This window comes from Gopherus evgoodei, chromosome 1 (assembly GCF_007399415.2).
Source record: "Gopherus evgoodei ecotype Sinaloan lineage chromosome 1, rGopEvg1_v1.p, whole genome shotgun sequence".
NCBI lineage: Eukaryota > Metazoa > Chordata > Testudines > Testudinidae > Gopherus > Gopherus evgoodei.
In genome coordinates this window covers 5,400,411-5,544,589 of record NC_044322.1, presented here as the reverse complement: position 1 = coordinate 5,544,589, position 144,179 = coordinate 5,400,411, and the positions used below count along the sequence as shown (strand labels likewise).

General features: G+C 44.6%; 1 protein-coding gene across 3 annotated transcripts; it reads left to right on the top strand.

The window, feature by feature from the left end:
* The first annotated feature begins 28,571 nt into the window (after positions 1 to 28,571).
* PGM2L1 (phosphoglucomutase 2 like 1) lies at positions 28,572 to 120,816 on the top strand. 3 transcript variants are annotated; one of them, XM_030556724.1, is made up of 15 exons: positions 28,572 to 28,985; positions 39,174 to 39,227; positions 56,232 to 56,399; positions 84,967 to 85,073; positions 91,533 to 91,617; positions 93,576 to 93,659; positions 98,406 to 98,599; positions 100,202 to 100,391; positions 100,568 to 100,665; positions 101,454 to 101,634; positions 105,645 to 105,738; positions 108,137 to 108,266; positions 111,091 to 111,280; positions 112,928 to 113,061; positions 114,883 to 120,816. In XM_030556724.1, the coding sequence occupies exons 1-15, from the start codon at positions 28,887 to 28,889 to the stop codon at positions 114,983 to 114,985; spliced, it is 1,911 nt and encodes a 636-aa protein (XP_030412584.1). In that variant the 5' UTR covers positions 28,572 to 28,886; the 3' UTR covers positions 114,986 to 120,816. The 3 variants fall into 3 exon arrangements, with proteins under 3 accessions (XP_030412584.1, XP_030412592.1, XP_030412600.1); XM_030556732.1 differs by lacking the exon at positions 39,174 to 39,227 and having other exon boundaries at positions 28,573 to 28,985; XM_030556740.1 differs by lacking the exons at positions 28,572 to 28,985; positions 39,174 to 39,227 and adding an exon at positions 52,068 to 52,086.
* Positions 120,817 to 144,179: the final 23,363 nt, after the last annotated feature.

Sequence of the window (144,179 nt, the reverse complement as noted above, 5' to 3'; positions counted from 1 at the left end):
GGGACCAAAGTAAAGTTCAGGCTGAAAATGTGGCTGTATTGAGTGCAGCAGGACTCCAACTTTATTCAGCCCCTTCATGCAAGAGGACCTAGCTGTGGGAGGGGATTGTTGTGCCATACACCAGAAATACCTGGTCAGTGATCAAATAATAGCCAGCTCCATTTCTGGGCCAAGCACTAAGTATGTTTTCCTTATTCAACATGCCTCATTCTAGCTTCACCACCCAGATTGGGATCCCGAGCAGTTCCCTAGTAAATTGAAAATGGACGGATCATTTTCATAATTGGGAATGTGGCAGCTACTTGCTGTATGCATGGGATGAATGACCAGGGCCATGTCACCGGGGCTAAAGTCCCCAATTGATACTCCACAATGGCATTCCATGAGAAATTTTGCTGAGAGTGTAGTCATATACCACCAATATGGGCCCAAAGTAAGTAACAGGAAGCCATTCTTGAGTTACCTTTGTGTACTGGGCGCTTGTAGCCCTGATTACTCCTTGCTCCTTCAATGTCGTTAGAAATGGCAGGGAAAACACGCTCTTGAATGTTCTCAGCAGGACCCTTCTCTGGTGGGAGCCCACGGCCTTCACCACATGCTTTTTGCTGGTAAAAGGGAGAAGCCTGGATTGGACTTTGAGGTGCTGAAGTGTAACGGAGGCATCAGGACATGAACTGAGGGTTATGTTGAAGGAGTGAGACTAAGAGATATCTGGACTATACAAGAGAACAAGATCATACGAACAGGAACAATGTAGAAGACTAAGACCCCGGCAAAGAGTAACAGGATACAGGAAAAGCACATGAGGGCAGGGACAGGCAACCCGAACAGTAAATCCAGCTCAGAAACGCTACACAAAAGAGTGAAGGAAATTATTCAGCTGACACCTTCAGAAAGAAAATCATCTCAAAACGTCTGCAGAGGCTCTTCGCTTTGATACATGTGTGGAGTAAAGAGGATTACAATGTTACTGGGCAGAAAATCATCAGTCAGCCATGCATTAGTCCCCCAGCTCCTCCCCCAAGAGTCCTCAGCATCTAAAGAGAAAAAGGCATGAGGTGAAGGACTGCTATTGGTAACTCTGGTCCCACCAAGCATGGAGTGAGAAGCCAGGTGTGAAACCTGGGCAGTTAAATGAGAAGTCACGTTACTTCAGATCAATAATGGTGGCCATGGCCTGGAGCCGTATGGTGCTGGAGAGAGAGTCCTGGGGTTCTTTCTTAATCATGTCCTGTAAGTCACAAAGGAGCAAACATAGTAAATGAGACAAAAGTTCTCCCAGCGTCAGTCCTACTCCCTCACACATTCATTGAGGAGGTTATACAAAGCCCTGGCATCACAGCTAACTTTGGAGGCTAAATTAGCCACAGGCTTCTCCGGAGTCTCCAATAAATCCCCAGCTAAGGGAACATCAGACATTCCAAAAGTAACAAGGAACCCAGCCAAAACTCAGGATCTTCCTTTCTGATTGAGGAGCTCCCAGATCATGAAGCTGCTCAGCCAGTGTTCGTGTCCAAAGGGATGTCACCCATTTCTACCCGGCCACAAATTCACTCACTCATTTCCTCATCCATCTCTGTCCACTCATCTCCTACTTCCCACGGACTAGCATCCTCTCTCTGTCCATTCACACTAATAATCCCAGTCAATCAGCACTGACCTCAATTTTACACACTGAAATAATTGCTTCAGTGTATACAACGAAGTTCTTTACAACTTTCCAGATTCCATGGACCCTAGCACGGGTTTAGCAGCTAAGTATTCTCCACAGTTCATCAATCTTTTCCAACCAAAAACACAGACCCTGTGTATGTTATTTACTCACCACGATGGCTCCTGCAGTGTCTGATGCAATGTTGTGAATAAAAAAGTCAGGCATGTTATGCCAGTCGATGCTCTTGCTGAGAACAGACAAGAGTCTTAAGAAACTTTTTGTCATAATGAAATCCTAAACCAAAATGAGAAAAAATATATATCAGGGTGAAAAGGATTTAGATAGCGAACATCATTGGGTAGACTATTCTACCTTCATTCAAAACCCCTTCACACGGAACACCTGGTAGATGAATTGATGTTGCAGAGCAATTAATAGTCTCTTTCCCTTAAAATCACACTGTTTCCTGCATAGGCAGGATCAGAAATCAAGGTGAGTTGAGGATGATGATGTATCCGCACAGCACCTACAGTATACTAGGCTCCGTCTTCAAACAAAGGAAGACACAGGCCCAGCTCCCAAGAGTTGACAGCCTAAGAAGGGTTCTGATGGCTTCCAGCAGAATTATGGATTGTGTAGGACCTGACTGTATGAGTTACTTGTTCAGAGAGTGGTTGGATCAAGGAGAACAAGCAGAACAGCAGTGAGACTGCATGTGGAGGACTCCACACAGGGCCTGTTTTCTGTAGGACAAGTAGCCAGATGTAGTGTGACCATGTGTAATAAATGAAGGGTTGGGGGGAGCTCCCTTTTATGAACAACCAGCCAGCCAGTTAGCTATAAAATCCCTCTTGGTGGCTGTTCTCTGCTTGCTTTACCTGTAAAGGGTTAACAGAGTTCCCCAGGTAAAGGAAAAGGAGTCGGCACCTGATCAAAAGATCCAATGGGAGGGCTAGAACTTGTTAAAATGGGGAAAAAACTTCTCTTTGTCTGTGTCTGTTCTTTGAGGATGGGACACGGAGCAGCAATGCTGTGTAAGGCTGGAACCAGGTATGAAAATTCATCTTCCATACTGAGAAAAATCATCGGGCAGGGAATGTTTAACTAGACGTGATCAGGTTTATTTCTTTATTTGGGCTCGTGGATCTCCTCTGTGCTAACCCCAGATACTTTTGTTCTGCTTGTAACCTTTAAGCTGAACCTCAAGAGAGCTATCTTGATGCTTAATTTTTGTAATTGTTTTCTTTTAAGATCTAGCAAAAAGCCTAAGTTCCAGATGCATTTTCTTCCTTTTTGTTTTTAATAAAATTTACCTTTTTTAAGAACGGGATTGGGTTGTTGGTGTCCTAAGAGGTTTGTGCATGTTGTTTAATTAGCTGGTGCTCCTTCTTGGGTCCAAGGGTTTTTTTGCATTTGGATGGTGGCAGCGTTTACCAAGCCAAGGTCAGAGAGAAGCTGTAACCTTGGGAGTGTAATACAAGCCTGGAGTGGCAAGTCTTGATTTTTTAAATCCTTGCAGGCCTCCACCTTCTGCACTTGAAGTGCCAGAGTAAGGATTCAGCCTTGACACATGTATAAGCGACAAAGCTGGACCCATTTCTTTTGTCAGTGAAGGTCTAAGAGAGGAGCAGTCGCCAGGGGAGACCTTGGGTGGAAATGTCTTGTCCTTGAGTGCAACAGATAGTGTGAGGCAGGGGAGTAGCCAGGCAACAATCTACTGAAGCTAGCACAGAGTGGTGAGAAATCCGTGCAAATCAAGGATACCACCGAAAAATGGAGCATGAGATCACCACGGAGTTTGTGGGATATATCTGAAGAAGGCATCTATATGTATAATAGGAGAAAAGCATCCAGGGGCTTGATTATCTGGAGTAAGTGAAAGAAGAAAGGTTGAGTGCTGTAGGCAAAGGGTTTGAAGAGAAGTCAGACCCTATGTGCTAAACCTTCTGGGATGTCCCAGGCTGGGTCAGGTGGGACAGACAGCGAGAGGAGACCCTAGTGTACAGATTAAATGGAGAAGGTTTATACCTCTTTGTTACTATTGAAGTAGTCAACAGTGTTTCTCCATGATTCCAGCAAGAGCAAGGCTCCCTCCATAGCACAGCCATGCTGCTCAAGTCCACTTTCATCCGCCTCTCAAATAGTCTCCATGCACAAGATATCTGGGACTAGTAAGAAAGAAGGAATGACAGAAAGAAAGAAATTACTGCCATTGCTGGTTAAAGGGGAACGAACACACCCTGAGGTGTCACTCGTGGACTGATTGGTGCCCAAAAAACAGTTCATTTAAACCAAAGAAAGGACACGGTCTGTCTGTCTTGGGGTTGTATACTGCTGCCCATCACCGTAGTATCTGAGCTCCTTCCAGCTAAAAACAATGGGCAGTAGCGAGTTCCTAGTGGAAAGCCTGGCCTCACTGGCACATCTACCTTTTTGGGGTAAGATATCTCTGCTCTGGGTAGGGTTATCTTTTGTTTGTTGGCTTGATTGGTTTGATTCCCACCCTTTGTTTTGAGTAGGGCTAGACATCTATATCCTGCTTGATCAGGGGAGAATTGAAGGAAACTGTGATGCTGGTAAAATAAGCCACTGACTCTCAAAGAAAGACAGATTGGTGTGATCAAAATCAGAATGAAATTGGGGATTCCTTAAAAAAACAAAAAACAAAATAAGAGAGACCCAGAATGAGACTCCTTTGCACTTCTATGGAGTTTTTCAGTGGAGGATCTCCAAATGGGTTTTAAAGGTGGGCAGGTACTATTACCGCCATTTTTATGGCTGGAGAAACCATGGCACAGCGAGGTGAAGTGACTGGCTCAGTCAAACAGCAGGCCATTGGCAAAGCTGGGAATAGAAGATAGTTCTCCTGACTCCAGTCACATCCTCTGCTCCCTTTATTTCTTTGATAAATGTTATTGATTCATTACACAATAAATATCTTGTGCTCTCCAATTGGACATGAATGAGCACAGACCCAGAGAAATACCAGGACTCACTGTATTATATAGGGCCAACCAAACAATAGATTTGTCCAATAGCATGAACATCAGCCAACCAAATATGGCTGAATAGGACTGGCTGATGCTCTTGCAGTTAGGATTCAGTTCACATATCCTGCTTTGCGCCATCAGCAGAATCGGAAAGCATCTAGGAGCTCGTAATGGGTGGAACAGCCGGGATAACATCCTCCCAAGAGAAGTGGTGGAAGCCCATTTGCTTAAGTCTGTGGTTTTCAGGTTGGCCACTTCTTATTCAAAGTCAAAGATTTTTGCCTTTACACTCACTATAAGAGTTAGAAATGTGTTGTTGCTAACAACAATAGCCCTACAGAATTCACCTGCATGTGTGTTTTGAGAGATTGCCCAAGAATATGTGACTTTGAAGGGTAAGGATGTGCAGAGAGTGGGGGAACAAGATTATTTTTGCTTTAGGTTATAATACAATTTTTAGTGCCTCCTGACTCCCTTGATTGCTCTGTGTAATCACTTGGGGTCAAGACTCACCATTTGAGAAATGTTGGCTAAAGACATTTAAAACTAGACTGGGCTAAACCAGGGCTCAGTGTGGGATGGGCCACGGTGGCCTGGCATATTGGCTTCTTTTTTCTAATGCCTTTTTGTTCTGCAGCATCTAAGCTTTCATTTAAAAACTATGTAAGTCACTAGCTGTTATTTAAGACTTTTATTACAGTAATGCCTATGGGCCCTCCAAGACCAGGGCCCTATTGTCAGAGCAGGCTCCAGGGTTTTTGCCGCCCCAAGCAGCACAAAAAAAAAAAACCGCGGTCGCGATCGGCAGCAGCTCCACCGCACTGCTTTCTTCTTTGGCGGCAATTCGGTGGCAGGTCCTTCCCTCCAAGAGGGACCGAGGGACCAGCCGCCGAATTGCCGCCGAAGAGCCCAACGTGCCGCCCCTTCCCTTGGCCGCCCCAAGCACCTGCTTGCTGAGCTGGTGCCTGGAGCTGGCCCTGCCTATTGTGGAGAGGCATCAGCTGGGGCCAGAGTGTGTGTGGGTGTGTCTCCTTTGCACACTTCTGGGTGCAGAGGCGTGGCCACACCTGGGCCCCATTTTACTCCCTCCCCATTCTTCCCTATGGTTACTGAGAGAGATGTACCTGCCAGAGCAGTGGAAAGAGGCCTTAGTGTAATGAGAACCAATCTCTAGGATCCAGAAATAGGACCAGGGCCGCCCAGTGGATTCAGGGGGCCTGGGACAGGGCTGGGTCTTCGGCAGTGGGTCCCTCTCAGAAGGAGGGACCCGCTGCCAAATTGTCGTGGAAGAATGAAGATTCTTAAGGGGGAGGGTGTGTAGTGGGGCAGCTGCCCCACTCTCTAAGTATTTAGGCTGAAGCAGGCCAGTGGGCCTGCGCAGATGAACAGCCAATCGGAAAAGGGCTTATTGGGAGCCAATCGGGGCCCAGATTGGAGACAGCCAATCAGGGCCAGGCTCAGCCATATATAAAGGCTACCCAGAACAGCCCCAGGCAGTCTGTCCCAAGCCTTTGAGAGGGGGAAGTCTGTCTCCAGAGCTGGGAGATTAGCACCAGGGACAGCACAGTGCTGGGCAGGCCCTGGGGGAGCAGAAGGGAATTCCAGACCAGTGCCTGCAAGGCTGCAGGCCCTGAGGGGAAGGGCCTAGCCGGTGCAAGGGGCTGAAGGGGAAGTGGTCTGGGGCTGTGGACAGATGGAGGGAGAGATGGAGGACAGGATGGCTGCCACTAGAGGGTCCCTGGGTTGGGACCCAGAGTAGTGGGTGGGCCTGGGTCCCCCCAACCCCCCTTGCAGTACACCCAGCCATTGGCTGTGGGGAGTGGCTGTCACAGACTATGCCAGATCCCTGACAGCAGGGCTTAGACTTTGGGGTGTGTGGTTGGACATGGTGTGTGGGGCACAGAGTGACAGCTGCTTGGCCCCCTGTCCCCCCCCCAGAAGGGGGTGAGGATGGACTAAGGGGCACTGCCAGAGGGCAGCGGCTCAAAGAGGATGCTGCCAAGTGGGGAGCAATGTGGGTCCAGACACACCAACTGAGGGTGAGACAATGGGCTGGACACCACCATGAGAGGGTGCTCCACTGGACTGAGCTAATTCCTGGAGCAGCCACCAGGAGGTGCTGTGGTGGTGAGTCCCAACCTTGTTACAGCTGGTCAGTCATCCCTAGTGTTGTATTATTCTTCCTGCTCCAAGCAATGACCTCACTACAAGGATAAGAAAGAGAAAGGGGAGCAGTGTGGAGGAGAGAAATAGAAGCTGCCCTTCTTCTTCCAGCAGGCAGAGATTCCCAGAGGAATACAGGCTCTGGGGGCATCATCACCTCCACCAGTGCTGGAAGAGCCTTAAAAATAAAGGGGTCTGACTATCACCCGGGTCTAGTGTTTATACCAGGGCTTGTAAGTATTGTGTTCACACTGGGGATGGAAGGACCTCACGGAGATCCAGCATTTACCAGACTGGTCCGGATTCAGGAACTCCGTCTCCTGTCATTCCAGTCTCTGGCAGATTCTGGGATGATTAGTACTGGGACTGATTACTGCTCGCTCATTATTTACCAAGCTCCAGCAGTGATCTCTGCTCCCTGTGCAGAACAGAGGGCTTCCCTCTAGCCGTGTGCAGACTCAGCCATGGAAGAGCGCCGTCCACTCACTAGCAAAGCTGTGCGGCCACATCTATTTGTTCTCTCTTCCTCCAACTTTTCCGTGGTTTTTTCCCCCCACTTTCTGTGCCTTATCCTCAGTTTCCACTAAGTGGAACACAAACCCAAGAGCCTTTGGGATCACCACAAATCTTTGAGCACATGGGGGCTGAGACTGAGTTTGCCTCCCTTCATTCCCACCCCTTAGTGCATCCTCCGAACGGGGCCTTTCCTTTTACCTGTAGTGACAGTTCAGAGATATTGCATCTTATCTGTCTTTGCTTTTTGGCAAATTTGCTTTAGACACCTCAGGATGGGCCCATTCTGCTTAGGAACGACCTTGCCTGGGCCATCCTGAGTATCTTCTCGAGCCAGCTGTGGCTCACGCTGGCTCCCACTGGAATGTTCCTCTCTTCCCAAGGTGGACGTGCCCTCAGCAGCGTCCTCCTCCTCTTCCCTTGGCAAGCTGTGCATGTCTATTCTGCAGCACGTCAGGAAGGGTGGCCAGTTTCGTTTCAGTCGATCTTATTGTTTGCGGAACAATTTCCAGTCTGAAGCTAGTGAGAATGCGTGCGTCGTCCTCTGGCTAAAAATGTGATCCACAGACAGCAGAGCCCGAGAACTGGGGACCAGATCCTCAAAGGTATGGAGTTTCCTAACTTTCATGGAAATCAATGGCAGTTAGGAGCCTAAATACCTCTGAGAATCTGGGCCTGGGATCCTGCACCCCCTGCCAATCCCCCAACCAAGTGTATCTCTACACTTGCAGCTGGGGGTGTGATTCCCAGCTCGCATAGACATATTCGCACTGGCTTGCTAAAATAGCACTGTAGCAAGGATAGCATGGACAGTGATGAGAGGGGCTAGCCACCCTGAGTACAACCCCACCCAGACCCTATGAGTACGTACTCCGGTGGCTAGCCCAAGCCACTGCCTGTGCTGTTGCAGCCACACTGCTATTTAACATGCTAGCTTGATGACAGCTAGCTCAGGGAAGTCTCCTCAAGCAAGGAATCACACCCTTCTTGGTCCTTCCTCAGCGTAGGGGCCTGGACTTGAGCAAAGGTTTGGGGGTTCTGTTTGGAACTTTGTTGTTTTAATAAAGTCAATAAATATTCTGAAAACCATGCACAGGATAAGCAGTGTGGTCTAATGGTTTGAGTATGGGACTGGAAACCAGAAATAGATTTCTCATCCTGGCTTTGCCACTCACTCACTGTGTGATGCTGGGCAACTCACTTCCCTGCCCTGTGCCTCAGTTTCCCCATGTACGAAAAAGGGATGCTACTGACCCTTCTGTACCTCCCAGGGATGAGGAAGGTTATTTAGTCAATGTAAAGAGAAAAAAGGCGATAAAAACTAATCTGACACAATGACACCACCAAGAGTGGAATTATAAAGCACCTAAAAATCCAAATATATAAATATCACAATATTTGCCAACCCAAAATTCAGTTATGGTGCTTCCAAAAAAACCCCACATTGAACATTTGTCCATCGCGTACACGTTTCATTTGAATAATACATTTGTTGAATCACATCCACAGCTGCTGTAAATCAGAATACTTCATTAAAGTCAATGGAGCTGTTAATTTATACCAGCTGAAGATCTGGCCCATAAAACCCAACACATTTTAAGCCTAAAGTTTACTTGCTTTAGAAGTTGAGACTCTTAACTAATTTCACAATCACTGGTTTCCTCCAATAGTTGAGCTATGAAGAAAGATGGAGACAGAAGTTCACACAGCTAAGATTACAGGCTTGATGGTCATCAAGCAATATCATAATACACTTCTTAGTCTAGTGGGCAACACAAAGCTTAGCTGTATTAAAAATATCACATTGTGCTCCAAAATTACTTAAATCCTCTCTCAAAGATTTAAATTTTAGTCTACAAACTTGTGTTCCACAGGAGACAGCAGGAAAAATTATAGCTCTTCACATTCATTGCAAAATTTCATTGCACTCTCCAAGGCTCTGGGTTTCAGTGGGATGTAAGAGGTACAGGACTTTTTGCAGACCCTCAGCCTGGGGGAGAATTGCACCCCCAAAAGAATTAAAGAGCATGTATATGTATCTCCTCATTCTTTCCTAACCCTGGAAAATTTTAAACATTGGAATGGGCAGCACAAAACCAAAATGATCTGCCATAGTGGGGAAAGGAAATGTTATTCTTCATCCAAGATGGGGAATTATGGAGAATCAACTTGAAGGCAGATTTTAAGGGCCATGTCTGTAGCCCAATTGCTGCCTTTCATGCCAGCTGTGAGGGTGAGGCCACAGAATGGGGATCAGCTTCCCTAAATCTCCAGGAACCGAAGTGGAAATTCCCTGCTGTCCATTCTGCACCTGGAGGAAATAATGCCACAGCAAAGAGCCTCTCCTTTCCACACTCTGCTGCAGGGACAGCAGGAGCCATCTTTTTATTGTGCCTTTACTTGGGCCTGATCCAAGCCCATTGAAGTTAGTGGGAGACTCCCCTGATTATGTCCTCTGGAGTCTATGCATATGGAGCTCATCTGCACCCTCAGATGAATGCAGGCCTGGAACAGAACCCACTTCCTTTCATTCTCCACTTCAGGGACAAGGGCCTGGAGCGAGATCCTAGAACAGGGTCCCGGAGAGGAGTCAGCAGAAGACTCCCAGAGGGGGCAAGTCATTCTAGGGATCTCAGTGATTTCTGGAAATCCCTGCTAGGTTAACGAAATATAACCTTGACATACAGCCTTATCAACTCTGGAGTTATTCCCTATCTGCCACAATTTTTATAGCTGAACTAAAGAATTGAGTGTAAGAGAGAGGTAGGGCACAAGTAGCCCCTCATCAGACAGCTGAATTCCCTCCTGAAATCTATTAGAATGGCACTTTTCATGCCAGAGCGAGAGAAACAGAAAATGGAACAAAGGCCCAGATTCTCGAAGGTATTCAGGCTCCTAACTTCCATGGATTTCAGTGGGAGTTAAGTGCCTAAATACCTTTGAGGTTCTGGGCCAAAAAAACAGATTTAATGTGGTGACCCTTTTCAAACAGAATTTAAGTGAAGTGGGTCTCTGTTTGTCAGAGGCAGGACAGCCATGGGGAGTAAGAAAGCCCACTTACTTTTTTCCACTCAGTAATAGATTAGATCTTGGATCTGAAATCAGCGTTAGCCAGCACAATACCCAGCCTCTCCTTCCGTCAAAGTAAAAGCGACTGACACTGAGGGCCAACTGAACCAGTGTTCAAATCACAGCATAGTGAGGTCACACTGCAGCACTTATGTCATTGTTGCCACGAACACGGGCGGGTAATAAAGGAAGGACCAAGGGTTGTTAACCATATAAGGGACATATAGTATTATGGAGGTGCCTGGTTGCGACTCCAGTTAAGGTTTTGTCTAAAATGGGCCATGAACTCCTGCTTTTCCCTATGAGCAGGTGGTTAACCAGTGTGGATTAACCTTTACTCTGACCGCTATGGATGCCAGCTTTCCACCACTTCCTGAACCACACTCCTGCATATAACCCTTTACCAAACTGCCCTCTCCCAACACATCCAAAGGCTACTACAAATATCCACAGCTACTAGGGAAAAATCATTTAGTCAAGGGCTGCATCCAGGGATGAGAGTTGAGGTCATGGAGCGTGCTCTGTAGAGTACGGTGGTTGTGGTAACAGTAAGGTTATGGGTGGAGGAGCCGAGGGTGTGTACTGTAGGTGGCAGTTTCACTTCCCTGTGGGTTTGACTAAGGTATGTCATGTGAAAAGTGAGAGGAGCCCAAGTGACCCTCGACACAACCCACTCAGCCATGTGGATCAGCACCTAGATGCTGCTGCTTCCTAAAGTGCTGAGATCACTTGAAAAGGTGGCCACTTATTCTGGTGCCCTAATGGGAGCTCAGTTCTTATAACCAGTGACATTTGGGCTCAGGCTGGAGCCAGGTGGGAGGGTCCAAGAGCTGGGGCTGTAGCCTGAGCATCTACACCTCAGTTGAACAACCCCTTAGTCTGAGCCTGAGTCAGCTGGCACATGCCAGCCACAGATGTCTAATTGCAATGTAGACATACCCTGTATGTATGAACAGTGTGGCCAATTTCAGCTTGTGCTACTATAATACTAACGTTCTTCAGCCCCCTGCAGGGGCACCCTTATATCTTCAGCCCCCTCCACCAACAAGCCCTGAGACAACGCTCCTTACCTTGTTGTCTGTGGAGCAGGAGAAAGTGGCCTGTACGTCTCTCCCTCCTCACCCCCGGCACACACACACTTCCTGCTACCTGGTGGAAATGGCCACTCCCTGGGTGCTTCTGGGTGGCTGCTCGCTCATCTTTCTTCTTGAGCACATTGCTAAGTAGATCCTTCCCCCACCTATCGTGCTCTTTAGGGATCCCTCAACCTAGCTTTGAGGCCTCTTCCAAAGTATCTCTCAGTTGGGAATGGGGGAAGGTGGAGGGAAGACCTATTAACTCCCCCATGGCTGGGTGTATTCTGGCAGCTGTAGAACCAGGCGCCTCAGATAGGGTGAATTAAACAGAACAGAGACTTTACTAGAGACCTGCAGTGCAATAGTCTCTCACACACAAACCCTGACCCAGCACAGACACTGAGGCCTAGATCCTCCTCTTGACTGTAATGGGAGTTAGGCACATAAATACCTGCAAAACCCTGGGCCCAGCTGCCACTCAGAACTTCCCCTGAAGATGGTGGCCTCATTGGTTCTAACTGTCAACATTCCTCCCTGCTTCAATTTATTTTTGGCTTTGAGTTAAACAGCAGGAAAAGAAAAGAAGTGTATGAACACAACTGTTTAAAGAACATCATGGAAGTTCAGATTGTCTGTCCCAGTATCCCTTTACAAAAACCATGTTGACTTTTCCCCCCAAAATTATGTTCATCTATGTGTCTGGCCATTTTGTTCTGTACTATAGTTTCAGCCAGTTTTCCCAGTACTGAAGTCAGGCTTACTGGTCTGTAAATGCCAGGATCACCTCTGGAGCCCTTTTTAAAAATTGGCCTCACATTAGTTATTCTTTATTCATCTGGTACAGAAGCTGATTCAAATGATAGGTTGCAGATGACAGTTACTAGTTCTGCAATTTCATATTTGAGTTCCTTCATGAGTTCCTCCACATTTGAGTTCGGTCCTGGTGATTTATTACTGTTTAGTTTATCAATTTGTTCCAAAACCTCCTCTAATGACATGTCAATCTGGGACAGTTCCTCAGATCTGTCACCTAAAAAGATTGTCTCAGGTTTGGGAATCCTCCTCATATCCTCAGCTATGAAGACTGATGCAAAGAATTCATTTAGTTTCTCTGCAATGGCTTAATCATTCTTGAGTGCTCCTTTAGCATCTTCATTGTCCAGTGGCCCCACTGGTTGTTTAGCAGGCTTCCTGTTTCTGATGTACTTAAATTTTATTTTTGTATGTATGGGACAAACCCAGCCCAGCCTCACAGGAACAAAGGACACTGGCCTAGGCAGCAACGAAGGAGCTTTTGGACTCTCAAGAGAATCAATCCCCCTTCCCTTGGTCAGTTTGGGACTATGATGAGGTAATGCTCACCTGACTTTGAAGGAGGGGTGGGGAGGCAAAGCCAAGAGGGAAGAAAGAACATGATAAAAGAGAGAGACCTTTACCATGCTCTTCCTCTCTTCCACCTACAGACATCACCACCAAGCGAGTGAAGTGCTGATCAAAGAGGAGAGCCTGGCTGAAGGGCAACCAGCCAGCCTGCAGTGAAAAGCATCTAAGTTTGTAAGGGCCCTGAAAGTGTTAAGATTGGCTTAGAATGTGTTTTGCTTTTATGTCATTTGACCAAATCTGACTTGTTGTGCTTTGACTTATAATCACTCAAAATCTCTTTTGTAGTTAATACATTTGTTTGTTCTACCTGAAGCAGTGTGTTTGGTTTGAAGTGTGTCAGAGACATGCCTGGTACATATCAATTTCTTTGTTAAATTGACAAACTCATATAAGCTTGCAGTGTCCAGTAGGCATAACTGGAAATTGCAAGACAGAGGTTTCTAGGGTTGGGTCTGGGACCAGAGATATTGGCTAGTGTCATTCGGCTGCACGATCCAAGCAGCGTCTGGCCAAAAGTGCTCACTCATGTAGCTGGGAGCAGCTTACATGCTAGAGGCTGTGCGTGAACAATCCCGGAGTGGAGGTTCTCACAGCAGAGCAGGGTAAGGCTGGTTCCCAGAGTCGAGGATTGGAGTGACCTAGTAGATCATCGGTCCAGATAACACCAGGGGAACATCACACACCCTATCACAGCTTCTATAAAAACAGACATCAAATAGAACTAAATAAGATCATTATTACAAAAGACAGAGAGAAAACAACGCAGGACATCAAACAAAGTTATTGCAATACTAGATTGTATCTTCATATAATATTTATTATATAACAGATGCATGTGTTCTGTCTGAGTGCCACATACAAACATAAACAGCTCTATTCATCTTTGATGTAACTGATAAGTTAATGGACTCACAGTGTTAAGCATCTCTATATAGCTGGGTTTTTCTTGAAAATATAGAAGACCCTCCACACACCTCTGAAGATATATGGCAATACAGGCCGTATATCAGAGGGGTGATTCAGGAGGGGGCTTAGTAGTGAAAATCCTAGCTGGTCTTCAGGCCAGTTGTTTGGTTTTAAATCTGATCTTTCATTTTCCATCAGAAGTTTCCAGCATCTGCTGTAAGGAAAGTTTGGCCTTAACTATGGTCTAATTGTATAACCCTCACTCATGCTACTATGGTGATGGGCAGTAGTGTAAAATCAGCTAACTACTGGTTTTACACTACTGCCCATCACCATAGTATCTGAGTAGCTTCCATCTAAAATCAATAGCAACTGCACAGTGCCTAGAAGACATCATGAAGTCTCTGGATTAGTACCTCACTATGCAGAGTCCCACTTGTTTCAACAAGACAACTCGTTTAATACAAAAACAAGGAGGAGTCCGGTGGCACCTTAAAGACTAACAGATTTATTTGGGCATAAGCTTTTGTGGTTAAAAAATAAAATAAATCTGTTAGTCTTTAAGGTGCCACTGGACTCCTCATTGTTTTTGTAGATACAGACTAAAATGGCTACCGCTCTGATACTTGTTTAGTACGACACTATCACTGTGAGTAAGGGTGGCACAACTGGTCTCCTCATTGCAGTTTTATTTGTCTTTGGCTGAGAATTCAGATCTTAGCTAAGTGCAATTGTTTCATAATTTTAACTCCTTGCTCAGACCCATCCTCACAGATCTCAGGTGGAGTCATGTTAATGGTCAAGATTAATTTTTCACATCAGTCATGGCCCTTGCTTCTCATCCTTTCCCCTGCCACGCACTCTTGCTGTTTTTCTGAAGTCTCCCAGGCCGATGTCCATTATTGATTAAGCGCCTGCCCTCATGTTTCTTGATGTTGGCTGACGCTTTGTCTTGGATGAGCTGGTTATGATGCCAGCTTGTCTGGCTGGACCTTTAAATCAGCACTCCAACTCTAGAAAGTGCCAGACACACAGATGATGGAACAATATTAATAATATTCATTTTTCCTTTGTTGCGATGAATTCATCCCAACATCCTGTCCTTTTGTTTATTTTTATAGGTTGATCAAATGCACTCAGACTTCTGAGAGAACAAAACTGAAACACATTAGCTAAAGTAGTAAATAACAAATTGATCCAATGTTAGCTAAAGGACTGATCTAAAAATCCAGTAAATGTCTCAATAAAATCTACATCCACAATAAAGATCCTTTCCTCTGATCGCCATCATGTCCAGCAAATAAGTCTTCACTTGAAAACAGATGGGGCTTGCAGTGTGCCTGGAGGGTCAACAAACTTGGGGTCTATCAAACCCGCTGTGGGAGGATCAGCCTGTTCACCCAGCGAGGGGTGGTTCTTAGTGAGGCAGCCTGTTCCAGTACACCAAGCATAGGAATAGGAGCCACCATGGTCCCATCTGCATGACCCAAGTGTTCCCCTAGACATGGAGAACCCTCAAGTGGCTGGTTACACTAGGTTTACAGCTGCTGTGTGCGGCTGGAATGGCACAACACTCAGGGCATATGGGTATGTCTGACATTACATGTCTAGTAGCCCCCTCAATGTACCAGACACTGTACAAACACCTGCAAACAAGGCATGCTCCTGCCTAGGAGACTATGACTCATACCTTCAGATCAGTTCTGCTCCACTGAAGCTGAAAGATGTGGCCCATTGTTATTATTTTATTCTGTTTCATATGTATGTTCCTCGTGTATCATTTTCTGCTCATATCAGAGCTTTCATCATCTCCTATCCTCACAAAGAGCCCAATTATGCCTACATCTGTCACATTAATTTACTACATTAAGTAGTAAATTACTCTGCAAAAGCCCTGGAGGGCCTGATTCAAAATAACTGGAAAGACTCCAAAATCATGTTGACTCTTCCCCAACAAATTATGTTCATCTATGTGTCTGACAATTCTGTTCTTTACTATAGTCAACCAGTTTTCCTGGTACTGAACTCAGGCTTACTGGCCTCCCAATTGCCAGGATCACCTCTGAAGCCCTTTTTAAAAATTGGTGTCCATTAGCTATCCTCCACTAATCTGGTACAGAAGCTGATTTAAATGATAGGTTACAGACAACAGTTAGTAGTTCTGCAATTTCACATTTGAGTTCCTTCAGAACTCTTGGGCGAATACCGTCTGGTCCCGGTGACTTATTACTGTTTAATTTATCAATTTGTTCCAAAACCTCCTCTAATGACACCTCAATCTGGGACAGTTCCTCAGATTTGTCACCTAAAAAGAATGGCTCAGGATTGGGAATCTCCTTCACATCCTCAGCTGTGAAGACCAATGCAAAGAATTCATTTAGTTTCTCCGCAATGGCCTTATCGTCCTTGAGTGCTCCTTTAGCATCTCAATCGTCCAGTGGCCCCACTGGTTGTTTAGCAGGCTTCCTACTTCTGATGTACTTACTTTTTTTTTTTTTGCTATTACTTTTTGAGTCTTTGTCTAGCTGTTCTTCAAATCCTTTTTTGGCCTTCCTAATTATATTTTTATACTTCACTTGACAGAGTTTATGCATCTTTCTATTTTTCTCACTAGGATTTAACTTCCACTTTTTAAAGGATACCTTGTTGCCTCTCACTGCTTCTTTTACTTTGTTTAGCCACTGTGGAACTTTTTTGGGTCTCTTAGTATGTTTTTTAATTTGGGTTACACATTTAAGTTAAGCCTCTATTATGATGTCTTTAAAATATTTCCATGCAGCTTGCAGTGATTTCACTTTTGGCAGCGTACCTTTTAATTTCTGTTTAATTAATGTCTTCATTTTTGTGTAGTGCCCTTTTCTGAAATTAAATGCTACTGTATTGGGATGCTGTGGTATTTTCCCCACCAAAGGGATGTTAAATTTAATTATATTATGGTCACTATTACCAAGCGATCCAGCTATATTCATGTCTTGGACCAGGTCCTGTGCTCCACTTAGGACTAAATGAAGAATGGCCTCTCCTCTTCTGGGTGCCAGGACTAGCTGCTCCAAGAAGCAGTCATTTAAAATGTCAAGAAACTTTATCTCTGCATCCAGTCCTGAGGTGACATGTACCCAGACAATATGGGATAGTTGAAATTCCCCATTATTATTGAAGTTTTTTTATTTGTACAGCCTCTCTAATCTCCCTAAGCATTTCAGTCACTATCACCATCCTGGTCAGGTGGTCAGTAATATATCCCTACTGCTAGATTCTTATTATTAGAGCATGGAATTTCTATCCAAAAGAGATGCTATGGTCCAGTTTGGTTCAAATTTTTTTTACTTCATCTGACTACGCTTTCTTTCACATATAGTGCCACTCCTCAACCAGCACGACCTGTTCTGTTCTTCTGATATATTTTGTACCCTGGTATTACTGTGTTCCATTGAATATCCTCATTCTACCAAGTTTCTGTGATGCCTGTTATATCACTATCCTCATACACGAGGCACTCTAGTTCTCTCATCTTATTATTTAGGCTTCTAGCATTTGTATATAACCACTTTAAAAAAATTGTCATTTTTTAGCTGTCTGCCATTACACGATGTCATTGAATGGGACTCTTTTTCAATTGACTGTTTCTCATCAGATCCTACCTGTATTTTATCATCTTCCATCCTCTCCTCCTTACTAAGACATAGAGAATCTCCATTAATAGATCCTCCCCTAAGGAACGTCTCTGTCCGAACCACATGTTCCTCCGCACCTGTTGGCTTTTCCCCAGCCCTTAAAATTAAAAAGGTCATAGAGCAGTTTTTAAACTAAGTGCCAGCAATCTGGTTTCATTTTGGTTTAGATGGAACCCATCCTTCCTGTATAGGCTCCCCCTTTCCCAAAAGTTTCCCCAGTTCCTAATAAATCTAAACCTCTCCTCCCTATACACACATCTCTTATACACATTGAGACTCTGCAGCTCTGCCTGTCTAACTGGCCCTATGTGTGGAACTGGAAGCATTTCAGAGAATGCTACCATAGAGGTCCTGGACTTCAATCTCTTACACAAGCAGCCTATTTGGCCTCCAGGACCTCTCTCCTATTCTTCCCTATGTCATTGGTACCTACATGTACCACGACCACCATCTCCTCCTCAGCACTACACATAAGTCTATCGAGATGTCTCAAGAAATCGTCAACCTTCGCACCAGGCAGGCAAGTCACCATGCGGTTCTCCCGGTTGTCGCAAACTCAGCTGTCTATGTTTCTAATGATCGAATCCTGCGTTACTATTACCGGTCTCTTCCTAATAACTGAAGTTCCCTTCCCTGGAGAGGTATCCTCAGTGTGAGAGGATACCATGACATCATCTGAAAGAAGGGTCCCAACTATGAGATCATTTCCCTTTGCTCCAGTTGTATGTTCTCCTTCCCTGAGACTTCCATCTTCCTCAACAGCACAGAGGCTGTCAGACAGGGGTGGGGCAGGATGGGACTGTTCTACTGTGTCCTGGAAAGGCTCATCTATGTACTTCTCTGTCTCCCTTAGTCCCTCCAGTTCAGCTACTCTGGTCTCTAGAGCCTGTACATGGTCTCTGAGGGACAGGAACTCCTTGCACCAAATGCACACATATGCCACCGGCCCATAGGGCAGGTAATCATACATGCTGCATTGAGTGCAATAAACTGGATAGCCCCCACTCTGTTGCTGGACTTCTGCCTGCATTCTCTTTCTACTCCTGCAGCTCATCTCGTTGTTGTTGTTTTTTTTATCGGATGGTGTTTTTGGCCTTAAGTAAGTTTAAAGAATATTAGGTGTAAGTATGTCCCCACTCTCCCATGCCTCCTCTAAACTCCCTCGCAAAACTCCCGTTAGCTGCTCTTGTTCATTAGCTCAGTCGGAACCTATGTTACACAGGAATACCAGACTGGAGCAGACTCAAGGCCCATCGAATATCTTGTCTCAGGGGAAGGTGTAAGAACCCCACATTAGGCATATGTAGAATAATCTTTTCCCCATATTTAGGGTCCTCCAAATTCATGGCCCTGAAAAACATGTCACGGACCGTGAAATCTGGTCTCCCCCTGTGAAATCTAATCTTTTGTGTGCTTTTACCCTGTACTATACAGTTTCCATGGGGGAGACCAGCGTTTCTCAAATTGGGGGTCCTGCCAAAAAGGGAGTTGCAGGAGGGTCCCAAGGTTATTTTAGAGGGGTCATGGTATTGCCACCCGTGCTTCTGAGCTGCCTTTAGAGCTGGATGGCCGGAGAGTGACGGCTGTTGGCCAGGCACCCAGCTCTGAAGGTAGTGCCTCTGCCAGCAGCAGTGCCAGAAGTAAGGGTGGTAATACCATACCATGCCACACTTTCTTCTGTGCTGCTGCTGGCAGCAGCTCTGCCTTCAGAGCTGAGCTTGTGGCCAGCAGCTGCTGCTCTCCAGCTGCCCAGCTCTGAAGGCAGCACCGCCACCAGCAGCAGTGCAGAAGTAAGAGTAGCAGTACCACAGTCCCACTACAATAACCTTGCAACCCGTCCACCCCAACAAATCTTTTTTGGGTCAGGACCCCTACAATTATAACTCCATGAAATTTCATATTTAAATAGCTGAGATCATAAAATTCACAAATTTTGAAATCCTATGACCATGAAATTGACAATAATGGCCTGTGAATTTGGTAGGGCCCTACCCAAAATTAGGCTTTGTCTTGGTCTTTAATAGTTAGAGATTGCTTTAAACTCTGAATCATGAAGTTTGCTATCCCCTCCAAAAAATATTATTAATCAAGATAACTCTGGCTATTCTTGTTATCCATATAAATGTCCAATCCTTTTTTGAATCCTGTTAAGTTCTTGGCCTCTGTGACTTCCTGTGCCAAGGAGTTCCACAGTCATTTAATTACACAGTGTGTGCAAAAGTGTTTCCTTTTATCAGCTTTAGATTTCCCATCTTTTAATTTCATTGAATGTCCCCCTTGTCCTTGTGTTATGAAGATAGGGGAAAGAAGTTCCTGATCTACCTTCACTAGGCCATTCATTGTTTAATAGACTTTTATCATGCCCACTCATAGTAATCTCCTTTCTATGATACCAAGCCCAGTGTTTTCAATCTGTCTTCAAATGAGAGTTTTTCCAGGTCCTTGGCCCTTCTCCTCACCTTCCTCTGACCCACCTCTAATCTAGAACACAATCTTGCACTAATTTGGTCAAGCCACATCACAGCCAGGGCTGTCAAAGTGTTTCTAAATGCATGATGGAAAATATAATTATGAAAACTAAGCTTTCTATGCCTGGATGTAAGTTATGTCTCTCCCCCGCCCTGCGGTGTGTAATATTGTCAGAAGCTTGTCCATGCAGGAGCCTGCACTGGGAAATCAGTGAAGCTGGAAATGCCTGATAGAGCATTCCTTCTGGCATCTAAAGCTGTCAAAGATACTTGGTGGAACAGGCTTCCCCAGGGAGTCAATGCATGGAGTGGTTACACTAAAGCTGAGTGTGCTTTCTCGGTAGCTTTTCTTGCCCCTTTTGACTTGGGTAGTGAGGGAAAGTATTTGGTTCCAAGCCATTATGCATTGCCACTATTCCAGCGGTGCAGCTCAGCCCTCTCATACACTCCTTTATGTGAATCTCTTACCACCTGGGTGGTTTCTTTTCTCCTTCATCTTGTCTCCTCCAGTGACAAAAAGAGGAGCCTCGCTATGGAACCCAGAACACTTACCATAAGTGGGGGATTGCGGAGAATCCCAGGAGGGAGCGCCTTCTGCCTCCCCACCTCATCTGATTGCCCTGGGAGAGGGGAAGATGTTGGGCAACAATACAGGTGAGGGAGGGTGTGAGGGTTATTGGTGATGACAAGGAGATGGGAGGGATTATGTGGCGAGCTGGGTTTTAAGGAGGAATTTGCAGAAGGAAAGAGATTTCTAGTCAGATGAATCCAAGGAGACTGCTCTGTGCACAGGGGCAGTCTGACAAAAGGCACAGTGCAAAGAGTGAGGGGAAGAAGATAAACGGATTGTATTACCTTTCCACATCATTGTGCCATGATCTGTAACAATCAGCTCTGAATCTCCACCTTGCTCTATCTATGCACCTCGGTCATATAACCTACATTACCCCTCCCCCCGCCATTCCACTCCTAGGCCTCTTCAGCAGAGACTGGGCCTCATGCTGAACTGTGTGGTATTTGTGATGCGGACAAAATGTCCAGTGGTTTGGCCATTGGCCTGCTAAACCCAGGGTTATAAGTTCAGTCCTTAAGGGGGCCACTTAGGGATCTGGGGCAAAATCAGTACTTGGTCCTGCTAGTGAAGGTAGGGGGAAGGACTCAGTGACCCTAGCACACTATCCTACTGCACTATTTAGCTCCCTGTAAATACTTTTAGTCCACGTATGTGGCCACCGATTAAAGCCTAGATTAAATACTCAGTCACACTAACCTATAAAATGCCATTTACTCTAATGGCTAGAGCACAGGATTAGGAGGCAGGGAGATCCTGAAACTTTACTTCCCTTAACCTGGGGAGTCAGGGTCACATTCTATTACTGGCAAGGTTGCAGGTCTGTACGCGAGAGCAGAATGTAACTCACGGTATTAAGCAAAAAGCAAAACGCCCCAGTTCTCCTGAGAAGTATTGGTATGAGCTGTCAGGAGACATCCTCTCTGGTTTGAATTGATTTGCAAATTAGATACCATTAACTCTGGCTTGAATAGAGACTGGGAATGGCACAGTCATTATACTACTTGAACCTATTTCCTTATGATAACTATCCTTACACCTCTTGTCAACTGTCTGTAATTGACCATCTTGATTATCACTTCAAAAGTTTTTTTTCCTGCTGATAACAGGTCATCTTAATTAATTAGCCTCTTAGAGCTGGTATGGCATCTTCTCTGTATGTATATATATACTCTTCTTATATGTTCCATTCTATGCATCCGATGAAGTGGGCTGTAGCCCACAAAAGCTTATGCTCAAATAAATGTGTTAGTCTCCAAGGTGTCACACGTACTCCTGTTCTTTCTTCTGACAGGATGATTACCAGTATCTAGAAAGCGAATGTGACTGACTCAGAGTCCGGGAAATCATCCTAACCTTCCTTGCAATCTGGTGCCAGAATATTAACTGGTGGATTCAAACAGGACCTCATATATTCTGTTGGATCTGTGTATTTAGGGCCCAATCCTGCTTTCAGCAAGGTCGGTGGGTATTTTGCCATTAGCTGCAGTATGGGGGCAGCATTAGTTCTTTACTAGGCTGACATCAATAGCCCATGAGAATTAAGCTGCAGAATTCTAAAGCTGTTTCCTAATCCCTCTGCCCATTACTATAGAGTCCTTCACATTTCCCTGCCTCTTCCTTTTGTTTGTGATGCACCCTCCAGGCCTTTGCTGGTTCATTGAGACAAAGCACAGATGATCTGACCCCAGATCAGATTTGAAGATTCATTCAGAAACCAAGTGACATCAGTCCTCCCTGCAGCATGCTAGTCATTTGGCTGAGATGCTGTTGCAGTCTGGGTTTAAGGTTGCACTGGGTTTCTGGAAACACATTACTGTTAGAAGAACAGGAGTACTTGTGGCACCTTAAAGACTACCAAATTTATTTCAGCATAAGCTTTTGTGAGCACAGCTCACTTCTTCGGAGCTGTAGCTCACGAAGGCTTATGCTGAAATAAATTTGTTAGTCTCTAAGGTGCCACAAGTACTCCTGTTCTTTTTGCGGATACAGACTAACACGGCTGCTACTCTGATTACTGTGAGAGAGACAAAGAAAGGAACTGTGTTACCACAGTATCATTACTGTGTAAACTGAGAGGCACAGAATGAGCATGGGGCATGCAGGTTTAATAAATAATGATGAGACACAAAAGGAGCACTGCAGAACAAGGGCATGGGTATGTACAGTACAGCTGACTCTGCTGGCATGTAATCTCTCAAGAGACCCACTGTGCTTATCTTGCATGATCTTGATTGCTAAGAAAATCTGAAGGTGGGAAGGGAAGTAAATGGAAACATTATGGGAGACCAATATTGAATAGGATTTAAAGAATCTGGAATAAACAATATACAGAGTGATTATAATGAAAACACTGGCCATAATAAAAAAAAAGTACCTAGTAAATTCAGGACAAGATTTCCAGCTGTAAATGTAAATCAGAGCAGCTTCATTAAAGTCAATGGTGCTATCCAAATCTACACCAGATGATGTATGGATCCAGCCCATAATAATGATTTCCTGGATTACACTAACTGATTTTGCATGTACAACTGAATTTTGACTAATGACCATATCACGGTGTTGTTAATATGTATTACACTTATCGAAAAGTAAAATATATTTTAAAAAGTTACAAAATGATGCATCACTATTCAGAATGGTTAGTTATATGATACTGCTACCCTTTGGCCTAACTGTAGTCCCACTGAAGTCATGATAAAATTCCCATTGACTGAGGAACAGCAGTAAGCGCTTGTTCACTAGATCATATACTTGCAAATCCTGAAGTTTATTATTTTAAACAATATGTTAGCTTTCATTTTTCAAAGATATTATTTTCTCTGCATTTTAAAACAAACACTTTTTTTGGCCTAAACGATGGTCACCTACCTCTTTGCAGCTGTCATGCTACATACCATGGCCACTCCTAGCTTCATGACAACAAGGCCAGACCTCACATCCTCCTATTGCGAAAATGCAAGCCATTTGCCACTCAAATGGAAGGAGAAGCTTTAGAGGCGCTGAACATCCATACAAGGTTCCTTTCAGCCAGCTAGTTTCCCTTTTCATCAGAGTAGCTAGCAATAGGGTGCCTGGTACCAGAGTGATCCAAACCCACAGAAAGCAAGACGTCACTCACACTCTCTTTTTACAGTCCCTGTGGCTTTGCTCATTGGCAATTCCTGGTGAATGAGAGTTGGCAGCTGTATATTCTGCTCTGGGACAGAGAGTCAATTAACCTTTACTTTCCCAACTACCCAGGCAAGCTGCACATACCTTTTCACACCAATTAGTCTGTTCATGTTTGTCTCTAGGGATGTGGCTTCCTTGGCCTTTCTCAGTTAATTGTCCCATTGGACAACTGACTTTACTGTTACGTTTTCCCCTCATGGCTGGATTCAGCTCTACAAGTTTATCGTATTACCACTCTCCAACATTCAGAACCATGTGTCTGACTCCAAAAATTGTAAGATTAGGTTAAAAATCATCGAATTTACAAAAATAATAAAAGCTGGGTTCTTTTAATTGCCTTTTGGTTTCTGAGCACTTAGTGTTCACTTTTTCCAGCTAAAACCATGAAAGTTTGCAGCACTGGGTTACAATGAGAGTCAGTTGCATCTCTCTGCACCACTGACCTCACCCACCACACTGGCGGAGGTGTCTGTGGGGAGGGGCAGAGGGTGTTTCTATGGCTGAAACTCCACTGGTGGAGGTTGTAGCTGTGATCTACTGACTCAGCATAATCCCAGCCCCCTCAGCCACCCTACCTGACCAGCATCGCCCTTTTTGGGCAGCACCAATCCCCTCTGGCTGACCCTTCCCCCTCTTATAGGAATAATTCTTCCAGGGCTTCCAGGCTGCCTCTGTTACACCTTTTTACAGGGTGCAGCATACGCTCTGCCCTGAATGGGGTCAGTCCCTGGCTAGCGTGGAGAAGGATCAGGGGCCATCTCTTCCCTGCTTGGGGAGGCTAATACCAATGTGGTCACTAGCCTGAGGCAGCCCTTCTCCTGTTTGAGTGCAAGGACTGTGATTGTGTCTGGCCCCTATGCAGGGCAAGCCAGACAGTGGAAATGCTACATCCTCTGTCTCTCTTGCACATCTACACAGGGACAGATACAATCTGGTCTTAGGATAGCTTCTTTGCATTACTTCTCTCAACCAGCTTCAGCAATTCCTCCCTCTTTCGGTGCTATTAACCCTGACATATATCGGGCCAGTTGTCATATCCCACATTGTCATCTTCTCTCTAGGATGAACATCTAAAATCTCCTTAATCCCTTCCAAGCACTACAGCCTGGAATCCTTTTAGTTTATTGCCCATGCTTTGGAGTCCCTCCAGATGGCTTTCATCTGTTTTCTACCAGCGAGCCTCAAACTATGCATGGTACTTCACATCCAAAGCTCTCGAAAAAGAAATCATTGCTCCATTAACAATGCCGAGGGCCATTCTTTAGTATTGGAGACACTTGGACAGCTCCCATGAGTTCCAAACATGACCCTAGATGTTGTGGCCAGTGCTGTGGGTAAGTGCTGTGAGACCCGGATGTCCATGGAGCAAATAAAAATAAACTGGAGTTTTCCTCTTCCACTGAGTTGTTTTATTTATAACTGGCATTCTGCTTTCCAGGTGATTGTCAAGTGCAGGTGTGTCACCCCAGACTCTATGAGCAAGAAATTAAGGGAAAGAGATGGTCTACATTTTGGGAGTTTCCTACAGTGGTATGTTTTATTATTATTATTTATATTATCGTAGCATCTAGGAGCCCCGGTCATATACCAGGGCCCCGTTGTACTAGGCAGAACAAAAAGATGGTCCCTGCCCCAAGGAGCTTACAGTCTGAGTACAAACCAAGAGACAACAGACAGGTATAAACAGATGAGGAGCACAAGAAGTCAGAATGACAGGCAATGTTCTCAGCACACCAGCACCCTAACTGTTGTCAAGTTAGTTGTAGGGTGTGTGTGGTGGCTTCCTCCAGGATTTATAACTTCTGCTGACCCAAATCCTCAGGCCTGACTCTGTTGCCAGAGGGTACCAACTCCCATTGCCTTGAATGGGAATCAGTTGTATCCTGCAGCCAGAAAACAGGGTGTCTTGGGAAGCTGACTCAAAATCCTTGAGACTGGTCCAAACTACTGTAAAATTAGATTAACATTTTCCATGGGATGGATAGCTCTCTCGTATAGCTCAAGCTTTTAAATAGCTTTTGTTGTTATCCTGGTACATATTATTTAACTGAAGCTGCTTGCCTCCCATTTGAGTTGTATCCCACATTTTTTTTGGTCTCGTTCCCTTCTTCCACCCACACTGTATCCCTTCATTGTCTCTCCTTTCATTCTCTAGCCCCGTGTGCCTCCCCCGCCCCATGAATTTCTTACACCCACAACTGTGATATCCCCATTCTTTTTTATCTCCCTTGATTTCAACCAGTCCCTGGACTGACATTACCAGGTCATGCTTTTGTTTCCCTGCACAGCTCATAAACCACAGTCACCGCCTCCTGCACTGATGGTTTGGCCAGAGACTGAAACCATCACATTTCTCTGCAGTCAGTGCCTCCTATCACTATGGAAACGGAAGCAAGGATGTGCTGCAGAGATGTGATCACTACAATGGCTTAGTGGGGAATTGATAGGGTATGTGAGCAAATTCAACGTGAGTGGAGAATGGAGGGGACATCAGTTATAATTTTCTTTTTGTGGTGGTTTAGCTCCAGCTGAGGCACAGCTGGAAATGCTGCTAAACAAAGGGTTTATTCTTTAGATTAAAGGGCTTTTTCCTCACTTGCTGGAAGGCGGATGAGAACAGTCTATTTGGATCACAGAAATGTTCCAGGGATTTGCAATTTACAGATGACAGTGTAACTGACAATAAATGCTCATTTTCTTTAACTAGCAACTGGCTACTAAGTATTCTGAGCCAACATAAAAGGAAGGAATGATGAAGCAACTGGAGAGGATTTTCTTTGCTCATAGATGTGGCTTTTTCGGACAAAAGAATGACCTACTGGGTCGCATCCATGGTCCTGTATCCTGTCTTCCAACAGTTGCTGGTGCTGGATGGTCCAAAAGTAATGAACAGAACAGGGCAATTTATCAAGTGATCCAACCCATTGTCCAGGCTCAGCTTCAGGCAGTTGAAGGTTTAGGAACACCCATAGTGTTGGGTTACATCCCTGACTATTTTGGCTAATAGCAATTGAAGGCTCTATTCTCCAGATAGTTATCTAATTATTTTTTTGAACCTGGTTATCCTTTTGGCTTTTACAACATCCCCTGATGAGTTCCACAGTTGGACTGTGCATTGTATGAAATACTTGGAAAAAATAACCCCAACTATACATACAATATGTTGAGGGCTAATTTAGCTACAACGAGTCAGGAAAAAGATCTTGGGAGTCATCGTCGATAGTTCTCTGAAGATGTCCACACAGTGGAAAAGAGGTCAAAAAAGCAAACAGGATGTTAGGAATAATTAAAAAGGGGATAGAGAATAAGACTGAGAATATATTATTGCCCTTATATAAATCCATGGTACACCCACATCTCGAATACTGCGTACAGATGTGGTCTCCTCACCTCAAAAAAGATATACTGGACTAGAAAAGGTTCAGAAAAGGGCAACTAAAATGATTAGGGGTTTGGAGAGGGTCCCATATGAGGAAAGATTAAAGAGGCTAGGACTCTTAGCTTGGAAAAGAGGAGACTAAGGGGGGATCTGATAGAGGTATATAAAATCATGAGTGATGTGGAGAAAGTGGATAAGGAAAAGTTATTTACTTATTCCCATAATACAAGAGCTAGGGGTCACCAAATGAAATTAATAGACAGCAGGTTTAAAACAAATAAAAAGGAAGTTCTTCACGCAGCGCACAGTCAACTTGTGGAACTCCTTACCTGAGGAGGTTGTGAAGGCTAAGACTATAACAGCGTTTAAAAGAGAACTGGATAAATTCATGGTGGTGAAGTCCATAAATGGCTATTAGCTAGGATGGGTAAGGAATGGTATCCCTAGCCTCTGTTTGTCAGAGGATGGAGATGGATGGTAGGAGAGAGAGATCACTTGATCATTGCCTGTTAGGTTCACTCCCTCTGGGGCACCTGGCATTGGTGACTGTTGGTAGACAGATACTGGGCTAGATGGACCTTTGGTCTGACCCGGTAGGGCCATTCTTGTTACTTCCTTTTGTTAGTTTAAAACTTGCTGCCTTTTAACTTCATTGGGTGACCCCTGGTTCTTGTGTTATGTCAAGGGGTAAATAACTTTCCTATTCACTTTCTCTACATCATTTATGATTTCATACACCTCTATTATACCCCCCTCCCACCTTGAGACACATGCTAAGGGCACCTGTAGGGCAGGCATGCTTGTGAGAACAGCTATGCTTTACTTATAGCAAACCCTTCTGCTTTCCTTCTTAAGTGGGATGGGCTAATGGAATCCTGCCTGCCAAGCGCTGAGCCCACTCAGCTTCTCTGTGACCTGCACTTCCTGTCCTAAACTCTTGGCGTGCTCAGCAGCTGCTCCCCCCACCAGAGGCAGCTGTACATCATTGGTGGTGTGTGCACTTGATGTAGTTGAGGTTGGTTCTGCTTTGAGCAGGGGGTGGGACTACATAACCTGCTGAAGTCCCTTCCAGCCCTGATAGTCTATGATTCACTAGGCCCCATCCTGCTTGCATCAAGGTGGGATTTGCCACTGGGACCCCACTGGTCCCTGGCTGCGTGAGGGATCTCAGGGCCCTGGAGAGCTAGTCTCCTCCCGAGAAGGGAACACTTGGCGGGCACCCGCCGTGGTTCAGCCCTAGCTGCCTCCGCACTGGCAGCGTCCAACCCCGAGAGAGAGCGCAAGGACTGCCGGGAACTGGAGTCCCTTACTCTCCCGATTCTCCTCCCACATCTCGACCCACGAAGGGAGGGAGAACTACATTTCCCGTGGGGCACCGCGAGACGGGCCCTCCAGGGACCGGCACGCAGCAGCTCCGGCCGGGGGCGGGGCGCGGGGCCAGGAGCGCGCATGCCGGGGTGGTGCCGCTGGCCCTGGGTGGGCGTGGCCTGGAACGATGCTGCGGCGACCGTTGGGGCGGAGCCGGCGAAGGGGTGGGGCTGCGGCTGGTAGTGTTGTTGTTAGTGGTCGGCTCGCCGAGCGCACAGCGGAGGGACCGTTACTCTGAGGAGACGCAGTCTGGCGGCGGGAGGGCGCCTGAGGGGTCTGTCCTCGCGCCCGTGCAACCCTCCCCCTTGCGCAGTGCCCGGCTCGCGCCGGGGTCCCTGTCCCGAGGCGGGGACGCCCCCTGCGCCATCGCCCCTTGTCCCGGGCTGAGGCACCGAGCAGCGCCCCGCCCGGGCGATGCGCTTGGCCGTGCTGGGCGCCGGCAGGTGATTCCCCAGCGTCCGCTGCTCGTGCTATTCGCCCGCCGCCTCCGCCGCCGCCATGGGGGACGGAGACGTCAACTCCAACCTGCTCATCGCCCGCAGCACCGGGGACGCGCAGCTGGACAAGGCGGTCGGGCAATGGCTCAGCTGGGACAAGGTGGGTGCCCGCCCCGCCGGCCTGCGGGTGGCAGCCGGGCAGCTCCCTGATGGGCGGAGGTGCCTGCGAGCGTGTCCCTGCCTGTGTGTGTGTCTGTGAGCTGCTGCCTGCCTGGGTGTGCGTGTGTGTCTGGGAGCTGCTGCCTGGGTGTGTGTGTGTGTGTGTGTGCGCGTGTCTGGGAGCTGCTGCCTGCCTGGGTGTGTGTGTGTGTGTGTGCGCGTGTCTGGGAGCTGCTGCCTGCCTGGGGGTGTGTGTGTGTGTGTGCGCGTGTCTGGGAGCTGCTGCCTGCCTGGGGGTGTGTGTGTGTGTGTGCGCGTGTCTGGGAGCTGCTGCCTGCCTGGGTGTGTGTGTGTGTGTGTGCGCGTGTCTGGGAGCTGCTGCCTGCCTGGGTGTGTGTGTGTGTGTGTGCGCGCGTGTCTGGGAGCTGCTGACTGCCTGGGTGTGTGTGCGCGCGCGTGTGTCTGGGAGCTGCTGCCTGCCTGGGTGTATGCGCGTGTCTGGGAGCTGCTGCCTGCCTGGGTGTATGCGCGTGTCTGGGAGCTGCTGCCTGCCTGGGGGTGTATGCGCGTGTCTGGGAGCTGCTGCCTGGGGGTGTGTGTGTGTGCGCGCGCGTGTCTGGGAGCTGCTGCCTGGGTGTGTGTGTGTGTGTGTGTGCGCGTGTCTGGGAGCTGCTGCCTGCCTGGGTGTGTGTGTGTGTGTGTGTGCGCGTGTCTGGGAGCTGCTGCCTGTGTGTGTGCGCGTATTTGGGAGCTGGGGGGAGTTCTGGTCCTGCCTTCTGGCATGATCATCTCGTCTGCTTCCCCTGTAAATCAGAAGCCCCAGAGCCCACCCTTTAGCCCTGCATTAAACCCGCCAAACGGAATTAGACCCAAGTATGACAGCCCGCAGGGGTAGCGGGCGTGTCTGCCTCTGGGAGTGACTGGGTTGCGCAAAAGGGCATCCTGCGGGGTTATCATCAGGTCACTGGCAGGACTGGCCGAGAGCTCTCCGATGGAAGGCTACATTCCCCCACCCGTCGCAGGTTTTATCCCACCAAGGTGCACTTTGCAGTTCCTTAAAAAGGGTATTTTAGTCGCCACTAGACACTGCTGTCTTAAGACATTTAAAAAACAAACAAACATGACCACTTTGTGTGTGTGTGTGTGTGTGTGGGCAGGGGGTGTCTTTGTTCTCTCTGAGGACACGTTAATTTGGCGTTAGTTGGCTTTGCCCTTGGTAATGCGTTTATCTTCCTCATCGTGTGTCTTGTTTTTTGTCAATAAGTGTCAGATCTGGTCTCATGACATCTCATTCCAGTTCTCCTTCTCCTTTGCCCAGTAACTGATGCTCCTTTTATGAGGTTGTCCGACTGCTCAGGTGGTCATGAGCTGACTGCTCTCACCCTTCTCCCTTGTTGCATGAAAGATATATGTGGGAAAGAATGTGGCATGTGAAGATCCTGGAATCACAGATGGGAGTAAACACTATGTTGTGTTGTAATCTGTTTAGCCCATAATGCAGCCTATAAGAAGATGCATTGATTGGCAGATAAATTACTGAATGCACTACTCTATGTGGAGAAGCGAACACTTCAGTGTTTTCTCTTTTCAAATAAATCTCAGAGAGAATTAATCTGGCCCTAATGTAGAAAGGCAACATAAGCTTTTTGTGGTGATTTGACAGGTTCTGAAGGGGGCATTCAATATGAAAAAGGCAAAAAAATTAAATGGGCAAACATTTTTAATGCAATGTGTAACTAACCTAAAGGAATACACTACCTTAGAATATTGTGTTGTAAATACTAAAAAGGATGAGGCATCTATATAAATAGGGATAGCATTTACACATATTCTGTCTGTCCTAAAAAAATAAAGGCTATAATACGTCATGGCACAAGCTCACCACCAGCTGGGGTCAGTGAGCCAGATTATCCACTGGTATTACATAATTAGATGCATTATGGTGTTGGAATGTTTTCATCTGAAGCACTATTAGCTGTTGTCCCTGATAACAGACTAAATGGCTTATTAATTTGTTTTGATATGAGAGTTCCATTGTTAGGCATGATTCTGCAAAGACCTGTCTCCCACTGAAGCCAAAATTGCTTACACGTGATAAACTTTTGCAGGATTTGGCTCATTTTAGGATATCAAAGCTCTTATAAATTTCATTGATTGTAAGAACTCTTTTTTTTGTAAAGAGAATATTTTGGCTAGTACTGAATGCAGTCACCTGAAACCTAGCAACTGCTTAATAGCACATGCACAGCTGCTTGGGACAAGAAGTAAAGAATACCTTTGTTAGGTAATAAAGCAAGTCCTCACTCACCTCTCCAACACCCAGGGTCGTGCGGAGTTGGAATTTGGGCCCACAATTCTGTCAGAGACCAGACACTAATGCGTTGATCAACGGGCTCACACTACCCCAAAAGCTTTAGAATAAGTGTGGCGCCTTTATTAGGGGTGAGCATCAATATTTATACACAGAAGTAAACAAAGTGATTAATAAAAGATAATGGTCATGCATAATCAATCAAGATTTTACAGGAAGAGCAAGTTTAACAAGTAAATGCATAGAGATAAAGGCTAATGGCTACTTGAGGTAGGGGGTGTCATGAGTAGTTTGCAGGTCAGTGCTTTGTTCAAAAAAAGGTTCAGAAAGGATTATGCAGAGACGGCCAGTCTGGGTGTTTTTTGGCTCCAAAGTTCACCAAAAGTTTAGACCCAACACCTTGTATTGACATTAAAGGAGTTTAAAAACAATAGGAACATGGATAATTACCAATATAAAGTATATTTACACTGAATTATGTGAGTCTACTGTGACTTTTTATTTGTCTTGACTTTCTGAATCTGGAAAACTAATGTGTAAACATAGACTTATGTCATTTCTTCAACATTAAACATAAAGATTGGAGTTCTAGCATGCTATTTTAAAAATAGAACGAGGCACCAAAAGGGCTGCACAACTATGCCAGTTTTCACAAAACACTAAAATTTAATGCTAGGATGCAGTCAGGATCCAATATTGTGGATTATCTGGCTAATAATTTTTCATGTAAAGATTCATCAATTCTAAAACCAAAAGGGACCATTGTGGTAATCTAATCTGACCTCCTGTACAACACAGGGCATAGAACTTCCACAAAGTAATTCCTGGGTACATTTGTCAGGTTAAAAATTGTTTGCTTGCTTTTTAAAAAGCTTCCTGACCTGTGTTACTAAACACCTAAGATTAATAATGAATTTTAAAAACATCTAATTTACGAAGTTGACACTTTTAGACAATGGGAATAAAGTGTCAAAATCACTTTGTTTACACTAGCTTTTAAGTCAGTTTCACTTGGTGCTTGTGCCTGATTTCCAGAACTGCACCCTAAAGTGCAACATCTTCAGATCCAAACACCAGGCCTTATCCAGCAAACATCTCATTGAATGAATGTATTTGAACAAAGCATGAAGGTAAAATGAGCAGGATTTTTGGGTTTTTTGTCTCCTGAAATGATGCGAAATAGAAGAACATTTAAAACAGGTTTCTTAAACACTAAATTTTAATAAGAGTTGCAAAAGCAGAACATATGTAATATGACATCTTTATCAAAATGAATATAGTGAATTAGATTTTTTTTAATTAATCAGAATCTTTATATGTATGGTCTTTTGTGTTGTTTGATTTTAAACTCCTTAATTATGATAGCTTTCCTTTGGCCAGATGCCAAAGCCAAAGCAAATGCCTTGCACATACATGATTAATTTGCTTCTGCGAAGCTTTCATCCCATAGCATTGTCATTGTAAACAGATACTACTTGTCTCCATTTTAAAACCAGTTTCTTGGAGCCTAATTAATACACAACCCTCGCCTTTAAACTATTATCATTTTAGGTTTTTAATGTACCTGCAACTGCCTGTGGCTAACGGAAACACCCACTTTAACCATTCATCTGCAGTGCCCGAGAGGAACAATAGGAAACCATTTGACTCCAGGCTAAATAGCACTAGCTTGCTAATGTTGTCTTTTCCTTAATCTGAGAGGAAAAAGAGCTATAGGATGCTTTCCAAAGAATAACATAAGTAGGCGTTTGTACAAAGGAAACTTTCACTAATCTACATTCTGTTTCCATCACGGTTTTCCATTTGTTTCCTTTTCTGCTCACTTCCTTTTTCTTAATTTCCTCTCTTATTGTCAGTTTTTTTTGTTGATCCTTGTCTCATTTTTCTATGCTGAAAAATTAGCATTTTCAAGTTTACAAGATACAGCAGCATCCTGTTTCCCCCCACCCCCGTCATCCTCTTCATCTGTAGACCACATACTTGACCAAATGAAACACTAGCCTATTCTGCTATGAGCATTTCCCCTTTCCTTGGTCCCATTTTTCATGTCTGAATTCTTATTATTTTCCCTTTTGCTCTCCCAAGATTGAGTTTGGGCATGTACAGACTTCTCAGAAAGGGGTCCCAAGACAAGGTATTTTTGAGCAGAACTTCTCCCACGTGGAGCTGACTGTAGAGTCCTAACCTCAGTTGCGTGTTTTCATTAGTTTACTTTTTATCTAGTGCCGGACTATGCTTCTCGAGTGGCATGAAAACAAGATTTCACTGAAGATCTGATATAATCCTTTTATAAGGCCCCTGTCAACGTAGTGTCTGAGAACCTGTTGTGGAGAGCAATGAAAAAGGCATTTAATATGAACCTGGAGGATCATATACTGGTTTCATACCTGAGGAATTTTCCAGGGCAACAGTATATCTAGTGAAGGTTTGGAGCAACTACATAAAAAAACATGAGTCTAAAGGGAGGGATTTATATCTCTGTCTGGAAAAATGTAGTAGTGTGCATAATGAGGGGGTATCTATCTGAGAGGTAAGTTCTCAATCAACATTTTAAAAATAAATGCTTATGCTCTATTGGCCAGCTGCAGGTTTGTTGCTAGTTAGCTCCTGCAGAGCCTACATTCTCCAATGCAGAGATGGGCAAACTATGGCCCAGGAGCCGCATCCGGCCCTTCAGGCATTTTAATCTGGCCCTCAAGATCAAGCTGGGGAGCAGGGTCTGGGGCTTACCCTGATTCAGCCGGGGAGGGGGTTTGGGGGCTTGCCCTGTTCCACGCATGCTAGGGTTCCATGCGACTCCTGGAAGCAGCAGCATGCCCCCCCTGCACCTACTACGTGTAAGGGCAGCCAGGGGGCTCTGCACACTGCCTCCTTTGGCCCACAACCCCTAATTGCGTGCAGATTCATGGCCTGCCATATGATTTTCATACCCAGATGTGGCCCTTGGGCCAAAAAGTTTGCCCACCACTGCTCTATTGGATGTCTGATTACTTGAGCATGCTCAGTGGAGGAGACCTGACTTTATCAGTGTTGACTATATGTGATATTAAGTTCTGGGGCTGAGTAAGTGGAGAATCTTCATAATGGGACTATTGATGTCGCTCTTTTCCTGAGAAGAGGGATTATTATGCTGATGTCAAGCAGCAGAAGACTGCAAAGTTTCTATCTGAACACCAAGTGGCGAAAGCCTGACTTGTGGAACTGCAGTAATTCTGGATGTGCAGACCCCTGTGAGGAGTCCCATTGATTTCAGTGGAGCTTTGCCAGCACAGTGGTGCACTTGCACAGAGCTTATGGCAGACCTAGGCCTTGGCTGGTGGCTATGATCCTTGATGTGGACTGGTAGTGGTGGCTGTGTATACACGGAGGATTATGACAGATGAGCTATTTCACTTTGAAAAGATGCTGCAGTGCCTCTGTGCTGTAGCTTTCATATTTTTGTTGTTGTAAAGTTACATTTAAAGATAAAACTAAAAGAGGTGCATTGATGAAATTAATATAAGATCATTCTCCTTACAAAACCTTTAAAGCATGCTTCTCCAAGCAACAATTACAAATTGAGCACAACTAATTGTCAGAAGCTAAAGAGAAGAAATATTCTGAAATCACTCCATATGCGTTTCAGTGGCAAAAGGATTATTATAAAGTTGAAGGACAAAAGTGAAAATCGTAGCCATAATTCACTGTGGGTAGATTTTGGGGATAGCAAAAGTGTCTCAAAGTGCAAATAAGGCAATAGGGAACTAGCAGCTCAACTAAATAAGAAGCTGTATGGTAAGGCAATTCATTGGTATTAGTTCTTTAAAACTGAACGTAAGATGTACTGGCAACCAATCTTCAAAAAAATTAAAACCACTACACTGTTAGTATTTGTTAGTGAAGAATCCTTGGTGCTATGTTAAGCCAGACTTGTGGAGAGGCTTTAAAAATGCATTACTATGGTCTATTGCACACTGGAGTGTACAAGTCTAGAGATGTCTGCCATGTCAACTTAGGCAAACATGTTGATGCTTTGAATTATTTCTGAGGTAAAAAGAACAAATGTCAAATGATATGTAACAAGAGTCGATAAGGATCCCTAGTTAAAAGAACTGCTGTTCTGTATAGATTCAGGTGATACAGTGAACTAAAATTGATGTTGAGAACTAAATAGCACTTCATCTCTGAGGACATCTTGTAACAAAAATAGAAAAGGTCTATAAAGATCTTGTGTACAAGGAGAAACTAAAAAGAGTAGAATAATTTAGCTTAAACAGAATAAGGAAGAAATGGAGGTATCAAACTGACTAGAGTAATTTGAAGTAAATGTAAGAGTTGGGATACACAGTTTAAGTCAATCAAAATTAAAGTATTCTTTCTAACAGGTGGAAATACTAGAAAAAGCTAAACATTTTAAATATCTTATTTGCTTTGAAGTCTTCATGCAACTTCCTTTTTCATTTCCTTCAGCTCTTTTAGTGCAAATCAATAAAATCAATTTCCCTTTCATTGTTAATTTCACTTCCAGGTTCTCAATACAGCAATGTTTTTAAGTTTTGCTGAGATCCTAAGAATCTCTCTGGTAAAAGATTCATTGTTCTGTAACAGTACCTGTCTGACAAACTCACTACACCCAACATATTGCTCTCATAGTATTTATCCAAAGAAGGTAAAGTGTGAGGCATCTAATAAAAATTTGTCATACTGATTCTCATATTCATTGCATGATGTAGGTACATGGGATATTTGCGTTGTGTATATGTTCTCAAAAAAGCTTTAAAACCTGCAGGCAAACAGGTTTTGCCAGACAAAGGGATGTAGAGTCACCTATCGGCCTTGATTCATATGTAGATTAAGCATTGGAAGCTCTGTTTTGTATACGGTGTCAACAGGAGGATGTGAAAAAAGCTTAGTCAGCACACCAGGAACAGAATCACTGGGGGCCATCCTGACCATGGGGACAACAACAATGAGTTTTGGGAAATGCACGAAGTCATTTTGTTTGCTTTCGCTGAGGAAGCAAAAAGAACAGTACTTTTTGCATTCATGAGATAAGCTGTTTTTAAACAAAACTTTAATAGGCTAAAAACCTAACTTCAGATCTTGTATTTATTGTGAAGGTGCAAATGCTAGTAAGTTGAGATGATTAATAACGAATAAACAGATCTTTGGATTTTTTTTCTACAATAGAATTTAAAAATCAAGAATGTGGTATAAGTGGTACTATCAGGGTGACAATGCTTTAAACTATATGTTAGAGATGCATTAGTTGTGTCACAGAAAATTCTAAATTCCATGTTGCTCAGGAACACTTATAAAATACTTTCCATACTACAGTCCTATTGGATTTTTAGGGGCGGATCCTGCTTCCATTTGAAAACATTAATAAAACATCCACCGACTTGCAATAATTATAGCAGGAATTTTAAGTTTTGTATAGGCTGATGGCCATGGATTTGTGTACTTTGCAATTCTGTGGCTGTGGAATTTATTTTAGAATTGTGTTCCAGAATGAGTATTTTTTATATTTAAAAAACAAAAAGCTTCTAGTCCTTATGGACGGGAAGAAAACATAAATGCGAACAGTGTATCTAATACAGTGTTTGCAGAAAGATAGGAACAATAGTTCTGAGGCATGAACTGTCCTATTATCTCAATTAGTGTTTGTTCTGAAACCTAATTATGGCAGTTAAAAATGCAACTTTCACTACTGATCATGTTGTCATCACTCACTTTCTCAGGTGCCAAAAGTCCCAACTGTCTCCTCTGCTGCCAAAACTGTTTCCCCTGATTTTTATACTTCATCTATTTGTCTTCAGTACAAACTGTGCAGCACATTGAAAATTAAAAAAAAAAAAATGGAGTAGCAGAAAACTGAATTCAACTGAGGCTATATTCTGATTGTACTAATCAATTTAATATTCAGTAAAATCTTAATGTGTTAATCTAGTTGAAGATGTCACAGAATTTTCAACCCTGGAATGTCTCAGGGTTCTGTGGTTTTGCCATGGAATATGTGACTCTGCTTGGGGAGTTTCATAAGTCGGCACTCAAACTTGATATGTGTGTCAGGAGGGAGAAGGAATCTATACATCTACTGTCAATTCTAGAGTAACACTTCAAAATTAGTTCCACAATACCTGCAAAGTAAGCAAAAGTAATTTTGTATTGAAGCATGAAAACAGTAAGTCTGCCTCTCCTGATCATTCATCTTAGTGGAATAGTGCTTCAGAATGTCAGTCTAGAGCAGTATGCTTTCTGCAAATGTTCTAACTTCCCTGGACAAAATCTGGATGTGTAGGGGGTACAGAGGATTTAATATCTTCCTACTAGAGAACACTTTCAGGTAATCCATATCATTCTTTTTGTAATACACCTCTACCTCGATATAACACTGTCTTCGGGAGCCAAAAAACCTTACTGTGTTATAGGTGAAACCGCGTTATATCAATCTTGCTTTGATCCGCTGGAGTGTGTAGCCCTGCCCCGCCTTCCCCCAGAGCGCTGCTTTACTGCATAGTATTCAAATTCGTGTTATATCGGGTCATGTTATATCGGGGTAGAGGTGTACCTTCTTCAAATCCAGGGACAAGGTTGTATTCTGTCACTGAGCCTCCTGCCCCATGTTTTTTTTCTTTTTTTCCATTTCATGTGCTAATTCATTCCCCTGTGCTCTTCTGTTACAACAGACCTAACATTAATGATGATCTGTTGAAAAGAAACTTCTGCAGCCTTTTTTACATTGTCAAATAGCAAGCTTGGCGAAGATTCAAAATGCTTCTCTTTCTGGAGTTGATGTTGGAAGATTTTTCTGAGCATCCTTAGTAGAGTCCACTTGAAATGAGATATTAAAAACACTATTGCGTAGTCAGTGAGGTGGAATAATAGGCCAGAATCATGAATTTGCAGACCTTGGGGAGAGACTGTGATGAAATTTGCAAAGGATCTTGATGTCGGTAGACCTGAAAATTGTTTTGGAAGGGGTAAAACTTTGTAGATTCTAAGAGTGGTTGAATTATTTTCTTTGCTTTTACTCTTAGGCCTTGGCTACACCGGCGCTTTACAGCGCTGCAACGTGCTCGCTCAGGGGTTTGAAAAAACACCCCCCTGAGCGCAGCAAGTTACAGTGCTGTAAAGCGCCAGTGTAAACAGTGCCCCAGCACTGGGCGCTCCCAGGGCTGTAAGCTAATCTCCTCAGGGAGGTGGAGTACCTGCAGCGCTCTCCCAGCGCTGGTGCCGTGACCACACTCACACTTCAAAGTGCTTCTGCGGGAGTGTTCCCGCAGCAGCGCTCCCGCGGCAGTGCTTTGGAGTTTCGAGTGTAGCCAAGCCCTTAGAATACCTGCTTTTGTAACAACTTTTCTTTCTTTAATATTAATCTTTGTCAGTGTCTGATAAGACCAGTAATGTCATTTGAACTAGAAAGTGCCATGCAAGCTGAATTAAATTTAAAATTCAATTCAAATTAGGTTTAGTTAAAATGGGTTTAAGATATCTTATCTATCTATCAGTTAAACTCTCAGATCTAGTTTAGAAAACAATTTGAGACGAGATCCTTCTCTTTCTTTTATATTTATTTTAAAGTTGAGCTAGTTGCGGCAGTGAAAGAAAATGATTCTAGGAAAGTGACTTATGCCAATATCTATGCAAATATGTTGGCAGGAACAATATTCAAACTTGATGTTGCTTAGAGAGGAAATCATCTTTGTTGGTGCCTGTGGTGCTGTGTGGTGTTACATAAATGTATTACATTTTGCTGTAGTTTTGTTGGTTCAAGGCTAACAGTTCTCGGTAGCTTTTGTTATTTACCTAACAATTCAGTCTTCTTCCTCTTGTCTTCCAAATGGAATTTCCCTTCAGTTTCCAAAGAATATTCTTAAAATATATTTTTTTATTTAGCTTTCTGAGATCTTGTTTGGAGGGCTTACTGAGAGTGCCTACAAGGTGAAAAAGGTAGGAATTTTTATTACTAGTTTGTGCTTTTATAGATAAATATTGTTGCATTTATACACCTCCATAGTAGGTTTTGTAACAAATCTTAACAATAGGGTTAAAATAACTATGTAATAAAATGTTAGGTGGCCTTTCCTTTAGTCCAAACCTTTGGTTTAACTGCAAACCTGTACAGAAATAATTACTTATTGGAGGGAATATCTTTTCATAAGAATGGTGCACCAAACCCATTGGGAAGGGAACACTTGATACAGTGCAGGGATTTGATCTCTGCTGGCCAGGCAGGGTGTGGGAGTGCTGAGGGCAGCATGCTCATTTGCTTTGTGGGGGTGTTATATTTGCACTGCCTTTGAACAAAACCACGTATCCCCAACAATGTTTAGACAACAGACTGAACAGCACAGACTCTTCAAATAGTAGCAGAAGGAAGGTTGCTCTGTTGGGGCCTTTAAGGATGCTAGAGTGTCCTGGAGCATCTGTTTTATAAAACAAGGAAAACTTAAAAATAATTGAGGAGCAACTGCTAGGTTTTTTCACCTTAAAGGGTTTCAGTAAAGCCTCCTGTCACAGTAATTCTGGCAGCTGCCAAGAGGAGGCATGTAAGTCTACATCTGTATTTGATTTATTTTAACTATTCTCTTCTGACCCTTCTGTTTTATATTAATCAAATTTGGTCTGAATTCATGCCTGTGTCTGTTTCTAAGATGCTTGTTTTCTGTAGCCTGAAGAGCATAATTCTAAGTAGCAACATCCTCTATGCTTTTGGTTAGTTCAATAAAAGGTATTGTTTAACTTAAATAAACTTAATAAAGGTTGTTATAGGAAGAAGGTCTGTTGTACAGAGGGTTTGGTTCTCATACAAGGATCTTTCAGCTGTGTGTCTAGTCTGAGTTAAGGTTTACTTGTACCCCAGAAATATAATGGAATGCTGCATACTTTTACTAATTCCCTGCATCTTTCCTGAGCCCTATATTCATTTTCAGCCAGTGCTAAAGTTACTCTCAGTGGGAAGCATAATGGTGCAGTGATGCTGAAAGCTTTCCTGCACAATACAGTGCCTTTGAAATAGGGTGTGTCAGTTTTTTTCCTTTACTTCATGCACTCGCGGTTGTGGTATTAAATCCATGCCACACAAACCTTAATTTTCAATGACTATGCCGATTGCTGGTTCCTGTTTGTCTTATGGATCTAAGAACTGAACCTTTATAAGTGAGCCACTGCACACCTGAAAAACTGAGTACAGTAGAATTTATTTAATACACATCTCTTTAAAAAAAACAAACAACAAAAACCTGGTGGTCTCACTCCACTTCTCAGTGAAGCTATAATAACACAAGCTGTGGTGATCGATTGATTAATGACAGGTTTCAGAGTAGCAGCCGTGTTAGTCTGTATCCGCAAAACGAACAAGTACTCCTGTTCTTTTTTCGATTGATTAATGTAAGACTCTGCTCTTACAAAATACATTTGTGTGTATATTTTTTTTGAATATTGTGTACAGTACAGTATTGAGTATTGAGATGGTGCCAAACTGGTATGACCCAACTGAATGAATGGTGAGAACATGGCTTGACATGACTGAACTGTGAAAGAGGATTCTGGGAGAAGACTCCTTTTCTTAGCTTCAGGCAGATGCCAGAAGTGAAACTGACTGGCTCCATGTTGTGTGTGTGATCAATACTGATCTTTGCATTAGCAAATGTGTCCACTTGAAAGCAAACAACATGTGTAGAACATCTTGAGTGGAGCATAGGCTGACTGCAGAAGGACCCTGTAGAAGGACATCACGCAGGGGCTGAAGTGAGTGATTCATCAGGGAGTGAATGTGGGGGGTAATGTTCAGTTAGCACCACTCTGCAGTCTCCTCCTAAAGTATTAGGTAAAAACTAATAACCGCAGTCCCACTGGGCATGCTTTTAAGACGTGAATCCTTTGAGGAAAAACTGTAAAAATCAAGCAAATTAAATTCTGTTGGGGATTCCTTAATTGACACTTGAAGAAGCTGCTAGACAGAGTAGCCAAAACTCTGGTCCATGGGCTTGAGTAGGATTGTGACCAGAGGGGTTTCCAGGCAGCCAAGGCCTTGCCTCGAGGGAATCAGAGACAGACCAGAGGGCTGAGGAGACCAGACCAGGAGAGAAGAAGCCATCCATAAAGTTGGTGACCACCTTCTCTGCGAAGCAGGGACTGAGTAAAGCTAGCGCAGGGCCTGTTTGTGTATGTTTGTGAAAGAGAGGCTCGCTGAGAGGAATGTATAGCTCTTAACATATGGTTCTTAATGTCTAACATAGGAATTATGTGCATAATGTAACCCTTTACCAGTTGCGTAATTCCTTTTCAATAAACTGCTGTGCGTGCAAGATAATTATTGTGGACCTTTTCTCACTGGTATCACAGTAATCTGCTCCAATGGGAGCCATTAAAGATCCATTTCAGGGGTAGTAGTACTCCCTGGTGCCAACATTGAGCACAAAGAATTAAATATGGCTAACCAGATTTTGAAAAGTTCCAATCCCAGGCCAAAATTTTATAGGAGTCAGAGATCCCTGAAAAAGATTCAGGGCTAGTCAACAGTGGGAACTTGCATGGGCATAGCTTAATCTCTCAGGGATGTGAAAAATCCACACCCTTAAGAGACATAGCTACACTGACCTATCCCTTGATGTAGACAGAGTTAATTCGATGGAAGAATTCTTCTGTTGACCTAGCTACTACACTGCTACCCTGATATAATGCCACCCGATATAACATGAATTCAGATATAACACGGTAAAGCAGCGCTCCGGGGAGGGGTGGGGCTGTGCACTCTAGTGGATCAAAGCAAATTCGATATAACGCAGTTTCACCTATACCATGGTAAGATTTTTTTTGGCTTCCGGGGATAGTGTTATATTGAGGTAGACGTGTACCTCTTGGCATAAGTAATCCACCTGCCCCAGCTGGAGAACCTCTCTCATTGACATAGATCGTGTCTATGCTGACACACCACAGCAGCACAGCTGCAGCGGGGCACTGTAGCAGTTTAAGTGTAGACAAGTCCTTAGAATTAAAATGTTGCCAGTTGTGCTAGCATAATGGTAGCTGTGCGTACAATGGTGTAATGGTTTTTAGCTTCAAGGTATGGGAATGTTGACCATAAAATCACAGCTTTAATTGCCTTTGGATAAATTTGATGTAGACGACTCACTAATATAATAAATCTTTCAATTTTTAAACCACAATATGCTGGTCTAGCGGATGAGAGAAAGCAGCAGATGTGATCTATCTTGGTTTTAATAGGCTTTTGATACATTCCTACATGACATTCTCATAAGCAATTTGGGGAAACGTGATCTAGATGAAATTACTGTAAGGTGGGCACAAACTCTTTGAAGAATCATATTCAGAATAGTTATTAATAGGACTTACCTAGTGGGCTCCCCTGGGGGTCTGTCCTGAGTCTGGTACAGGTCAGTATTTTCATTAATGACTTGAATAATGGAGCGGAGATTATGGTTATAACAGTTGCAAATGACACTAAGCTCTGAGGAGCTGCACGTTGAAGGACAGGATCAGAATTCAAAATGACCTTCACAAATTAGAGAATTGGTCTGAAATCAACAAGATGAAATTCAATAAAGACAAGTGCAAAGCACTGTACATAGGAAGGAAAAATCAAATGCACAACTACAAAATGGGGAATAACTGTCAAGGTGGTAGTTCTGCAGAAAAGGATCTGGGACCTATAGTGGATCAGAAACTGAACGTGAGCCAATGATGATGCAGTTACAAAAGAGGTTAATAAAATTCAGGAGTGTAGTAACGAGTGTTGTATGTAAGGGTATAGCTACACTTGCAACTTCAAAATGCTGCTGCGGGAGCGCTCTCGCGGCAGCGCTTTGAAGTGCGAGTGTGGTCACGGCGCCAGCGCTGGGAGAGAGCTCTCCCAGCGCTGCAGGTACTCCACCTCCCCGTGGGGATTAGCTTACAGCGCTGGGGCCCTGTTTACCCTGGCACTTTACAGCGCAGTAACTTGCTGCACTTGGTGTGTTTTTTCACACTCCTGAGTGAGAAAGTTGCAGTGCTGTAAAGCGCCAGTGTAGCCAAGGCCTAAGATATGGGAGGTAATGGTCCTCTGCTAGGCATTGGTGAGGTCTCAGCTGGCGTACTGTGTCCAGTTTGGGGTGCCAGACGTCAAGAAAGATGTGGACAATGTAGAGAGAGCCCAGAAGAGATGGTAAAAGGTCTAGAAAACCTGACATGAGGAAAGTTTGAAAAACAAACCAACAAAAAAACCCACCTGGGCATGTTTAGCTTCAAGAAAAGAAGGCTGAGGGGGGACTTGATAAGTTTTCAAATATCTTATAAAGAGGACAGTGAGTGAGTGATCATGTCCACTGAAGGTAGAACACGAACTAAGGCTTAATCTACAGTAAGGGAGGTTTAGATTAGATATTATGAAAAATTGTATAATTACCAGAGTAGTTAAGCACTGGAATAGGTTATGAAAGGAGGCTGTGGAATTCTCGTCGCTTGGACAATCAGCTGTCGGGGATGGTGTAAAACGGTTTACTTGGCCCTGCCTCAGTGCAAGGGACTGGATTAGATAAACTCGTGAGGTCCCTTCCAATCAGAGCCGTCCCTAGGGTATGACAAATCAAGGTGACTGACTTGGGCCCTGCGCTTTGAGGGGCCCCATGCTTCGTGAGGAGGCAGGAGGGGGTGGGGTGGTGGTGGTGAGGAGGAGCCCACCTACCAATCACCTCCTCTCCCCAGTGCCTTCTGCCTGCTAGTGGCCCCGCCAATCAGCGCCTCCCCCTCCCTGCCTCCTAGCACCTACTGCTAATCAACTGTTTCGCAGTGTCTGGAGGCGCATTGGGGGAGGAGCAAGGGTGCAGCGGGGGAGGGGGCAGAACTGTGTGGGGAAGGGGAGGGTGGGGGTGGATCTGGGTGGAAGCACCCACTGGCAGATAGAAACTCGAGGCCTGTGTCCTGGGCCCCCTACCCTCCCTAGGTAGCTTTCAACAGATAAACATCTGTTGAAAGCTTTGGGATTTACTAATTTTGGGCTCATAACTAGTAAATTTAAAAAGATTCTAGTAATCACCTAGCTACTGAGCAAGACCCTAACAAATTTATAATTCATTTTGGAAATTCTTGGCTGCTTTTCTTCCTGTGTAATGCACATCAGATAATTTGTTTTTGGTGCACCAGTGTTATTGGCGTTAGCACGTTTTTGTGGCAGTGGCAAACTTGTATTGGTAAAATATGCATTCATGCTATGTTTAAATTGCAATACTGAAACCTAGTTATTTCTGCAGAATGTACTTGTGACTGTAAGAGCACCCCAGCTGGGTGCTCTCTGGTATGTAACAGTAAATCTCAGCTGGCCTGACCAGCTCAACGCACCTCACACTGTTGCCATGATATTTGTTTAAAAGTTGTCTTGTAATATATCATTTGAAAACTAATACCACATTGGCTGCTCATATCACTGGGAAATGTATATAATAACACTGTGTGTGAAATTATGGATGCTTTAATACTGTGTTTTGGAGACTGTAAACAGACAAAGGAGGCAAACCAGGCTGTTTTCCAGACAAAGGAGAAGGGCAAAAACCCCTTTTGTCTCAATTGCAAACAGAGCCAGGTGTGACCAGAGACTGGAACAATGGGCTGTTCACTTGTTTCGGAGATTGCAGGAAGATCATTTGCATTGTAAGGCCTGGTCCACACTACACAGTTAAATCGATTTAAACAGCGTTAAATCGATTTAACTCTGTACCTGTCCACACTACAAGGCACTTTAAATCGATTTTAAGGGCTCTTAAAATCGATTTCTGTACTCCTCCCCAATGAGAGGAGTAACCCTAAAATCGATATTACTATATCGATTTAGGGTTAGTGTGGACGGAAATCGAAGTTATTGGTCTCATTCCTTTAATGTAGCTACCCAGAGTGCACCACTCCGGAAGTCGATGGTAGCCTAGGACCATGGACGCACACCACCGAATTAATGTGCCCTAGTGTGGACGCATAAAATCGATTTTATAATATCGGTTTTATAAAACCAGTTTTAGTAATTTCGATTTTATGCTGTAGTGTAGACGTAGCCTAAGCCACAGAAGACTGCAGAAGTGGTGTCTGCTCCCTAGTGGATATGGGAAGCTGAGCCTCCAGGAGGGCTTTTTGACTTTGAAGACAAAAACTTTGAGGATATAAAGATCTGCTTGAAAGACTTCTGGGGGATCTACCAACTGAGAGAAGCAAAGTGCTACCTCCTTTGACCTATGAAAGATGGGTTCTTCTGCTAATCCAGCTGGAGAATTCTGACCCATTGATGTGAGTAAGAAACTAGGTTAGGCAAAGATGTATCTTGCTAGAGTTAAGTTTTAGACACTAGAAATAATATTATTTTTGTTTATAATCCTTTCATATCTCTTGCACTTTAACAAACATATTTAAGAGGTTTTTTTTTTTTAATAAACCTATTCTTAGTTTTACTACAGACCATCTCAGTGCTGCATATTGGCGTGGAGTGTATAACTCCAGCTGAGCTCACTAGTTGATGTGTGTCCTGGCTTTTTGGAGGTAGTGAAATTGGTGTTACTGAGCACTCAGAAGTAAGAGGGACAGGATGCTGCAGGGGAGACAGTTTTGGGGTGAGTTGGGACTGGAGGAGCTGTTGGGGGTGACCCTGCAAGGAGTAGCTGGTCTGGTGGAAGCAGGGATGAAACCACTGTGCTGTGAGCATGCTGCTTTTGTATCAAGATTCTGAGCCAAAGCTGTGCAGCCCAGAGACACCTAGAGTTAGAGGGCAGGCAGGACAAAACCTCTTACTGGTTGGGGTGAACTCCTAAACTGTCTCAGTATTACAGTACATTTACTAGCATACTGTAAAGTTTTATGATGATAAAACTAAAGTATTTCTCAGAATAAATGACTAAATAGGATTGTGATGTAGTGTCTTTCATCTTCTTAGGGTTGGCTGGCTTGCAGAACCGTAAGCAAGCGAAAATATGGTAATCTGCAATGAGTCTTTCAATTAGCATGAAATGAAATTCTCTTTTAGCTCAAAAGTAAAACCCTGCTTTTCAGTACACCTGCTTTTCGCCAGTATAGGCTCTGTCCCGGCAACCAGTTCAAATAGGAAAAATGAATCTAAACTAGATTAAATTCCTTTTTGGTGCACCAGCTTTTGAGGGGAACTAGCTGTTGCTGAACAGTGAGCTGAGAGAACTTGCGCACTGTGGTATTTGTCTTTTTGTGCATTTTAAACTAAATGTTACATTATTCTCTACCGTTCAGGGCTAATTTCCCATTGGTTGAAGAGTTTAAGTAGGTCAGACTTTTGGGACTAAATTGCTTTATATTTTTCTTTTTCTAATGAAGGATCATTAGTTTTGATTGGAGAAAAATGTTAAGCTATTATTTTAATCCTCTCTACAGTGTTTCTCTTAAGTGTAGCAGAAGCCGAGCAGTGTCAGGCAGTGCTAGTTCTAGCAACTGGCTGACCTTTGTGTGGTAAATGTCAACATGCTCACTCAATCTTTCAGATTCCAGTTGCCCTTTTTTTAACCTGTGTTTAGGACACTGCCTTAAGCTACTCTCCGAGGAACCGCTTCTCTAGTCTAAGCCATACTGTACCCAGTGTATGCATACAGTTGGGCTGTCTGATTATCACAAGACTTAATTGTGTTATAGCTATGTATTAATTGTATTACAGCTAAGTCTGCTTTGTTGGTGAGGCAGCTTTGAGTCTTGGGTTGTGTCTACACTACAAATGCTGCAGTGGCACAGCTATGCTGCTGTATTACTGTAGTGTAGACATTTACTGCAGCGATGGGAAAACCCCTTCCATTGCAGCAATAATGAGTACCCTCAAGTACCTCTTGAGAAGTAGTAGCTAGGTTGATGGAAGAATTTTTTTCCATCAGTCTAGCACTATCTGCACCTTGACTAAGGTTGGCTTAACTATGTCTCTTGGGTGTGAATTTTTCATACCCCATAAGCAATACAGCTAGATTGCTGACTGAAGTTTTAGGTAAACCAGACCTTGGTTACAGCTTTCATAGATTGATTTCCAAGGCCAGAATGGACCATCTAATCTGACCTCCTGAATAATACAGACCATAGAACTTCTCCAAATAATTCCTAGAGCAGATCTTTTAGAAAAACATCAGGTTGTGATTTAAAAATCATCAGTGATGGCGAATCCACCACAATCCTTAATAAGTTGTTCCAGTAGTTAGTTCCTCCAACCATTAAAAGGTATGCCTTATTTCCAGTCTAGAAGTTGAATATAGAGAAATACAGTCTAGCCATTGGATCATGTTATACCTTTCTCTGATAGGCTGAGGAGCCCTTTATTAAATATTTATTCCCCATGTAGATTTTTGTAGTGTGTAATCAAGTCTCTGAACCCTCTCCAGTGTATCATTATCCTAGAATCACGGGCATCAGAACTGGACACTGTATTCCAGGAGTGGTTGCACTGTTGCCAGCTTTTTGAGATAAAATAACCTCTCTACTCCTACTTGAGATTCCCCTGTTTGTGCATCCCAGGATTACATTAGCCCTTTTGGCCACAGCATCATAGTGGGAGATCATGTTCAGCTGACTGAAAAATGATTTGGAGGTTGTGGTGGACAATCACTGCTTCCCAGGGTAGAATTCCCCATTCTGTAAGTTTTTGACTCACTTTTTTTTTTTTCTGTTTCTAGATGTACACATTTTACATTTAGCCATGTTAAAAACTGTTTGCCTGCACCCAGTTTACCAAGCAATCCAGATCACTCTGTATCAGTGACCTGTCCTCTTCATTGTTTACCATCTGCAAATTTTCAGTGACTATTGTTTTTTTCCAGCTTGAGAGAAATAACTATCAAACATTACACCACCACATCCAGTTCAGGGTGTTCTCTGCTCAATTGTGTTGAAAAGGTTTCCTTGATCCATGCTCTCTTTATAAGATGCCTGGAAGGAACTTTCATTTCTGTCTGTTGAACTGGTTCTCCTCTGTATTTGAGGGCTAAAAAGCTTTGCAAGGTGCCTCATAAAATAGAAGGATTCTCACAACACTGTATAAAGTAAGAAGTCTGAACAGTGCCATAAAAGTAAGACGACCAGTTTTCTACTTTAAGTATTTTATAATCTAAGGGCCTGATTATCTGTAGTTTTTGTTTGGGTAAATGCTAGACTCCAGGGGGTAGAACCTTTTCTAGGTAGTACCATACAAATTGATGATGCTATAATCAATATAACTATAAACTATTAAACGGTACATAATCAGTAATAGCAAACTAGGAGTTCTCCAGTGCGATGTGAGGCACTACTTCTGAGTGGATGTTTAGCACTAGTAAGGGCCACTGTGGTGGCATGGCTTCTGTAGTGAGCTCTAGGAGGCAGTGCACAGGTACTGAGCCTCCTTGCTGCCATTCATAAAATCTGTAGATTAAAGGACTGAGTCCCATTCCAGACTCTCAGGGCTTGTCTACATCAGAAAGTTGCAGCGCTGGTGAGGGAGTTACAGCGCTGCAACTTTGAGAGTGTCCACATCTGCAGGGCATCACCAGCGCTGCAACTCCCTGTTTGCAGCGCTGGCCGTACTCCCGTTTTGTCTCGGGTGTAGAGGATCCAGCGCTGGTGATCCAGCGCTGGTAATCCAATGTAGACAGTTACCAGCGCTTTTCTTGACCTCCGTGGAAGGAGGAAGCCTCTGGTAATCAAGCTGGTTTCCTTTCCCGGTTTGCTCTCTCGGTCCCGGAGCCACCCAGCAAACCGCAGGGAAGGAGACCTGCTTGCTCGGGGTTCCGGGACCGAGAGAGCAAACCGGGAAAGGAGACTAGCTTCGCCGCGGTTTGCTCTCGCGTTCCCGGAGCCAGCCAGCAAACCGCAGGGAAGGAGACCTGCTTGCTCGGGGTTCCGGGACCGAGAGAGCAAACCGGGAAAGGAAACCAGCTTCGCCGCGGTTTGCTCTCTCGGTCCCGGAACCCCGAGCAAGCAGGTCTCCTTCCCTGCGGTTTGCTGGCTGGCTCCGGGACCGAGAGAGCAAACCGCGGCGTTCCCGGTTTGCTCTCTCGGTCCCGGAACCCCGAGCAAGCAGGTCTCCTTCCCTGCGGTTTGCTGGCTGGCTCCGGGACCGAGAGAGCAAACCGCGGCGTTCCCGGTTTGCTCTCTCGGTCCCGGAAACCCGAGCAAGCAGGTCTCCTTCCCTGCGGTTTGCTGGCTGGCTCCGGGACCGAGAGAGCAAACCGCGGGGAAGCTGGTTTCCTTTCCCGGTTTGCTCTCTCGTCCCGGAACCCCCCTTGAAGCCGCCCAACAGCGCTGCAGTGTGGCCACATCTAACACCACTTGCAGCGCTGGTTGCTGTAAGTGTGGCCACTCTGCAGCGCTGGCCCTATACAGCTGTACTAATACAGCTGTAACAACCAGCGCTGCAAAATTTTAGATGTAGACATGGCCTCAGGGAGGACAGTCCTGCCCTCTCCTTGCCCTGGCATATGAGTAGGTGAAAAATGGAAGTACAAACTCAGTTTCCTATAGCTTATGGAGGCTATTCTCATGTATGGGGCAATTCTGCCCTAAGTAAATGGGCAGGTGTCCTTTTCAGAGTCTCATCTTCTTACTCCACAGATCTGCTTCCTGTGTTGTCATTATATCCATGTTAACAACAGTAGGAAACACAGAATTTTAAACAGTTCATTTAAAAAATGTTTTCAACCTTCTTTCTGCCCTAGCTCTCCATATCCTGTTAATCCAAGGCACTCTGGGTGAGAATGCTCTGTGATCATTTTGTCCTTCAACTTTCCCTTCAGCATATTTCTCTAACTGAGCTTTTACTTTTTTCAGATAGCTTTGTCCCTTGCTGATGTAAAAGAGGTAGCAGTACCAAGGGAAATGGTCGCAGATTTTGCCTCTTGCTGCTGCTGAATGAGTTTTGTGGGACAGGGCTCTTAATATATACACATGAACATGTTGCCCCTCCTGCCAGCAAAAGATGTGGGGGAGGAGGAGTGCTTGAGGATCATATCCTTTGCCGCCTCTTTGATCATCTGCCTCAACGCTGTCCTTGTGCTGAGTTTCTGAATGGATGGGGCACCTCCAACAGCCCTCAGTGTCCTTTGTTACCTGCAGTGTTGTTTGCAGAGGGCTGGAGAAGCAGCATTTAAAAAAATCCCCCCTCCCAACCTATTTTCTGTAATAACTAAAATAACAGACTACAAGCAAGCACACTTCCATACTTCAAGCAAAAGGCTCCCCTGAAGTAGACCTCTGGCCATCCTGCCAACATATTCTATACAGTATCTCATTTCATAGAACAGAACATGTCACTGGACTTTTAAATACAGTAGAACCTCAAAGATATGAACACCAGAGTTAGACTGACCAGTCAACCAGACACCAAGTGAAGCTATAAGTAACCAATCAAGCAGCAGCCGAGACCATGTCCTCCCCTCCCCCCCCCCCAAAAGGCAAATACTTTACTGTACCTGTATTGCATCTTAAAGGTAGGCACATCTGGACCATCTGTATCCACCCCACTCCCACCCCCACATGCGGGGCAGCCGCTTACAGCAAGACACTGGGGTTGCCAGTCCATGGCAGCTGGAGCCAGCCAGCAGAGCAGGAGCAGCACTGGGATCTGCATTGCTTTCACCCCACCTCTCGCCTGAGGGGGGCAGGCTGTTTTCAGACACATCTCTGCAGATAGGGGGACAAGCTTGCAAGCTCATGAAGGGGCTGAGTAGGGAGCAGCTCAGCTGCTGCTGAAGCATGGCCTGGAGTGCTGGATCTGGAGCCCAAACTGTGCTTTATTCAGAGTTACAAACATTTCAAAGTTATGGACAACCTCCATTCCCAAGGTGTCTGTAACTGTCTGAGGTTCTACTGTAGGTATTCTGAGCAAGTTGAGGGCTTTCCATAGCATCTGCTTCCCCCCCCCCGTCCCCCATCACATACTCTTTCTATACCCAAAAAACTTGCGGAGTCCTCCACATATCAAATTAAGATTCAGTCTTCAATAATGTTCTACTCTTCTTTCAAGGTACTTGTCCACTGATCTCAGTGTGGGGGCCACAGTGGTTGGATAGCCAGAGGAGGCAAAGAATTCTTAACAGTAATCAGTGAAATAACAAGAGCTTAGATTGCCTAACTTAATGTCATCAAGGGAGGATGGGGAGGGCCATTATATTTCATTTAAACTGGTGAATGTGATTGCAGCAAATTAATTCTTTTTTACATTTTAAAAATGTACTCTGCACTGCATGCAAACCCAGATATCTCAAATTCTTGGATACATGTGACATTCTGTACCTTGAGGGAATAGCCTGCATCCCCATGTTCATCCTAGTAATATGATTGTGTGGTATGCAGAGTTTGTCATGTGGGGTGTCTTTGGAAGGCTCTTGATGCACTGAGCATTGTTATTATAGTAATGTTATAGGTTGTAATTTTTATGTATATAGTTATGAGACTGAAAAAGTGTCCTCATAGCTTAAAACAAGCCCAGACACAAACTCTCCAAGAGCAGAGAGGCAGTTCATACCTCATCAGGGCATGTATGGGACAAACCCAGCCCAGCCTCACAGGAACAAAGAACACTGGCCTAGGCAGCAAGAAAGGATCTGTTGGACTCTCAAGTGAGTCACTGCCTTTCCCTCGGTCATTTTGAGACTGTGGTGAGGTAATGCTCACTTGACTCTGACAGGGTGGGGGCGGATGGGGGCAAAACCAAGAGGGAAGAAAGAACATGATAAAAGGGAGAGACGTTTGCCATGCTCTTCCTCTCTTCCAGTTCCATCTATAGACATCACCACCAAGTGACTGAAGCACTGATCAAAGGGGAAAGCCTGGCTGAAGGCCAACCAGCCAACCTCTGGTGAGAAGCATCTAAGTTTGTAAGGACACTGAAAGTGTTCAGATCAGCTTAGAATGCATTTTTGCTTTTATTTCATTTGACCAAATTCGACTTAAGTTTTGACTTATTATCACTTAAAATTTATCTTTGTAGTTAATAAATCTGTTTGTTCTACCTGAAGCAGTGTGTTTGGTTTGAACCATGTCAGAGTTCCCTTGGGATAACAAGCCTGGTACATATCAATTTCTTTGTTGATGAACTCATATAAGCTTGCAGTGTCCAGCAGCTATAAGTGGACACCGCAAGGCGATGGTTTCTAGGGTTGTGTCTGGGACCAGAGATATTGGCTAGTGTCATTCGGTTGCACAATCCAAGGAGCAGTTTACATGCCAGAGGCTGTACGTGAACAGCCCAGGAGTGGGGGTTCTCACAGCAGAGCAAGGTAAGGCTGGCTCCCAGAGTCAAGGATTGGAGTAACCTAGCATATCACCGATCTGGATAACACCAGGGTAACCTCACATGTAAGGAGGCTTTGCAATACTACAGTTGGGTGAGCACTAATCAGAGGTCAGTTAAAACCAGTGTTGGAGTTAAGCCAGGTCTTATCTGCCAACTGGTGTCTAGAGTTAAACAGCAATTATTAAGGCGTCACACATGGTGACTAGACTCGCTAACTGTTTAGCTGAAATTTTATACTGAGATTCACCGTGGTGTGTTGACCACAGCCATACAGAGACAAAATGGAACCGCCTTCTAGCCATGGGCTCTCTATTAAACTTGTCTCCTCTGGAAACTGGTCTTTGAATATGTTACACCCAGCAGGGCCGAGCCCTGACAGTTCTGTACTCTCTGATTTATCTGGTATCCTGAAAGATGATGGTAAAGAGGGTGAGACTAGTGCTGGCAGGTGAAATCCAGTACTGATGTAACATTCATGGAATTCAGGGGTTAGCCCAGAAGCTCCTTGGTGTGAATTCATCCTTGGACCAGCACTACTGATTTCAGTGTCTCTACAACTGGGATGGATTTAACCCTGTTGTCCAAATATCAGAAATAGATGTACGGTACTGCATTTCCTGATACTCACAACATCTTTGTAGAACCTGCAGTGTAGGTGGGCTCTGAAGCACATCAGTCATTTTTATCCAGCCACTTCTCGCAAAATAACCTGCTGTACTTGGATCACTTCCAGTCTGACTTCCACCCTTTCACAGCACTGGAACTGCCCTTCTGGTAGTGTTCTTTGACCTCTTTTGTTTTGACTATGGCTCCCTGCTATTTTTCCTTTTAACCCATTTTATTCACCTGTTACATACACAAAGTGAAGGAAATGTTTTATCTGCAGTCTGTTCAAGATAGCATGGTGGGGAATGAATTTGACTCTGTCGTCTTAGTTTGTCTGATACAGATAACAAAGCTGAAACTGTCCAGTCCTCACCCCCTTTCATACATGTATTTTGACTGTACCAAATGTAAGATGTACTGTAAGCACACTGATCCTGAGTAAGAATTCCAGAGAATGTGTACTGAAGGACTATCCCTGAAGTGAACAGATGCCAATTCAGATGCTGCTATATCCCAGTGACCTAGAGGAAATCTACAATGGACAAGATCCTGATGATCTTGTAGAGCATGACTGTTTAAACACTTCTCTGGGAGGGAGGGGAGAGAGAGAGAGAGAGAAAGGGGCAACCCCAAAGAATTTTCCTTATTCACCAACCCTGGTATTTCTTCAGCGTCTTTTGATGCCAAACCGCAGGAGATGGGGAGAAGTCTTTAAGAAAGTCTTGGAAAATGTCAAGGAAATAGAGCAGCTACTATTTTCAGCTGCAGTGTACTCAGAATGCCTTATTGATGTTCTTTAAATATCTGTTAAAGGGGGCCCACATTTTACATCAAGGTTCACCGAGGAAGTAGCTTCTTGATGTAAGTTTTTAAAGGTGTTCCAAGCACCTGCAGCTCCCACTGAAGTCAGTTGTAGCAGCTCTGAAAATGGGGCCATCCATATTACCTTGTGCATAGAATAACTTTAAAGAACAAATGGTGTATGTGCGGTGCAGGGGAGAAGTGAAGGTCAAGAAAGGCCTGTGTAAGGCTGAGATGGAAACGTGGGGAGGGGAAGCATTGGAACAAATAGTCAGCATAGGCATTTATTACACACAGCGCTGGCAGAGGGTCTCCTTGCTTCATAGGCTCAAAAACACTGCCAATCAATTATAATAGACTATATAGATTTTCCATGGGTGGGGAAAATGTTTTCTAAAACCAGCCTCCACACTTCCAGCTTCCCCCAGCAAACACCAGGAAAATAATGCAGAAAACATTCTGAGGTTGCACAGTTGGAAATAATAAGGGTCCAACTTCAATGTTAATCAGCTGTTGTGCAGCATAAGACATAAAGATGTGCCTTTTGTAATGAGCACTAATACTTTACCCCAAAGAGGAATAGTAAATAGTTCATATGTACCATGTAGTATAAATACAGTGTACCATGTAGTATAAATACAGTGTATGCCAGGGGTTCTCAAACTGGGGGTCAGGACCCCTCAGAGTCGCGAGGTTATTACATGGGGGGGTCACGAGCTGTCAGCCTCCACCCCCAAACCTTGCTTTGCCTCTTGCACTTAAATGGTGTTAAATGTATAAACAAGTGTTTTTAATTTATAAGGGGGGAGGTCACACTCAGAGGCTTGCTGTGTGAAAGGGGTCACCACTAAAATAGTTTGAGAACCACACTCTTGTATTCTTCTGGATAAACCTCTAATTTATGTAATTCAGCCTTGCTTCAAATCAAGCCATAAAAGTTGCTGTTGGAACTGCAGTTTCTGCTTTGCATTGCCAGACTTTATAATGAACTGTGCAATCTTCACATTGCATGAATGCTGGGTTTTATATTTTAAAATATTTTTTACAATTCTGATTAAATTATTGGTACACCACAGTAGTAATTTTGTCACTACTTAGAGACACTGAAGCTGCTTGTGCATTCATATTTACATTGCCCTACATAAAAAAAAAACAACATCTTGTCCTAACCATTTTTTTACTACTGTGGGTGCTCACAGATCGAAAACACATTTGAGGCTGAATGTAACTTGAATATCCTGCACATGTCCTGACTGTGACACCAACTCAATTGTTGCTTGATTCCTCTGCTTGTCTCTCTCACCAACAGAAGTTGGTCCAATAAACGATATTTCACCCACCTTGTCTCTCTAATACCTGGGACCAACTCAGCTACAACAACACAGCATATCCTCTGCTTGAGTAACTTAATGCTAAACTGGACAAAGCACTAGAGAATGGTTCTGCATTACCTGCTAGAAACAAATAAGATTACCTAATGCTGTAGGGGGTAGTGTTTTGAAAGGCACCGTTGGAGCCCAACTCCCTCTGACTAACGGTGCCTTTGAAAATTTATCTGTCAGTCTTTTTAAATTCTCAATTCCTGGTGCCACTGACAAGCAATTTTGTTGCAGCTCTTTGAAATATAAACTACTCTAAGCTATCTGGTTCTGGGTCTTAACTTTGGAAAGGAACATCTTCTGGAGTACAATTCACTTCTTTAATTATTAAGTCATGCATAATTAGACATTGACTTTATCAGTTTGATGGATAATATAAAAAACATTTGTTTTTTAAGCGTTTTTCTGACTTTTTTATCCAACTTTTCACAGCTGCAGGAAATTATGGGGTATTTCAGACAATAGGAAGGTCAGAGAATAAATATTAATAACAGTAGGTATAGAGGTTCAGAAAGTTAAAGCTTTGTAACTGCTAAAACACAACTAGTTAACATCACTTGTCAAAATATACAAACTATATTTGAGCCTTGACTAAATTCTAGCAAGCTCTCAAGCAGCATTTTTCTTTATTTGCCTATATGTAAATTTTGATTATTATAGATAATATTTGTGTTGATATGCATAATTGAATATGTTTGAATAGAGAACATGTTAGAAGTGACAAAGGTTAGAGCAAAGAGTGATCCTTTCTTCCAACATGGAAATTGTATTATAAAAGAGCTTGACTTGTGGATACGGAGGCCACTTCTTCCTATCCTGTGAATTAGAGAATTATTTTAACACAAACTGCACTGCAATAGTAATTGTTCCATCAGATCCTCCTTGAGCAGTGGGAATAGAACCTTTGTTTTTCTTTTGCAGAACCCTAAAACAAAAGAGCAGATTGAAAACCTGGTACGGAATGGGATGAACAAGGAGCTGCGGGATCGCCTCTGTTGCAGGCTGACCTTTGGGACTGCTGGACTTCGTTCTGCCATGGGGGCAGGCTTTTGCTACATTAATGACCTTACAGTGATCCAGTCAACACAGGTAACCTGGGTAGCACTCTGCAGGCAGACTTCTTTTGTTTATAATTTCATAGTAATCGTCTTGATCACTTACAATTATGCCTTTCATCTTCAAAATTCACAATGCATTTAAACTTACTTGAAGCTATATATATGAATTGTCACCCATTACTGAAATCCAGCCTCGTGGGTGGAATGTGGCAACTATTCAACAGTACACAGCAACACCAAAAGGACAGGAAGTGTAAAAATACTCATCCAGCTAAATCTGCCCAAGGCATCTTAGGTAGGCCGGATATAATTACCTAAAGTGGAGTTTTGCCAGTGAGCTAAAGCTTTTTGTGTTAACTTCAGGGGACTCGCCTGACATTACATGAGCAACCGAAATGCTCTTGTTTGCAGGTCTTTGAAAGATGTAAATAATGAGAAGGAATTTTCTATATTCTCTATTTTCAGAGTTTCTGTACCCCTCCTCTCCCAGCATGTGAGCAGCAATCTAGTGAGGGAGGGGGGGTGCTTGCCCTTTTGAGAGAGTCCGAGTGTGAATTGAGAATATTTCTTAATATTTTGTATGGTTATAGTGCATACCTCAGTTTCCCCTATGTGCTGCATGTTGAACTAGGGTGGTGGGAAGAGTTGTCTGCTCTGGCAGAGTCTCAAGAGAATATGGCCACTTTGATGGCTGGACATGTGGTGCCTGTCAACTAATGACCCTGGATTGTCCCCAACCCCTGCAGGAAGCCAGCTGGGTTTTGTCCAGCTGCAGGACAGAGAGCTAAGGTAGATAATCAGGTGACCTTGTTCAGACCAGGAGGAGGAACAAAGGATGGAGGAGAGACCCTGAGGGTTGTATAATGTGGGCTGCTGGAAGCAGGAGACATGCTTCTGGACTGGAGACAAAGGAGGGGGGGCAGGACTGACCCAGGTGGACTATGCTGTAATTTTTTTTCTATTCTCTATGCTAAGTAAGGACTTTCTATGCTGTGTTCCAGATATGTAATAAACCCTTGTATTTTTACAATGCTATCTGAGTCACTGAGGTTGGGGGTGCATTGCTTCCTTTGGATGTGCATGTCTCCCCCAGGTGGCCAATTCGAGTGGACTCACTGAGTGAAATGGGTGCTGAAGGCTCTGAAGCTCGGACCCAGGAGGCAGTGAAGTGAAGGGGTTAACACTGTAAAGGGCTTCTCCCAGGGACTGTTCCAGAGCTGTGCAAGAGCACCAGACCTGTGGATCCTTAACATTGAGGCTCTTTCACTGCCCCTCATTTGAACCAGCATCTGGAAAAGTCCTGCCCCTTTGGATGGGGAACATAGAACATATATGCTTCATGCATATCACAAACTGTAAAGCAGGAGGTGGATGGGAACACACATTGAGATGCATGGAGCAATTCACATGTCTCAGATCTATTATTTTAGATTATATTCATCACCATGAAGTGTTTGCATGCTGAGAACATCACATTGAAATGAATGTGCCACTTCACACCTTTCAGACCCACCTATGCTGTCAATGGATGTGTAAAGGAGCCCTTCCCATCCTCGCTTCCTTTTTAAAGGACACTTCTGACAGCTTTAAAATCTGCATGCTTGCATTGGTTTTCTTTACATTACCTGTGACTCCTGGGAGTGCAGAGTAGGGTTGGTGATTCAAACTTGGGGTCATTTGAACTAGGGTTTCCAGAGATATAACCTGGGAGGGGAAAACCACCATTTTTCAAAAAATTGATGTGCGTGTGTGGTGTGTGTGTGTGTTTTTTTTTTTTTATTTTATTTTATTTTTTGCGCCAAGGTAGAGATCCAACTGTTGCTGTGATGCAGGTCAAAATGGTCTCAGTCAGTTTTGATCTCAGGTTTTGCATGGCACCTGCTAATTCTCTGTGGGACTCTGGAAAAATTGCTGCCCAACAGACCCACTCCTCTGCTGTATTTGGCTCTGCAGCAACTTCTGCCTTAATTTCCCTCACCTTCTTTTTGCCTCTTCTGTGTGTAGTAGTGTCCTGGCTACTTCCTGATCTCCGGGCAGATGAATATGGTGTTTTCAAGGACACACAACATGGAAGTTGATCGCTGAGGGAAAAGAAATGTGTGCGCTGCCAGGGTTGGCAGCATGTAGATTCTGGGTGATTCCTGGATCATGAGGTTGCAGAAGTTTGCAGGAGAGTGAGAAGTGCATGGGGATTGCTGGCTACAGGCTGATCTGGGTGAAGAGTTGGCCTACATTAGTATCATGTTTTACCCACCCTGCAGCATCTAACTGGTGACTTAAGAGGTTGTGATCTATTGGACCTCATGGTGATTCACTGAGGTGGAAATAATCTGGTTTTTTTTTATTCCTGGTATACACCTCAAACCATATCTGATAGCAGATTTGGACGGCATCAGAAATGTGTGTCCAGGAGCTGTGTAATAGTTTTATCTGATTTTGGCTGAACATTTGAATAATCAGTACAGTGACAATATGAAAGCTGTTAAGAGTCAGAACAGTATTGATCAGGAAATGGGCAGGTGTGTGGCTACCTAGTAAATGTATATTGCAGAGGTCGGCAACCTTTCAGAAGTGGTGGGCTGAGTCTTCATTTATTCGCTCTGATTTAAGGTTTCGCATGCCAGTAATACACTTCAATGTTTTTGGAAGGTCTCTTTCTAGAAGTCTACAATATATAACTAAACTATTGCTATATATAAAGAAATAAAGTTTTTAAAATGTTTAAGAAGCTTCATTTAAAATTTAAATTAAAATGCAGAGCCCCCCGGGATTGGTGGCCGGGACTCGGGCAGTATAAGTGCCACTGAAAATCAGCTTGTGTGCTGCCTTTGGCACATGTGCCATAGGTTGTCTATCCCTGGTATATTGTATGACACAGAAACATTCTTCTGAGTTATTGTACATGTCCATTCCACTTTAGATCCGTGCATGCCTCGTGCATGGCTGTTGGAGAACTTTTCCCCTCCCTGGTACTGGTTGAAGCTGTTTGAGTGTTCTGTTGCTGCATGCTATTGCATGCTGGTATAAGAGGGCAGAACTGCCCCTGACCCCTCCCAGTTACAATTCCATCACTGATGGTAAGAAGCAAGTCTTGCTATTGTCAGTTTATTTCCCTCACTCTTTGCATAAAGTCTGTTTCTCGTTCAGTAGTTAATTACAGTGTATAGTTAGTGATTTGGTCCAAAAGAGACTAAAAACTAAAACCTAATTTGATTCTCTGGTCTGGGACTGGTAGAGAGAGTCATACCTCTCTCTCTCTAGTGTTTAAGTCATAAAAACATAAAAATGGCTGTACTGAATCAGACCATAGGTCCATCTAACCCAGGTTCCTATCTTTGGACAGTGGCCAATGCCAGGTGCTTCAGATGGAATGACAGAACAGGTAATCATCAAGTGATCCATCCCCTGTTGCCCATTCCCAGATTCTGGCAAACGGGCCAGGGACAGCATCTCTGCCCATCTTGGCTAATAGCTATTCATGGACCTAGTCTCCATGAATTTATCTAGTTCTTTTTTTGAACCCTGTTATGGTCTTGGCCTTCACATCATCCTCTGGCAAAGAGTTTCACAGGTTGACTGGGTGTTGTGTGAAGAAATAGTTCCTTTTGTTTGTTTTTTTTAAACCTCCTGTTTTAAGTCCTGCTAGCTGTGTGCTAGGTCAGAGCTGGTCAGTGACCCACAGCCTAGCTTCCTAAAATGTTTGGAGAGTTTTACATCACTGATATATATCACCTTTATAAGCATTTTAAATCTCACTCAAAAAAAGATAGAGCTGTGAGACTTAAATATTTCCTTATGGAGGCAGCACTTGGCCCTCCATTGGAGCTGTTGGGTTCAGAGTGCACTCCAAGTGCAGCACGTACCTCCTGAGAGGCCTTGGCACTGTGTTCTGTATCTCTAGAACTGATGAGACCCAGATCTACCAAGGACATGATATGTTTTCCAGAAAGACCTTCAGTATCCAGGCCATCTAAAATCATAGAATATCAGGGTTGGAAGGGACCTCAGGAGGTCATCTAGTCCCACCCCCTGCTCAAAGCAGGACCTATCCCCAGACAGATTTTTACCCCAGTTCCCTAAATGGCCCCCTCAAGGATTGAACTCATAACCCTGTGTTTAGCAGGCTAATGCCCAAACCACTGAGCTATTCCTTCCCCCCCTCCCACGTCTGAATTCTGAGAGGGACTCTGAAGGGAAGCATTCTCCAGCATGCTCATCTGCTGCAAAGGTGGGAGGGGTGTGTGTGTCAAGCCCAGAATCTGTGCCAGATCTGAGGCCGATTCCTGAAGGGTTCATGTCAGACCCAAGGTCCAATTTCGATATTGACGACACCAGAAGGGTACACAGCCACTAGAGAATTAACCAACCTCTTCGTACCAGGGTCCCTTGTGGTTCAGGAACGGTTTCAGCTCTCACTGAAAACTGTGGTCCCTACACCACCTCTGCAAGAGCATGAAGTACTAATGCCACTTCTGGGGCCTAGGAGGCCTGAACATTCTAGGGGCTCGCCACCATTAATATCCCTGTTGCCACCATTTCTGGGTTTGGCTTACTCATCTGTCCACAGGGTTCCGCTCCACCTTTATCATATGATTGAGTCATCTTCTTTGGATTTGGAAATAGGTCCTATTGTGTCCCATACTCAGTAGGAAGCTTTTCCTGCATCAGAGCTGTGGGGTCTGTGGATGTCCCAGCAGTGGGCACATTTCAAGAGGCAATGGCCTGAATAAACATTTCCACCATCATGTCAGTGGCTGTTCTGGACACGGTGCGGTGTCTCGCCTGCTGGTAGGACCTCTCCTCACCTGCCTGAGCTGGCTTCATCAAAGGTGCACTAAGATCATCTGCACCGCAGACAACATTCTCTGATGACCAGGACTAGTACTGAGCAACTGGAAGATGTTCAGACAGCTCCTCCGTTACAAGAGACAGACTAGCCATTGTCTCAGTGTCGTGGTGTGTAATGTTCCAGATGAGGTGATAGAGGTGGTGAACATTTTCTTGACCACAAGAAGATTACAAAACTCACTAAACTGCTTAAAAGAATGGCAGCAGTTTTACACATTCAAGGGAAGAGAACTGCAGGCCCTCCAGTTAACAGTGGAGATGTTTTGTGGCTAACACCAGTAGAAATGACTTGCTTGAAAGATATGAAGGAGGTGCTTGTAAATAGTAGAAAGCTTCAGTTAGGCATGCTTACCTGACCAAAAGGAAACATTTCTCTATTTGATCTCAGCAGAGAAATGTGTCTCCAGTGCATGCTTCCATTGACCACATTTTGGATTATTCGTTGCACCTAAAACATCAGGGCCTGACAGTTAGTTCCATTAAAGTACATTTGGCAGCCATTTCAGCATTCCACCCTCCGGTGGGTGGGTGCTCACTTTTTTCCAACCCCATAACTATCAGATTTCTAAAAGGGTTGGACAAGTTATATCTTCAGGTGCAAGTATTTTTCTCATTGGATCCTAACCTGGTCCTAACAGAATTAATGGGACCTCCCCTTGAATCTTAACTGTGCATTTCCTGGTTCTCAGAAGTTTGGAGTTTTGCTCATTTCAGCATTCTGCAAGGGGATGATATACTGCCAAGCAATCTTAACTCTATATTTACATTTTTTTGCCATTGAACCTTGAAAGTGTTACACAGTCTGGGCCCAGGGTATCGAAAAGATTGTCTAAAGCTCTAGGCCAAAGGCCATGGTTGACAACTACTCTCCTCTGGCACACTGGAATTCTCAACTGTTAAGAGTATAAAGATTATCTGTACGGGAGACAGAACCTTCTCCAGAAGTGGTCCAAGACTGGGAAATGAGCTCCCCCAGGAACTAAGAACCATCACAAAGTGCACAACTTTCTGTGTGAAGTGCCAGGTGCATTTCTTGACCTTGCTGTCTCTAATGCAAATATATAGCAAGAGGTATATTTGGTTAATTAAAAAAACTCCTACTAAAACAACACTCCACTGCACGCGCTTTCTTCTGGGGAGAGGAAGAGCAAACAAACACATGACAGATGTATAGTCATGTTGCTTAACACATTTACTGGAAGATGCTCAAATACTATGGCAGTGAGCGCAGTATAAAAACTTCTGTAGAGCAGAATCAGTGTTGGCACTTGGTTTAGCTACAGTAGTGATAGGGATGATGGAACTTCTGAAGGAAGAAAGTCTAGTGGCCTTGTTTGCTAAATAAAGGTCTTGCTGATGTAAAAGAAGTTTAATTAGTCACTTCACTTTTTGACCTGTGGTTGAGCTGTTCATGCTCCGAAGGCCTGAAAACTGCATGCTGCCTTTGTGTTTTGGTCTGCTGAAAGCATGAGTGAGCTTGGATTGGCTGACAGAATAAACGTTCTTGGCAAGAAGTGTAAAGTTACATTTAATGCACTAGGGAATCAGTCTTTTCTAGTGCTGTATTGTGTGGGTTATTGAAAGTCAAACTGGTTGGTATTTACTCTGTAAAGACTCTCTCTAGTTTTGGTTGTTTACTTTCTGTGGTTAGGTATGCTACTGTGATGATATCGAGGAGACAGCTAAAACTTACTTCTGAAGCAGAAAGGCTTTTGATTTAATCTCTGCGGAGTACTTTCAATCTTCTTTGCTTTGGGATTTTAACTACAGTACATTAGAGATAAGGTATAGTGGGAATATGTTAAATGAGAGAAAAAATTAGTAAATCAGGATTAAACTTCATTCCCATAGCAGTACTTTAAATGGCCTTTAGTGTAATTAAATTTGTTTCCTTTTAAGGTCTTCCATTGAAGACTTTGTTCTAAGTAGACCCTATACTCCTTGGCACTGAGGTTTTGTGATTGAACTGGAGGTCATACAGTCACACAAAGGCCTGATCCAGAGAGGTGCCCAGCACCCACTACTATTCGCTCTCTTTGGGGATTGTGAATGTCTAGCACTTTTCTGAATTAGGCCCAGGAATGCAGTATAAATCTGCAACAAGCATTAGTTTCTAGGCATTATGATGTTTAGTATGTTACTGAAATCTACATCCAAAGACTCTTCCAACAGTACTGGAAACACAATTGCTCCTTTAAAACTAATATCAGAAACACAAAATGCTGAGCCAAATTGGGGTTGGGTCAGAGTAGGAGAAAACTCTAGCCTGTGTACATCTGGATAAACATTAGATATTCAGCAAATTGATATTTTCCAAAGTGACCTGCCCTCATGTATGATCAAATGGTTTTGGTGCTCGATGGGCTTCAGTAGTCTCTGATCTTGCACCACTTTGTGGTACACTGAGACCTGTAGCATCATAACTAAACGGTTAATGGTCCATAGAATTATTATGGAAGTGTTTGAAAGCAGTCAGTGGGGATGCTGGGAATGGAAAGCAGAGAGAAGTTCCAAAAGGGAATGGGATTTCAAATAATTCTTGTAGTTTAAATATTGGCGATACTCTGGGCTCTCCCTGTTAGCTTTTTCCTGTAGCAGTAGCACAAAGTACAAATGCTGACAAGGTGGGAGCGATTCGGCCAACTCAGATCTCAGACTTGGAGTCTCTTACTGGCTAAATGATATTTAAATGAGGTTGTGAAAAGACTTCTCTTTTATAGTGGATATTGTAACATGTCATAAGTGGCAGGGAAAACTCCCACCTGACTTGTAAAGCTATAAAACAACTGTTGTTTTACTGCACAGTGAATATGTTCCATATGAAAAGTTTTAGTAGGTGAACATTTTTGTAGGTTGTTGAATCCCTAGCCTGTAGAAATAGGTGCAGTATGAAAAACGTGCCACACTTTGGAGGAGAGTGTTATCATTTAGATTGTGGTAGCACCCTGCCGTGCCAGGGACTTTCCAAACACAGACAGATGAGCTGTCTGCCTTAGAGAGCTCATACTCTGCAAAGACTAAGGCAAAGTTTTTTCGCTAAAGGGCAGCTTTTGGTGAAGAAACAGCAGAGGTGTACACGCTGCAAAGCCACCTTTTGCAGCAAAACTCAGCCGTTGCAGCGCTGTAATCAAACCACCTCCATGAGAGTGATAAGGTTTTATTGCCAAAGTGCCAGTGTAAACACCTTGTTTGCTTTTATCGCTGTCAGTGGCCTCTGGAGATGTCCTGCAGTGACTGCGCTACTCATTGTTTTGAACTCTGTAGCCGTGCAGGCACGTGCCTCTTCCCTTTCAAAGCTCCCTTCTGACAGCTGGTGTGCTGTGCTGCTCCTGGAATCATAGACCAAATCTTGAATGTGAAATGTTCCTGCTGTCTCCCACGCTAGGAACGCAGAGGGGTGTGTGTGTGTGAGAGAGACAGACAGACTCACTCTGTGCTGTGCAGAGCCAGGAGCTAATGTCGGGGTTTCCCCCTGCCTCAGGACAGTTTTTTGCTTTTGGCAGCTGTCTGAACTTAGGACATAACCATAGGCACCAACTTTTCCAGGTGCTAATGGGTGCTTGCCCCTCTCTTGCACCCCTTCCCCAAATCCCCTCCCCGGCCCTATCTCTTCCCTGAGCATTCCCCTTCCCCTCCCAGCGCTTGCTGACGCGAATCAACTGTTTTGTGGCAGGAAGCGCTGGGAGGGAGGGGGGAGAAGTGGACCCATGGCGTGCTCAGGGGAAGAGGTGGAGCGGAGGTAAACTGGGGTGGGACAGGACAGCCCTGGAGCACCCATGGAGTCATCACCTGTGGACACAATATGCCAACACACTCACTCTTCCCCCAACACACACTGTCTGTCTATCTCTCCCCTTACACACACACACACACCCCTAATGGGAGTCAGAAACCTGCACCATGGGACGCTGTACCTGCCCCATGAGGCATTGCAAACCGTTCCCAAAGCACCCTGCAGCCAGTTGCACAGTGGGATAGCTATCACACTGCACTGCTTTCTTTGTCATTGCAAGAGCTGCTAGTGTGGAGGTGCTCCAGCCAGGGCCGTCCCTAGGGAGGTGCGGGGCCTAGGACAAATCAGCCTCCTTCCTGGCTGCTGGGCCATCCTTCGCCTACTCACCCACTTCTCTCCTCCTCGCTGTTTGCACACCCGCCTGCCACTTGCTTCCTCACCCACCTGGCTGCGTCTCGCCTCCCCGTTAGTCTCCTGGCCACCTTTCCAGCACTCCACTCATCTGCTGCTCTCCTCCTCGCCATCCGTCCACCCATCCTTCCACCTGTGTGCCTGCCACTCGCCTCCAAGCTCGCCTTCTCACTCCGCTCACCCTCCCGCCCCATCCGAATATTGGGACAAATGACATCCCGATAGTACATCGGTCAGGATGTGGGAGAAAGGGCTAAATATCGGGACAATCCCTATTTTATCGGAGCATGGAGGCCCCCAAAATGCAGGGCCCGGGGCAGTTGCCCCAATTTGCCCTACTCAAGGGACGGCTCTGGCTTCAGCAGTGCAAGGAGCATAGTGTGGACATGCAACAGCAGTTTAATTAAAGCGGTTTAATAAAAGTGGTTTAACTTTTGTTGGGGAAAAAAACTTGGGGTATGGCTACACTTGAAACTTCAAAGTGCTGCCACGGCAGCGCTTTGAAGTGCAAGTGTGGTCGCAGCGCCAGCGCTGGGAGAGAGCTCTCCCAGCGCTGCACGTACTCCACATCCTGATGGGGTTTAGCTTGCATCACTGGGAGCCACGCTCCCAGCACTGCGGCATTGTTTACACTGGCGCTTTACAGCGCTGTATCTTGCAGTGCTCAGGGGGGTGTTTTTTCACGCCCCTGAGCGAGAAATTTGCAGCGCTGTGAAGCGCCAGTGTAGCCAAGGCCTTGGTAGTGTAGACATAGCCTAAGGCAGATGTAGGAGAGGGGTCATAACATACTAGGCTAGTGATAGGCCCCCATCATTCTGCCAGAAGAATGAGCCATTAACTGCTCATTTATGTGCAAAGAAGGATTTGAAAGCCGGGAGTGGCCTAAGGATGCTGGAGCTGGGCATTGCTGTGTGGAAGGAAGCAAAAGGGATAAATGGTGGCATGAAGGATAGGAAGGAGAATTTAGGCCAAGTCTAGGCTACCGCTTATGTCAGAAAAACCTGTGTCACTCAGGAGTATGGGGGGAAAAAACCCACTGCCCTGAATGACAAGTTTCACCAGTGTAACTGGTAGCATGCACAGCGCTGTTGGCAGGAGAGCTTCTCCAACCAACATAGTTACTGCAACTTGTGGAACTGATTTTTTTAATATGGTGATGAGAGAGCTCTCTCCCATCAGCAAAGAGCAGCTACACAAACGATTTTACAGTGACTCAGCCGCATTGGTACAGCTGTGGCGCTGTAAGCTTGCTAGTGTAGACATGGCCTAAGTGCAATTGTTAATGGCAAATTCAATTAATTTAGAGATTACCTAAATGGAAGTGAGCAGTTGCACCACTTCTGATAGTGGCCAAGAAAATTACCTAATATATATTCTCCCACTACTCTAGCGTAGCAGCACTGTCAATCCCAATCATTCAAAAATGAATCCATTCCCCAAAATCATAAGAAAAAATTGCCTTCTGGGCTTTTGCAATCATAGGGTTCACTTTTTAAAACTGTTACTTGCACGGAAGCTGAGATTCTCACAATCCCATGACTCCAGGAGCTGGGGCTTTAAGAAAACTCAGTGTGGAGGTTCATCATAAAATCACAAGAGTTGGCAGCACTCAAATAGATGAATGCAATTGTCCTTTAACGAAGGCAATTAAAACCCCCTTTGTGGGAGAACATAAATTCATAGTGCAGTCAAGAGGATAAGAAATATAAAAGCTGTGTGAACAGAACATACTGAGCATCAGATAAGCATGTTAACTAGCCAGTTAGAAATCCCATGACTGAAATTTGTGCTGGCTGAACTATCCTGAGCTTGTCAGCATCTATGCTGTGCCAGTTTCTGCATGGAGGGGGGAGGGAGGGAAGCTGATATACAGAACCCTGAACATATCAGAGTTTTTGAAGAGTTCAAGAAAAATCTCAGTCCAAAGACTGCAGAGGCAAGGATCTCAGGATTTATAAATGTGAAATGGAAATTAGGTATCATTGTGTTGGTTACGCAAAGACGGGCATGTTACCTCTGAGTTTGATTAAAAATATTAGACATTGTCTCTGCATTAGTCTCCCAATCTGTTGGGGCCTGTAGGAGTTATTTTAGTGCAATGAAAGCAATAAAATACGTGGTGCTGCTGACCTGCCTGTGTGATCTGGCTTGAGTGGATGGAGTCAGGTTTAAGTTAGCTTTGCTCATTTCTCTTTGACAATTTGCAGTGGGTCATGAACATCCCCTTCACAGATAAGTGAAAATCCTTTACAGAAGTCGAATGGGGCTCAATCTTGACATTGCTTCTATTCAGCATTTGTGAAGCTTCAGAGGGTGACTCTGAGGCCTTGGCTACACTTGCAGGTGTGCAGCGCTGGGAGTTACAGGTGTCTTCGTACAGCTGTGTAGGGAAAGAGCTGCAGTGTGGCCACACAGACAGCTACCAGCGCTGCAGTGTGGCCACATTTGCAGCATTTGCAGTGCTGTTGGGAGTGGTGCATTATGGGCAACTATCCCAAAGAACACCTTCTCCCATTTTGGCGCCGTGGGTTGTGGGAAGGGAGTGGAGGGTGCGGGTCATTCTGCTTCCTGTCCCAACGCCCCGTGATACATCGCTTCACAGCCCAGCAATCCCTGTTTTTCCGTCCACGTTTGGCACCATCTTCACTCTCTCAACGGTTTCTGTGCAGTGCGATTTCTGTGGGAAATGAAGCCCGAACTGCTGAGTCTCTCCAGCACATCACGTTTGGCAGTTGAGCTATTCCTTAAGATCCAAAGTGATGAGGAGTCCGACTATAATAGCGAGTCGCCTGACGCGTATGACACGACATTGCTTCTGGCATTCATGGAAATGCTCAGCACCATGAAATGCTGCTTTTGGGCTCGGGAAACAAGCACTGAGTGGTGGGATCACATCGTGATGGAAGTCTGGGATGACGAGCAGTGGCTGCAGAACTTTCGGATGAGAAAAGCCACTTTCATGGGACTGTGTTCTGAGCTCGCCCCCACCCTGTGGCGCAAGGACACGAGATTGAGAGCTGCCCTGCCAGTGGAGAAGCGGGTGGCTATTGCAATCTGGAAGCTGGCAACTCCAGACAGCTACCGATCCGTCGGAAACCAGTTTGGAGTGGGAAAGTCGACCGTTGGAATCATTTTGATGCAAGTTTGCAGGGCCTTTAATCGCATCCTGCTTAGAAGAACCGTGACTCTGGGGAACGTGCAGGACATTGTGGATGGCTTTGCACAAATGGGTTTCCCTAACTGTGGAGGGGCAATAGACGGGACGCATATTCCTATTCTGGCACCACCCCACCTAGCATCCAAGTATGTTAATCGGAAGGGGTATTTCTCTATGGTTCTCCAGGTGCTTGTGGATCACCATGGGCGTTTCATTGACATTAACATAGGCTGGCCTGGAAGGGTGCATGATGCACGCATCTTTCGCAACACTGGCCTGTTCAGGAAGCTGCAGGCAGGGACTTTTTTCCCAGACCGGAAGATCACATTAGGGGACATTGAAATGCCCATTGTGATCCTTGGAGACCCCGCTTACCTGTTAATGCCTTGGCTTATGAAACCATATACAGGGAAGCTTGACAGGAGCAAGGACCGGTTCAACTACAGGCTGAGCCGGTGCCGAATGACTGTGGAGTGTGCTTTTGGCCGTCTAAAGGGGTGCTGGAGATCTCTGTATGGGAAGCTAGACTTGGGGGAAAGCAGCATCCCTGCGGTTATATCCACGTGCTGTACCCTCCATAATATTTGTGAAGGGAAGGATAAAAGATTCAGTCAGGCATGGACTTCCGAGGTTCAACGCCTGGAGGCTGAATTTGCACAGTCAGAGAGCAGGGCTACTAGAGAGGCCCAGCACAGGGCTTCAAGGATTAGGGATGCCTTGAGAGAGGAATTTGAGGCTGAAAACCAACAGTGATGTTTGGTGCCTTGCACGGGAGTGAAGTGCAGCAGTTACAATGTTAGTAGGAACCTGTGTTTCCGAAGCTGATTTGCAGTGCCTGTTTCTTTTCTGGGCTAAGGTATCTTTGACTTTCTGCAATAATAAAGACCGTTTTCAAAGCCAAGAATTCATTTATTGAAAAGAAAATAACTTTATTGACGGACACACAACATTTTGGGAACCTGAAAAGGCAGGGAGGTGTGGTGGGGAACTGTACAGTCACAGGTTTGAATATGTCCTGTCTGGAGTGCTGTGCAATGACTGCTGCACTTCAGGATGCCTATACTGCATGGTGATGGGGGTTGAGTGCAGAGGGTAAGGGTCATAGTTCTCAGGGCTGGTTGGTGAACGTACAGGTGTCGGAGGCAGCTGGTGGTGGTAAGAACCTGGATGCAGGGGAAGGGTGTTTTGAGCTGACATTGGGGCACAAGGGAAAGAGCTTTTGGGACAGGGCGGGGCCGGCACGGTAGTGTTCTGTCTGCATGGCTACGAGTGCCTGGATAGAGTCCGCTCGGCGTGCCAGGATGCTTATCAGCTGCTTTGTGCTTTTCTTCCTGGCCGCTGCGTTTTTCTGGCGGATCCTGCTTTCCCTTTGTCTCCAGTGCTGCACTTTTTGATTCTCTCTGGCAGAGTGATCCATAACTGCTTGCAGCTGGTCGTCTTTGTTTTTTTCGGCTTCTTCCAGAGGTTTTGGAGTCTATGAGCTGTTGATAAAACAGGCAGCCGAGAACTCAAGGTTGCTTGTGGAAAGGCAGAAAAGGCAACAGTTAACAGAGGCAGCATTGTTTATATCACATCAGACAGTTATTCCCACACAGTGAAGGAGTTTACAGTCTTTTCTCATATCAAAGAGAGCGCACATAACCCACAGGAGCCCCGAAATGGTGAGTAAGGGAGACTGCTTCAGGGCTGTACTGGGGTTTCAGTGCATCGGGGAAAGCAAACAGCTGCAGAGGGCACCTACACTGAACACTCTCCCAACATTTTCCACAGGAGTTGATCCTGGATGATATCTCGCTGCTGCGGGTCACCTGGGAAGAGCGGGAGGGCCTTCTACAGCAATGTGGGTTCTTCTTTGAGTGCTTGCTCATATCCATTCCAATTAGGTGTGCGTGCGCCGTGTGCACGTTAGTCGGAAGATTTTTACCCTAGCAACACCCAGTGGGTGAGCTGGGTGCCCGATGGCGTGATACCGTTATGGCACCGAATATATACCCCTGCCGACCCGTCCGCTCCTCAGTTCCTTCTTACCGCCCGTGTCGGACGTTGGAACAGTGGAGCGCGGCTTAGCTGATCTCCACTTCCCTAGCTATTCACTCGTTCTAGTACTTATTGTGTATATAGTTTAGTTTTATAGTTGTAGTTAATATTTTTAATACCCTTTTGTAAACGTAGTTAGTGTATATAGTTCAGAGGGTTGGGGATTAGCCCCTTCCCCTCTCCCAGTGCCCAGGCCCATGCCTGGTTCACCGGGTTTCAAATCGTTTTCGGCCTGCCAGTGGCCGATGCCAACGGGAGACCCCCACAACTCCTGCCTAAAGTGCCTGGGGGAATCCCATCGTGCAGATAAGTGCCGGATTTGCAAGTCGTTTAAGCCGTGGACAAAAAAGGAGCGGGACTTTCGCCTTAAGCAGCTCCTAATGGAGGCAGCCCTCACTCCTCCATCTTTGGCACCGAGTGCCGCACAGTCTGCGCCAGGGAGAAGTGCCTTGGCACTGGAGAGTGCCAGCACTGCGAAGACATCCCGGCACCAGCCGGCACCGGCCCAGAAGCCAGCCAGGCACCGCTCCCTCTCCCTGTGTGCCAGAAAGCTCAAAGCTCCTGTGGCTCCAATATCTGCACCGCAGTCTGAGCAGCAGCTGAAACCAAGCCGCCCGGCACCAGCAACTGCCACGGCACCGGCAATCTCGGCACCGTTGATTCCGGCCATGCAAGAGCCGTCGAGTCCGGTGCATGACAGCTGCGCGGGACACCTCGGTAGAGCTTATCGTTCCCACCACACCAGAGACTTTTTCAACAGCGAGGAACTCATTGCCCTAACAGAGCCCACCCTGCCTCAACCCCCGGCACCGCTGGTGCAGGTTGTTACATCAACAGGGAAGCCTGCCCTGGTCAGGCCACCTTCCATTGATGCCGCAGGCAGGCAGCACTCAAGATCGAGGTCTCGCCAACGCTCCTGGTCTCGCCACCGGTCCCGTTCTAGGCGCCGCTCGCAGTCCCAGTACCGATCTCCTTCTCGGTACCGGTTGTACTCGCGGCACCACTCAAGATCCCGCTCTCTGGACCAATATTCCAGACGGTGGTCCAGCTCCTGGCACCGTTCACGCTGCAGCCACTCTCACCATAGAGCTTCATGATCCTGGTCAACCTCCCGACACCGCGCTGGTTGCAGGTCCCGGTCACGCTCTCGGCACCGGTACGACTCCCGGTACTGCTCTCCGGTGCAGCACGATGTACGGTACTCTGCGCACAGGGCTCCTCCTCACGTGCTCTCTGCTCCGCCATGGCCGTCGCAGCACCCATCTGAGTCTTCGCACGCTGATAGCGCCGCCTACGGGGATTCAGAGACGCATAGCCGTGTCTTCCAGGAGGCTCAGGGCCCAGAACAAGTGCCTCAGTGGTCCTTCTGGACTCCTTGGGCATATCACCAGGCCGAAGGCGAACCCATGGTACCATCTCGTTCCGCCCCGTCAGAACATCGCGCACCAGAGGCCACTGTTAGCCGCCCTCCTCCAGCGGGTACAGACGAATCGGCTCTGGCGCCGGACTCTCAGGTGTTCCTGGACCCTGATGCTCCTCAGGAACAGGAGTCACTAAATGAGCCAGTCATGCCGGGTCTGTCATCCTCCTTTTCACCAGAGGAGGCAGTAGCCGGTGGTACTTCATCGGGCCCGTCCCCGATCGACCTCCGAGCCCACCAGGACCTTCTGATGTGAGTCGCCTTAAATATCAATCTCCAGGTGGAGGAGGTCCCGGAGGTGGAAGACCTGGTCATAGACATACTGTCGGCGGATGCACCAATTCGCGTGGCTCTGCCATTCATCCGTTCCATCCAAGCCAAAGCGGACACCATTTGACAATCTCCGGTGTCTATCCCTCCCACGGCCAGAGGCGTGGAAAGGAAATACGTGGTACCCTCTGAAGGGTACGAATACTTATATACCCATCCTCCTCCATGCTCTCTGGTCGTTCAATCTGTGAATGAGTGAGAGCGCCATGGCCAGCAAGCCCCTGCCCTGAAATCGCGGGAGGCTAGACGGATGGACCTATTGAGACGAAAAATCTACTCCACCGGAGGCCTCCAACTGCGGGTGGCTAGCCAACAGGCCCTGCTCAGCAGATACCCACCGATTGCCAGGTATTATAATTGTAAGTTCGCTGAACTGGTCCCACAGGACTCCCGCCAGGAATTCCAGGCCCTTCTGGAGGAAGGGAAGAAAGTAGCACGGACTTCCCTGCAGGCCTCACTCGATGCTGCTGATTCGGCAGCCAGAACCGTGGCCTCGGGAATTACAATGCGGAGGATATCATGGCCTACCTCCTGAACTGCAACATACTATCCAGGACCTTCCGTTTGATGGACAGGGCCTTTTCTCTTAGAAAACGGACCCTAAACTCCAGAGTCTCAAGGATAATCGCGTTGTCATGCGTTCCCTCGGGATGCATACTCCGCAAACCCAACGGAGGTGCTTCCGTACCCAGCCTCAGTGCCCTTATCCCCCACCCAGGCCACGACAAGACTTTGGCAGAAGGCGTGGTCACAGGAACTGCAGACGGCAATCGGGTTCCCAAGGGGGCCAGAATAACGGTCCCACCAAACCATCAGCGGGCCCCAAACCGAACTTTTAAAGGTGCGCCCAAGAGCAGAGCACCAGTCCTTCCCTAGGATCCCCTTCAGTTTTTCAACCGCCTTTCCTCTTTCCTCCCTGCGTGGGCCCAATTAACCTCGGATTGTCGGATCCTACGCACGGTGGAATTTGGATACCACCTCCAATTTATTTCGCCCTGTCATGGTACAATTCCCCACTCTGAACCTTAGCATCCAAAAGATGGGGTACCAGCATGAATTCCTCTAAGCTCAATTACCAGCTTAGGACCTGTAGCGCTGCCACCAACCAGGAATTCCAGTGTTTGGTACACTCTGATCCCCCCCAAAACCTTGTCTGGGGAACCCCAAGACCCAGACCCTCTGGATCTTAACACAAGGAAAGAAAACCCTTTCCCCTACCGTTGCCTCTCCCAGACTTCCCCTCCCTGGGTTACCCTGGAAGATCACTGTGATTCAAACTCCCTGAATCACAAGACAGAGAAGATAATTCACCTTCCTCCCTCCTTCTGTTTCCCCCTCCCAGACTCTTCCCGAGAGAGAAAATAATCCTGACACAGAGAAATTAGCCTCTCTCTCCCCCTTCCCTCCTTTCTCCCCACCAATTCCCTGGTGAATCCAGACCCAGTCCCCTGGGGTCTCACCAGAATAAAAAAAGAATCAGGTTCTTAAACAAGAAACTCTTAATTAAAGAGAAAAACAGTTAAAAATTAGCTTTGTAAATTTAAAATGGAATAGGTACAGGGTCTTTCAGCTATAGACACTGGGAATACCCTCCCAGTCTAAGTATACAAGTACAAATTAAAATCTTTTCAGCAAAATACCAATTTGACCTCCTTTCAGCCAAATACACATTTGAACTCCTTCCAACCAAATACACATTTGCAAATAAAGAAAACAAACATAAGCCTAACTCGCTTTATCTACCTCGTACTTGCTATTCTGGATCTATAAGAACCTGTATCAGGGAGATTGGAGAGAAACCTGGTTGCACATCTGGTCCCTCTGAGCCCCCAGAGTGAACAACAACCAAATTCTAACATCACACACACAAACTTCCCGCCCTCAAGATTTGAAAGTATCCTGTCTCCTGATTGGTCCTCTGGTCAGGTGACAGCCAGACTTACTGAACTTGTTAACCCTTTATAGTCAAAGATATAAAGTACTTCTGTGCCATTAACTTTTATCTGTTTATGACACGCCCCCTCTCTCCCACCCTCCCTCTTCAGGGACCCCTCTCACGAGCAATTTCTCTGGCAAGAGGTTCGTACGCTCCTTTCCATCGGAGCTATAGAGGAGGTACCGGAGGAATTCAGGGGCAAAGGATTTTACTCCCGATATTTCCTAATCCCCAAAGCAAAAGGAGGTCTCTGTCCCATCCTGGACGTGCGTGGACTCAACGTCTTTCTGAAGAAGTTGAAGTTCCGTATGGTGTCCCTGGGGACCATCATCCCATCTGTGGATCCCAGAGACTGGTACGCTGCTCTCGACATGAAGGACGCAGACTTTCACATCGCCATTTACCCTCCTCACAGACAGTACCTACGGTTTATGGTGCACCATCAACATTTTCAATTTGCGGTCCTTCTGTTTAGCCTCTCTACCGCCCCGCGGGTGTTTACAAAGTGCATGGCTGTAGTGGCCGCCTTCCTCCGTCATCGGCGAATACACGTCTTTCCTTACCTAGACGATTGGCTTATTCGTGGGACCTCCGAGGCCCAAGTCACCAGGCATGTTGCCATCATCACGGACCTATTCGAGCGGTTGGGCCTGATGATCAATCTAGAGAAGTCTACTCTAGTGCCCACTCAAAGAATAGAATTCATTGGGGCCATTCTAGACTCCAAACTCGCAACAGCCTGCCTTCCACTACCGCGGTTTCGGGCACTAATTTCGGTTATAGAAAGCCCCCAAACTTTTCCGATGACCTCGGCCCGCATCTGCCTCAGCCTTCTCGGTCACATGGCGCATGCACTTTTGTAACCAAGCACACCAAACTACATCTGTGCCCCTTCAAACCTGGCTCACCTCAGTTTACCGCCCAGGCAGGGACGCCATAGACATGGTTGTCACCGTTCCTCAGAGCTTTTTAGGCTCCCTCAACTGGTGGCTAACATGTTCCCTGATGTGTGCAGGAATGCCGTTCCAACCGAGACAGCCCTCAGTATCCCTAACGACGGACGCGTCGTCTCTCGGCTGGGGGGCACACCTAGGCCATCGTCGCACGCAAGGCCTCTGGTCATCTCAAGAGCTAGCGTTGCACATAAATGTCCGGGAGCTGAGAGCAGTCGGCCTCGCGTGCCAGACGTTCCAACATCATCTGCAGGGCCATTGTGTTCTAGTGCTTACGCACAACACAACAGCAGTGCACTACATAAATAAGCAGGGAGGGACTCGATCCTCCCCCCTTTGTCAGGAGGCGATCCAACTGTGCGAATTTTCCATAGCCCACTCTATAGACCTTGTAGCGTCCTTCCTCCCAGGGGTCCGGAACACTCTAGCAGACCATCTCAGCAGACGCTTTCTCTCCCACGAGCGGTCGCTTCACCCGGACATTGTACATTCCATCTTCCAGAAGTGGGGCTTTCCCCACATAGACCTCTTCGCTTCCCGCAACAACAGGAAGTGTCAGAGGTTCTGCTCCTTCCAAGGTCTCACCCCGGGCTCAATATTGGATGCCTTCCTAATCTCTTGGGCGAACCACCTGCTTTATGCCTTTCCACCCTTCCCGATGGTGCACAGGGTTCTCGTAAAGCTTCGCAGGGACAGGGTGTCATAAACAGACAGCTAAGGGTTAATGTCTCTTTCACCTGAAAAAAAAGTAACCTGAAGCACCTGACCAGAGGACCAATCAGGAAACCAGACTTTTTCAGATCTGGGTGGAGGGAAGTTGGTGTGTGAGTCTTTTGTTCTTTGGTCTTCTGCCTGTACTCTCTCGGCTATGAGAAGTGATTTTTTCTGTCTCCTGCCTTTCTAATCTTCTGTTTCCCAGTTGTAAGTACAAAAGATCAGATAGTGATTTATGTTTTTTTGTATTTACATGTCTTTAGTTGCTGGAGTGCTTTGAATTGTATTCTTTTTGAATAAGGCTGTTTATTCAATATTCTTTTAAGCAAATGACCCTGTATTTGTCACCTTAATACAGAGAGACCATTTTTATGTATTTTTCTTTCTTTTTATATAAAGCTTTCTTTTTAAGACCTGTTGGAGTTTTTCTTTAGTGGGGAACTGCAGGGAATTGAGTCTGTACTCACCAGGGAATTGGTGGGAGGAAGAAGTCAGGGGGAAATCTGTGTGTGTTAGATTACTAGCCTGACTTTGCATTCCCTCTGGGTGAGGGGGAAAGAGATTAGCTCTCGTACTTCTGTTTTCCAAGGCTGGAAACGGGGAGGGTGGAATCCCTCTGTTTAGATTCACGGAGCTTGTGTCTGTGTATCTCTCCAGGAACACCTGGAGGGGGGAAGGGAAAAGGTTTATTTCCCTTTGTTGAGAGACTCAAGGGATTTGGGTCTTGGGGTCTTGGGGTCCCCAGGGAAGGTTTGAGGGGACCAGAGTGCCCCAAAACACTCTAATTTTTTGGGTGGTGGCAGCTTTACCAGGTCCACGCTGGTAACTAAGCTTGGAGGTTTTCATGCTAACCCTCATATTTTGGACGCTAAGGTCCATATCTGGGACTAGGTTATGATACAGGGCTCGCCTGATCCTGATCACCCCTGCATGGCCCCGACAACACTGGTACACCAGCCCGATCCCCCTACCCCTTCGTCAGGATCTGATAACGCAGGACCACGGCAGGCTTCACCACCCAGACCTGCAATCCCTCCATCTCATGGTGTGGCTCCTGCAGGGTTAACCCAATCGGAGTTACGCTGCTCTGCCTCAGTGCAAGAGGTACTCCTGGGTAGCAGAAAACCTTCCACTCGGTCTACTTGGCCAAGTGGAAGCGGTTTTCCTGCTGGTGTCAAACGTGGAATGTCGCACCCATGGAGGTTCCCATCCCCACTATTTTGGACTACCTCTGGTATCTTAAACAGCAAGGCCTCGTTATCTCATCTTTGCGAGTGCACTTGGCGGCTATTTCTACTTTCCACCCCGGAGAAGGTACTCACTCCGTCTTCTCTCACTCTATGGTCTCGAGGTTCCTCAAAGGCTTGGAGCGTCTATACCCCCTAGTACGACGCCCCACCCCTTTCTGGGACCTCAATTTAGTCCTGACAAGACTTACGTCCCCTCTATTCGAGTCATTGGCAACCAGCTCACCCCTATATTTGTCATGAGAAACAGCCTTCCTTGTAGCCATCACATCGGCTAGGAGAGTCTCTGAGCTTTGGGCTCTGATGGTGGACCCACCATACACGGTGTTCCACAAGGACAAGGTGCAGTTACGCCCACATCCAGCGTTCCTCTCTAAAGTAGTCTCGGCCTTTCATCTCAACCAGGACATATTCCTCCCGGTCTTCTTCCCCAAACCGTATACATCTCGTAGGGAGCAGCAGTTACATTCGCTTGACGTCCGTAGGGTTCTCGCCTTCTATATCGACCGAACGAGGCCTTTCTGCAAAACGCCCCAACTCTTTGTTGCAGTGGCGGACCGGATGAAAGGCCAACCCGTCTCTTCTCAGAGGATTTCGTCCTGGGTAACGGCGTGCATCCGGACTTGCTGTGATCTAGCTCATGCCTCTCTGGGTCATATTACTGCACATTCTACCAGGGCCCAGGCCTCGTCGGCTGCCTTCTTAGCTCGAGTACATATTGAGGAGATATGTCGAGCAGCTATATGGTCTTCAGTACACACCTTTACTTCCCATTATGCCCTGGTGCAACAATCCAGAGACGATGCAGCTTTCGGCTTAACAGTTTTGCATTCTGCAGTATCTCACTCCGACCCCACCGCCTAGGTAAGGCTTGGGATTCACCTAATTGGAATGGATATGAGCAAGCACTCGAAGAAGAAAAGACAGTTACTCACCTTTGTAACTGTTGTTCTTCGAGATGTGTTGCTCATATCCATTCCAAAACCCGCTCTCCTTCCCCACTGTCGGAGTAGCCGGCAAGAAGGAACTGAGGAGCGACGGGTCGGCAGGGCTATATATTCGGTGCCATAACGGTGCCACGCCAGGGGGCACCCAGCCGACCCGCCTGGTGTTGCTAGGGTAAAAAAATCTTCCGACGAATGTGCACGCGGCGCGCGCACACCTAATTGGAATGGATATGAGCAACACATCTCAAAGAACAACAGTTACAAAGGTGAGTAACCGTCTTTTCTGCCTTGGCCCCTATGCAGCTTGCCTGTGTGCAGCAATGGTCCCCCCACCCATCGCGGCACAGTGGCGTGGATGCGTTAGCCTGACTGGGACAAGGATCACAGTGGCTCTCCCAATAAACTTGTGCAAGTGCATTGCCCATGCTCTGGCTGAAACTTTTGAAGAGTTTACTGAGGCCAATTACTGCGACGTGATAGCCCACATCAATGGGCTATTCCACATCTAGGCATGCATGCATGCAGCCCTAACCCTCCCTCCTCTCCCGAAACATTTTCCATCCTGAAAATAAAAGCCGCTTACCGGGAACCCGCTCCTCTGCTTGTCCTTCACCAAATACTGGCTGTTGCGACTAGCTACCTTCCTCCTGGCTGCATACTTCCTGGGACTCCGGGGTGTCTCCCCTCCACCCCAGTACCCTCACTCTCGGTTTCCTCCTCCTCCGCCTTCCCCCCTCCCCCGCTCTGAAGTGTCCATCGTGGTCCTCGAATTGGCGGTGGGGTCACCCCCAAGTATCACGTCCCGCTCTTTGTAAAAATGGCAGATCGTGGGGGCAGCACCAGAGCAGCGGTTTCCCTCACGGGCTTTGCAACAGGCACTCCGCAGCTCCTTCACTTTAACCCTGCACTGCAGCGCATCCCGGTCATGGCCCCTTTCCAGCATGGCCCTTGATATCTGCCCATAGGTATCATAATTCCTACTGCTGGAGCGCAGCTGGGACTGCACAGCTTCCTCCCCCCAAACACTGATGAGGTCCAACAACTCACCATTGCTCCATGCTGGGGCTTGTTTGGCGTGTGGAGGCATGGTCACCTGGAAAGATTCACTGATTGCACTCCACACCTGGCTGAGCAAACAAGAAGGGGATTTTTAAAATTCCCGGGGCATTTAAAGGGCAGGTCACCTGAGGCCAGGGCACTAGAGTTTGAACTGATGAGCAGAGTGGCTGAGCAGGCATTCTGGGATACCTCCGAATACCTCTGGATGCCAATAACAGTGCTTTTGGTGGCCACAGTGGTGGAGCAGCGCTGCATCACCAGCGCTGCAGTCGTTATTCCCCAGGCAGAGGTGGAGTACAGCCAGCGCTGTATCCAGGGAGATACAGCGCTGGATGTGCCTTGCAAGTGTGGACGGTGTGTGAGTTGCAGCGCTGTAAAGCCATCACCAGCGCTGCAACTCTCCAGTGTAGCCAAGCCGTGAGATGTCGTGGTCTACGATTCCATCAGTATGCAGAAAGACCGTAACTTTCTTCTTAGCATATGTGTTTGTGTGAATCCCAGTCTAGGTGCACCTGCACATTGTGTATGAGATTGGGATCTGTGAACAGCAGTGTCAATTGGGCCATGCCTGGCCATGAATGTTACTTTAAGGGCAGAGCAGCTGCAACCATCCCTCTCTTCTCTTACCACTTGTGGCAGTAAGATGGAACAAGTTGTCAGCCCAAATCCCCTTAGCAGAATTACTCTCATAAATTGGGATTAATTCCCTTCAAATAGCTCCTTCTTTGATTTGAGTTACCAAACTCCCCCCACAAAAGCTTTAAATTTAAAACTTTTCCTCAGCTCTTTGCGTCCCTGTCTGGACCTAAAATGGTACATTCAGAATCCTTTGGTTTCAGTGTCTGTTCTGCCAGGGACTCATTCCTGTTACAGACTGCCACAGTAACTGTCTTTATCTTGGTAAGAGCCATGTGGCCAGATTGTCCTGGTTGAAAATGAACAGTGTTATAATGAGCAGCAAAGTCCCGGGAAACTCAGCTTAAGCTATATTTTCTCAAACAATCAATAAGGGCATTCAGACATGAGCAAGGATCAACCTCTAAATGGATCTGATCTCTTCTGTGCCCCTGATATGGGACCTCTGGAGACCACCTTGGTACCAACAGCCATTCAAGCATAGAGGACCAGTACCACCACCTCAGTGAGGCAAGGGAAATCTTAACATTGGATAGATATTGCTCCTTGCACTGATTTCCTCCCCCCCCCCGCCTTCTTCCCACAAGAAGTTCAAACCCTTGCTCTCCTCCCAGATACAGAGCACTAATCCCACTTGTTCAATAGAGCCAGCATCCTCTGCCCCTATCTCCAGCTCACCATTGAAGAGGCACAAGTTACTTGGTGCCTACACTTGACAATACTAGTGGCAATTAGCCATCGGCACCTGCATAGACACTGTACTGTAACCAGTACAGACAATGGAAGCATTAATGGTACCAGCTAATTCAGTATTAGAGGATGTTTGTCATGTCTCTGACATCGCCCTTAGCACCAATGACACTACACTTGCCTCTCCAGCATTATGATACAGAAGTCACCTCAAAGATTGGCACCACCTCTGGAGGAAGCTTATCACTCATCTCCATCACGAAGAACACATCTCTCTGCTATCTAGCAGGGAGTCTTCTCTTCAATCCTAAAGCACAAGAGAAAGTCTCTGCCTAAATACGGGGACACTCCAGAGCCTCGACTCATCTGCCTTAGCCATGGTAATGGCCTGGTCAGCCTTACCAGAACCAGCTTTAGCCCTACAATGCTCCACCTTAGCCATAGGCATATATTGGGGATCTCAATCTAGAGCAGCCAGGAGAAAATCTCCCTCCTACCACGTCAGCAAATAGAGGTCACACTTCCCTTCTGCTGGAGGAACAGACAGGTCTAAAGCATCCTGAGCAACACTCTTCTTAATCTTCTCCCAGAGACCCGTCGCTGTCCTCTCTTGACAAGTTTCTTCAGCTCCTGGACTTCTGATGATTTTAGAGCATTCCATGAAGCTGCAACTCTCATGTTGCAGAGACACTCAACATAGAGACCCAGTAATTGAAGCAAAAACTTGTGAGCTTTTTGAAATACTGTATTCTTCCACTCTTTCAAGAATAGCACTGTGAATTAATGAGGGCATCTTAGAACCAGCCTAGACCCCTGTGGCAGATACCAGCAACCATATCACCAACAACTAAAAGCAGAAATGAAGTATCAAATACCACAAAATGGTTGGACCATCTGTCCAACACTGGATTCTTTAGAGGTCTCTGCAGTCCAGGACAAGACCAGTTTGCAAACACCCAAAGAAATTAGCTATCATTGAAAGAGAGGCTTATTTGTCAGCAACACTCAACTTGCTCATCAGTTATCAAGCCTTATTTACAAAATGCCCTATCCTAAATCAGATAACTGTGTCCCCTTCTTGGCTGAACGTCAGGAATCCAGAGTTAAAAGCCATCATTGCTGAAGGCCAGCTTGTGGTAAAAGCATCTGTACAGGCAGCCATAGATCCTTGACTATGTGAAGACTATGTGCAGAGAATCATGGTTACAGGCCTCTGGAATCTCTTGGGAGCTGTAAAACTCAGTTGAGGACTTACCATTTAAGAGCACGGACCCTTATGTGTTCACATACAGATGAAGTTACATTCCTTAAAAAGCACCAGGGCTACACTTTGCTCATTGGGTATCTACATCTCTACCCCAAATTGCAAGCTTTTAAATACCAAGAGCAATCCATACAGAAGACACCTGCATACCATCAGCAATGTTTTTCTGCATACCCACCTGGAAAGAAGTAGAGCTCCTCTTGGAGGAGACAATCTTTCTCAGTTTCTGGTTTACTTTCATCTGCTTTTCAGACATCAGGTTTGATATCGATCAGACAAGTAATCCCCAAATACTACCTTTTGGATACTGGCTTCCTTTCTTCCATCAGGCTTTGTCTGCAGTAAAAAAGTGCTGAAAGTTGTCTAATAGGACTATTCCATCCAGTTTGGTCCTTGCCTCCGACCCATCCCTCTTCAGGGATCCTTCTGATGAAAATTAACTAAAAGTGGCTTCTCTGATTCCTCTAGGAGCCCTGGGAGAGGTATCCTTTTGGAATTCAGTGGACGTTTTCTGTTCTTGATATCACCTTATTCCAAAGAAGAAAGGGGAGCCTTGTCTGATCCAGTTTTGAGATTCAGAATGGTGATGTTTGCTGCCATATGTTCTATTCATACACAAGACTGGTTTGTGGCTTGCTGCCTCCACAACACTCACTTTCATATCTCAATCCATTCAATCCATGGTAGATCATCTACAATTCGCAGTAGGGCCCAGTTATTACCAATACAAAGTGCTGCCATTTGGTCTCTCCACAGTAATTTTTTTTTAATAAAATGCCTAATTGTTGTGGCAGCCCATGTAAGGAGAGATGGCATTTACATTTTCCATATCTGGGTGATTTGGCTGAATTCAGACAGCTGAGCCACATGGTAAACTATGAAAAATCTCCCTATGTATCAGTTTTTAGAAATGTCAATCTATTCAAAATCAGCAAAAATATATTTCCCCAAGTACAGATTTTGCTCTGTCCAGATGATTGATACCACAGAAAAAATCTGCCACAAACTTCTGAGCCACATGTTAGCTTGCACATATGTGACATTACTAAGCAGACTTCATCTATGTGCATTAAAGGCTGGCTAAGGTCAATGTATCACACTGCAAAACATCAAATAAGCAGGCCAGTTCTACTCAGAGCTCCCAGTCTGTCAGTTCCGAACAGATGGTCAAACCAGCTGGTATCCGTTTCCACACTACCGCCTACAAAGACATTGATCACCGATGCATAAGGAACAGGGTGCAGTGTATACCTGGACCACCTCCATATACAAGGACCTGCGTCCCAAAAGGGCATGAGGCTACACATAAAACCTTCTTGTCACACCATATTTATCAGGGTCTGTGGATCACTAGTGCCCCCTTTTTACCTCCCTAATCTTCTTAGGTTACGTGCCTATAAATATTAGGTTATCTTGGCTGCTTTTCCTAATTCTGTTTTTGAGGGTCTTGCAGCATCCTTCCAAAACCCATCAATTGACGACACTTCCAACTGCTTGGTTTGATAACAGTACACTTACTTAACCTGACTAGACATAACACAAACAAAACAACGGTCAGTAACCTTCCTAGTTCTTATGCTGAAAGAGACATTCTATGCTTTTGAGAACCTAGTGGAGTTTCCTCTCCTCACAGAAGCCACCCAAAGAATCTTCTCTCCCTCTCTCCAGGAGTCAACTGCTGATCCTTCAAATTAACACCCCTGCCACCGAATTACAAGCTGTCATGGCTGACCCTTCACACAATATTCCATAAAGATTGTTGAGACCTCATCTCAAATTTATTTCTGAACTTGTCACACTTATTTGAACCAATCTAACTGTCTTCATTCCAAAACCCCATTCCTCTCCAGTGGAGAAGAAATTCCTCCACTTTAAATGTTTTTAGGCCTGTGATAGGACAGAGCCCTTCAGGCACTTCCTTTCCTTTTTTGTTGCCATTTCTCATGCTTCTAAGGGACAAGTAGTTTCCAAGATAATATCTGAACCTAAATGGATTACAGTGCATTTCAGCTGCTATCACTTGGCTGGTATCAAAGCTTATTCCACTAGAGTGTACTTTAGAAACATCCACATACCTGAATTTTGTAAGGCAGTTAGTGGCAAGCAGGATTCCTCAATCCCATCTTCCAAATGGGCCTCTGCTTATCAGTCATTTAGAATTGGAGATGCATGTTAGCTGACATCTTGAAGAACCACAGTTACTATAAGGTAAGTAACCATTCTGTCTTCTAGTGCAGGCAGTGCATTTCCCATATCCTCCACTATCTGAAGGAAACTGGAAGCTTTGAGAAAACCAGTTGGTTCTACCTAGATTCAATAAGATGGTGATGTTATAGAAAACACTTTGGAACTGGCAGCTTTACATTGTCATTCTAAGAGAGGGCCTCTCACCACTGGGACTCAAAATGGTGCTTACTGGATGCATCAGTGCTCCTGGATACCTTTGCTACATAGCAATAATTGCCATAAACAACTTAATATTCAGACCATGCTAGACATATTTTTAATTTTAGCATTATCAGTAGTAAATAGCCTATTAAAGATAAACAGAGTGAACTAAATACACTTATGGGATAACTGCTTCGCCATTGGGATAGGTGTGTAAATTCACTTGTCATGAAAGATTGTTGTCACATTTTCTAAAGTCATGTGCAGTGTTGAAAGGATAATTATCTTAAGAAGTGAGAGCTAGTACGTATTCTATTCCGTAGATTGTGCTGTAAACACAAGCATGAAGACTTAAGTGAACTATTTATATAACAAAGGTAGCCCTTTTGTGTGTGTGAATTATTCAGATTTTTCTTTAATGAATTGGTTCATTATTTACAATTATCTGACAGATGGTTTGAGCATGTTTCATCCTGTGGATTAATCTCAAGTATTTGCTGGTTCAAGGATTTGTTACCTAATTTTCTATCCGTTCTGTCTGGTCATCTGTTTCTGCTCCCTGACTAGATTCTCATGGGTATCTGCAACCTTTCTCTTCTGTGAACACTCTAGGAACAAAAATATGCTTGTACTGCAAACACCATTAAAGCAGATTTTTTGTTTGTTTGAACCAATGCTTATTCATACTCACTTTTTATCATTAACCCAGTTCTAGTGAAGCAAAAGTCTTATTCCCATTATTGTGGCACAATGAATTCTAAATAGAGTAATCTTTGAGCTGTGTGCACTAAAATGGAGCTAACTCTTCTTGCTTCTGTTTTGCTGCAGGGAATGTACAAATACCTTGAGAGATGTTTTTCAGACTTCAGGCAGAGAGGCTTCGTTGTTGGATATGACACGCGAGGTCAGGTGACAAGCAGCTGCAGCAGTAAGAGGTATGAGGATTGATTCCATTTGAAAGACTAGAATTTTAAGTATGGCTTAGAATGTTTCTCTTCATATGGGGAATTCATCAGGAATTTAGTGTATTATCTATTTATATTTCCATAGTGCCTAAGAGTCCTAATCATGGACCCCTAGTGCTAGGCGCTGTACAGACCCATAACAAAGACAGTCCTTGCCCCTAAAGAGTGTGCCGTCTAAATGCACAAGCACTCTAAACAGTAAGACAGTCACATGATGCAGAAATCATGTGTTTGAGACTTAAGTGTGAAAGGAAACTAAAAATGCTAAATCCTTAACTTGAATACATCAAAAAACTGCATGACTGGTTATCAGTGTGTCTGTATTGAGTTTTATTGCAAAACTGTAGTCCTGACTCTGTCAGACTACACATCTGATTTAAACTTTCACAGTGGAACAGGAGTAATTCTCCTTCAGTCCTATGTAACTATTGTGATACCTCTTGTAGCATCATACACTGATTAGTCTCAGCAGTATGCAGGCATTAACACACTCAAACAAATTAGGAGTCTTTTTTCTAATTTCATGCTTAAAAAAATCCAAACTTCTACAAACGTAAACGTGCTTAATGTTGCTGATTTTACTAAAATAGCTCAGCCAGGCTGGTAGACTACTTTAAAAAACTGATTTACTATCCTTGTCTTTTTTTTACTTGGGTAATATATGGTTTGAAATGCAGAGAGAATTCCTGTAACATCATTAATTCTCACTTGATCATGTTACTGAGACACTTGCTTTGCAGTATGTTACAGTACACTTACTATTACACTATCACATGATTAAAAAATGTAAATTACACTTCACTGTCAAAGTGACCAAAGTAAACATGGTATGGATCCTTAATTTTCATAGCCTGCTTGTTCACTTACAGTGACTCCCCCCCATCATTTTTAATGATCAAAGTGCAAATAATTTTCTGGTTATAAATACCTGTGAAGTTTGTTGTTTCAAAGACAAGAAACTGTTTTTTGAAATTGAACTTAAGTTTCCCTAGCCCTAAGGATTATTTTAAAATAAGTTCTGTCTGTCTGGCAGTAAAGCTAATGACTGTGTGAATTTCTGTAGCTGTTTTTAGACTGATGAGAATAAGAGAGATTGCTGGCCTATTGAAGTTTATTTTAGGAGTAGTTTATTGATCTACTTTATCAGAATCACCTAAAACTGCTAAACAACATTAAAAACTGCCAACCTCTGTTGGTTACCAAGATCTATTTTTACCCCTTGAAAGGCTTTTGTTGTAGGAATTTGGCGTTTTTGAAACATGTACCGTGGAGCTTAGAATTGTGTTTCTGTGATCAGATATGGTTCTCAAACAACCGGAGGCTTTGAACTTTGTATGTCTTTTGACTGTGATGTTGATTGCAAGGTGCTTTACAAGCAAATAAAATGACAAAAAACTGCTTCAAAGAGTTTTTACAATCTAATTATAGTCATGTCGCAGTTAGTGAAAGGATCAAACAGTGGATGAAAGTGGGAGACTAGTGAAGTGAGGGTTACAATAATGTCATATGATTTAGGTTTGTTATGTGGACTTATTGATGGTTTTGTTGTTATATGCACGTTCAGCTTTGATGCTAACATGTAACATATGAATAGGGCTGATTTAATGAATGCTGTATGTGTGTTATAATACTCACGAATGAGATTAGAGGGAATTAGAAATCAACATGCATGGAAAACACTTTATCCATTCCAAGATGATGTAAATTATGTATGCTGAATATCACAACTCTTCCACAACTTGAAGAAAAAGGAAACCAAACTTCCCAGTTACATTGAATTCTTGAGCAAATGCAAGAAACAAAACGTCATCTCTAGAGGAGTCACTATCTATAACCCTCTGATCCCAACATAAAACTTCAAATATGCTGAACAGCTCTGCAGAAGGACTTCAGAAGAAACTGAGGAACCATCTCCTGTACCTCACCTCTCCAGAAAGAACTATCTCAAACAAGAAATCATCACATGCTTCCCACACACTGGAACGATGACCAAGGAAACCTGCCTGGAGATCATGCAAGAAACCCAAAATATCAAAAAACCTGATGACAGCCATCCAACACAAAAAGGGGGATCCAACTACAACTCCACAACCCACAGAACATCATCTCCGAGAGAAATCAGGACTCATCACGTGGATACTGAGTGACACCCTATCATCATCAACTTATCAAGAAAACCCCTAACTAGAGCCACATTCTCTGTACTTGCAAAGGGACTGATCTTCTCCATCACAGAACCTGATACCATACTAATGTGGAGAACTAGAAGAATTCTTTCACAACAGACTACACCACCCACAACTACCACGTCTGCACCGATAGTCATAAGAAAAAAGAAACGTCTGACTGGACTCCTGACAGAGAACAAAACCACATACTTGATCATTATTTTGATTGCTTCAGGAAAAAAATTGCCTGAAATCATTAACATCATCACATCCAGCATAATCTCTCCACTGCTGAGAGGATAGCTATACAGTCCATGAAATCCAGCCACAAGATAGTGATCGAACCAGTAGATAAGAGGAGCTATCGTAGTTCTCAATCTGAATGACTACATCAACAAGGCCAACCGACAACTCTGACATCACCTACTATAAAGAAATCAAAGAAGATTGCACACTACTATTCACCCAGGAGTTTAAGGATATCATCCAATCCTTTCTTCTCCAAACAACTCCAAGAGAATCTCTACAACCTCACCCTTTGTGAACCCTTTCCCCTCCAGGGACCTAGTACATGCTTCCCAAGATACACACATAAGATGGATCTATATGGTTTTCCTTATCTGGCTACAACACTCTTACTGAAGGAATATCAGTACTCTCAAAAAACATCCTCAAACAGTTCTCCACATAAAGGGCCGGTTTTATCCAGGACTTGCCAACTTCCACCAGAAGCTCCATAACGTTAACAGCCTCCTTCAGAACACTGTCCAGGTCACCACGGATGTCACCTCCCTATCTATCAACATCAGTAACCCTGATTTGCATTGCTGCCTGCCTCAAATATCTACAAGACCAATGAACAACTCTCAGATATCCACCTCAAATACATTGCCACACTTATCCATTTCATCCTCACTTACAATCATTTTACATTCAACAGACACTTTATTCAAACCTTGTGTACTGGACTGGCTCCCAGATATGCCAGCCACTTAATGGGTCACCGCGAGGAAGAATTTCTGGACAAATGCACCATGAAACCAATGATGTACTTGAGATACATTGATGATGTGTTCATCCTCTGTACAGATGACCTAAATTTCCACCATAACTTCAACAACCATCTGTGAAACTCTCTACAACGCTCCCAAAGCAGTGTCAACTTCCTGGACACCATGATCAACTTGAGCAATGGAACCCTGCAAACACTATATACAAGAAACCTATGGATCACCGTACTTATCTTCACAGATCTAATAACATTTCTTGGTGTGGGGGGATGGTTATCTACAGCCAGGTACTCAAGTTTACCTCAGAATATGCTCCAAGGAGAAAGTCCAAGACACGCCCTTAAACCACCTTCTTCAAACAAGATATGACACTCTGTACCTCAAAGTGTCACCTGGAACCCCCATATTCACCACTGTGATATTATGGTGTGTTTTGTACAAATTATACCTTGTGAGGTATCATGATCTGTTGAATAATAATAACTGTTGGGTTGTATGTGCTATCATTATATGTGAATTTATGAAGTATTACTATATATGTTACTGACATATGTTGTGAGGTTGGGAACATCCACAGCCAGCCTTTGTTATAATAAAAGAGAAGCCATCAATAGCCAGACAGCATTAATGGCTCATCAACACACAATCTGTTATACTAAGACTTCTCGGAGAAGGCATGTATGCCGTAGGGGTGGACTAACCCACGTCACAGCAAAGATCATTCCGGCAAGCTGGAAGAAAATATAAAAGAGAGACAGTGACATCATGACTTAGCCTCTTTCTGTCGCCTCCCCCTCCCCAACTCAACACCTGAAAGAATGTCTGAAGGACAAAGACTTGAAACTGGGGAAATTTGGTTCCAGGCTGGAAAGTAGTCCCAGCCTGTGTATTGAGGAACTGTAACCTGCTTGTACCATCTGTCACGGTGAGAAAACCTGTTTGCTTCAACACTTGCTTAGACTAAAAGTCAAGGATTTAAAAAGCATGTTTATTTTTTATTTTTTAAGGTAACTATTTCTGACCTTTATGCCTACTGCGTTAAAATTACTTAAAAGCTGTCTTTCTGTAGTTAATTAACTTAATGTTTTATCATTACCAATGAGTTTGTCTAAAGTGCTTGGGAAATTGGCTTAGGTTACAAAGGCTGGTGCATGTCCACTTTCCTGTGAAGAAGTGGTGAACTAATTGCTAGACGGTACAGTTCTGGGGGCTGGAGCTGGGGGGAAATTGGCTGGCACCTCCCTATTGGTTCATGAGTGGCTGTGAGATCATTTGTGTAACGCAGTAGTTGGGTGTGTCCCTGCCTGTGGATGTCTGTGTAAGTGTAGTGCCTTTCAGAAGTTTGTAGCTTGACATCAGCATCACAGTGAGCGGGACAACCCAGCTTGGTGGGTTTGGAGGACATCCGTGGTCCTGCAATCAAGGTTGCACCCTAGGACCCCCTCACACGAGGACACTCTGCTAGAGAAGTAGATAGCAGCATCATGGAACAGGCCACCCAAATAGTCTATGGGAACCTCAGACGACATCCTTCTGAGTCATAGGCACTGACTTCTTCTCCCGCTGATGGGTGCTGAACCCCTCTCTGCCCCCGCCCCCTTCCACCCACATTCCAACACCTTCCCCAAATCCCCGCTCCAGAACCATCTCTTCCCCGCCTCCTCCCCTGTGCGTGCCACGTTCCTGCTTCTCCCCCTCCCTCCTAGCACGCCGTCAAACAGCTGTTTGGCAGCGGCAAGGCAGGAAGCACTGGGAAGTAGATGGAGAAGCAGGGATGTGGCGTGCTGAAGGGGGAGGTGGGGCACGGCGGGGGGGAGCTTGGCTGCTGGTGGGTGCAGGGCACCCATTAATTTTTCCCCATGGGTGCTCCAGCCCCAGAGCACCCACGGAGCCAGCGCCTATGCTCTGAGTTGTCACCTACCACCCCACACAGGAACACATACAGGGGGTGTCATCAAAGAGTTGCAGCCCATACTTGGTGATGACCACATCCTGAAAGAGAAATCTTTCTCAAACCCCCTTTTGTGGCCTTCAGTCAACACCCCCCCAACACACACACACCCAACCTTGTTAAGCTCATCAGAAGCAAGCTCCCTGCAGGCCGAGACACGTCATCTCAAAGTGGCATTAGACACTGACAGAACAGATGCAAAACCTGTAGACATATCTCCATTCCTACAACAATTAATTCTCTCTTCCCCCTCTACCCCCCAACACACCTTTCAAGATCCATGAGTCCTTCACATGTCTTTCACAACATAGTATATCTCATCCAGTGCACTAAATGCCCCAACAGCAACTACGTGGGTGAAACCAGACAAGTACTTTTTCGAATGAACTCACACTGAAAAGTGTTAAGACAAAAACACCATATCACCTGTGGGTGAACAATTGTCACAAAATGATCACTCTATATCTGACCTATCGGTCCTCCTCATCAAAATAAACCTTCACAACACCTTCAGAATTTAAGCCTGGGAGCTTAAATTCATAACTTTGCTAGACAAGAATAGTCATCAGCTGAATAAAGACACTGAATGAATGCAACAAAGAGCCCTGTGGCACCTTAAAGACTAACAGATGTATTTGGAGCATAAGCTTTCATGGGTGAATGTCTGGCAAAGTGGGCATTCCCCCACGAAAACTTATGCTCCAATACATGTTAGTCTTCAAGGTGCCACAGGGCTCTTTGTTGCTTTTTACAGATCCAGACTAACATGGCTACCCTTCTGATACTGGACGAATGGTTTATTACTACAATCTGTAACCTACTAACCAACCCTCTTATGTCTTTTTGAGGTGTTAACTGCCCACTTCACCTTAATTCTTATGTGAAACAATCTGTTCTACCTTGTGTTTAGCTGTGACAGTACCTTTCCCAGACCTTAAGAAGACCTCTGTATAAGCTCAAAAGCTGGTTTCTTTCACCAACAGAAGCTGATCCGATAAGATATATTACCCCACCTGCCTTGTGTCTCTAGCAGCTCCTTAGACACTCACTGTCATTTGAGATTTTTAAAAACAGGTTGGACAAAGCACCTGTCGGGGTTAGCTAGGTATACTTGGTCCTGCCCCAGTACAGGGGGCTGGACTAGATGACCTTTCAAGGTCCCTTCCAGCCCTACATTTCTATGATTCTATAATAAGAACATCTTGAGAGAAGGCAGAAAAAGTACTTGTTCTTTGGATTGGGGCTTTTAGAACAGTATTGTGGATAATAGGATTCACTGAATATTTTTCCTGTTCAATAGACTTGCAAAGCTTACTGCAGCAGTCCTGCTTGCGAAAGGTGTACCTGTATACTTGTTTTCAAAATACGTTCCTACGCCCTTTGTGGTAAGTCTTTTACACTTCATTCTATCACAGCTAATGTTTTTAGCATTTCATCAAGGCTGTCATCTTAATTTTAGCTATATATTTTTCTTGTAAGAATGCCAGAATGTATATCGAAGAATAGACTTTAAGGTCAGAAGGGACCATTATGATCATCTAGTGTGATCTCCTGCACGAAACAGGCCACAGAATCTCACCCACCCACTCCTGTAACAAGCCCCTATTAAAGTCTTCAAATCATGGCTTAAAGACTTGAAGGTGCAGAGAATCCTCCAGCAAGTGCCTCATGCTGCAGAGGAAGGCAACCCTGCCCCCAGGGCCTCTGCCAATCTGCCCTGGAGGAAAATTCAAGATGGGAAAACAGGTCCCTTATACCTTTTTATTGTAGAAATTATTGCACATGTAAGTAGTTCTGTGAGATCAATGGGTCTACTTGTGTTTGAGCATTTGCAGGATTGGGACCTGTAGACTCTTCCCAGGGGTTGGTAAAGGAAATGAAAAATACACTGCAGAGAACAATCCTTCATTTTAAACTTCTAAATATCTTCTGCACTGGGGCTTCCACTTATATCAGCATTTGTAATGTAATGAGCCTGCTTTAGTGACTGGGCCCCAGTTTGTGGGCATGACTGGTACTATGGGAAGAAATATTCCCATTAGGTTTCTCAGTGTCTGAATTTTGCTAGTGTGTTTTTTATAAACTTCATTCCTAGTATATTGAATTTAGGTTACACAGGTGGTTCCAACCACAAGCATCTACAACCTTGCTATTATCAGTTCATTCAGCGGTTCTCAAACTTTTTTTCTTTTTTCCCCCAGACCACTTGAGAATTGCTGAGGGTCTTGGAGGACCACTTAGTGATCTTTCCAAATGTTGTTTGTACCATTAGCTAACTATTCTAAAGCGCTTTGGATAAAAGCACTGTATAAAAAAACCTTAAGAGTGAAGTTTTTTTGTTGTACAAATAAAAGCATACAACTCCATATTTTAATATCAGTAGGCTTACCTTTCTAATGCAATGGATGTGCCCTCTCTCCCCAGCTGTGGCAGCCCCCAGGCTGGGGCTGGGAAGGAGGGAGTCTCCCCAGCAGCCGCAGCCCTGGAGCTTGGGAAAGTTGCCTCTTTCTCTGGTCACCGTAGCCCTGCATATCCCACATTCCCCCCACCCCCCCTTCTCATGCCACTTCCCCCTCCCACCTATTCTCTATACCCCCAAGGCCACCACCTCACCTTACATGTGCATCTTCTGCATCTTGTCCAGGGTGCAGGCATCTAATTAGTGGAGCCACGCCTGTGTAGCTCCACTAATAAGGTGGGTGGCCCTTTATTCTTTCATGTGCAGCTGCCCAGGTGCACACCTTAGAGGAAACTATCCATGGACCACCTGAATACTGCGGACCACAGTTTGAGCACCTCTGAATCAATTCCTCCATATTGAAGAACAAAATTACTATTGATCCATGATGGATGGTTTCTCTGCCTTCTGGATTGTGATTTTTCTTTCTATAACTTTTTTAAAAATCTCTTTTTAGCTGTATTTATTAGCTTACCAAATATTTTGGTGAAGTCCTTCATGGATAGGAATGGTTTTTGACTTCTTGATAGTTGCTCAAGTTTTTTCTGTCCTCCAATATGTGCAATCTAAGTGGAGGCTTTTCTTCACCATAAACCGTTAAAAAGTTTTGTGCCTGGGAGAACCTCCGGGAGATTATCTGTTTTGGACGTTTATTATGGGAATGTTAATTTAGCAGAGTAACTCTGATCATGCTTTTTCTCGCACAACCCATTGCTGATAACAGGGCACAGTGTGCTCATTGTCTGACTGTTCAATGATACCTTTGAAATCAGCTTGTGAAATTTTAAGAACTTGTATTACTTATCCCTTAACTGACTTTACACCTTTATGTATATATGTATGTCTGCTCAGAAGTAGTGATCTTGAATTACTTTCATCTTTCAGCCCTATGCTGTTCGGCAGCTCAAAGCTGCAGCTGGTGTGATGATCACAGCATCCCATAACCGTAAGGAGGACAATGGATACAAGGTAAGCCTATGCTGCTCTTTTTTTTCCTTTCTCTCCAAATTTGTGACAGATAAGTTGATTTACCAAGTATACACTGTATGTCCTTTTGATCAAGGTTCTCACAACACATTTTTGATGGCATCGGAATGTGGCCACCAACTCTTGCTGGTGGCCACGCTGACAATTTTTCCTAAAATTCTTAATTAACTTCAGGAAAAACACATAAATATGCACATGTTCAAATCACTGTAATCTATTTATGTAGGGTTTTTTCTGATTCAGTAGTAAAAATAATTTACAGTTGTGTCTCTTCTTTACGGACCTAAACAGAATAGAAACACAAATAAGGTGCTTTGCATGTTCTTGTCTTTTTATTATTGTTTCTTTTGCTTTTTAGGTTGCACTTTTTTTTTTTCTTCTAAGACTTGCTAGCTGGTAAGTCTTCTGCTGTGAAAAGTGGTATTGCTGTGAAAAGTGATCTTTGTAAGTTTGTTAATACCACTTTTCACAGCAGACTTACTCAGCCCCGGCAAGTCCTGGGACAAATTGAGCCCTGGATAGGGAGGTGGGCAGGGAGGCAGTGGGGCCCAGGGACGATGGCAAGGTGGTTAGCCTGGGGCCAGAGCCTGCCAGTGCACAGAGGGTGCCTGAAGCCCGTGGCCGAAGCCTGCCTCCTCTACCGCCAGGAAAGTGGGGAATTCACCAGCTGCCTGCACCTCCAGTGTTTGTGTCTCTGGAGGGGGGCAGGGCCCAACTGCTGCTGGTGGCCCTGGGACAAGGGCCACTGCTTTGTGCCCGCCTCACAGCCCAGGCTGCAAGAAAAGGCCCTGGTAGCTGCATTTGAGAAACACTTAGATGCTACAGCAACTGGCACTTTGTAAGCATCTATCTAATCTATTAGTCAAAATTATATGGCTTCTTCTGGAGTTTTTCTATCTATACCCATTAGAAGGAAAAATAATTTCACAAAATTGTTTGCTCTATTTTATTGGCTTCTGAATTATACCCCTAGTTTTCTGAAAACAGAAGCAAGGAAGTTTCCATTTCAAGTCCACTATAGGTCTTGAATACAAATGAGGGGGAAGTTTGCAACTCTGTTCCTATGCCATTCATTACACGTAGACTAATCAAGGAACTGAAGTAACGTCTGAAGGACAGAACCTTTCTTCCCCAAACTGGTAGTCTGAAAATGAGGTTAGAACTGAGCCCAACCTTTCTTAGAGAAATTTGTCTAGAACGTAGCCATAAAAAATCAGTACCATGAGGACTTACTTAAAAATACCTTGTATACTGGAGTTACTTTGAGAGTCTGTTCTGTTTAAATGGTGGCTCCATTTGTCACTTCCATCTTTTGGTTAATTTGGAGCAATGTAATCAGCCTAACAAACAACTAACGAAATCATCCAAAGCCCAAGATTTGGTGGTGATGAGGGACTTCAACTATCCAGATATATGTTGGGAAAATAACATCGCGGGGCACAGACTATCCAGTAAGTTCCTGGACTGCATAGCAGACAACTTTTTATTTCAGAAAGTTGAAAAAGCTACTAGGAGGAAAGCTGTTCTAGACTTGATTTTAACAAATAGGGAGGAACTTGTTGAGAATTTGAAAGTAGAAGGAAGCTTGGGTGAAAGTGATCATGAAATCATAGAATTTGCAATTCTAAGGAAGGGTAGAAGGGAGTACAGCAGAATAGAGACAATGGATTTCAGGAAGGCGGATTTTGGTAAGCTCAGAGAGCTGATAGGTAAGGTCCCATGGGAATTAAGACTGAGGGGAAAAACAACTGAGGAAAGTTGGCAGTTTTTCAAAGGGACACTAATAAGGGCCCAAAAGCAAGTTATTCCGATGGTTAGGAAAGATAGAAAATGTGGCAAAAGACCACCTTGGCTTACCCTTGAGATCTTGCGTGACCTACAAAATAAAAAGGCGTCATATAAAAAATGGAAACTAGGTCAGATCACGAAGGATGAATATAGGCAAATAACACAGGAATGCAGAGGCAAGATTAGAAAAGCAAAGGCACAGAATGAACTCAAACTAGCTATGGGAATAAAGGGAAACAAGAAGACTTTTTATCAATACATTAGAAGCAAGAGGGGAAGACTAAGGACAGGGTAGGCCCACTGCTCAATGAGGAGGGGGAAAGAGTAACGGGAGACTTGGAAATGGCAGAGATGCTTAATGACTTCTTTGTTTCGGTCTTCACTGAGAAGTCTGAAGGAATGTCTAGTATAGTGAATGCTTACGGGAAGAGGGTAGGTTTAGAAGATAAAATAAAAAAAGAGCAAGTAAAAAATCACTTAGAAAAGTTAGATGCCTGCAAGTCACCAGGGCCTGATGAAATGCATCCTAGAATACTCAAGGAGTTAATAGAAGAGGTATCTGAGCCTCTAGCTATATCTTTGGGAAATCATGGGAGACGGGGGAGATTCCAGAAGACTGGAAGGGGGCAAATATAGTGCCCATCTATAAAAAGGGAAATAAAAACAACCCAGGAAACTACAGACCAGTTAGTTTAACTTCTGTGCCAGGGAAGATAATGGAGCAGGTAATCAAGAAATCATCTGCAAACACTTGGAAGGTGGTAAGGTGATAGGGAATAGCCATCATGGATTTGTAAAGAACAAATCGTGTCAAACTAATCTGATAGTGTTCTTTGATAGGATAATGAGCCTTGTGGATAAGGGAGAAGCGGTGGATGTGATATACCTAGACTTTAATAAGGCATTTGATACGGTCTCGCATGATATTCTTATAGATAAACTAGGAAAGTACAATTTAGATAGGGCTACTATAAGGTGGGTGCATAACTGGCTGGATAACCGTACTCAGAGAGTAGTTGTTAATGGCTCCCAATCCTGCTGGAAAGGTATAACAAGTGGGGTTCCGCAGGGGTCTGTTTTGGGACCGGTTCTGTTCAATATCTTCATCAACGATTTAGATGTTGGCATAGAAAGTACGCTTATTAAGTTTGCGGACGATACCAAACTGGGAGGGATTGCAACTGCTTTGGAGGACAGGGTCAAAATTCAAAATGATCTGGACAAATTGGAGAAATGGTCTGAGGTAAACAGGATGAAGTTCAATAAAGATAAATGCAAAGTGCTCCACCTAGGAAGGAACAATCAGTTTCACACATACAGAATGGGAAGAGACTGTCTAGGAAGGAGTATGGCAGAAAGAGATCTAGGGGTCATAGTAGACAACAAGCTTAATATGAGTCAACAGTGTGATACTGTTGCAAAAAAAGCAAACATGATTCTGGGATGCATTAACAGGTGTGTTGTAAACAAGACACGAGAAGTCATTCTTCCGCTTTGCTCTGCGCTGGTTAGGCCTCAACTGGAGTATTGTGTCCAGTTCTGGGCACCGCATTTCAAGAAAGATGTGGAGAAATTGGAGAGGGTCCAGAGAAGAGCAACAAGAATGATTAAAGGTCTTGAGAACATGACCTATGAAGGAAGGGTGAAGGAATTGGGTTTGTTTAGTTTGGAAAAGAGAAGACTGAGAGGGGACATGATAGCAGTTTTCAGGTATCTAAAAGGGTGTCATCAAGAGGAGGGAGAAAACTTGTTCACCTTAGCCTCCAATGATAGAACAAGAAGCAATGGGCTTAAACTGCAGCAAGGGAGATTTAGGCTGGACATTAGGAAAAAGTTCCTAACTGTCAGGGTAGCTAAACACTGGAATAGATTGCCTAGGGAAGTTGTGGAATCTCCATCTCTGGAGATATTTAAGAGTAGGTTAGATAAATGTCTATTAGGGATGGTCTAGACAGTATTTGGTCCTGCCATGAGGGCAGGGGACTGGACTCGATGACCTCTCGAGGTCCCTTCCAGTCCTAGAGTCTATGAGTCTATATTGCTTAAACAACACATGCTGTATTTCCTCTTTTTGTAATTCTTTATGGAAGCCTGCCCAACATGTGAGGATTTTAACTTGACTGTACATTTAAAAACATGCATTTAACCTTTGAAAAACTTAATACACAAGATAGCGAGCAGGAGTTGCATGGAGCAATTCAACTCTTATTTTGAAGTCAGCATTGAGGTGTTGGCCTCAGTGCTGCTGTCCATGTGAAGTCCTTGATTTGCTTTTTTTCCGGAAGAAGTAGACCTGTATTGTATCTATCTCATCACACAAGCTCCTTGTCCTTGGATTTCCCAGTTGCTTTGTGTTTTATGCTCCCACTGCATTCACATGTGTGGTACAAAGAGCAGCTACTTGTGTCAGCAATTTTTGAGGATTTGACTTGCTTGGATGACTGTGTGACCCTTCAACTGGATGCAGTTATGGAACAAAGCATCACATCTTGCATGTTGCTTGTCTATCTTGATCCCATTCATTTTTAATCTAAAAATGGGGCAGGGAGTTGGAGAGGTTGGTTTTTTTAAAGGAAGTAGGATTTTATAAGTGGTGGTTGGTTTTCTTCATGTAGGACTTTTGAGGTTAATATTTTAAAACATGGGTACCTGACTTTAGGCATTCATAGTCTGATTGTAGTGAGGGGGCTGGGTGCTCAACAACTCTGAAATCAGGTCACCTAATTATGACTTTACATATCTAAAGTTAGATACTTAAAACTTTGACCTGAGTGATCCCAAAAAAGGTTCCGGAGAGCTAAACCAGTCTGATACTGTTCTTTGCTACAAGTTTCTTGCTTACTATAGGACCTTATGTAACCATAAGATCATGTGGCTTTATAAAGGGTCAGTCTCATCCATATAACATGCAGTTCTAAGTGTCAGTTTTTTTTATGTCAGGTGTATTGGGAAAATGGAGCTCAGATCACATCTCCCCATGACAAAGAGATCCTGAAATGTATAGAAGAATGTGTTGAACCATGGAATGGTTCCTGGAATGAGAATCTAGTAGACACCAGTCCTCTTACACGAGATCCTCTGGAGGAAATTTCTAAAATCTATATGGAAGACCTGAAAAAGATCTGCTATCACAGGTGCTGTAATGAGAAGAATATAACATAACTCCCACACTCTAATGTAGGGTTCACTTCACAAACTTGTCAAAATGTAATGGTTTCTGACCATGTCATGGTATAATTCCTCACTCTGAACCTTCGTGTCCAAAAGATGGGGTACCAACATGAATTCCTCTAAGCTCAATTACCAGCTTAGTACTTATAGCGCTGCCACCAACCAGGAATTCCAGTGCCTGGTACACTCTGGTCCCCCCAAAACCTTGCCCGGGGACCCCCAAGACCCAGTCCCTCTGGATCTTAACACAAGGAAAGTAAACCCTTTCCCTCACCGTTGCCTCTCCCAGGCTTCCCCTCCCTGGGTTACCCTGGAAGATCACTGTGATTCAAACTCCTTGAATCTTAAAACAGAGAGGAAAATCCACCTTCCCCCCTCCTTCTCTCTACCCCTCCCAGACTCTCCCTGAGAGAAAAAGTAATCCTAACACAGAGAGAAATTAACCTTTCTCTCCCCCTTCCCTCCTTTCTCCCCACCAATTCCCTGGTGGATCCAGACCCAGTCCCCTGGGGTCTCACTAGAATAAAAAAACAATCAGGTTCTTAAACAAGAAAAGCTTTTAATTAAAGAAAGAAAAAACAGTAAAAAATTATCTTTGTAAATTTAAGATGGAATATGTTACAGGGTCTTTCAGCTATAGACACTGGGAGTACCCTCCCAGCCTAAGTATACAAGTACAAATTAAAATCCTTTCAGCAAAATACAAATTTGAACTCCTTCTTTTGCAAATAAAGAAAACAAACATAAGCCTAACTCGCTTTATCTACCTAGTACTCACTATTCTGAGCACATAAGAGCCTGTATCGGGGAGAGACCTGGTTGCACGTCTGGTCCCTCTCAGAACCCAGAGAGAACAACCACCAAACACTAACAGCACACACAAAACTTCCCTCCCTCAAGATTTGAAAGTATTCTGTCCCCTGATTGGTTCTCTGGTCAAGTGACAGCCAGGCTCACTGATTTTGTTAACCCTTTACAAGCAAAAGAGATCTGAAGTACTTCTGTTCTATTAACTCTTACTTATCTGTTTATGACAGACCAGCATGACAAATGTAGGTCAAACTTTAAAAATAAGGGTTGGAAAAGTACTATATGCAATCAACTTGGAATGGGGGTAAAGGATGGACTAAATTAGGGGATTTTATACATCTTTTCTGTGATACGTTTCTATGCCCCATATGTAGGTGATTTCATTACCTTAAACTAGGTGATTTAGCCCTTGCCTTCTGGTTTTGCCATGCACAGCAGGCTGATCACTCTTTCCGATAAAGAGCATGAGTCTGATGCAGAGGGAAGTAAAGGTCTCATTTTTAGGAACTTCCAAGCAACAGAGGTAGAGTAAAGATCCAAGTTTCCAGAGTGAGGAAGAATCGAGCCAGCAATCTTTATTGAATGCCTACAGTTGAAACTTTCCTTTTTCACACTATCTTTGAAGACACAGTAGACATCTGCAGAAAGGCAGCTTTATTGTAAACTTCAGTCACATTGTCTTGGCATTTCACCATGTCGCAGCATTTTGAGAAATAACCTATAATGTTAATTGAAGGCTGCTTTTTCTTTTTCAGGGAACTGAACACAAAGACCAACTTGAAATTCATCCATACATCTTTCCATGGCGTTGGACATGACTATGTCCAGTTGGCTTTTAAAGCATTTGGCTTTAAGCCTCCCATTCCAGTACCAGAACAAAAGGATCCAGATCCAGATTTTTCTACCGTTAAATGTCCAAATCCTGAAGAAGGAGAATCTGTGCTGGTATTTATTTCTTTAGTTCTTTCACTTTGTTTTTCAGTTGGGTTTCCACTTGTTTTGAAATGTTAATGTAATAAAGTTAGAGACCTGGGTGTGTGGAATTTCAGCAGAGTTAATACACTTGAGGACTACAAATGAATTTGACTATCTGCATATAATGGCTCAATCACCTTTTTCAGGAGTTGTCTCTGAGGCTTGCAGAGAAAGAAAGTGCTAGGGTGGTGGTGGCCACTGATCCTGATGCAGACAGATTGGCGGTGGCAGAACTACAAGAGAAGTAAGAAATGAGACCTTTCTTTTTAACCTTGCCTTTGAGAGAAGAGAGGGAAGGGGAATTAACGGCTCCATCCTCTGATGTTGATTGTCACTTAGATTTGCCACGTTATTCCACCATCCCTAACAACATGACATTTGATCATATTGAGATTTTTTTAGTCTTCATCTTTTTTCTTACATTTATATCTGTGATGCATTTTATGGAAGATTAATTAAATCCTTTCACTAGAGATCTGTCATGAAAAGTGATTGTAAGCATAGCACCTTTGATGGCCATATACTTTTACTACCTTTTGACTCCTGCATGCCATGCTGAATCAATACAGCTACGGGAGAGTGAGATGGATGCTATTCAATATGCTTGAATTCTCAACAGAATTGTTAACTTTGTTCCAACAGCGGGGCCAAATCCTGGGCACCCCTTCACTTGTGAAACCCTATTGTAGACAAAGGGATTGCACAGGTGTAATTAAGGGTGGAATGTGAATTGCCGATACTTTATTATTGGTGATAGGTTCTTTCTGGTTCATTTATCTTGCTTGAAGGGCTGGTAACAGAGACAACACTTTTTTACTTGTAAACAGCAAATTTGGTCTGGAAACACTGAGACAGGGTAACAGAGCCCTGTTAGTGTGCTGTTCATGGAGCTGCTTTTCAGGGTAGAATGACCTATTCAATTGTTCACTGTTCCACTGGTTGCAGAATTATGTTGTACAGTCTTTGAATCTTAATGCATGCTCCTGAGAAACTTGAAGGAACTGTTTGATGTTGTTTCCATTCCGTTTGCAGTGGTCGTTGGAAAGTGTTCACCGGCAATGAGCTGGCCGCTTTGTTTGGATGGTGGATGTTCAGGAGCTGGAAGGCGAACAGTTCCAAAGAAGCTGATGTGAAGAACGTTTACATGTTAGCAACCACAGTCTCCTCCAAAATTCTGAAGGCGATTGCACTTAAAGAAGGATTTCACTTTGAAGTAAGAGTGGCTTGTGTGTGTTGTTATCCCCAGACGTTATATTCAGGAAGAATATAACAGCCATTGCTATCATAACTGATTGCCACAGGTTTTTGTGTCACCTCATTACCCCCACCTCCAGAAAAATTCAGACACAAATTACTCTTTGCTACTGTTGGTGGAGGATTTTTACTCAATGTTTCTTTTGTCACTGCCAGTTTACCCATTAGATCTCATTTGTCTACCTTGCAGATTAGCATGTGCTGTGCCTGCTAATCCATGTTGCAGAATATGCAGACTGTAATGTCTGTCTGTGAAGAGCTGGGAAGTGGTCTTGTGAGGCAGTGTGGTACCCCCTAGCCTTAAAGAATTGCAAGGTTAATTTTTTAGGTCCAGTGTCCTAAAATGGGTCTAAACTCAAAGCTTTGCCTTGAGGAGGGGAATCCCTTTTGGTTGTGTCGGGTGAAGGAGAGAAGCTGTAGCATTTCCAGAGTGCATACTGCAAAAACTGTTGCTTCCTTAGATCTATGACATGAAACCTACTTGACTTGAATAGTACTTGTATTTTAATTTGGCACGTGAGATTTTTGAACTAGATTTTAGTTAAAAATTGTCATAACTTGATCAGAAATCTTCTACACTGTAAATACCTTTTATTTTGTGTCACTTCCTCAAGGACTAAATAAAAAAATGTGGGGGTGCTGTGGAGGGAACTTTTTCTTGTAGATCCTACACTAACAATGGATCTTGCTCAGATTCCTAGAGCTCTGTGAATATCAGCAGGTGATACAAGCACATAAAAACCATGTTTGACATAATATACTAAATAAGATTCAGGTCTTGTTTAATACAGTTATCAGTTGAGACCATATGAAAACCCTGGAAGGTTTTTTTCTATCAATTTTTCCAAACAATGAAGAGCAAAAAAAAACCCCTAAAAATATATATAAAACAATTCTACTATTGTGCTATTAATCAGCTTAAGTGTTGTTGCCCTCTAGTGAAAATTCTGGAGTCTGTTACTAAATACTGTTTTTTGAGCTGGAAAATATTGATTCTAGGAAATGTATATGACCAGTCTTTATAATTTCTTTCAAGAGTTTAAAAAAACTAATCTGGTTTGAAATTTAATCCTTAAATATCAGTCATGATACAGAATTTTCACTTTTTGTAGGTAGAGAGTAATATTTCTCTCGCCCAGGACTGCTACTATATCATTATCACTGGTCCTTCTGTTAATCTCCTTTTTAAGAGATCTAACAGAAGTATAAAGACTTTAGCTTTCTACTGTGCATGTTTGCCAGCTCCTGTCCCACCAGGCTCCTCATAAGAGCTAAATCTTTTTTGGGGGGGCTGTTACAAATATTTATTTTTGTGTTTGTTTATGTATGCAGTAGTGAATTCTGAAACACTGTGCCTTAGATTAGTAGTCTAAACTGAGTGTGTTGGCCTCTTTATTTGCTGAGTCTAAACAGATTTTGCTGGGTTTAAATGTGGTTAATTGACATAACAGCTTGAATTGGGATCTCTTATTGATCTTAGTCTTAGTTTTAGAAAGGAGCATAAACACTGGCAAATCAAGTGTAAAAGTATAATAAGGCAGGCCAAGAAAGAATTTAAAGAGCAACTAGCTAAGGACAAAAACAAACAGCAAAAACTTGAAGTACAGCAGGAATCTTGCCAGTCAGTGGGGCCATTGGTTGATGGAGGTGGTAAAGGAGCACTCAATGAAAATAAGGCTGTTGCGGAGAAGCTAAATTAATTATTTGCATCTGCAGTTAAGGCCAAAGATATGAGGGAGATTCCCACACCTCAGCCATTCTTCTTAGGTGATAAGTCTGAGGAACTGTTCCAGATTGAGCTGTCTGTAGCGTAGGTTTTGGAACAAATTTGTAAATTAAACAGTCACCAGGACCAGATGGCTTACCCAAGAGTTCTGAAGGAACTCAGATATGAAATTGCAGAACTACTAACTGATATGTAACCTATTACTTAAATCAGCCTCTGTTCCAGATGATGGAAGGATAGGTAATGTAACACTGAATTTTAAAAAAAAAAAGCTTCAGAGATGATCCTGACAATTACAAGCCAATAAGCCTAAGTTCCATACTAGGCAGATTTCTTTAAACTGTAATAAAGAACAGAGTTATTGTATTCACTTGTGTCAGATATGTTAGAAGAGTCAGCACAGCTTTTGTAAAGGGAAATCATGCCTCACCAATCTATTAAAATTCTTTGAAGGGGTCAACAAACATGGACAAGGGTGATTCAGTGGATATAGTGTATTTAGACTTTCAGAAGATGTTTGACAGGGTCCTTCACCAAGGCTCTTAAGCAAAGTAGGCAGCCCTGGGATAAAAGGGAAAGTCTTCTCATGGATCAGTAACTGGTTAAAAGATAGGAAGGGGTAGGTGGGAATAAATGGTCATTTCACAGGGAAGAGAGGTAAACAGCAGGGTCCCTCAATGATCTATATTGGGACCAGTGCCAGTCAATATACCGTATATACGCATTCATAAGCCGAATATTTTTAGTAAAAATGGGAAGCGCCAGAGACGGGGGTTGGCTTATGAACGGGTATAGAGAGGGAGAGGTGGGACACAGCCCCTCCCCCTAACAGAGAGACCAAGGAGATACAGCACAGCCAGCAGAGCCAGAAGGGAAGAGGCGGGGCCAGAGTGTCTCCGCTTCTGGTCACACTGCTATCCCCCTCCAGCCTCCGAAGCAGCTGCAGCTCTGGGGCTGGCAGGCTGCAGCTGTGCTGCTCGGTCCCGCCCCCAGAGCAGGCTGTGGCCACGCCGCCCAGGTGCCGGAGCACGCTGCAGCCATGCCGCCCAGCCCAGCCCAGCCCACTGGAACATACTGTGGCCGTGCTGCCCAGCCTGCTGGAGCAGCTCCAGTCAGGTCAGAGACATCCTCCCCTGGCCCTCCCCAGATAAGGTGGGAAGGGATGGGATGGGGAAAGTGTGGGGGTCCTGGGCTAGGGTGGGGTCATGTGGGGGGTGGTCACAGCGGTTACTCCCCTGACTCTCAGCTTCTTCTCCCTGCCCCCCCCCCAAAAAAAAAAAAAAAGTCCCCACCAGTTGCTGTCCTGGCCTGTCAGGGTAAGCAGCTGGCACGCTGGGACACTGTTTACTTAGGTTTACCTCTGTGCCTGTGGACACTCGAGGTAAACAAGCCATCTCAGCCCACCAGCGGCTTATCCTGATGGCCCAGGAGCCAAAGTTTGGGACCCCTGAATTATAGGGTCGACTTATGAACGGGTTATAACATTTTTTCCATTTTTACTTATGCATCTTGGGGGAGGGGGGAGGGTCGGCTTATGAACAAACTGGCTTATTATCCAATATATATGGTATTCATAATTATGAGCTGAAAAAAGGAGTAAAGAGTGAGTTGGCAAAGCTTGCAGAATATACAAAATTATTTAAGAAAATTAAATCCAAAGCTGACTGCTAAGGGTTACGAAGTAACCTCACTAAAATGGGTGACTAGGTGATAAAATGACAGATGAAATTCAAAGTTGATAAATGCAATGTAATGCACATTGGAAAACATAATCCCAACTATACATACAAAATGTTGGGGTCTGGATTAGTTGTTACCACTCAAGAAAGAGATCTAGGAGTCATTGTGCATAGTACTCTGAAAACATCCACTTAATGTGTAGCAGGAGTCAAAAAAAGCAAACAGTGATGGGAATCATTAGGAAAGGGATAGATAATAAGAGAGAAAATAACATATTGCCTCTTTACAAATCCATGGTACATCCACACCTTGAATATTGCATGCAGTTGTGGTCACCCCATCTCAAAAAAGATATTAGAATTGGAAAAGACTGGGACTGTTCATCTTATAAAAGCAATGACTAAGGGTGCAGGGATGCTAAAGGTCTATAAAATAATGAATGGTATGGAGAAGTGAATAAGGAAGGTGTTATTTTTATGTGAAAGCAGCAAATGTTCCTCTTGTTCCATGATAATGTTGTATTGAAACAAGTAGCTTTTACAGGTGGCCTTTTCATTTTTCAGGAAACACTGCCTGGTTTTAAATGGATTGGAAGCAGAGTAAAAGATCTCCTAGACAATGGGAAAGAAGTTCTTTTTGCATTTGAAGAGTCTATTGGTATGTACAATAATATATTCTAAAATATCTTCATGTGGAATGCTAGTAAACAATATATTGTGTGCTAATATACCTTGGTTGTGACAAGGAATCTTGTAGGATCTGTTTCTCTTTAGTTTTCCTCTTTGCATTTTGTTGAACTGCATGTTGTCAACATTAGTTAACAGAATGGCAGTCTCTGTCATATCAAATGTTGTGTGGATGATACTGGTTAAGTCACAGTGGAGGACTGTGGCACTGTTTAAACTTCTAACAAGACAATCAGAAGATCTGTAGCATCCATACCTAATCCTGATGGACCAGATTGAGCTAATGTCCAGTCTTCAGTTCATTTGATAATATTCTCTGTAATGGATGTTGAATTTTTACTTTCTTTTTTACTTTTTGCTTACCAAACCACTTAACTCTATTTTTGATCACTTTTCTGAAAAGTAAATTCATCTACTTGCCAGATATGTTCAGATACTCTCACTTAACACAGTCCTTTGAGAGGACTTTAGAAATTTGTAGTGTCTGACAGTTGATGTATCCTCCCAGAACTAACTGTACCAACAGTACATAACTAACTGCCAGCTCAACTAAAGCTCCAGACCGGTGCATCCTTGTGTTAAGTTCCTGTTTCCACTGCAGGGTCCACTTTACTTTGTACATCATGAGCATACAGGGATCATTAATATGATTCCTGTTCTAATATCCTGTCTCCAACAGTGGCTAGTACCAAATGCTTCATAGCAAGGTGCAAGAATTCCAACAGAGTACAGTTATGAAGTAGCCTGCTTGTGGTAATCAGGTGGGGAGGTGGCTTTATTTTTTTTCTACAGAATAATCGTTTAGTGTTTGATTAATGCCTGGTATTTTCAAATAAGATGAAGCGAGTGGTCCTTCCAAAAACTGTTTCTATCTTATCTAAGGTTCCAGTGAATAGCATACTGCAGAGTAACAGATGTTTGTAAAGCACTTTTTAAAACATAAGAATGGCCATACTGGGTCAGACCAAAGGTCCATCTAGCCAGGGCGGTTCCAGGCACCAACACACCAAGCGCGTGCCTGGGGCAGCAAGCCACAAGGGGGGGCGCTCTGCCGGTTGCCGCCAGGGCGGCAGGCAGGTTGCCTTCGGTGGCATGCCTGTGGAGGGTCCGCTGGTCCCACGGCTTTGGCTGGCCTCCTGCAGGCGTGCCGCTGAATCCGCGGCACTGGGGACCTCCCGCAGGCAAGCCGCTGAAGGCAGCCTGCCTGCAGTGCTTGGGACGGCAAAATGCCTAGAGCCGCCGCTGCATCTAGCCCAGTACTCCTGTCTTCTGACAGATACCCCAGAGGGAATGAACAGAACAGGTAATCATGAAGTGATCCATCCCCTGTCACCCATTCCCAGCTTCTGGCAAACAAAGGTTGGGACACTATCCCTGTCAATCCTGGCTAATAGCCATTGATGGACCTAATCTTCATGGAAATACTAGAGAGACAAGGTGGGTGAGATGATATATTTTATTGGACAATCTTCTGTTGATGAAAGAGAGAAGCTACATGGAGTCGGACCTGAAGAAGAGTCTGTGTAACTCGAATGCTTCTCTTTCATCTTTTCTCTCTAATATCCTGGGGCCAACACAGCTATAACATCTGTACAACGCTGTTAATTTTCTGTTAGGTAACTTATAATACCTTTATAGTTGGCAGTTCTTCTAGAGTACTTTTCATCTGAGGCTCTCTGAGCACTTCACAAACAAAGCCTGTTGACAACCCTCAGAGGTAGATAAGGACTATATAGGGTACACTTCTGCTGTGGAAATTCATTCACCTCTTAGATGGAACATGCAATTGATTAGCAGCACATAGTAACATATCAGTTTAGCACAGGAGGTAGATCCAATTAAAAGTGAAAGTGGAGGAAGCAAATGGCAATTATCCAAATTGGATTGAACAACCCTGATTCTTACATAATATGTAGAGGGATCTTTAACAACTGGAAAGAGTCAAGACCTTGATTTTAGATGTCCTCCAAAAGATTACACATCTGGCAGCACTGTGGGGCATTGATTCATGATTGACTTGTGGGACTAGTTCTGCTTACAAAATCACTGGCAACACTCCCCGCAGCACACAAGTTTACTTGCTTAAACTAACCCTGCTTACTGTGCGAGATCTGAGGGGGATTGTAGCATAGCATGGTAAGGCTATAGGCTTCTGTTTACCTGAAACCAAAAGGTTGTTCCATACATCTTCCCACCCCCATAACTCTTAGGCTGGCTAGCATACTGGGTAGATGGGTGTAGCATATGCATAGATAGAGTGTTCAGTCTTGTGTGCAAAAAGGGCATCTGAAGTTTAACACTTCACCTGAGTAAAACAAATGGAAATCTATGGAGAGAACTGCTCTGAACACTAGTCTTGTGATTGTCAGGTTTCATGTGTGGCACATCAGTGTTGGATAAGGATGGCGTGAGTGCAGCTGTGGTTATAGCTGAAATGGCATCTTATCTGGAAACCAAGAACCTAACATTGGCACAGCAACTAACTGAAATATATGAAATGTAAGTTCTGTTTTTTAACATGCTCTACTTTCCTTTGATTTTTTTCTGAGCTTTGTGTCATCAAACATAATTTCCTAATCGCTATCAAAATCAGAACAGTATCTGTCACTTGCTAATAGGACACATTTTCTTCTGTATAAAATAAGTCAAAATAAAACATTAATACCATATAAATGTAAACTGGATTAATTACATTAAATGTGTGCGTATTGTTCAGAGAAATACGATGCCTGTCAACTGTGTTTGATACAGATAACATGGTGATTAGAGTGGGGAAGAGGGGAGGATATTAAAAACTTGGCTGCTAGAATAAATATCAGAAAGTCTTTGTGTTTTTTAGTTAATTGTCATCTTAGTCAATCTACTATTAAATGAGTTAAATTATACACTTCTACCTACTAAGTTTTGCTTGTTTAAACATCTTGCAAGAGAAGTTCTGACCTCTTATTGAGGTTCTTTTCATATTGTGTTTAAGGAGGGAGGGCAAATGAAGTATAGAAGTCCAAGCAGAATCAAGAGGTGTGGAGAAACTAAATACAATGGCATATTTAGAGTATATTCATGATTTCCAGAAAATCACAAGGTTTTTAAAATTAACAATGAGCTCTGCATCTGAAAATAAGTATTTTGGGGACACGCACTTTTTTTATTTTTTTTAAAAAAGTTAACTACTTGTAATTAGATCTGATTAGTCTTTACAGAGTGAGTTCCTTTAACCTTACTGAAGGATGGTTTTAGTGAAAAGCATTAGACATAAAATGCCTTGATTTGCTGGAATCAGTTTAAAACCTCTCTGGCTCACTTCAACACTTCCTGTCCTAGAGGTAGATACAGAATTGCATACAGGTCACGTTAGAGGATAGTCCTTAAGAATAGAGGAAGCCTAGTCAGCTCTGAATTGGCATCTTAAAAGATTGTGTAAGAATAGAAGTTTGCCCTGGGTCTGTCCTGTTTAAAAAAAAAAAAAGATTTCTTCTCCCACTGTTAGATTATGTGTTGGTTATCCTCCCTTCTGTATTTTAGTAGCATTCTGCATATCTCCTTGTAAACTGCTTGGAGTGTAAACTAACTTGACTTATGCCTCTTTATTCCATGCGGACCACAGGACCGTCATTGCTGCCTTCCATCTTTGACAGTCTCTTGCTGCAGGCATAGCTTCTGCTCATTTCACTTTAATAGCTTTTGGTTCTCCTTCACTGTGATTTTTTCTAAGTTTGTCCTTGTTTTACCTCATTGTCGTTTTGCCCTTGGGATTCCAGTCTAGCATCTGTCTTGCTTTGTTGTTTGGTTCTTTCCTCCTTGTGTATCCCCTCCATCTCCATTTTGTTCCATAATTTCCAATCCTGTCAGGGTTTAAAGATGTAAAAATACTCTGGAGGGTACTAAGAAAATACCTCTTTATTTGACGTGTGTGTTAGTTAGATTGAAACAGCTTGATTTGGATTAGTTAGGCTGTACCCTGTGGCGAGCTAAGGTTTATCACATACAGTAGCCACTTAAAGGAATAATTTAAAACCTTGGATTTGCAGTTAAATCTCAGGGAAACTGATGCGTTTTTGTTTCAAGATCTGAAATTCTGGGTTTGTATCAATATTTGGTTCACTACAAGTTTTCAGATGTATCTTACTTTTCCCGTATACCCAATACTGCTTGAGACTCTGTTATGTTAAGTGCTATATAAACACATTGGTCCCTAGAGATCTTAGCTTCTAAAAAGGAAGTGGTAGTCACCTGTTTAATTTGAAAATCAAGTTGCTGTCTTTGCTATGGCCTGTGAATTAGCCTCTGTTTTTTAAATATCTCCCATCACAGTGCTGCTTCTGGCCACTGTTCTGACTGCTGCTGAACTGAGTTCACTCTGTCACGTGTAGATTGTGGCAGGACTAACTCAATGCAGAGCAGGTTTGGAGAATACTGGCAAGGGGCAACCCACAGAGGTAGGAAATTTGCAGTGCCTTTCCTAAGGCACAGTGGGAAAAATGGAGGAGCATGTAGTAAAGGTAAGGAAGGAGTGATGTGGCAAGAATTAGGCTTCTGTGGGTCTAGAAAGGAGCAGTTAGAGGAGTGTGTGGAGGCTTGGGGTCCCAAGGAATAGAGAAGGCTTATGGATCCAGAACAGGAATAGCAACATGGAGGTAGATGCTGGATCAGGTCTCTTCTCCAGGCACAATTTTTCAGGCTGCAAACAGGGATCCTATATTTTTAGTAGCATGAATTTCAAGTTCTTCTCTCAACTGGATTCAGTCCATTTCTGTGACTATGAAAGGTTGTCCTTCATTACCGACCCTCACTTTAGAGTGAATTGGTGAAGTTCAGTGACTTTGGGCCTGCAAACAGGCTGAGACCATCGTGCATCATTTTACATTGTCTAGGCCAGTGGTCTCCAAACTTCTTTGATCACATACCCCTATCAGTAAAAAAATTTTTGAGCACGCACTCCCTGCCGCACTGGCTCTACCATTTTTGCCAAAGTGCAAAAAAGGCCGCTTGGACTCCCACCTGAATTGCCAAAGTACGGCCAAAAAAAAAAAAATCGCTCCTCCTGCCGCACACCCCCAAGGATCCTCTTGCGCGCACTCCACTTTGGAGACCACTGGTCTAGGCTATCTTTTAAAATCCGAAGGTCTCGAAATATTCTAAAGTAAACTTGGTTTTCAAAAAATGTAGTGAAATCTGCTCGAAAGATCCATTGTCTGCATAATACTGTGTGCATCCTCATGAATATGGAGAATCATGGTCACTGTTCTGAATAGCTGATCACTCTAGACTTAAAGTGTGCAGAAGACTGTGACTCTTGTAATTAAAATAATAATTTTCCTTGTAGGTATGGATATCACATTTCAAAGACCTCCTATTTCTTGTGCTATGAACCTCCTACTATCAAAAGAGTATTCGAAAAGCTTCGGAATTTTGATTCCCCAAAATCTTATCCAAAGTCTTGTGGCGCTTATGGTATATTACACGTACGGGATGTTACCACTGGCTATGATAGCAGCCAGCTTAATAAGAAATCGGTGAGTTACGTGATACTTTGAGGAAAAAATTTAGTCTAGTGACTAACATTTTAATCCTTTGACAAGGTGTTTTCCGAGCCTGTGCATGAATACATTAAGTTGATTTTATGATACAGATGATGCCAAACATCCAGTATTTGGGATATAAACGTAGGGCTTGTCTACACTTAAATCGCTGTGACATGGCTGTAGCACTTCAGTGTAGACCAGGGGTGGGCAAACCTTTTTAGCTCAAGGGCCACATTGGGGTTGCAAAACTGTATGGAGGGCTGAGTAGGGAAGGCTGTGCCTCCCCAAACAGCCTGGTCCCCTCCTACTTCCAGCCTCCTCCCACTTCCACTTCCAGCCCCCTGACTGCCCCCCCTCAGAACTTCCGACTCCATCGTTCCCCATCCCCTGACTGCCCCCCACCCCCACAGAACCTCCATCCCAACCAACTGCCCCCTGTGCCCTGACAGTCCCAACCCCATCCACACCCCCACCTCCTGACAGGGCTCCATACCTATCCAAGCCCCCCACCCCGTTCCCCATCCCCTGACTGCCGCCCCCCCCAACCGCTCCCTGTCCCCTGACTTCCCCCTGGAATCCCACGCTCCTTATACAACCCTCCGTCCCTGGCCCACTTACCATGCCATGCAGAGTTGCATGTCTGGCTGCCGCGCCGCCCAGAGCTAGACTGCTGCCACTCTGCTCGGTGGGAGTGCACAGCTGCGCCATCCAGAGCACCGCCTGTGTGGCGGCATGACTGCGGGGGAAGGGCTGGGGGTTAGCCTCCATGGCTGGAGCTCAGGGGCCAGGCAGGATGGTCCCGCGGGCTGTAGTTTGCCCACTTCTGTTGTAGATACTACCTATGTTGACAGGAGGGATTCTTCCATCAGTGGAAGTAATCCACCTCCCCGCGAGGCGGTAGCTACGTCCATGGAAGAATTCTTATATATTGTATGTTTTCTTGAAAATACAGTGATGCAGACAATTTAAATCTATCACATTAATTAAAGTCTGTCCAATGCCCTTTCCACATAAGTACTGATTTCATTATAATGTAACTGAACCATGTTTGGTGAGATATGAACAAGCGTCCATCCTGTGAAGTTTTTTAGGTATGTTCCCTATCAAACTTTTAAAAGCAAATAGCTGTAAATGAAACGCAGAGATTTACAACCATGTTTTTCTTCAAGATGCTGATTAAAGGAAACTCATTTAAGTTACAGAAAAGCTCATTAGCTTCAAGGTAATTTAAACACCTTTGATTTAAAGGATACCATCAGTGGATAAAATCTTTTTAATATTATTTAAACAATGGAATTATTCACTAATTTTTTTTTTAATTTCCACTACCACAGCCACAATTTAATTAAAATAGTTTTACATCTGGATAATTAAGACCTGGTCTATATTAGAAAATTAGATTGGTTTAACTACATCAGTCAGAGGCATGTGAAAAATCCACACTCCGGAGCAGTGTTGTTAAATTGGCTTAAGTCCCCATGTAGACAGCACTAGGTCATCAGAAACTAATTTTCATATTGATCACTTGTTCACAATGTGTCAGTTTGTATGCAGTGCATAATACTTAGTATAGCAGGGAGGGGAGATGCATGTTGTTTGTACAGATTAAAATGATGATGATTGATGATGTTCCATTAGGTGTTGCCTATGAGTAAAAACAGTCAAATGATCACCTTCACCTTTCAAAATGGGTGTGTTGCCACCCTCCGGACAAGTGGAACTGAGCCAAAGATCAAGTACTATGCAGAGATGTGTGCTCGGCCTGAGCAGAGGTGAGGGTTTCCGCTTTCCACGTTGTGTCAACACTTGGTTTGCTGAATCTCTGTTTTTTCTGTACAATCTTTATTCCTTTTGCTTGACCGGCCAATCCTTTTGCATAGTGAGTATTGGAGCTGCACCCATCTCTTCCAAAATATTTCCACAGGCCTGTAAGTGAATAGGCATTAGGAAAGACGCGTTCTCCAAAGACAAAAGCTTCCCCACCCTCCTTGCTGGGTGTAATGCACGTGACTTGATGGACAGGTGTTGAGGGTTTTGGGCTGTTAAGCTGCCTCCCCAGCCACTGGCATGCATGGATCAGCTCATGAGGCTTAATGCTAGCACTGTGTTAGCAATGGATAAAATGGACAAGAGTTGAATTTCAGTTATCTGCTGCTGCAAAACCCCTTCCCCCCACCCAAAATTTTCATCCTGGAGCAAAGGCTTTTCTTTGACTCCTAGTCAAGCTCTGCTCATTCGGAGAGATCCATGAACTGTAGTAGACACCCACCCACCTGCCTTTTAGGGATCACACTATTGCACCTCACGTTATCTGGCGATGAAATCTTCAGTAAGTTGCGCATATGAAACTCTCCTCCCTCTGATAGCCAATCTGGTTCACCCCTTCCCACTTCTTTTAAAAAACAGACAAGCCTCCCTCCCTTTTTTTTAGTGTCCTAAGTGCCTTTTTTGGGGAGAACCATTTTATACCACCACATACCATTTATGTCATTGTGTTTATTGCTCTTGGAAGGGGTTTAGGGTGGCCACACTACCCACTAAATTTTCTATAAAGGATTAGAGATTGAAATGGATAGGAAGAATATCGGCATTTACTTTCCAGGATAGAAATTAGAAAGACTATCAAGCCCTTCTGCTCTAGAGCATAAGATGATCAGCAGCTGCTGATCAGAAAGGCCCTTTCTCCCCTGATGTAATAGCACTGCTCAGCTAGGTGAATGTATTCTTTGGTCTCTATCAGGAACTGAGTATTATGCTACACTGGATGTGCTCTTCTGTTTCAGTGTTAATTTATATTTTAAGTTTTCAAGGGTTAAAGAGCAACCAGTCTCTTTTGGGTTCCTGGGCACGGTCAGAATGGCCAAAACTGATCTAAACAGGACAGAAACTAATATCCGATTGAATGAGTCAGTTCCTCTTGTGTCCAGTGGAAATATACTGTACAACAGGGAGTAGCAGGAGAGACATGCTGTTCTTTTTAATGGATTTGGTCTTGATTTTCTTCCCTTGCTGCTTTCATTAATTAGATTTCATAGGAGTTAAGGCCAGAAGGGGATCATTACATCATCTATTCTGACCATTTGTTATCGTGGGCCCTTAAATTTCACTATGTTGAGCTCAGTAACTTGTTGGACTAACTAAAGCATATCTTCCAGAAGGCCTTCTTGATTTGAAGACTCCAAGACACTGAGAATTCACCACTTCCCTGGTAGTTTGTTCCAATGGTTAATACCTCTCAGTGTTTCAGATTTGTGCCCATTTTGAATTTCTCTGGCTTCAGCTTCCAGCCATTAGTTCTTATTATGCCTTTCCTTTCTAGATTAAAGAGCCCTTTAGCACACAATATTTTCTGCCCAGGAAGGTACTTGTGTACTGTAATCAAGGTCACCTCTCAGTCCTCTTTTTTGTAAAGTAAACAGATTGACTCTAAGTCTGGAAGCTCAGGAGTAGGAACATTACAATTAGCTGAATGGCAAGAAGACTTCTAAGGCACTTTTGATCTTTTTGAAATCTAATCAAACTCAGTTTGTTAAAGCTGCCTTTTTTGGGATAGATCACTTGATATTACTCTAACATTTGATTTCTCCCTCTAGTGACAAAACCTTTCTGGAAGAACTACTACAGAAAGTCATTGAAGCTTTGATTGAGAATTTTTTGGAGCCCAGTAAGAATGGACTGATCTGGCGTTCCATGTAGATCTCTTCCAACAGTTTGTTGTAGAAGTGACTCTCCTTGTGCTGTATCATGTGGAACAAAGGAACCAAGATCAGAACTCCATTTAGCATTAATTGTGTGTACGTGTGTGTGTCAGTTACCTAACTGGCTAAATTCTTAAAACCAATAAAGAGGCAGCATCTTTTTGTCAGTTTTCCAGCAAAAAGCTATGGCTGGCAAATTGATTTAGGGGAGTTAATATCTACAGTTTCATGTTCTTTTGACTAAAAGACACGTGTATATTAGCATAATGAAGTCAACTCCTGTAGTTCAAAATGTAGCACTCCAGAGGGTTAAGACTGCTAAACTCTGCTGTAGCGTAAGTCACCGAGTTTCATGGTGAATGAATTAATACCTAGCACCTTTTGATTTGAAAAGACTTGAATTCAAAAAGTTCTGTTAGTTATAAGTGTATTTGAAGGGAATTAGCAATCACATAAGACTGACAAAATGAGCCAGCTTCTTCATTGCTGTGGAGTGTGTAGGTATCATTTACTGTTACAGGTCTTAATTTACAAGTATGTTAAAATAGTTTAGTATTTAAACTGTCTAAACTAGACAGGTTGTTATAGTATATGGTTTTCAGCCATTTAAATGTCCTAGTATTAGAGAGGCTCTTGGTGCATTGTATTTTTTCCTGTGTATCTTAAAATACTGATGTTTACTTAACGGTGAAACAATAGTGGCAACTCCATGCAATTTGATTCACAGCTTGGTTTTTGACTGATCAAACGGCGCCTTTCCAGTATGTCCTAATCAGGGGAAATAATCTGTGTCTTGTTTAAATTAGTGATTCTAACCACCAGAGGCCCATTGAGCATAGTTTAATCAGTTAGCTTTCTTTCATTTTATAAAACTCTCGCAAAATATTCTGGATCTCATTCTATGTTATCTAAAAGCAGGCTGTTCTAAAATATAGATGCCTTGTGAATGCAGTTTTGGGAGGACTATGTGAAAATCCAGTTAATATTTCTCTAACATCGTGAAATTACAGTGTCCATGTTTTCTGCTCACCTATGAGAGAGGAAGCTAATGGAGGTGAAACATGAGATCTGTGTATTCACCCCTTTACTCTCACTTTTCTTCACTTACAGTTGCATCTACAAATTAGCTCCTGATATTGCCTGCCTGCAAATATTTGGTCCTTCCTCTAAACTCACTTTAATTATCTGTTTGTGTAAATGTTTAGCTATTATTCCTGATTATATAATTCCTAACTAGTCCCTTACTCTGCTTTGACTGGAACCTGGTTTTCTAAATGTGGAAAGTCTTCGGAAGGTTGCTGTGAGCACCTGGTCTGGGAAAAGTGCATTTTAAAAAGCATACTGCTTCCCTGTTCTGCCTCCTCTGGATGCTCATGTCCCTGGGGTGCAGACTAATGCTTGTCACTTTGTCTTTCTAAACTGGTGATAGAAATCTCTAAAATAAAACTCTGATGCTCTGGACATCTAGCCACTATGGTACTAAAATAGACTAAGTGGAACAATTGAACACATAACTACATAGTATGGTGTCTAATGCCCAAACATGGTTATAGGACTCTAGTAATATCTTTTTTGATCGATCAGCTCTAAATCAGTGGTTAGCTGGGTTCATAAATCCCAAGAGGCACTTGTTTAAACCATTGTTTGCCACTATTGTTAAACCTTTGAATTTGTCCTCTATTATACCCTTATAGCTAGGTTCTGTAGGACAGTGCAGAACAATGCTGTACATATCTCAGCTAGGCAGATATAAAGGATATGTTTTCTGTTTCTGTGCAGATATTGGATATGTTATGCTGACAGAGGCTTTGCACTATGACCATAAATACATATTTTAGTTATATATGAATGTACATGTACTGTAGGAAGTTGTTGCACAGATTCTTATTTTCAAGCAATGTTTGTTTATTTTTTTATTTTAAGTGATATTTCCAAGTTGTCCACACAATTGAGTGAAATTTCTCTTATGCCAAAAAGCGTTCTTTCCCTTGATTATTGTATATTTGTGAGCACAATAGTTGGGGGGAGGAAGAAATGGGTGAAAGCAATGAAGCTTTACTGCTTTCACAATATTGCACAGAATTGGAAGGTATCCAAAGATATGTGGGGCAAGTCTTTTTAAGTTGCTGCTTGGACTTTGTATTTTTTTTTTTTTTCTGATGGAAGTTAAACTTCAGACCTGATTCTGGTCTCACTAAAGTGAGTGGACGCATTGCCATTAATTACATTGGCAGCAGGATCAAGTCCTTGGGGTTTTGAATCTTTTTTTTTTTTTTAAATTCAGAAGAGAACAATTAATTTTTTGTGTGCGTGGTTTGAACAAAGCTAAACATTAAAGGTGTATGAAGTTGTGTATGTGGATAGGTCAGCTTTGGGTGTGGTGTAGCACATAGAATTATGTAAGGCTTTGAGATCTGCTTTCCTGGTCTGAATTAGGGATGCAAAAGTTTAAGTGGATAACCAATAAGCTTGATGCTTATCGGTTTCAGTTAACAATTAAACTCTGCTGCTGCCCTGCATGCCTGGGGTCCTGGCTGCCACCCCACACACCCAAATGCTGGGCACCAGCGGCAGCCGGGACCCCACATAAAACATGGGGTTGCTATAGCACCCTCTGCATCCCTAGTTCCCTGGTTAAACATTTAACCAATAGAATTTTAATAGGTTACACGGTTACTTTTTTTTACACGTTATTTACATCCCTAGTCTGAATCTCATCCAGTATTAGGTAAATCTTAACATGTGCACCGGGCCATTGAACACGTACAAGATGCAAGTTTTAAAATGCTTATGAGACTGGATGAATCTGGCAGAGCTGAGTATCAGTGGTTTTCTTAAACTGATGATTAGGCCCTTAGTTCTTAAGCAGTACATCATGGATGAAGTGCTTTTGGAAGATGGGCAAGTGGGGCACCAGAATGACTGACTGTATTCTAATAGTATAATAATTACTGGTGTTAAATCTGCTGCTACCATTGTTTTCCATTGATGTGTCTAATGCTTGAAGTATCCCTACTATTCCATTTGGAGAAGTTGTTTTCTTTCCTTTCTCTGCATTCCCTCCCCTACTTTTGTTACTGTGAAAGATGATCATCTTGTTACCTCACTGCTGAGTAACTTTTTGCTGTACCTACTGCCTCAGCACTTTGAACTTGTGCACAGTCTGGTTTCAGTTATGGGCGTTTTTAATAGTTTTGTTTGTATTGTAGAAATATTTAAACTGTGTGTGGGGAGGGGACTAATTCTAAACCAAACCAGTTCTCTTTTGTCTGGATGTTTACTGACTTACAGCGCTTCCTGTTGATAAGATGCATTTTTAAAGGTTGATGTCGAGCATTTCATCAGGTATGATAGAGCCAGTGATTATTTGTGTCTAGCATTTGAATAGTTTCATTCATTTTATTTTTTTGCACTGCTGCATACAGAGGCCTAATCTTATCCTATTCAAGTCTGTGGCAGAACTTCCATGGGACTAGGATATGATCCTTTAAAGCATAAGAAATTTGCCAGGCAAGTTGACGCTATTTATAATACACCTCTTCTATTTGTGTTTTGTATAAGCACCATCTTTTTCAGAATGTGAAGTGCTTGCTGTTCAGTTAGTAAAAGGAAATCAAGAGCTGTTATCCACCTCCCTCAGTGGTAATATCACTGCTTGTCATAGCTCTGGAGGAGACTTGGAGCTGCAGCAGGAGTGGATAGCAAAAGCTGTCCCCTCTCTCCTGGCAGTGCAGCACTGAATGACTACAGGTATATTCTAAAGCAAAACGTAGGTGAACCTCTTACTGTAGTGAGAAGTACAATTACTTCCTCCTCTTTGCAGTCAGGATGCTTTCCCATTAAAATGGGACTGAATAAGTGGAATACACTAAAACAATCTTTCTCAGCTGATGGCTGAACCTGATACAGTTCACCTGCAGGGTTCTCTCTCGTGTTTTGATTCAATAAGACTTGAACGGGAATTAAGGAATTTAACTTGAGGTTTTGGCAGAGGGAAGCCCACAAGAGAAGGCATACACTGATGTGCCCTTAGAATGCAAGCCCAATCATGGACTCCCAGGGCTTTTTGTCTTTGTGTATATGACAGATGACTTCAGTGAAGGGAAGCGACTTGAGGGGGAGCTAGTCTTATACTGGGTTGATCTTGTAACCCATTAGCGACGAGATTGCTCTGCATTTGTATTTACTGCGATACCCAGTTTCCCCTTGTGGCTTCAGAAGAGGGCATTTCCTCCCTCAGTGTAGTTGGTGCAGGTTGGTTACATGCTGGCTAACTTTGGTTTGAAGTCTGGGGTAGTCTATGATAACACACAGCAGCAACATCCCCTTACCGGCCACATGCAGCTCTGGGGTGGGTGTAAGCTTTGCATTCATCCATTCGCAGGGTGCCTGCCCACAGGGGTGCCAGCAATAGTTGTATCCCTGGTACTGCAGTGCTCAGGTAGCACCTTTTATCCTCCACTCACATAGGCCAGGATACCAGCAATTTCAGTTCTTTTTTAATAAAAGGGGAAAAAATAAAGCCGAAGAGATTGGAAATTTTAAAGAAAACTGCCATGTGTCTACCTGGGGGAACATGCCCTCTCCTCCTCTGAAATTCTTCTGCTCTCAGCCAGTGCCCCCTTAGTATTCCTGAACTCTGCCTCTCCACCAGTGTTGGCTTTTGCTCCCTATAGCTGTGGGTGAGGCATGTTTTATGGAGCACCCTGAGTTCTAGGAACTTCCTTGAAACTTCTGCATGGAAAGCAAGAGCGTGGTCGCTGCTAGCTTCAGGCAGGGCAAAGCCCCCAGTGCTAAGTAATGAACAAAATAACCTGCTGAGTAAAGTTTAGGCCTACCCCTAAAATTGGCTGTGTGTGGGCATACCTCTATTCCCCCTCCCCAGCCCCGTTAAAGTGAGATGAGCCTCCCCTCCACACACACACACATTGTAGGATCAGGGCCCTGTGGGTTTACGGCTTCTTGCTTTGAGATGTATTTGAGACTCTATCTAGGCAGTCTCTGACCTGAAATGGCAGAGGCATTTGCCAAGACGCTGCTCTTCTACCACAGGAGTAATTCCTTTGCATTTAGATCAAGGGCCAAATCATGTCTCCCTTTCTCCATGAAAGGCCCCAAGCTCAGTGTTGTTCTGCTACAGGGAGGTGTCTGGAGCCTGTGAATGGGCTCTCTCCTCCCCACACCAGAGTGCGGCCCAGAAGCAGTGATGGCTATTGCAAAGTCTGGGTTGTAGAGAGTCTGCTGTCACTCCACAGCCTGAGGGACAGAAGGATCCCAGTCCTCCGTGCCGAGCCCAGCTACATGGCCTCAGCAGAAGGGGGAAGATTTTTGCCATTCTTCAGAAAATTATTGATCCTAAAAGATCAAGTGAGGATTTGAATCAGCACTCCTGATGGATATTTTTTTGATTTTTTTTGACCTAGAACTTTTAAAAGGCACAAACATTTTGTGAGCACTTCTTACGACGCCCAAGGGAAGAGATGGGTGCTTTTTGCCTGGGGAAATCTGGGCATTCCGAGCTCCTCAGATTCCCAGTGTGAGTATAGCAGCTGTTTCCAATGAATGCTCAATGGCTGATTCTTCCAAGATGATAGCACCCACAATACCTAAAGTCATTGCTCTCGATTTAGAACCCAGAAGTGTTTTAGATCTGTTACTTACTCTTGTTCCATTTGTTATTCCAAATGCCTTTTCTTTTAAGAAATCGGGGTGTGTTATAAATACAGACTGAGAATTTGCACTTTTTTTCTGAAGTATTTCCTGTATGGATTACTATGTGGATTTAGCTGAATGAAGTGTTGTAACTAATAAAGCATTCTCTTCATAGTAATAAATCTCCGTGTGATTCTTTGGTGTTTGTTAGAGTGTTTCTTTAACGGTGCATGTGAATCAGTGTTGAATCATGTGTCTTATTTAGGAATGCTTTTTAATTGATCAAGAGGGAAAATTGTCATGTAAACAATTCCTAAATACTTGACCAGCTCCAATCTGAGATACAATATACAAGATTAATTTACAGCGGTGAAAACAGAATTTAGTCTCGATACATCTGTTCTGTAATAGTGGAGGTAATTTTTAAAAGCTTTGGTACTTCTTACCAAGCAAACAAACATGAACATAACAGACATAGTTGACTTTTTCCAAAAAAAAAAAAAAAGGTGGGCTGAAATGAAAAGCACCTACTCTTTCGTTTCCTGGTTCAGATCTAAGGCTGGAATAGCTTGTAATGTGAAGTGGTGGAAACCCCTATTATTTGAGTCATTTTACGGTAGGCTGGACAAAGCCCTGCAAAAGCATAGGGAACTGGATTAGATAGCATGATGGGTAAAATTGTGTCCAACTCCCATTGAAATTCAATAAGACTTAGGCATGTTTGAAAATTTTTCCCAGCAGGTCTCTCCCATTTTTGCCTTCTGATTCTAGTTTAAACTGGAAGACAGTGGAAAATTGACACAATGTCTACTTCTTAACGTAAGGGGAGGGTTTAGTGATCTTAAGCATCAGGTTTAAAATATCTAGGTTCCCAGGACGAACTGGTTCAAATCCCAACAGTATCTAATCAACACATCCTCCCCTCTGATCAAGGTAAAACTTGTTCTGTGAAGTTTAATGTAGTAGGATATTTCATAAGAGACTGTAAATTGAGGTCTTGAGATGGTAGTTTTCCATGTCACTTCTTCCAAAATGTCTTCATTTGGGCCTTCTGGGCACTACTGCAATACAGTCAAGGTTCAGGAGGTTTCATTATGCTAAGCACTGCATGCACCCAATGAAAACAGACCCTGCCCCAAAGAGCTTACATATCAAATAGGGAAAGGATTTACCTTGTAGTCTTGACAGTGTATGTTTGTGTTTAGGGGTTACTTGCTGTGTGCTGAGCTTGTGTTTGTCATTCTGGTTGTTTGTTTGTTTGAAGGACGTTGTGCTGTGGCTGGCAGTTGGAGGTTGTGAGCGTCAAAGGAAGGTCTGAAAGCTCGAAGCCTCTGGTAATTGGCTGAGCCTTAATCAGTGGGTGGGGCATTCACACAGGCCAGGGCTTTATAAAGCAGCACACAAGTGACCAGGGAGCCTTGCAACCAGGGGCTGCTAACAGGGAGTTTTGCAAGGGAGTTTGGAAGGGAGCAGGATCCTGTGCCAGTTCTGTGTCCCTTTATTCCCCTTAAAACCTATAAACCAAACTACATTCAAAACCTCTTGCTTTAAACAACCCTTTCATTAACTAGGAGACAATGCAGGCAGAAGCCTAGCAGCAGAATGGGGGCTATCCAGTTTATTGCACTGAGTGTAGCATGTATGATTACCTGCCCTGTGGGTGGGTGGTGTACGTGTGCATTTGGTGTAAGGAGCTCCTGGCCCTCAGACCACGTACGGACTTTGGAGGCCAGGGTAGCGGAATTGGAGAAACTAAGAGAGGCAGAGAGGCATGTTGATGAGGCTTTCCAGGACACTGAAGAATTGTCCCACCTCCGGTCAGACAGCCCCTGCGCTGTTGAGGAGGATGAAAGGCCCAGAGAAGCAGAGCAGTCAATGGGAGCAGAGGGAAACCTTCCCATAGTTGGGACCCTCCTTCCAGATGGTGCTGGGGTTGCCTCTCGCACTGAGGTTACCTCTGAGGGAGGGAACTCCAGTTGCTAGGAAAAGGCAGGTGTTAGTAATGGGAGATTCGATCATAAGAAACATAGATAGCTGGGTTTGTGATGACCGGGAGAACCGTATGGTGACTTGCCTGCCTGGTGCGAAGGTTGCAAATCTCTCGAGGCATCTATACAGACTTCTGTGGTGCTGCGGAAGAGCCAGTGGTCGTGGTACATGTAGGTACCAGTGACATAGGGAAGGGTAGGAGAGATGTCCTGGGTGCCAAATTTAGGCTGCTAGGGAAGAGACTGAAATCCAGGACCTCTATGGTGGCATTCTCAGAAATGCTCCCAGTTCCACGGTCAGGGCCTGGTAGGCAGGCAGAGCTTCAGAGTCTCAATGCGTAGATGAGACGATGGTGTAGAGAGGAGGGGTTTACATTCATTTGGAACTGGAAAAACTTTTGGGATGAGGGGAGCCTATACAGGAGAGATGGGCTCCACCTAAACCAAAGTGGAACCAGACTGCTGGCACTAAACATTTAAAGAGGTAGAGCAGTTTTTAAACTAGGAGATGGGGGAAAGCCGACTGCTGCAGAGGAGCACGTGGATCGGACACAGACTTCTCTTAGGGGAGAGTCTGGTGATAGAGAATCTCCAGGTTATAGTCAGGAGCAGAGAATGGAAGAGGATTATGTAAAGGCCAGATCCAATGATAAACAGTCACATAAAGAATCTGACACATCAGAAAAGGGCAGACAAATAAACAGGGACAAGTTTTTAAAGTGCTTATACACAAATGCTAGAAGTCTAAATAATAAGATGGGTGAACTAGAGTGCCTGGTGGACTGAGAGCAATCAATGGGGGACAAACATTCTGGGGTACAAAATTATATCGGAAGGACAGAACAGGTCATGGGGGGGGGTGAGTGGCATTATATGTGAAAGAAAATGTAGAATCAAATAAAGTAAAAATCTTAAGTGAATCCACATGCTCCATAGAATCTCTATGGATAGAAATTTCATGCTTTAATAAGAATATAGCATTAGGGATCTATTATCGACCACCTGACCAGGACATTGATAGTGATGATGAAATGCTAAGGGAAATTAGGCTATAAAAATTAAAAACCCAATAATAGTGGGGGATTTCAATTATCCCCATATTGATTGGGAACATTTCACTTCAGGACAAAATGCAGAGATAAAATTTCTCGATACTTTAAATGACAGCTTCATGGAGCAGCTGGTACGGGAACCCACAAGGGGAGAGGCAACTCTAGATTTAATCCTGAGTGGAGTGCAGGAGCTTGTCCAAGAGGTAACTATAGCAGGACCGCTTGGAAATAGTGACCATAATACAATAGCATTCAACTTCCCAACACCGTGGCATTTAATTTCGAAAGGGGGAACTATGCAAAAATGAGGAGGTTAGTTAAACAGAAGTTAAAAGGTACAGTGACTAGAGTGAAATCCCTGCAAGCTGCATGGGTGCTTTTTAAAGACACTATAATAGAGGCCCAACTTCAATGTATACCCCAAATTAAGAAACACAGTAAAAGAACTAAAGAGCCACCGTGGCTTAACAACCATGGAAAAGAAGCAGTGAGAGATAAAGACTTCCTTTAAAAAGTGGAAATCAAATCCTAGTGAGGCAAATAGGAAGGAGCGTAAACACTGCCAAATTAAGTGCAAGAATGTAAAAAGAAAAGCCAAAGAGGAGTTTTGAAGAATGGCTAGCCAAAAACTCCAAAGTAATAACAAAATGTTTAAGTACCTCAGAAGCAGGAAGTCTGCTAAACAACCAGTGGAGCCCCTTGATGATGGAGATACAAAAGGAGCGCTTAAAGACGATAGTCATTGCAGAGAAACTAAATGGATTCTTTGCTTCAGTCTTCACAGCTGAGGATGTTAGGGAGATTCCCAAACTTGAGCTGGCTTTTGTGGGCAACAAATCTGAGGAACTGTCACAGATTAAAGTGTCACTAGAGGAGGTTTTGGAATTAATTGATAAACTCAACATTAACGAGTCACCGGGACCAGATGGCATTCACCCAAGAGTTCTGAAAGAACTCAGATGTGAAGTTGCGGAACTATTAACTAAGGTTTGTAACCTGTCCTTTAAATTGGCTTTTGTATCCAATGACTGGAAGTTAGCTAATGTAACACCAATATTTAAAAAGGGCTCTAGAGGTGATCCTGGCAATTACAGACCGGTAAGTCTAATGTCGGTACTGGGCAAATTAGTCGAAACAATAGTTAAGAATAAAATTGTCAGACACATAGAAAAACAAACTGTTGAGCAATAGTGTAAAGGGAAATCATGTCTTACTAATCTGTTAGAGTTCTTTGAAGGGGTCAACAAATATGTGGACAAGGGGGATCCAGTGGACATAGTGTACTTAGATTTCCAGAAAGCCTTTGACAAGGTCCCTCACCAAAGGCTCTTATGTAAATTAAGCTGTCATGGGATAAAAGGGAAGGTCCTTTCATGGACTGAGAACTGGTTAAAAGACAGGGAACAAAGGGTAGGAATTAATGATAAATTCTCAGAATGGAGAGGAGTAACTAGTGGTGTTCCCCAAGGGTCAGTCCTAGGACCAATCCTATTCAATTTATTCATAAATGATCTGGAGAAAGGGGTAAACCGTGAGGTGGCAAAGTTTGCAGATGATACTAAACTGCTCAAAATTGTTAAGACCAAAGCAGACTGTGAAGAACTTCAAAAAGATCTCACAAAACTAAGTGATTGGGCAACAAAAAGGCAAATGAAATTTAATGTGGATAAATGTAAAGTAATGCACATTAGAAAAAACCCCAACTATACAAACAATATGATGGGGGGCTAGTTTAGCTACAACAAGTCAGGAGAAAGATCTTGGAGTCATCGTGGATAGTTCTCTGAAGATATCCATGCAGTGTGCAGAGGCGGTCAAAAAAGCAAACAGGATGTTAGGAATCATTAAAAAGGGGATAGAAAATAAGACCTAGGGCTTGTCTACATCAGAAAGTTGCAGCGCTGGTGAGGGAGTTACAGCGCTGCAACTTAGGAGGTGTACACATCTGCAGGGCACCACCAGCGCTGCAACTCCCTGTTTGCAGCGCTGGCCGTACTCCCGTTTTGTCTCGGATGTAGAGGATCCAGCGCTGGTGATCCAGCGCTGGTAATCAAGTGTAGACACTTACCAGCGCTTTTCTTGACCTCCATGGAATAAGCAGGTATCCCAGCATCACCGAGGAAGCCTCTGGTAATCAAACTGGTCTCCTTCCCCAGCTTGCTCTCGCGTTCCCCGAACCCCGAGCAAGCAGGTCTCCTTCCCTGCGGTTTGCTGGGTGGTTCCGGGAACGTGAGAGCAAACCGCGGCGAAGCTGGTCTCCTTCCCCGGTTTGCTATCGCGTTCCCCGAACAAGCAGGTCTCCTTCCCTACGGTTTGCAGGGTGGTTCGGGGAACGCGAGAGCAAACCGCGGCGAAGCTGGTCTCCTTCCTTGCGGTTTGCAGGGTGGTTCGGGGAACGCGAGAGCAAACTGCGGCGAAGCTGGTCTCCTTTCCCAGTTTGCTCTCTCGTTCCTGAACCCCCGAGCAAGCAGGTCTCCTTCCCTGCGGTTTGCAGGGTGGTTCGGGGAACGCGAGAGCAAACCGCGGCGAAGCTGGTCTCCTTCCCCGGTTTGCTCTCTCGTTCCCCGAACCCCAAGCAAGCAGGTCTCCTTCCCTGCGGTTTGCTGGGTGGTTCCGGGAACGCGAGAGCAAACCGCGGCGAAGCTGGTCTCCTTTCCCGGTTTGCTCTCGCGTTCCCGGAACCCCCGAGCAAGCAGGTCTCCTTCCCTGCGGTTTGCTGGGTGGTTCCAGGAACGCGAGAGCAAACCGCGGCGAAGCTGGTCTCCTTTCCCGGTTTGCTCTCGCGTTCCCGGAACCCCCGAGCAAGCAGGTCTCCTTCCCTGCGGTTTGCAGGGTGGTTTGGGGAACGCGAGAGCAAACCGCGGCGAAGCTGGTCTCCTTTCCCGGTTTGCTCTCTCGTTCCCCGAACCCCCGAGCAAGCAGGTCTCCTTCCCTGCGGTTTGCAGGGTGGTTCGGGGAACGCGAGAGCAAACCGCGGTGAAGCTGGTCTCACCCCCCTTGAAGCCGCCCAACAGCGCTGCAGTGTGGCCACATCTAACACCACTTGCAGCGCTGGTTGCTGTAAGTGTGGCCACTCTGCAGCGCTGGCCCTACACAGCTGTACTAATACAGCTGTAACAACCAGCGCTGCAAAATTTTAGATGTAGACATGGCCTGAGAATATATTATTGCCCTTATATAAATCCATGGTATGCCCACATCTCAAATACTTTGTACAGATGTGGTCTTCTCACCTCAAAAAAGATATACTGGCACTAGAAAAGGTTCAGAAAAAGGCAACTAAAATGATTAGGGATTTGGAGAGGGTCCCATATGAGGAAAGATTAAAGAGGCTAGGCCTCTTCAGCTTGGAAAAGAGGAGACTAAGGTGGGATATAATAGAGGTATATAAAATCATGAGTGATGTGGAGAAAGGGGATAAGGAAAAGTTACTTATTCCCATAATACAAGAACTAGGGGTCACCAAATGAAATTAATAGGCAGCAGGTTTAAAACAAATAAAAGGAAGTTCTTCTTCACACAGCGCACAGTCAACTTGTGGAACTCCTTACCTGAGGAGGTTGTGAAGGCTAGGACTATAACAGCGTTTAAAAGAGAACTGGATAAATTCATGGTGGTTAAGTCCATAAATGGCTATTAGCCAGGAATATGTAAGGAATGGTGTCCCTAGCCTCTGTTTGTTAGAGGATGGAGACGGATGGCAGGAGAACGATCACTTGATCATTGCTTATTAGGTTCACTCCCTCTGGGGCACCTGGCATTGGCCACTGTCAGTAGACAGATACTGGGCTAGATGGACCTTTGGTCTGACCCAGTACGGCCGTTCTTATGTTCTTATGACTGAGTCTTCCTCCCTTACACTGCTGCGTAGCATGTACTGACTCAGATGTAGCCAGTTGTTTATTACACTCACGGTTCACTCATTAAAAGGTTGACGAGACCAAATGACCAAATTTATTGTACTGTTTTGTCTTGAGCTAATACAAAAAAGTGACACAAATACAGTCCTTCCAGGAAGGAAATTCTTGGTGTTTCTTTCATGGAAGGTGTATTTTGGAAATATGCATTTAAACTAGCTATATGTATGGTATGGTTTTACAAGTTACAAAATTCCTGATACCTCACTAAAATCCAACCCTCCAGTTCATAACAGTCTCTTGTCTTGTTCTGCACTTTTCTAATCTCTTTCGGATCCTACATTCCGGATACTGGTCTGAAAATGTACCTCCCTCACTTGTACTGGGGGCAAAGCACTGATGTGTTTTGCTTTGGACAAGTTTCCTGTTTTCTGATGCCAAAACTGACTTCAGCTTTGCACAGTATTGGGGGATACTTGACATGGGTGAACAGAATTGTAGGGAGAGTGTAATACATTGTTAGCATAACTTCCCAACACTTTTGTATATTAATGTGGCGTATATCACCCTGATATATGTATTAGCTAACGCACCTAGTATGCTAGTGCTAGAAGCGTCTGAATTTTTTGTGATGAAATTATTCTTGTGTCACCCTTTGGGATGAGCAGAATGCTATAATAAATGTAAGACTATCACGTACAAAGCTTACCACCTCAATCAAAAGCAAAGCAGCGATCCAGGAGTATTGTCACATCTGAGCCTTGTCTGGTGAGAATCCTTCTGCCCATTGTGATCTGTATTCTCCTCTACTTCTCTCTTGCACCAGTTTCAATGAGCTGAACTTGAATTAGCAGGAAGCATTTTGGTCAACACCAGAGAGACAGACATTGAGAAACATTTAAAGAGGAGCGACAAATGCTTTAGAGGATTAAGGGCTGTGTCATGGTATAATTCCCCACTCTGAACCTTAGTGTCCCAAAGATGGGGTACCAGCATGAATTCCTCTAAGCTCAATTACCAGCTTAGAACCTGTACCAGTGCCTGGTACACTCTGGTCCCCCCAAAACCTTGCCCGGGGACCCCCAAGACCCAGACCCTCTGGATCGTAACACAAGGAAAGAAAACCCTTTCCCTCACCGTTGCCTCTCCCAGACTTCCCCTCCATGGGTTACCCTGGAAGATCACTGTGATTCAAACTCCTTGAATCTTACAACAGAGAAGAAAATGCACCTTCCCCCCTCCTTCTCTCTACCCCTCCCAGACTCTCCCTGAGAGAGAAAGTAATCCTAACACAGAGAGAAAATTAACCTCTCTCTCTCCCTTTTCCCTCCTTTCTCCCCACCAATTCCCTGGTGAATCCAGACCCAGTCCCCTGCAGTCTCACCAGAATAAAAAAAATCAGGTTCTTAAACAAGAAAAGCCTTTAATTAAAGAAAGAAAAAACAGTTAAAAATTATCTTTGTAAATTTAAGATGGAATATGTCACAGGGTCTTTCAGCTATAGATACTGGGAATACCCTCCCAGCCTAAGTATACAAGTACAAATTAAAATCCTTCCAGCAAAATACAAATTTGAACTCCTTCCAGCCAAATACACATTTGCAAATAAAGAAAACAAACATAAGCCTAACTCGCTTTATCTATCTAGTACTCACTATCTGGACATATAAGAGACTGTATTAGAGAGATTGGAGAGAAACCTGGTTGCACGTCTGGTCACTCTCAGAACCTAGAGAGAACCACCACCAAATACTAACAGCACACACAAAAACTTCCCTCCCTCAAGATTTGAAAGTATCCTGTCCCCTGATTGGTCCTCTGGTCAGGTGACAGCCAGGCTCACTGAACTTGTTAACCCTTTACAGTCAAAAGAGACATGAAGTACTCCTGTTCTATTAACCCTTAACTATCTGTTTATGACAGGCTGGGATTAGCAAGAAAGAGCAGAACCACTGTATGTAGAAAGATGTTTGTTTCTTCCCAATCAGATGCAATCATATGTGTGGGCAGGGGAGGGAGAAAACTGATTGGGATCCTCTGCCTTGAGTTCCTGAATGTAAATTGTAAGGTCTCTTGGCAGCAGATTAGCAGCTGTTTACTGGGAGATGGAAGGAAGGATTATCTCATGGAAGAAGGAAGGATAGCGGTCAGGGCACTGGGATTTGGGAGCCCTGAGTTCACAACCCTAAACTTTCCTTAATGACCATGAGAGAGTCACTTAATCTTTCTGTGCCTCCATTCCCCTTCTGTGAAGTAAGACTGATACTGAACTACCTTAGATGCCACTGTTTTTTGGTTTGGGGGGAGAGAAGGAGGAGGAATGCCTAAAGCAGAAACTTTTCTCTGGGAAGCTGGATGTTTTAATTTCTTTTATGGCAAATGCTTGAAGCTGCTCCAGGAGCTGGAATATTCAAACCAGGCCCTGGGGGTGGGGCCAGGTGGGTGGGCCCAGTGCAGGCAAGGCAGATGCAGATGTGTGATCAATACAATTTGTCACATGGTGCCACTAGTGCTCACACAGATCGTAACTCACCACGCATGCGCTAGCCCCCATAACATTGGTACAGAGCGGGATGAGGGCACAAGTGGCTGAAAGAAACATCCTCTGCAGGCTGGAGTGAAGCGACTGATGGTGTGGTTGCCCAGTGGGGCTGTCTCCTGCTTTGGCTGAGGTGATAGGAAAGTAGTTTTGAGTTGTCCCAGCATTCCAGCCATAGTTCTTGCAGTCACCTATCCAGTGGGCAAGCCCACCCATGGGCTTGACCTCTGGTTCAGGGTTAGGCTCCTGTTCAAAGATGGGCAGCTCATCGCTGCCACCTCATACTCCAATCTGTCCTGAACAGTTGCTCAAATATATCTGCTCACTTCATTGTGGCAGCATGCTACTCTGGGCTGTGAGGCCCTGCGTGGTCTAGCTAGTCAACATGTCAGCTCTTCTCTCTGTCCTCCTATCCCCACCCTCCCTCCTTCTCAGGCCTGCTACATCTGGAAGCCCCTCCTGGGTCCCTAGGCCTCCATCAAATCCTTCTTTAAACACTGCTCCTGTGGGGAAGGAGGCCTGCTCCTCTCCTCAGAGGAGCGTTATCAGCATAGACATGATAGTATCAGAGGGGTAGCCGTGTTAGTCTGGATCTGTAAAAGCAGCAAAGAATCCTGTGGCACCTTATAGACTAACAGACGTTTTGGAGCATGAGCTTTCGTGGCTGAATACCCACTTCGTCGGATGCATGTAGTGGAAATTTCCAGGGGCAGGTATCTGCCCACATATCTACCCCAGCAACACCATCACAGGACCTAACCAGATCAGCCACACCATCACCGGTTCATTCACCTGCATGTCCACCAATGTAATATATGCCATCATATGCCAGCAATGCCCCTCTGCTATGTACATCGGCCAAACTGGACAGTCTCTACGGAAAAGGATAAATGGACACAAATCAGATATTAGGAATGGCAATATACAAAAACCTGTAGAGAACACTTCAACCTCCCTGGCCACACAATAGCAGATCTTAAGGTGGCCATCCTGCAGCAAAAAAACTTCAGGACCAGACTTCAAAGAGAAACTGCTGAGCTTCAGTTCATCTGCAAATTTGACACCATCAGCTCAGGATTAAACAAAGACTGTGAATGGCTTGTCAACTACAAAACCAGTTTCTCCTCCCTTGGTTTTCACACCTCAACTGCTAGAAGGGGGCCTCATTCTCCCTGATTGAACTAACCTCATTATCTCTAGCTTGCTTCTTGCTTGCATATATATACCTGCCCCTGGAAATTTCCACTACATGCATCTGACCAAGTGGGTATTCACCCACGAAAGCTCATGCTCCAAAATGTGTGTTAGTCTATAAGGTGCCATAGGATTCTTTGCTGCTTTTATAGACAAGATACTGTTCCCACAAATACACACAGAGCTGCTTATACACCTGTTTCATCCAACCATCAGCCATGCATGTTCTGCTGGGGCCCTGCCCTGTCATTTGTCCGTTTAGACTGCAAGTGCCTCAAGACAAGGACCAGTGGCACTTTCAGTGGTGAAGTGCTGTTTACAGCTTGAGAGAAGCATTGCAGTAACAAGGGAACCCTGCGAGACGGATTCTGGTTTCATGGTTACCAGTGTAAACAGGGCAATTCCAGTAAGCTTAACTCACCAATGCAAATGAGATCTGAACACAACCCTACACCTTGCACTAATGTTATGGTAGGGTTTAGGGTCATCACGGTAATGCTGAGGTGCTTTCAAAGGGTCAGACACAATTGCGAGGATTCTCTAGAGCAGGGCTGGCTCTACCATTTTTGCCACCCCAAGCTGCACCCCCCACCAAAAGCGCTTGGCCTGTGCCGTTCCAATAATGGACAGATGCCACCCGTTAGCATATACCACCTCAGCCATGTGCTTCCTCCGCTGGTGCCTGGAGCCGGCCCTGCTCTAGAGACAACTCCTGGATATTCATAGCTTCCAACGCCATGAGGGATCATTGTGATCATCTAGTCTGACCTATATATCACAGGCCAGAGACTTCCCCCAAAGAATGTCTAGAGCAAATCTTTTAGAAAAATATAAAGTCTTGAATTAAAAATGGTTAGTGATGGGGAATCCACTGTGACCCTTGGTACAGTGTTCCAAGGGCTAGTTGCCCTCACTTAAAAATTGACACCTTATTTTCAGTCTGAAATGTAACAGCTGCTGGCTCAGTCCTTGGCAGGGCTGGCTCCCTCCCCTATCCTCAGATAAATGGATTTTTCAGCCACTCCCTTAGCATCCTCACAATTGCACTGTTTAAGGATCCCATGTTGGCAAAAGTCTCTTTATGCCAATGGTGTATGTTGTTCATATTAAAGCTGTGTCTGGAAACCCTGATGCAGGTTGGGCCTCTATTGGGTTAGCCACTGTAATGTGACAGTCCCTGCCCCAGGAGGCTTACAATCTTAGCAGGCAAGACAGAACAGAGTGGGTCCCCCCAGGGAGGCAAGTGATAGCCAGACACAGAACCCAGGTCTGCTGCATCCCAATTCTCTATCCACTGGATACCACTGCCCACACCAAAGTCTTAGGTGGATAAACTGGCCAACTTGCTCAAAAAGGTCATGAACCACTGAAAGTTAAGGTAGCCAGAGGTGGATTAAAAGCTTTGTTGGTCTTTTCATAACTCATTTGAAAATACTGTATAAGGCAGAAAGAGTAACCGTGTCCAGTTTTTTAAGTAGCATAGGAATAAGGGACACTTTTGGACAGGAGGACAAGCCTGCTTAGGCTGGTAATTTGTTAGAAGAAAAGGTGTCTTCTCTATCAGGCTGCCAAATTACCTGTCTCACTCCTTTTTCTTGGTGACAGGTTTCAGAGTGGTAGCTCCTACCCCCAGCTGTCACACAGTTTTAAAACACAATCTGAGATTCAGTAAATGAGCAGAGTTCAGCAAATTGTTCCACGCAGCTGCTGCAGTGTGAACACAGGCATGTCAATTTCCAGCTGATCGAACATCTGTATGTGCCCCATGAAAATCCAACGTGGCGCAAAAGACTGAAGGACCCCCTAGGAAGAACAAAAACTTGTATCTTTGACTTTTACTGGGGCACGTTTTGCATTTCCTTGCCTGTAGGGTGACAGAGCAATGTCTTATTCCCAGAGGAAGAGAGTCCAAAAACCCCCCTGAGAAACTGAAGGATTTATGAAAAGGCCCGAACATTGTATCATGAGCTCTTTCCTCTAATCAAAGCTTTACAGCCGTCTCCAGTGTATCCAACGTCCCCATCCTGGCAGCAAAGAAGTCAGGAGGAAGTAAAGGATAGAGGATGGCAAACACTTCATTACACCTGAGGTCAGCAACCTTTCAGAAGTGGTGTGCCGAGTCTTCATTTATTCACTCTGATTTAAGGTTTCGCGGGCCAGTCATACATTTTAATGTTTTTTAGAAGGTCTCATTCTATAAGTGTAACCCTTCTGCCCCTCTGAGTTGGCAGCAACAAGGGCCGGGTTCTGTATCCAGGGGTTCCTTTTCAATAACGCAATGCAAAACCGGCTCGAGCCCCCACCCAGTGACCTGGGACAATTACATACCACCCCCCGGGGCGCCTCTAGGAGGCAATACTTCCCCACTCGCAAGCACAGAGTCTGAGTGTAGCAAAATCCTTTTAATAAACAATGTGGCATCATATTGGGGAAACATCACAAACAGGATTCATAACATAAACCATGAGCAAAAGACCCACCCAAATAAGTTTTAATAGTGTCCTTTTCCCCTTAAGGTCTTAAGTCCAATCACCCCAAAGTCCAACAACTCAAAAGTCTCTGTCCCTGGGTTCAAAAGTTTATCTGCAGAGTTTTACCACCCCCTCCCCCCCAGCCTGGGTGGAAATGAGGGGGAGCACAGGGTGTTAAGGGACACCTTACGTGGGTCGGGGCTGACTGCCCTGCCTCTCCGTGGAGTTCTGCTGCAGCCTTCACCAAGACTGGCTCCACTCCACCAGCTGTGCCGCTCCTCCAGCCGACCTGGCAAACTGCTCCACTCTGCTCTGCTCACTGTTCTGTGGGCTGCTCCAACCATGCTGCAAACTGCTCCGCTCTGCCAGCCGCTTAGCAATAGATCTTCAGGCTCCCCCACTAGTTAACACAGCACTCAGCTCATAAGTTTAACTCTTTCAGTGATTTCAGCTTGTAATAGGGGAGCCCCAGTGCTGGTGCACCATTAGCCCAAAGTGAATTCAGCTCAACTATCTCTAGATGGATTCCTAATAGAATCAAAATTAGCTCTGCTCTTTAGCTGTAGAGAGAGAAGAAGGTGCAATTGGTGTTCCAAGCCATCAAAAGGGACCCATACCATCAGATACACATACCAATCCCCAACCTCTCTCAATTCACTGGGTTTTGGAACCCATGTCCCTTGTCTAGCAAGTGTCACTTAGTTGATGGTGAGATTCTTTGTCATAAAACAGCTTCATAGTCCCTCATTCACATAATCAGGGTAACAACACTTTATTCCTCCTACCCCAATAACAGAGAAATTGAGGATCCCACCGCTGTCAAAGTGACCATTTTAGGCTGCCGTGGGCTATGCTAGGCGGGGTGGGTGTGCCTATGCAAACAAGATCAGCCTGAAATTCTTTTCCACACTTGCCATAATTCACCACCAGATGTCAGGGTAGAGCTCATCCTGACTCTGCTTACATAAGTCTATAATATAGAACTAAACTATTGTGGCATGTAAAGTAAATAAGGTTTTAAAATTGTTTAAGAAGCTTCATTTAAAATTAAAATGCAGAGCCCCCTGGACTGGTGGGCAGGATCCGGGCAGTGTGAGTGCCACTGAAAATCAGCTCGTGTGGCACCTTCGGCACACATGCCATAGGTTGCCTCCCCTGCATTACGCTAACAGCGAACGTAAGGATTAGTTTCTTGCAACCCTGGATGTAAGTTAAAGGAATATAGTTCAATAAATGCTAGTGACACGATCAAGGGCATTCTTTTTAAAAGGGGACAGTCTCCTACTGCTAGTATAAACAGGAAGGGGAAGGGTGACTTTGTCTTGTTATTTTGTTGTCATGGCTAATTTCCACCGTAGCCACTTGGTTAAACATCCGTTTGTGGTATAATGAATGCAAACCTGAAAGTTCTGCCAGGAAGAGACACGCCAGCTCAATACACCCCTTCAAGAAGCTCACTGGGTTCAGGGTTTGCGGGAAACTGTAGCTCAAGGTTTCTCTGGTGTTACTTTAACTAAATGATTTTTATTTTGTGCGTTTCACCTAGTTTCTCAGGAGTGATCCCAGCTATGTCAGCACAGGAGCTGGGCGCGTGTGTCCCAGACACGTGCTTGGGCTGTTCGAGTGGATGTGCTCAAAATCCCGTGGCCCCAGTAAGATGGGCGACAACTCAGTCTAGCCACCCCTGTGCATGCCCAGGGTGTCAGGAAGGATTGGACTCGCACGCTGAGTCCAAGCTGCCGCATGTGCTTCCATGGCCGCACAGCTATTTTTTAGCACTTTTGCTGGAGCAAAGTGAGTGTCTTTCAGAGGTGAAAGTAAGTCGGTACAGTCCGGTACGCCGTGCCGGATCACACCGGCTTCCATGGCGGAGATTTAAAGGGCTCTGGGCTCCCCGCCGGGGCCCTTTAATTTGCCCCTGAGCGCCAGGGCTCCCAGCCATCTCTGCAGCTGGGAAGCCCGGGGTTGATTTAAAGGCCCTGGGGCTCCCAGCCACAGCTGGTGCCCCAGGGCCTTTAAATCTTGAGAGGCCACACCTCTTCTGGATGAAGCCATGCCCCCTCAGGACTCTGTGTAAGTCCTGTAAGTTACTTTCACCCCTGGAGTCTTTCTACCTGGGCGGGGTGGCCGTAGCCTAAGCGTAACAGACTAACTGAACCCAGCTGTGTGAGGAGGGAGGCTGAAGTGATTTCCATATGCCCTGATTTCACCTGTGTGTGTGGACTTCAGCACCCACCCCCCAGGTCATTTCTTAAGCCTGCGAGGGAGGAGGAAGCACAAGGGCCCAAGGGCCCATAGCACAGGAACAAGCAGGGACAGTCAAATTCACAGGCATCTTGGAAAGCTTGATCTGTTGCAATCAGTCATTTGAATTGGGAGCAAGAGAGAGAGATGGGCCGGGGCAGTTTTCGATGGGTAACTGGGCTTGGTTTGAGAGGCCAGGCCAGGGTGGAGGTTTCAGAGAGGCACCAGAATACGTAGGTAGCTTTGGCATAGGCTGAGCACAGAATGGGCCCTGGCCTGCTAAGGAGGATCAGAAGTGAGGGGCCAGGAGAAGAAGGTTTAAAGGGTCAGGGGGCTAAGACTGAAGGGTAAGGCTGATCCTGTGCGCCCTCGCTATCCAACCCAGGCGCTGCTTTCTCTGCCTGTGGGGGACCAAGCATGATTTCAGGAGCTGCAGGGTGGCTTCAGCTGGAAGGAGATCTAGATGGTAGTAGGCCTGATGTCCCACCTTAAAGTGCCCCCTGGTCCTGCACACCAGGCAGAAACACAGCAATTATCAGACAGGCCTGTTTCAGGCCTCCCTCACTCCCACCAGCTCGCTGTGAGGGGCTCTGCCCCGGGAGGGAAGCAGCCTCCTGAGTCTGAAGGTCTGGTTCATAGCATCTGGGCCCATTGTAGTCAGCTCATTGTACAGAGAGGAGCAGGGTGAACAATTCCCCTCATGCGCTCTGAAAGCAGGTGTCATAAACAGATAGTTAAGGGTTAATGTCTCTTTTACCTGTAAAGGGTTAAGAAGCTCAGTGAACCTGGCTGACACCTGACCAGAGGACCAATGGGGAGACAAGTTACTTTCAAATCTTGGTGGAGGGAAGTCTTTGTTTGTGCTGTTTGTTTTGTTCGTTGTTCGCTCTCGGGACTGAGAGGGACCAGAGGTACACCCAGGTTTTCTCCAATCTTTCTGAATTAGTCTCTCGTGTTTCAAAATAGTAAGTACTAGCCAGGAAAGGTGGATTAGTCTTATATTTGTTTTCTCAACTTGTAAAGGTTTCTTTTGCTGGAAGGACTTTTTACCTCTGTTTGCTGTAATTTTGAATCTAAGGCTGGGGTGGGGGTCCCTCTAGTCTATATGAATCTGAGTACCCTGTAAAGCATTTTCCATCCTGATTTTACACAGATAATTTTTACCTTTTCTTTCTTTAATTAAAAGTTTTCTTTTAAGAACCTGATTGATTTTTCCTTGTTTTAAGATCCAAGGGATTGGGTCTGAACTCACCAGGGGATTGGTGGGGGGAAAGGAGGGGGGATGGTTAATTCCTCCTTGTTTTAAGATCCAAGGAGTTTGGATCTGTGTGAAGCCTCTCAAGGCAACCCAGGGAGGGGAAAGTCTGGGGGAAAAAGGAGGGGGATGGTTAATTTCTCCTTGTTTTAAGACCCAAGGGGTTTGGGTCTGGGTTCCCCAAGGAAGGTTTTGGGGGAACAGAAAGTGTGCCAGACACTAAATTCTGGCTGGTGGCAGCATACCAGATCTAAGCTAGTAATTAAGCTTAGAAGCGTTCATGCAGGTCCCCACTTCTTGTACTCTAAAGTTCAAAGTGGGGACAAAACCTTGACAGCAGGTCTCTGGCCCCTAACTCAGGGGCTGGGTGCTAGCACCTAGAGTTGCTGCCAGGGCAGCATTCAGGAGCTGCTGGTGTTACTGACATGACTACAGGCGATGAAGCCTCACATGTAAACACCAGGGCCCACATTTTCAAAGTGGCCATTGACCTTATGATCATGTTTATTACAGTAGTGCCTAGCTATCATAACCTAGTCCCAGATTTGTACCTTAGCATCCAAAATATGGGGGTTAGCATGAAACCCTCCAAGCTTAGTTACCAGCTTGGACCTGGTAAAGCTGCCACCACCCAAAAAATTAGAGTGTTTTGGGGCACTCTGGTCCCCCCAAACCTTCCCTGGGGACCCCAAGACCCAAATCCCTTGAGTCTCACAACAAAGGGAAATAAACCTTTTCTCTTCCCCCCTCCAGGTGTTCCTGGAGAGACACACAGAAGCAAGCTCCGTGAATCTAAACAGAGGGATTCCACCCTCCCCATTTCCAGCCTTGGAAAACAAAAGTACCGAGAGCTAATCTCTCTTCCCCCCTCACCCAGAGGGAATGCAAAGTCAGGCTAGTAAATCTAACACACACAGATTTCCCCCTGACTTCTTCCTCCCACCAATTCCCTGATGAGCACAGACTCAATTCCCTGGAGTTCCCCACTAAAGAAAAACTCCAACAGGTCTTAAAAAGAAAGCTCTATGTAAAAAGAAAGAAAAATACATAAAAATTGGTCTCTCTGTATTAAGGTGACAAATACAGGGTCAATTGCTTAAAAGAAATATGAATAAACAGCCTTATTCAAAAAGAATACAATTCAAAACATTCCAGCAACTATACCATGTAAATACAAAAGAAAACAATAGAAACCTTACTGCCTTACTACATTTGTACTTACAACTTGGAAACAGAAGATTAGAAAGCAGGAAACAGAAATCCTCTCATAGCCGAGAGAGAGTCAGACAGAAGAACAGAACAAACGACTCAGACACAAACTTCCCTCCACCCAGATTTGAAAAAGTTCTGTTTCCTGATTGGTCCTCTGGTCAGGTGTTTCAGATTACTTCTTTCCAGGTGAAAGAGACATTAACCCTTAGCTATCTGTTTATGACACTAGCGACCAGCCAAGAGCCTAGCCCTGTTTTGCCAGGTGCTGTAAAACCAAAGTGTAGGAGACAGTCCCTGCCCTGACGAGTTTACCATCTAAATAGATAGGATAGATGAAGTGTTAGAGTTCCCAGCAGGGTGAACAAAGCAATGATGGCAAATACCAGAGTGCCAAGGGGGTGGGGAGGCTAGTGAGGAGGGGAGTAGCTCAACAGGAAGATGAGGGACTGGGGGGGAGGGGCAGGGCAGAAGAGGTGTGGGAGAACGGTATCAGGGTTAGGTGTGGCATGAGGCTTAGGGGACGAGGCAAAGGCCTAAAGGACATTGCAACAAACAGCCAATCAGTCAGGGCAGAGGAAGTCCAGGCAAAACTGCGGAAGGTATTATCAGGGTCTGTCAGGTCTGACCTAAGTTGCTTCTGCCGCTGCTCTGCAGATTCAGGGCTCGTCTGCACTCACAGCGCTGGACCGGCACAGCTGTGCCACTGTAGCCAAGTGAAGACGGCTACCTGTGCCAACGGGAGAGCTTCTCTTGTCAGCGTAGGGACTCCACCTCCCCCAGAGATGGTAAGTGTGTCGGCGGGAGACACTCTTCCAGTCCCATTGACATAGTGATGTCTATACTAGGGATTAGGTCAGTATAATGACTGGCTTTTCCACACCCCGGTGTGACGTCGTTCTACCCACATAAGTAGGGGGTGTAGACCAGGGCTCAGTCTCTGGCTGGCTCCTAACAAACAATGTAATCATGTTGTTAATATCTTGCTTTCAAAGGGCACATCTCAAAGCAGTGAAGTTATTTTTGTCATAGACATTCCCAAATGGAAACCTCCCAGCATGGTGTTCTGCATGCTCAGAGAACCAGAGCTCCCCTAACCCGCGTGCTCTGTGTGGAGCCTCCCCGTGAGCTCATTGTACCCGGGTTCAGGAAAAAAGTGAGACTCAAGGAAGCCAATTTCCAAAACCATCTGGTTTTGCTTACAAAATATTTGCAAGTGCCTGACTCCCCTACAGCTCCCCACTGGGCAGGAAATGCAAAGCCCTCCTACACACTAGTTTGGATCGTCTGGTGTTTTTACTGAAGATAAACATTTAGCAGATGTTTTTCTTCCTCATTAAACACAAGTCTCTGACGCGACCTTAACTATGGCTTTGTGACCACTCCACTCTCATCAAAACCAGGCACAGCAAAGGGCAGTGGTTTAGGTCTGGAAAGATGCCTGGTGAGCACAACAAGCTTAGAAGGAACACAGGGAGATGTGAAAGAGGAGAGGAGTTGTCCAAGAGACAGTGCAAGAATCAGAGTAAGTCAAACCCAGAGGGCTGTGAGGACCTGAGCTGGGTCCATGAGCAGCACCATGGCAGATGGAGTTCACTGCTGATCCATGAAGAGGAACGCACGTTGGAAGGGAAAGTTTGAACTATTTGGACACTACTTGACCCTGCCTTTCTCCACTGTAAAAACAGAGCTAATTTAGACTCAATTGAGAGTCTTTTACATGCTGCAGAGCAGAAATCACTGATGCCTAGATCTAAATATTCCTGCTTTTGGACAGTGTCTCTGAAGCAAGAGAGAGCTGTGTTAATTAGGGGGGCCTGAAAACATTTTTGTGTATCCAGAAGGGTGGCTGGTGGAGATGTGGGGCCAGCAGGGTGGCTGGCAGAAAGATGGGGCCAGCAGGGTGGCTGGCGGAGTGTGCCAGAGTAGAGCCCCGCAGAGAGGGGTGGTGAGTGAGTGCCCAAGCAGCGAAGTGAGTAAGATGCCTCCTTACCCTCTCTCCAGGGTGGGAGGTGAACTCTGAAGATACACCTCTGGGTCTGCACTGTCCCAGGATAGCAACTGTGAATGGGGTGCAGAGAAGGGATGGGCACACTAAAGGGACTTTTGAGTTGCTGGATTTAAGGGGAAAAGGACACTGCCCAACTTACTTGGTGGTGGGTCTTTGGATCATGGTTTGTTTATGAACCGTGTTTGTGGTGTTTCCCCAAATTAATGCCACATTATTTCTCTCCTTTTATTAATTTTTTTTTTGCTACACTCAGACTCTGTGCTTGCAAGAGGGGAAGTTTTGCTTCTCAGAGGTGCACAGGGGGTGGTGTGTAATTGTCCCAGGTCACAGGGTAGGGGCTCGAGTGACTGACCCTCTTCTCAGCCAGAATCTCTCCCAGAGGCCCAAAGGTGCTGGTATCTTCTGGGTGAAAGAGTTGACTTGCAATTCTCTGCCCCCTTTCTTTTATACTTCAGAGAACCTTTGAAGTGGATTCTTCTGAGGGTGACCCTTCAAAGCCAAGTTTATTCAAGCAGTGAGGAAGGCTCATGGAGTCTCAGGATGAAGGAGGCCCCGTGCTCGGTACACGCATGTTTCTATGTTTGGGATAGGCCTGTTTAATAACTTTTGCCGAGGCAGGGCTGGATGGGTTTTGACCATGTGCTAATAACATCATACGGGAGGAAATCTATAACTTTATGCATACTGTTGCTACGTACATATCACCACAATGTCATTGACCAGGGAATTATTCATTTTCATATGATCTCTCACAAGGCATATTTTGTACAAAGATGATTACACTAGCATGTAAGGTGTGAAGATGGGGGAACTTTGGGTCACACCCTCAGCTCTTGCCATCCCGGGACTACATCAGACTTTGTAGTTTTGAGCTGCTTTTTCAAAACTTGATTCTCCTGCGCTAACCCCCTTGTCCTCGCAGTGGTGTTGGCTCCTTGGGTCTTGAGACAGCTTGAAATGACAGCTCGGAGGGGGCTGAAATGCCTCATGTTCTTCAGTAGGGTGTTAACACCAAGGCCCATCACTCTGGATGCACCACTCAAGCAGGCACACCTCAGCTGTTGAAGTAAGTATGGAGAGCCCGTCTGTTACTGTCCATCTATCTCTGGGGGCAGGTGGGTGAAGGAACCTGTGTTGCTGTCCCTATCTCTCTGGTGGGGAAAGAGAACCTGTGCTGCTCATTTCTGAGGAATGGGGACCCCATGCTGCTGCTGCACCTGTGCCTCCTTGGGCAGGGGAGACCATTTCCTAATGTCAGCCACGGGCCGTCTGGGACCAAGGCATGGGGGCAAACCAGAGGCACAGCTTTGGCAGCCCTCAATCAAATCACTACGTATCCAGGGCCCTGGATTGCCTGAATCTGGCCCTGCCCACAGCTGGAAACTCAGCTCTGGGTGAGAATGAAATTTCAACCCAATATTCATTTACCATTGACAAAATAATGAAGGCAACTAATAGGTGTGAGAGGGAGAGTGCTCACCCCACCCCAGTGTGAAGCATCTCTTTATCCTGAACAGATACACAAACAGCCAGAGGGGGGCTGATGATCTAGACCAGTGGTCCCCAACGTGGTGCCCACAGGTGCCATGTGCCCGCTAGGGCATCTATGTTTGCCTGCGTACTGGCCGGTGGACAAGCATCCACCGAAATGCCGTTGAAAAGTGGCATCACTGCTGAAATGCCACTGATTTTTGGTGGCATTTCGGCAGATGCTTGTCCGCTGGCCACGGTCCTCGGTGGCTTGTCGTCCGGAGCCCGCCACCCAGAAAAGTTTGGGGCCCGCTGCTTTAGACAGAGAGGGGGCCGAGCTACAGGTCTAGATCCCAGGAATACCTCAGACTTTGAAGTGAAAGCTAAAAATCAAGATCTGGCTCCTAATTATGCCTCCATCCATCTCTAGACTAATTGGCTAGGGGAGAGAGACCTGTTTAATCATCAGTGGGATCTAAAGCAAACCCTGAGAGATTAGGAAATTTCTGAGAAACTGAATAAATGTTATGAGCTTTGTGCCTAGACCTGTTTTGGCAGAAGTCACTAGCAGTTTTGACAGTGGTGATGATGATGATGATTGATGATTAATGGTAATAAGAAACATGATTATTTTGGTAGTGCCTAAGGGCAACTAAGAATGGGGCCCCATTCTACTAGGGACCTTAATGATCCAGAGGCAGCAAGATGGCTACGAATTACTCTATGCTGAGTGACTTCTTACTTAGCATGACTAATGGAGAATATGTCAGAATGGAAATGTGTAAAAAAACACCTGCAGGCTTTCCTGTCTTCAGAAACATTTTGATTGAACATTATCAACTGAGCAAAAAGGAAGATGATACAAGGCTTGTGGGGTCACTAGGTCTCTTGGAATAGGGTAAGCTCTGATACAGCTGGGCTAACGCAGGAGAGGCAAGGTACCCAGAGAGACAGTACCAGCAGAGGCAGCAATCTGTAGGAAAAGATGAGGGAACAGATCCTCTCTTGGACATATTTCCCTGTAATTACCCAAGGTGGTCACTGGGTGTCACTACAACCCCATAAAACGTACAAGTGTAAGGGCTCTAACATTAGCAAAGAGGAGTAGAAGGAGGAGTACTTGTGGCACCTTAGGCGATGTCTACACTACCTGCCAGATCGGTGGGCAGCGATCGAGCCAGTGGGAGTCGACTCCTGTACTCCAGCGTCGCGAGAGCCGCAGGCAGAGTTGACAGGGAAGCGGCAGCAGTCAACTCACCACGGTGAAGACACCACAGTAAGTCGATCTACGTACGTCGACTTCAACTATGTTATTCACGTAGCTGAAGTTGTGTAATTTAGAGCAATTTTCCCACCCCTCTCCCCCAGTGTAGACCAGGCCACCCCATACTCTAACCCACCCTGAACAGTTGCTCAAATATATCTGCTTGCTTCATTGTGGCAACATGCTACTCCGGTCTGTGAGGTCCTGCGTGGTCTAGCTAGTCAACCTCTCGGCTCTTCTTTCTGTCCTCCTATCCCCACATGCCCTCCTTCTCTGGCCTGCTACGTCTGGAAGCCCCTCCTGGGCCCCGTCTGCCAGGCCTCCATCAAATCCTTCTTCACACACTGCTCCTGTGGGGAAGCGGGCCTGCTCCTCTCCTCAGAGGAGCGTTATCAATGTAGACAAGATACTGTTCCCACAAATACACGCAGAGCTGCTTATACACTTGCTTCATCCAACCATCAGCCATGCATGTTCTGCTGGGGCCCTGCCCTGTCATTTGTCCATTTAGACTGCAAGTGCCTCAGGACAAGGATCGGTGGCACTTTCAGTGGTGAAGTGCCTTTTACAGAGAGAAGCATTGCAATAATGAGGGAACCCTGCGAGACGGATTCTGGTTTCATTGTTACCAGTGTAAACAGGGCAATTCCAGTAAGCTTAACTCACCAATGCCAATGAGATCTGAATGCAACCCTACACCTTGCACTAAAGTTACGGTAGGATTTAGGGTCATCACGGTAATGCTGATGTGTTTTCAAAGGGTCAGACACAATTGCAAGGATTGTCTAGAGACAGCACCTAGATATTCATAGCTTCCAGTGCCATGAGGGATCATTGTGATTGTCTAGTCTGATCTGTATATCACAGGCCAGAGACTTCCCCCAAAGAATGTCTAGAGCAAATCTTTTAAAAAAATGTAAAGTCTTGAATTAAAAATGGTTAGTGATGGGGAATCCACTGTGACCCTTGGTACATTGTTCCAAGGG

What these genes read in the sequence shown, in the direction of transcription:
- PGM2L1 (XM_030556724.1), top strand. Translation starts at nt 28,887, where the DNA reads ATGGGGGACGGAGACGTCAACTCCAACCTGCTCATCGCCCGCAGCACC. An exon ending in GTGCCTACAAGGTGAAAAAG is followed by an intron (nt 39,228 to 56,231) that starts GTAGGAATTTTT and finishes TTTCTTTTGCAG; the next exon opens with AACCCTAAAACAAAAGAGCA. An exon ending in AGGAGGACAATGGATACAAG is followed by an intron (nt 93,660 to 98,405) that starts GTAAGCCTATGC and finishes TTTTTATGTCAG; the next exon opens with GTGTATTGGGAAAATGGAGC.